The sequence below is a fragment of the Myxine glutinosa genome, chromosome 3 (genome assembly GCF_964187855.1).
Source record: "Myxine glutinosa chromosome 3, kmMyxGlut1.1, whole genome shotgun sequence".
Lineage (NCBI taxonomy): Eukaryota > Metazoa > Chordata > Myxini > Myxiniformes > Myxinidae > Myxine > Myxine glutinosa.
Genome location: NC_136263.1, coordinates 173,836,101 through 173,980,279, shown reverse-complemented (window position 1 = coordinate 173,980,279; position 144,179 = coordinate 173,836,101).

The following is a 144,179-nucleotide window of genomic DNA, read 5'->3' as shown; positions in this document are numbered from 1 at the left end:
TTAAGTCACAAAACAAAAGCGTCAACATGGTAAACAGGATGTTTTGCATGGGACATTATGACGTATCTATTGTCTAACCAACGCCGCGGTAAGGCCACATAAAAATAAAAAGTTGTTGAGCATCCTTTTTTCTCAAAAGTTCGGGTAGGGAGGGAGGTTTTTATTTTTATTTTTTATATATTTTTCCTACTTTTCATTGAGTTTTGTTGACATGGAAAAATATGAAATAAAGACTCCTTTCTCCTCAAAATGATTTTATTTCTTCATTCATCGGGTTCCATCCTGTGATCCGTGGCCGTGTCTGCAGCCAACACAAATTTGAGAAATGAGCCAAGAGTCTTTGTCACATCAGAAACTTTGCAAGCTGGTGAAACTTTCGTTATGTCAGTTTTACTGGGGCCGGCGAATACTTTGACAAAAGTACCGCGTGTATCGTCAGGCAATGGCTCCCTATCCCCATCATACTTGCCGTCTGAGAACTCTGCATAGAAGTCCGAGATTGTAACATCCAACTCGATATTGCACGCAAACCAGTCCTTCACCGTCTTGGAAGAGCCCTCACGGGCTATTGATGTGATCACAATAGGCATTTCAAGCCGATTCTAGCACGAATCAATACAGATTTCAGCGGGAAAAATCTCACACAATAGCCGCCATGAATGGCCAACGTAAAATGGGTGAAGTTGCCCGAGGCACTTGCGACGCTCTGCGCAGCACGCACTGCGCATGCGGTGCAGAACGGCGCCAAATTTGAATGTGAAAAGATCGTTTTTTATGATTTTTTTCAAAATAAAAAAAGTTTCGGGTCGGGTGTGTTTCGTAGGGTCGGGCGGGGACGATCAACAACTCTTTTTTTTAAATCTGGCCTAACCTATTGAAGTCGGCTTTGATGCCGCCGCATGAGCTGGGCGAATGTATAAAACGGAGAGGTCAACGGGGAGTTTCACCATTCGTTCTATCCTGTTCGAGCTATCAAGACCAAGATACACCATTCGCTTCTATCCTGACCAAGACCAAGCTTCACCATTAGCTTCTATCCTGACCAAGACCACGAGATGGCACCGCGATCATTCACAGCAGCTTTCAAGCTCCGTGCCTGCAGGTTTGCAGAAGAGTTTAGTAATCGGGCTGCCGGCCGACACTTCGGAATCGACGAGTCCGTCATTAGACACTGGCGGACTAACAAGCAGACGCTGGAGACGATGCTGAAGAAGAAGAAGGTGATGAGGGGCAAAGCAGCCCAGTGGCCGGCCTTGGAGGAGAGACTGCTAATGTGGGTGAGAGAGAAGCGAGCCGAGGGACACGCCATCGCGACACCAGCGTTGCGACTCCAGGCCCGACTCATCGCCAGGGAAACAGGGGTCGATGACTTCACGGCCAGTACATCTTGGGTGTACACGTTCATGGGTCGTCATGGCCTTTCCATTCGCCGGCGAACCCACATCGCACAGAGTCTCCCTGATGACATAGCAGAGAAGACTGCTAATTTTCAGAAGTTCGTGATCAAGTTCCGCAAGCAGCACGACTATCCCCTAGGCCGCATCAGCAACGCAGATCAGATGCCGCTGACCTTCGATGTGCCTCGAGGGACCACCATCTCGGCCAAAGGTGACAAGTCAGTGTCCATCACTACAACGGGTCATGAGAAAGATCGTTTTACGGTTATGCTAGCATGCACCGCTGATGGGGGAAAGCTGCCGCCGTATATCATCTTCAAGAGGATGACGCTACCAAAGGATAAATTTCCTCCAGGTGTAATCGTTCGTGCCCAGGCCAAGGGGTGGATGGACCAAGCGCTGGTAGATGACTGGCTCCGCGTCATGTGGGGGAGACGAGTTGGTGGGCTTTCACGGCGACGGAGCATGCTCGTCATCGACGCCTTCCGTTGTCACAAGACAGAGGAGACCAAGTCAACTCTGAGGGGGCTCTCAACACTGATCTGGTGATGATCCCGGGTGGCATGACGTCGCTGCTGCAGCCGCTAGACGTTTCAGTCAACAAGCCGTTCAAAGACGGTCTGCGGCGCTGTTTGTCGGAGTGGATGCTGTCGGGGGACAAGACCTTCACCAAGACTGGGAGGATGAGGAAGGTGGATCTCCCGACGATCTGTAGCTGGATACTGAAGGTCTGGGAGGAGTTGCCGGCAGCCATCATCGAGCGGGCCTTCCTCAAGTGCTGCATATCTAATGCCTTTGATGGCACTCAAGATGACATCATCTGGGAGGATGAAGTGGCAGTGACCGACGATGGAGAAGAGGATAACGACGACGAGGATCTCGCCTACCCCGACTCGGATTGGACTGAAGAAACGGATGACGAGGACTTCTTCGGATTTTAGAGACTAAACCCAACGGCCCTTTTCAGGGCCCCACATTGGCAAGAGCCATAACTCAATGGCCCTTTTCAGGGCCCCACATTGGCAAGAAAGAATAATTATAATGTTTTTTAAATTCTCTTTCAACTCATTTCATGTATTTTCACTCTTTCTCTGTCTTCAGTTTCTCTTTCCTTCCATCATATTTCGCTTTCCATTTTATTTATTTATTCTCCTCTCTTTTTTTAAATTTAGCTGATTTTTTTTTCCCCTCGAAAATCTGATTTTTTTTTTTTAAAGTCGAAAATCGGGGGTGCGGTTGATACACGGGTGCGGTTGATACACAGGAAAATATGGTACAGCTATTTGATCTTCATTTCAACAATATTTATAGAAAAAGGTGATATAATATAACAAATATCATGAAACATTTACATTTTGTAGTCCATTGTATAATTTAAATAAACATAAATGCAAATTTCACATGTGGAAAAAGTAAGTACACCCCAACATTTATCACTACTTCAAATACCTAAAATTAGAATCAGGTGCACCAGCTCAGGTGCAAATGATTAGAACGTCGTTGGAGAGGAATTTTGGATGAACATGTCTTATTTAAACCTCAAACATTTAGTTTGGTTTGCACTTTATTGTTGAAGTGTGTGGCGTCGCCATGCCTAGATCAAAAGAGCTCTCTGAGGCCTTCAGAAAGAAGGTTATAGATGCCTACGAGTCAGGGAAGGGGTTTAAAAAGATCTCCAAACAATTTGAAATCAATCATTCGACTGTCCGGAAGGTCATCTACAAGTGGAGAAGATTGCAAACAACTGCCAACTTGTTCAGGCCAAGCCGCCTCAGCAAGTTCAGCCCGAGAGCAGACCGCAAGATGCTGAAAGAAGTCTCTAAGAACCCCAGAATGTCATCACGGGACCTACAGGTAGCTCTTGCCACAGTTGATGTCAAAGTGCACGAGTCTACCATTAGAACGAGGCTGCACAAATTTGATCTACATGGAGGTGTACCAAGAGGAAACATTTGCTGTCCAGAAAGAACATCAGGGCAAGACTAAAGTTTGCCAATGAACACCGAGGCAAAGGCCAGCACTTCTGGAACAATGTGCTCTGGACAGATGAGTCAAAGTTAGAGCTATTGGGCCACAGTACCAGAAGCCATGTTTGGCAAAAACCAAAGACAGCATTTGACCAAAATAACCTGATACCAACTGTAAAGCATGATGGTGGAAATATTATGGTTTGGGGCAGCTTTGCTGCATCAGGGCCTGGGCAGCTCACCATCATAGAATCAACTATGAATTCTTAATTGTACCAGAGGGCGCTTGAGGATAATGTGAGGCCATCTGGCGGAGAGTTGAAGCTCAACCGAAGGTGGACCTTGCAACATGACAATGACCCTAAACATACCAGTAAATCCACCAAGGAATGGCTGAAAAGAAAGAAATGAAGGGTTCTGTAATGGCCAAGTCAAAGCCCGGATCTAAATCCCATCGAGATGTTGTGGGGGGATTTGAAACGAGCTGTGCATGCAAGAAACCCCTCAAACATCGCACAGCTGAAAGAATTCTGCATGGAGGAGTGGGCAAAATTTCTCCCAGTCGATGTCAGAGACTGGTAGGTAGTTATAAGAAACGCCTACTTGAAGTTGTTTCTGCCAAAGGGGCCAATACCACCTGTTAGAGCCAAGGTGTACTTACTTTTTCTACATACGAAATTTGCATTTATGTTTATTTAAATTATACAATGGACTACAAAATGTAAATGTTTCATGATATTTGTTATATTATATCACCTTTATCTATCAATATTGTTGAAATGAAGATCAAATAGCTGTATGTTGAAATATGTTGAAAAAGTCAAAACTTTACATGGGGTGTACTTACTTTTTCAAGTGACTGTATATATATATGGTCAGGGACCTGACACACTATGCGGACATGACTAATACTAGAATTGGGCTCCTCTCTTTAGATCAGGAGAAAGCATTTGACCGAGTGAACCATGACTACCTCTTTGAGACCTCGCTATTCTTCGGGTTAGGGAGGAGATATGAAGGTATGCTTCGGACAATTTACACTTCTACAGAGTGCCTCATTAAGGTTAATGGTTTCTTCCTCGCACCTCTTCCTTTTGAGAGTGGAATAAGGCAAGAATGTCCTCTGTCTGTCCAGCTATATTCCTTGTGTATTGAGCCTTTTCTCTGTCTGATGAGGCGAAGGTGAACTGGCATCATGGTACCGGGCTGTAATTGTCCCTTCTGTCTTTCTGCTTATGATGATAATAATAATAATAATAAAGGAGTCTTATATAGCCCCATCAAGCAGAGTAACCTACCCTCATGGCGCTTTACATTATCATGCGAATGCACACACACCGCACACACACACACACACAAACATACACACACACAGACACACCTTCACTCTTGCCCTATACCTCTCCCTCCCCATTCAAAACCCACAGATGTGTACTCCCCCTCCTCCTCCCCTCCCTCCCCCGCACATGTACACAGACATACTCTCGATCTCTGTCCCACCTCAAACCAAAGGGAAAACAGGACTTAGACTTTGAAAGACTTGTGAAAGAGATAGGTTTTGAGGGAGGTTTTAAAGGCAGGAAGAGAGTCAACATGTCGAACAGAGGGAGGCAAGTCATTCCAGAGCAGAGGTGCAACAAAGGAAAAGGATTTCTCACCAAAGAAATTGTCCATCGCATCACGTAGCAAATAATAGGCTTCCCTCAATAGTTATCTCATTATTATATGTCAGTATAAGGCTCTGTTTTTCCACTAGTTCATTGCGTTGCACCAAATCAAATAAGGTAGAATCCCCTTTCAATTGCCCCAAAACGCCATTGCCAACCGCATTACCAATTGCATTCGCCGCCATGCCACGTGCTCTAACTCAGGGAAGAAGGGTGTGGCTGCACCTCGTCATCAGGAGGAGGAGTAAGCCAGCCCCGATCAACCAACCAAGCATGGGGGGTTTGGCCTGAGAGGGCGGAGGAAAGAAACTTCGAGGAGGTTCAGGAAGATTCGAGGGTGTGGCCTATAAAACCCGTGGCATGAGCCCCCACCGTCAGAGGATTGAGGGAGTCAGATGATTGAGGGAGTCGGATGAGCGAGGGAGCACGAAGGCAGTTTCTGTAAGGAAGGCGCTTGAGTTGGTGAAGAGAGACGTGCAACCTGCGGGAGTACGAGTGAGGGAGACGCTGTTTCCAACCAGCCTTGCCACGTCAAGCTCCGACGTGCTGCTGTGAACATCCCGGCGGTGTGGACCTGAGGGTGGAGAGTCGGCGGCTGCTTGCTCCCGGCCCGACCGTTCTCCTGCGTCCAGCTGAACCTTCCTCTCCTTCCAACCACTTGTTCCTGCCTTCATTCCCCATTCGTGTAAGTCTGCCTGTCATCTGTCCTCTGTGTTGTCCCTGCGTATAAGTTAAGCTTGTTATAAGGATTGCACTGTGTCTTCTTCTTCTTCTTCTGTAAGTTACTTTCGTTTCTTTCCTTCTCCCTTGGTTTCTTTGGTTTTGTACATAATTAGTAATAAATACCTGTGTTCTTTCTTTACCCCTTTTGCTTCTTCACATTCGGTTGCTTTAGAGATTTCCCCATTGAGTTCCTGTGGTGCGATTTCGGCCAACGTTTAGAATCGGGTTAGTACTTGTTAAACGGCTCGGATTCCGCAGCTCGCTTCGCTCGGCGTAATCCATAATTACACTGCGGTCCGAGCGGGGGTATCTCCTTGCGTACCGGAAGGCGCTGGTACTTAGGTCATAGGACGGATAGGCCTAATACCCTACCCAGCGCTGACCGGGCATGACGTCATACCCTCAGGATCGGCGACGGCCAGTATAAAGGACAAGGGGTTAACCCCCCTTGGCAAGGGGAGCGCCGTCGTCCAAGATCGTTTGCGGGAAGAGCAAGAAACATGCAAATGGTTTATGACTGTAAGCAAATCTATTCGGCAGCATCATCTGCTCAAAAAAATTGGCAGAAGAGCTCTGGACTACTGGTTGGAACAATGCAGATTGGCGAACTCCCTATGGTGTTTCAGCAATTAACATGGAATCACTAGGAACTCAAACATTTGGAGGTCTATTTGTCAATCTCTCGTAATTTTGTCAATCATGATTTGTCAATCGCTCATCAATTCGCAATTGGAACACTCTCGAGGGAAAAATACAGGTGAAGCTGAGAGATTGGAATGGACTATTAAGGATCCTAACTTTACATGGGAGAACCCTTTTACTGAAACAATTTGTCCTTCCCAAACTGTTGTTCAGGCTTTCTTGCATAAGTATTCCTGATTGGTTTCTGGCTAAGATGCAAAGGAAGTTGGTGAACTGCTTTTGGAATGGGAAGCATTGGGTATTTCTGGGAATCCTGAGTGTCTCTTGCTGAAGGTGGACAGGGCTTTCCCTGCCTTCGAAGCCACTTTTACATCTTAAGGCTACAGGCAATTAAACGTACCTTTATGCGAACCCAACATCACAATGGTGCACGTTGGCATCGTACTTTTTCATTAAAGTGTTTGGCCTCGGGTATAAAAGGCAAATTTTCAATATCAATTCCAAAAACATTGCCAGTGACCTCACCCAGGGAAAGACCTGCTGGAAGAGCCACTTTTCTTGAACCCTCTACTACAAGGCCCACTGCTAGCTTCCATCAGTGTAAGGGGAAAACTCTTGTCGAAAAGTATATCTACAGTAGGCGATCTCCTAAAGGATGGGAGGAATGGCATTCTCTCACCTGAGGAACTTGCAGCAAAGGTAGACCTGCAGACAATAAGTGCTCCTTTTGGGATACTCCAAGAGTTAAAAAATTAATTACTGCCTGATTGCCTGACTTACCTGGAGAACCCTTACGAAGGTGACGAAGCTATGCAGGTTTGCCTCCACACTTCCCTGGCTTTCACAATGAAGCTGCATGGATGCGAATCTTTTCCTTGCGCCACCTCTGTACAATATGAGCAAGGTCCCTGGCATGGCTGGGGTGCCCTTCTGTGATGCACCAAGGAAGGAAATATATGCACAGCTAATCCACTCACTCTACTTTGTTGCGTTAGCAAATCACATGGACACTCCATGGCATGAGGTTCTTCTGCCTCCCTTGCCTGTCCATCCAAGTTGGGAATCTCTTTTTCTCTACCCAACACCAAGGGTGGTTGGGGACCTAAATTGGAGGCTGCTTCACGGGACATGAGTTCTGGAGTTCTACTGCAACACTTCACAAACACTCCTCGTGGATGTTGCTTCTGTGGGCAAGCAGAAACCATTTATCACATAGACCTGCAATGTCCGCGTCTTCAACCGGTGTTTTTGCTGGTGAAACACCTGCTCTTTCGTTTTTGGCTTCATTTCTCCCCAACACTTTTTATTTTTGGTCACCCGGTGAAGAAAGAGAGTCGATCACGGGATCTCTTGGTTAACTTTGTTTTGGCATCTGCAAAACTTGCAATATATAAAACTAGAAAGTGCAAGATTGAAAGCAATGTCGTGCAGTGTAGTTTTTTGTGCCTGGGAACTTTGTTACGTTCACAGATCACTTCGGAGTTTAAGGTGGCACAATATTCCTGAACTATCGGAAGTTTTAAAGAAGTCTGGACAGTAAATAATGCACTTTGTTGTGTTTCCCCACAAGGTACTTTGCTATTATTTGTTTAAAGGTGTTATTTTGGGTTTCTGGTGTTCTTTTAACTCTCCATCTGTCTTGGTAGTGCTTTTTTCTCTTTAAAATGCTCTACCATGTCTACTGCAGTTCAAACTATAGACCTGCAGGGATGAGGAAGTTGAGCGACAGGAAACTTATGTTTGCCTGAACTTTCCTGAGTCCTGAGCGCAAACCTTTATTGTCTTTCCAACAAAAGCACTACTACTACAACGCAGCTCCATTTTGCTGCTCCTCGCGCTGTGATACGATTTAACTTTTCTTCCTCATCCTCATCCTTTTTCGTTTGTATTTTTTTTTTTTTTGGTTATCTGAACCGAGTTGGTTCACATTTTATGCCTCCGTTGAGGAAGTCGCCGAAGGCATTATCTTTTCAGGTTGTCCGTCCGGCTGTCCATCCGTCCGTCCATCCATCTGTCCGTGATAGGTTTTTGTTACCGTGATAACTTGAGAACAGCTGAAGGGATCTTAGTCAAACTTGGTGCAGGTATGTATGATGCGGTAAAGATTAACTGATTAGATTTTAGGGTCACGACGTCAAAGGCCAAAGGTCAGACATCATGTTTGGTAAAAATCCTGTTACCACGATAACTTGTGAACCAGTGATGGAATTCTGACCAAATTTGGTACAGTTATGTAGAATGATGTAAAGATGAATCGATTAGATTTTGGGGTCAAGAGGTCAAAGGTCTATAACTTGAGAATGGCTGAAGTGACGTAATTCAAACTTGATACAGGTTTGTCCAACGATGTAAAGGTTAACTGATTCGAATTTGAAGTCCAGAGGTCAAAGGTCAAAGTCTGTAATGGGACTATAACTTTACAATGGCTAAAGTGATCTAATTCAAACTTGGTACACATCTTCTATACATAATGGAGCAAGTGTTTGTATGTTTGTATGTATGTATGTCCACTCTTCACCCATTGGTTGGACAGCTGACCTGATTCCACCCACAAATGTAACCTGAAATACTTAACCTAAATTACCCAGAGGACCCGAAAGACTGAGAAGATCCAGAGGACCCAAAGGACCCAGAGGAACCAAAAGACCCCAACGACTAAAAAGTCTGAAAATACCCTGAAGACCCAATGCACCCCAAAGACCTAAAAGACTGAAAAGAACCCATGGACCCCAAAGACCCAAAATACCCTGAAGACCCAAAAGACCCCAAAGACCCTTAAAGATGAAAAATAGCCAGAGGACCCAAAAACCCTGAAGACACAAAATACTCCAAAGACCCAAAATACTCCAAAGACCCAAAATACTCCAAAGATCCAAAATACCCCAAAGAGCTAAAATACCCTGAAGACCTAAAAGACCCCAAAGACCTAAAAGATGGAAAAGACCCAATGGACCCCAAAGACCTAAAAAAAACTTTAAAATATTCCAAAGACCCTTAACAACTCAGAAGACCCAAAAGACCACAAAGACCCTTAAAGACCCTGAAGACCTAACCAAAAGATCCTCAAAGCCCCAGAAAACTCCAAAGAATAATAATAAGAAGAAGAATTCATTTATTTTGTATAGCGCTTTTCCAGAAGCCCAAAGGCGCTTTGACAGAGTGGCAAACATAATGCATAACAATACATGAAAACAACAATTGCAAAAAGACAAGAATCAATAGGGAAATATTTAAAGCAAAAGGAGGGAGAAGGAGAAGAGATAGTCAGGGGTTAAATGCTGTGGGTTGAATGTTGAATGCAGTGTTGAAAAGGTGGGTCTTTAGTGATGTTTTGAATGTGGTGAGTGAGGAGGAGTCTCTGATGGTGTGAGGTAGTGAGTTCCAGAGGGTGGGAGCAGCGATGGAGAAGGCCCTGTCCCCCCAGGATCTGAATTTGGTCCGGATGGAGGGGGTCAGGAGGTTGGTACCAGCAGAGCGGAGGTTGCGGGTGGGAGTGTGTCTGGAGAGGAGGTCAGCCAGGTAGGATGGGGCCAGGTTATGGAGGGCTTTGTATGTCAAGAGGAGGATTTTGTACTGGATTCTCTGGGGGATGGGGAGCCAGTGAAGCTTGTAAAGGACGGGGGTGATGTGGTCACGGGTCCGGGAATGGGTGAGTAGACGGGCAGCGGAGTTCTGAATGTATTGGAGTTTATTGGTGATTTTTGAGGGTGAACCATAGAGGAGGCTATTGCAGTAGTCCAGAAGGGAGGTGATGAAGGCGTGGATGAGGGTTTCTGCAGCCGTGGAGGAGAGGGATGGACGGAGACGGGCAATGTTTTTCAGGTGAAAGAAGGCTGACTTTGTGATCTGTTTAGTGTATTTGTCGAAGGAAAGGGTTTGGTCAAAGATGACGCCAAGATTCCGGATGTGAGGGGAGGTGGATACTGGGATACCGTCGATGTTGAGGGCAAAGTTAGGGGTGGATTTTGTGAGCGTTTTTGGGCCAATGATGATTATTTCAGATTTATCACAGTTAAGCTTGAGGAAGTTGATTTGAAGCCAGGATTTTATTTCAGTGATGCAGTTTGTCAGGATAGAGTGGGTGTCGGTGGAGACGGACTTGGTGGAGATGAAAAGCTGGATGTCATCGGCGAAGCAGTGGAATTGGAGACCATGACGGCGGATTAAGTGACCGAGGGGGGACAGGTAAAGGATGAAGAGGAGGGGGCCAAGAACTGAACCTTGGGGGATACCTTGGGGGAGGGGAGCAGTGGGGGATTTGCAGTTATTGATGGAGATGAACTGGCATCTGTCAGAGAGGTATGATTTAATCCAAGAGAGGGCAGTGCCGGTAACGTTAAAGGTGGATTCAAGTCGGGTGAGGAGGATAGTGTGATCGATGGTGTCAAAGGCAGCGCTGAGGTCGAGGAGGACGAGAATGTTGAGGTTGCCAGCGTCAGAGGAGAGGAGAAGGTCGTTGGTGATTTTGAGGAGAGCAGTTTCAGTACTGTGGTTGGAGCGGAATCCGGATTGGAATGTTTCATACAGGTTATTGGCAGAGAGATGATGTTTGAGTTGAGTGGCTACAGCGCGTTCCAAAACTTTTGACAGAAAGGGTAGGTTGGAGATGGGTCTGAAGTTGTTTAGGGTGTCAGGGTTTAGACCAGGTTTTTTTAGAATGGGGGTAACAGCAGCAATTTTGAGGGAAGGTGGGACGATGCCTGTAGACAGGGAGGAGTTTATTGTTGCAATGATAAGTGGAGAGAGAGCAGGGAGGGAGGCTTTGACAAAGCTGGAGGGGATGGGGTCAAGAGTGCAGGTGGCAGTTTTCATTCCTATGAGGAGTTCAGAGAGGTCAGTAGGGGAGATTGGGGAGAACCGAGACAGGGGATGGCAGGACAAGGGGGGGCAGGTGGTTGGAGGGGGAGCGGGTGCAGCGGTGGTCAAGCTGTTGTAGATGTTGTCAATTTTGCGTTGGAAGAAAGAGAGGAAGGAGATGCAGTTGTCTACTGTGAATGACTGGGTGGTGGTGTCCAGGGGGCGGAGGAGTTTGTTTATTGTCGAGAAGAGTGCTTTTGGATGAAAAGAGAATGATGAAAAGACTGAAATGAAAAGAATGAAAAGACCCCAAAGATTTAAAAGACCCCAACGACTGAAAAGACCCTAAAAACCATCAAGACCCAAAAGACTGAAAAGACCATGAAGACTCAAAAGATCCTTTAAAGGGGAACTCAAGCGCAATTTTTTTTTCCTGAAAAACCATTGGCAATCATTAATCACGGTATAATTTGAAGATAATTTTTTTTATTTGTCAATCACAAAGTGCTGAAAAAAACCCGAGACTATCGATTTTCAAGATTGCCAGTGACGTCATGGGTGTGGGTTGATTGTGGGTATTGTTAGCCTAGGGTGACGTTTCATGTTTGTTTCTTTCTGGTAAATTGAGACGCTTCAAAAACCAAGGACACCGAAGTTGAACAGAAATCAGCAAGAGCAATATTACCAAAGGAAATCAGCAAGAAATCCAAGTTAAAGTAGTTGTGTCAGCAGGAAATATCCGATGGGAAAAAAACGTGTTGCACACTTGGAACAAGGTCGCCTGTAGGGTCGCCTGTAGGGTCGCCTGTAGGGCGGGTTCTCTGCTAGTATGTATAATGATGTAAAGATTAACTGATTAGATTTAGGGGTCCTGAGGTTAAAGGCCAAAGGTCAGAGGTCATGTCAGGTAAAAATGTGATAACTTCTGAACAGCTGAAGGTATTTAAATTAAAACTTGGTACAGGTATGTATAATGATGTAAACATGAACTGATTGAATTTTGGTGTCAAGAGGTCAAAGGTCGGAGGTCATGTCAGGTAAAAATGTGGTAACTAGAGAACAGCTGAATGGATTTAAATCAAACTTGGTACAAGTATTATAATGATGTAATAATGTGGGCGGAGGCATATTGGTGGACGTCGTGACGTCGAATAGTGTCGTTCTAGGTGATATGATTTTGATGTTCTGTTCGATTTAATTAGTCCTTTAGTGTTCAGGCCTAGCCGCGACATACAGCCGCACCCGTGTGGGACTAGGTACGCCCGATTGCAGCGTTATGTTATCGCTAAAGTAGTTAGCGATTCTTTAGCTCATTGGTTTAATCATCCTTTAGTGTGCTGAATTTTCACACTGGTGAGTGAGTGAGTGAATTTGCGGGTGTGTGAGGGAGCGTTATTTGATTAATAACATATTTTTGTAACCTTGGTTCTAAGAGGGACAATTAATTAGTTTTGAAGTTACAAGATCAGCGTCACCTAAAATCGTCAATTTTCATCCAATTGACCTGAAATTGTAATAATTTGCACATTTGGTCATTGAATTGGTTCACCAATCAAAAGCTACAAGCCGATGGTTTTATTTATATCAAAAGGTCAAAGGTGGAGGTTGCATAAAAGATCTAGTTTTTGGTTGTTTTCATTTATTTTGATTTCTTCTCCCTCCCATTTTATCTTCTTGTTTGTTTCCTATTCTTACCTCTTTTCTCTCAGTCGCAGTCCACTTGATTTTATTGCATAAAACCTCACACTCCTTTTTTGTCATGTGTCAAAATGAGATACACATCTTTCAGGCACATATCTGACTCACTCCTACCTTGTTGCAATACAAACCTCAATATAGATGACCCAGAGTGATCTTTAATCTATCTATAATTCCAGTAATCTCTGTGTGTGTGTGTGTGTCTGTGTGTGTGTGTGTGTGTGTGTGTGTGTGTTTGTCTGTGACCGCTGTTTCTCGACAACCACGGGTCCGATATACTTGAAACTTGCCAGGTATATTGCTGGGGACCTGAGGATGTGCCTTTTCAAGGTTTCATATTAATCGGAGAAGTAGTTACCGAGCTATGGCGATTTAGCCATTCGCCGTTCGCTTTGGCTTTGCGAATGGACCAAACCATTCATGTAAATAGAGGGGGGGGGGGGGGTTCTGTGGTCGTTCGCTTTGGCTTTGCGAATGGACCAAACCATTTCATGTAAATAGAGGGGGGGGGTTCTGTCGTCGTTACTGCATGTAAACGCATGTTTTTTTGCACGCACGTACGGGCAAGCACGTAATCGGAGAAGTAGTTACCGAGCTATGGCGATTTATTTACCAAACTAATCACAGTTACCTCCCACGGGTAACCCACATACCCACGGGCACGGGCACCCACGTACGGGCACGTCCTAGTCTATCTATAATTCCAGTAATCTCTGTGTGTATGTGTGTGTGTATGTGTGTATGTGTGTGTGTCTGTGACCGCTGTTTCTCGACAACCACGGGTCCGATATACTTGAAACTTGCCAGGTATATTGCTGGGGACCCGAGGATGTGCCTTTTCAAGGTTTCATATTAATCGGAGAAGTAGTTACCGAGCTATGGCGATTTATTTACCAAACTCCGCAAGCCGTTCGCTTTGGACCAAACCATTTCATGTAAATAGAGGGGGGGGATTGTCACCGTACTCGCAAGCCGTTCGCTTTGGCTTTGCGAATGGACCAAACCATTTCATGTAAATAGAGGGGGGGGGGGATTGTCACCGTACTCGCAAGCCGTTCGCTTTGGCTTTGCGAATGGACCAAACCATTTCATGTAAATAGAGGGGGGGGATATAATTTTAGATATATATATATAGTACGGGCATGCCCTAGTAGAGCAAATGCAACTTTGATCAGGATTGCTAGATGTACTTCTTTTGCATTCAGAACAGTGTTGTACAATGAATGCCACTGTAATGAAATCGTCATCCAAATTACGACACTGATGTTATTCGCCTCATGGCCGCTACGCGACCCTTTCTCGGTTCCTATATATATATCAGCGCGGACAGGCGATGTAGATCCGTCACCACAATGTAACCCTAGCGATGTACCTCTAGAGCTTCTCTGGGCTTCCCTTAGAAAGGTAACGTGTCTGCAATATGTATCAAAGCTTTTATAGTCATACAGCCTGTCCGCACCTGTATTCACCTGTATGTATTATTAATACCATGTTTATTGGTTTCTCTCTAGATGATGTTGAGAACGAATTACGATTAAACCTACTTTGGGTTGCTGTTGTATCTTGATTTTCACAACACTTAATCGTAATTCCTCTCCTGACATCGCTCCTGCACTGCTCGCCTCGGAGAAGAATGCCCAGCGGAGGACCCGTCGAGCTAGCTCCAGCAACGGAGCTCCGACTACTCTCGCTGCCGGCCTGCCTCGAAAGACGGGACGTCGCAAGCCTTTTCGCGGGACCGCGTCGACAAAAAGCGACCTGCTCTCATGAGACCCGAACGCCAGAGCAGGCGTGACGGACTCCGGCTCGATGCCTGGAGCACGATGCTACTGGGCAACGTCCCGCGGTTGAGACCCCGTCGGAACGACGGACCCGCTTGGAGCCGCCGGCCTACCCGTCCGATCGCAGCTCGGAAGCACTAACGGCTCCGTCCGAGGGATTCATCCTAGATATGCGTGCCTCGGCCCGAGTTGAGATTCCTACGCGAGTGATCACGTCTCCCATGTCGGCTATGCCTCCACACGGACGGCACACTCCGACCACTCGCTACTCAGTGGCCCATCTACTCCGAGTCACATCTCTCTCTCACGACCGGCTCCACTCCGACCACTCGCTACTCTGTGGCCCATCTCCTCCGCGCGAACGCGCGCTGCTCGTCGGAATCACGCCGTGCCTCTCACGACCGGCTCCACTCCGACCACTCGCTACTCTGTGGCCCATCTCCTCCGCGCGAACGCGCGCTGCTCGTCGGAAGCACGCCGTGCCTCTCACGACCGGCTCACCCCGACCACTCGATACTCGGTGGAACCACCTCCTCCACGCGAATCGACGTGCACTGCTCCCATCGCGTGCTACTACTCTGGGAGGCCCGCGATCCCATCCTGATTCCGATCACCTCCTACACGTGGCACCCTTCGCGTGGCACCGCACCGTCGCTGGAAGGAATCACTACAAATGCACGACGCGCCAGTTGCGCGCGCCGCCTCTTCACTGGATGGACCCCTTTGCATGCGGTTCCTCTCGCGGGCACTCTGTGAGGCCGGCGATTCTGATCGCGGCCGTCGCAATCCCGCCTGCGATAGCAGCTGCTCCCCCGAGGCCGGCGACTCCGCTGCCCGGATTCGCCTCAATGGAGGCTCGCTTGGCACCATGCGACGACTCGTCGCAGCACGGATGAGTTTCTATGGACGTCGAGCGGGACCTTCATAGCCTTTCACGGCACACGGGCATATGCTTCTAATGGTTGATCGTATACCTGACTACCATGTGTATTCTATAAGTGATCGTTCTTCTTCGTCCTTTGTTTTACTTGATCAAACGGCGTATGCGTTAACCACCTGCGACCATTGTAAAAATGCTGTGCATGGAATGTATGTGGACCGAATGCTTTCATTCTTTTTTTTACACCCCGCGTTTCACCCAATTATTTAATTCGATAAGCTGTTGGATTGCGTTATATTGCGTTTATGTAGTGTTGGTGTAGAGCAGGCTTGTCGGACTGAAAGGCCTCCTCTTCATCCTTCATGCTCGATGCACCTCATATGAGATGCTACTTCAGGGCGTTGTATGTGATCGCTCCTTAGACCCGACAGCCAGGCAGGCGGGGCGCTGCTTCGGGTCGTGCGGTCTGTCGCTGCCGGGCTTGCTCGCCATCTCGACTCGGCGTGCTCGCCCCTCGGCTCGGCGGGCTCGCCCGCTCTGGATCAACGGGAACGGGCCGAGACGCGGCTTTCGGTTTCCCTCGTACGCGGTGCGCCCTAGATGATGCTTTCGCCGTCGGCCGGGTTCGTGTGCCGTGTGCCGATCTCGGGCTCGCTCGGGTGCTGCTGCACGCGAGACGTTGGATTTCGGTGTGCTGCTTTGCTCCGTCTGGGGATGCCGCTCGGCTGGAGCTCGCCGTCAAACCCGCCCGAACTACTTGATGACGTCATCGACTGTATCACGCGTACGCTTTACAGCATCTTAGACGCGTTCGCTTCGCGGCGTCATTTGCGTAATGGCGTGCTTCCCGCGGTCTCATCGGGGATTCGTTACCTTTCTATGTACTAATTGTCCTTTACGTAACGACGTGTACAACGTACCGCGGCGCTCCCTCAGGGTCACCGCGGTGGGAGTACACGGTGACCTCGTGACATTGAGCGTCGCGCCCGACTCCCTCGTCGCCTGCGCATGTAACGAGGACACCGTACTGCGTGCTCGTCCTTGACTCTGGGCTCGTTGTTATCGGACAGAGCTCTTGCCTCGTACAGTTCGAGACTGCGAGACGCCTCGTCTGATTCCGTTTCCCTATGCCCCAGTCTGACTGTGACTCAGCCTGACCCAGACTGTGAAGGTCGTCTGTCTTCGGTATGCAGCGCACTGCAGCCACCTCTTGAACAGATGTTTTGTCTACCTCGTTATTCTTGCGGTTTGTGGATAGTATGTCCTAGGGATATGACCATGTTGCTAATCTGCCGCGCTCCCGTGAGGTCGCGCTGGTCTCACTGGGTACACCGTGACCCATGGCCCCTGCGACCTTTTGTTTTCTCGACATGGCCCATCCCTGTGATCGGGCCACCTCGACTCTTGTGGGGACCCGGGAGGTTCTTGTTGCTCGCCCGGGTGGCGACTCCCTCCTCGCCCCTTGTGGGTTAGTTATGCGATGCGCCAATCGATTAGACAATATTTGTGATTTGTGATAATGAAGGTCGTCTTGTTGCTCGCCCGGGTGGCGACTCCCTCCTCGCCCCTTGTGGGTTAGTTATGCGATGCGCCAATCGATTAGACAATATTTGTGATTTGTGATAATCTTTTATTGATTTTAAATATACAATTAATCAATCAAATAGAGTACACCTCTCCCTCCCAATGCAGCCTCAATGAGCTGCACTGCGGTATTGCGTCCGTGGATGGACGATCCAACCGCGGTCCGGCTGGATCCGTGCCATGCCACGTTGGCGTTACCTGGATGGATCGGTCGGACATCCGGGATGGCCAATCCATCCGGGCCTTCTCTGTGCCATTGCGTCCGTGGATGGTCGATCCATCCGCGGTCCGGCTGGATCCGTGCCATGCAACGATGGCGTCAACTGGATGGATCGGTCGGACATCCGGGATGGCCAATCCATCCGGGCCTTCTCTGTGCCATTGCGTCCGTGGATGGTCGATCCATCCGCGGTCCGGCTGGATCCGTGCCATGCAACGATGGCGTCAACTGGATGGATCGGTCGGACATCCGGGATGGCCAATCCATCCGGGTCATCTGGCGTGACAATCATGGCAATCAATCATAACGATCCGGGACGACGCTGGGACAAACATGGTTTGTCCAGCCGGAACTCTCTCGGTCTGCCGATCTTCTCCGATCCGCGTGACAATCATGACAATCAATCATAACGATCCGGGACGACGCTGGGACAAACATGGTTTGTCCAGCCGGGACTCTCTCGGTCTGCCGATCTTCTCCGATCCTCCGCGCGCGGTGCAGATGGACAAGCTTGCCATATGCATCCCGGCGGTCCTGCGCGCTTCGCTGGAGAGGCGCGTTTCGACCGTTTGTGCGTCGTCGTAATCGGCCATGCCGGTCGTCCAGGCAGCCTTCAGAGGCCGCTCGTGACTCGTGCGATCGCTGCCAACGGTAGATTCGCGTGCCGCTACATGCGCTTGTACTGCGTATGTACCCTTGGGAGCCAGGGCGGGTACAGACCTACTGTAATGGTCTTCTTACTTACTGTTATGGTTTACTGAATTACACATCTGCCACACCGACATCTGCCTGTAATGGTCTTCTTACTTACTGTTATGGTTTACTGAATTACACATCTGCCACACCGACATCTGCCTGTAATGCGTTGCTTTGCGTCGTATGGCCAGTCGCTCTTCGTCATGGCACACCTTATGTAATGAGTTGCGAATCTCAAAGGTACACCTTATCCATCTAGCTACTGAGCCGTTTCTCACTGTTCAACGAGGTACACTTATCTACTCAGACTACCCCACAGGAAGACTACTACTACCCACGGCTCAACGTCTTCTCCCTGGGATGACCACTGCATGCTCGGTCCGATATCTTCTTGACTGGGACTTCCTCCAGATGTAACACATCGCCATGTCATGTGACCAGATCCTCAGTTCTGATTGGTATACGTTTGAGGGGACATACATACATACATACATACATACAGATGGACCAGCACTGTTCTTGACGGCATTGCCCAATGGGCTACGCCATAAACATTAAAGTACCATACATAATAATAGTTTTCTATTCGATTGCAGAGGTAGATGTATACATACAATTCATCCATCATCTCTAATTATCATGAGGGCTATATCTATAGCTGGAGATTGATTGCTAACCGGGCTAACTGGCTGAAATGCAGTAACCCTGCCATCGGGATTGATGGCCCCTTGGACGTTCGACCGGCAGTGACATCTTTCCAATGTATTTCGTTCTTTGCATTCCTATGTATTCCTCTGTATGTGTCTGCTGTTCTTCACCGCCGAGTTTGGATCTAAGCGCGGGGAGAATGTAATGAAATCGTCATCCAAATTACGACACTGATGTTATTCGCCTCATGGCCGCTACGCGACCCTTTCTCGGTTCCTATATATATATCAGCGCGGACAGGCGATGTAGATCCGTCACCACAATGTAACCCTAGCGATGTACCTCTAGAGCTTCTCTGGGCTTCCCTTAGAAAGGTAACGTGTCTGCAATATGTATCAAAGCTTTTATAGTCATACAGCCTGTCCGCACCTGTATTCACCTGTATGTATTATTAATACCATGTTTATTGGTTTCTCTCTAGATGATGTTGAGAACGAATTACGATTAAACCTACTTTGGGTTGCTGTTGTATCTTGATTTTCACAACAGCCACCTCTCTCAGAGTGCAGTCAGAACTGTCTGTAACTGCTTTTGTGCAGTATGGAGCAAAGCCAGAACACCAATGAGAGGTGCTCCTCTCAAGCAGCCAACTTGACATGGTGCTGGGTACATTAACACTGGAATGTCACATCCAAGAGGAAGATGAATGAATTAAAGAATTAATGAATGGTTTATTTGAAATTACACTTCGGCAGCCATTAATCAAAATTGCGTGCAATTACATAATAACAGAAAGCAGAAACAAAACTGAACGCAAAGGTCTTCCATGAGCTTCGACTATGTATACAAAGAAAAAAAAGAAAAAGCAATTGAAAGAAAGGAAACAAAGCAGTAAAACCTTGATCCACGCAAAGACGACCTGTCCAGGCGGGTACCAGGACAACACTGTCCCGGGGAAGCATCGGGGCATATTATTGTGGATGACTCTCTGAAACACTTGTGGCTGCCACCACTGAATGGGATGCTCCATGGGGTCAATGGCACACCATGCACTAAGGGCTGCTGGTAGGCATGCCCAGCACCAGCAGCATGCCCGTCCGGTCTTGGGCATGAGCCAATCCATATGACTGTGTGACCACCATAATGACAGCTCAACGTGCTGTTACAGTCTGTGACCTTTTTCTTCTTCCTCCCCCCTCCCCCCTGCGAGTTAGATCAAGTGGTTTGGTCCATGGGTATAAAGCCTATGATTGGCTGTGGGGCAGGGGAGGGGCCAGGAAGGTGAGACAGAGACAGAGAGAGAGAGAGAGAGAGAGAGAGAGACAGAGACAGAGACAGAGACAGAGACAGAGACAGAGACAGAGAGAGAGAAAGAAAGAGAGAGACATAGACACACATAGAGAGGCATAGAGGCCATTTTGGAAGAGACCTCATGGCGGAGTGCCTTTTTGTGTGCTTGTAGAGTTATCAGGGGAAACCTCTGTACCTGAAGGTTGACTTGTGCCGGATCAACCCCCTGCGGCCACCTCTGTACCTGACGGATGACTTGGATTAAACTCTTGCCTCCTGCTGGGCCTGCATTGGGGCCTACCGCTGGGCCTGCATTGGAGCCTACCGCTAGGCCTGCATTGGGGCCTACCGCTGGGCCTGCATTGGGGCCTACCACTGGGCCTGCATTGGGGCCTACCACTGGGCCTGCACTGGGGCCTACTGCTGGGCCTGCATTGGGGCCTACTCTTGGACCTGCCTACTCCTACCCTCTCGTGCTGGCCTACTCTGGTTTTTCCCTCTCTTCTCCCTTCTTTGTTTTATGTGTAGGAAGAGCTTTTGCGTGTGATAATCCATAGATAAAGCCAGTGTGATTGAAGGCTTGGCTTGGTGTGCTTCAGGCAGTAACAAATTGGGGCTCATCCGGGAGCTGGATTATATGATACCTGTCTTGGATTTTTGTTTTTTTCGCATTAGTAAGTTTTCTGATTGGCAGATAATTTGACTTTTGTTTACGGTGCCGGTACTTCTATATTTACTGCAGTCGTACACCATGGCTGAGGAGATGGATTTTGAAGTGAAGGAATTTGTGGAGAAGAAGGGGCTATTGGTGCAAGACGGAGAACTGTTACGTATGGTAGAGTTACGAGCTGTAGCTGATCATCTTGGGGTTAGTGGGACATCTGGTATGAAAAAGGCGGATATTGTTTTGGCTATTGTCAAACGCATGGGTTTAGAACCTCGGGTAAAATTGAGGAGTGAAGCCTTGGAATTAGCCCGGATGGAATCAGAAGAAAGACAGCTCAGGCTAAATTTAGAAGACAAAGAAAGGCAAAGAGAGTTTGAAAGAGAAAAAGAAGAAGAGCAAAGAGAGTTTGAAAAAGAAGAAAAGCAAAGAGTTTGAAAGAGAAAAGGAAGAGAAGGAAAGGGAAAAAGAAGAACACAACGAGAGTTTGAGTTAAGAAAATTAGAAATTCAGGTGGGACAGGCCCAACCAGTTTCCATCGATTCAGGTGGGGGTCCAAATTATCTCCCCCGTTCCTTTGATTTGGCTCGGAACATTAGGCTTGTTCCCAGGTTTAACGAGGAGGAGGTGGAAACGTTTTTCCTGTCTTTTTAAAAAGATAGCCAAACGTCTTCAGTGGCCCGTACAATACTGGACCCTGCTACTACAAAGTGGGTTCGCAGGAGAGAGGAGAGCCCAGGTTCGTAGAGGGAGCCCAGGAAGTGTATTCAGCTCTGTCAGAGGATCAGTCGGAGAATTATGAGGCTGTTAAAAAGGCTGTGTTGTCAGCCTATGAGCAAGTTCCGGAAGCATACCGTCAGAAGTTCCAAACCTTAAAAAGACAGGCTGGGCAGACATTTGTGGAATTTGCGAGGAAGAAGGAAATGAGTTTTGATCGGTGGTATCGTTCTCTGCAAGTGTATCGGACCTAGGGTAATCTAAGGGAGGTTATCTTGATGGAAGAGTTTAGGAACAGTATCCCCTTGGACATTAGGACACACCTTATGGATCATAAGGTTCGTGAGTTGAAAAAAGCTGCTGTTGGTGCAGATGATTATGAACTTACCCATAAGAGAGGCCTTGGTTTTCCTCATTACGGTACTACCTGGGATAACAAGAAGGGGGTTAGTGAGGACCAGTCAGAGGGTGAGTGGACAGACCATAGGGGTCCATTGGTGCGGCCATCTCTGGGTAGACAGTTTGAGTGGTCGTGTCAGGCATCTCGCCAGGGAACGACCCCAATGTGTTATTACTGTAAGCAGAGGGGACATCTGAAGTCGAATTGTTGGAAACTGCAAAGGGAGGAGAAGCAGGGCGACTCCGTTAGACCTATTGCATTGGTTCGAACCAAAGTGGACAGCCACAGGGATCGTGCCCTTACAGTTAAGGCTGAGGATACTGTGGACCTTACGAGCCCCGTACAGGACCATTATAAACCCTTTGTGTCAAAGGGCCAAGTGTCTTGGGACGGAAAAGTCAAGTCCGTAGTTATTCTGTGGGATACTGGGGCCGCCCAGTCATTGATGTTGTCTAATGTTTTACCATTGACTTTGAGTAGTTCGGGAAAAGTGAGTGCCTTAATCCAGGGCATTGCAGGTCGTTATGTCCCAGTCCCCTTACATCGGGTGAACTTGAAGGCTGATTTGGTCACAGGACCCGTGATGGTAGGAATAGTCCCCACTCTCCCCATAGAGGGTATTAGTTTCCTATTGGGAAATTATTTGGCTGGCGATAGGGTTTGTGTTTCCCCAGTAGTGAAAGACAGATTCCTCGAAGAGACTGAGAACCCTAACCTTTGGGACTACGTATGTACTTTCCGGGAAAGACTTACCACTGCCTGCAATGTCGCCAAGGAACATTTGGAAGTATCTCAGTGAGTAATGAAGGCCCGTTTTGACCTGAATGTGACAGCTCGTAATTTTAGGCCTGGAGACAAAGTGCTAGTTATACTATTTCTGCCAGTGGAGCCCCTATTGGTGAAGTTTAGCGGTCCCTACTTGGTCGAAAGAAAGCTGAGTGAGGTGAACTACATGGTGTGGACCCATGGCAGATGGAAACCCGCCGGGTGTGCCATGTTAATATGCTTAAAAGGTACTCTGAGCGTGAGGCCGACGGCGGCCGGCCAGTTGGTTGGTCATATAAAGCATCAAGATATTGACTCTAGCGAATTAGACAGCTTTGCTCTGCAAGCACCTGAGAGGGAACCGATGGGGGCTTTTAGTATCACCGTACCCCTTTAAAAATGTACATATTTTGGGTCGAGATAATGTCATTGCAGATGCTCTATCTCGAGCTTAAGATAATTTCTGGCCCATGCATATTAGTTATGATGCCTGTAAATGTCACAACGACATGTGGCTGTTTGTTTATTGCACTGTTTATGCTTTGTTGAAACTAATCTGTCTTTGTAAGTGTGTGTACCTGCCTTTTAAAGAAAACTTTGCCTAAGGTAAAGTTTTATTCTTTAAGGGGGGGAGGTGTTACCGTCTGTGACCTTTTTCTTCTTCCTCCCCCCCCCTCCCCCTCTTCCCCCCCTCCCTTTGTGAGTTCGTCCAAGTGGTTTGGTCTATGTGTATAAAGCCTATGATTGGCTGTGGGGCAGGGGAGGGGCAAGGAAGGTGATTCAAAGGCGAGATTGGCCATTTTGGAAGAGGCCTCATGGCGGAGTGCCTTTTTGTGTGCTTGTGGAGTTGTCAGCGGAAACTTCTGTACCTGAAGGTTGACTGGTGCCGGATCAACCCCTGCGGCCACCTCTGTACCTGACGGATGACTTGAATTAAACTCTTGCCTCCTGCTGGGCCTGCATTGGGGCCTACCGCTGGGCCTGCATTGGGGCTATTGAAGAATCCCTTATCTTACGACAAAGAAAACTCCACCTTTGTTTCTCACACAATGTTTTATTAAAACTGGAAAGGGTTGTTACATGAACGTACCAATTCAAGATATTGACTGACTAATGAACTGACTAAACTTAACGAAGCGTCGTTCTCCCGGTCGTGGCACCCACAATCTTCTTCTGTGCGCAGATCTCCTCCGTTCTTTGGCCAGCGCAGCGTTTTCCTCGAAGTCCCTTTCTTATATAATAAAGGCTCGTTTCCTTATATGAGCATGGAATTCAGAATTCCACACAGGGCTTTTTGGCCCAGACAGTAAGACATTTGTAAATCTCTGGTTTCTATCTTGAAGAGTCCTAAGAGCTTTTAAACAGCTGTTATCATTTAAAAATGGTGAAGCAATTCTTATCTGTTCTCTTTTGGTCATTCCCTCTTGACCTGCCCGAACAGGAATGCACTTAGCTCCTTCTCCTCCAGATTTCATTTCTACAGAGTTACACAGAAAAACACATTCTGGAAAAGAATGAAATGAGAACAAATAATATACTATATATTTGTATACTTCCACAGGGCCTACCGCTGGGCCTGCATTGGGGCCTACCGCTGGGCCTGCATTAGAGCCTACCGCTAGGCCTGCATTGGGGCCTACCGCTAGGCCTGCATTGGGGCCTATCCCTGGGCCTGGATTGGGGCCTACCACTGGGCCTGCATTGGGGCCTACCACTGGGCCTGCACTGGGGCCTACTGCTGGGCCTGCACTGGGGCCTAATGCTGGGCCTGCATTGGGGCCTACTCTTGGACCTGCCTACTCCTACCCTCTCGTGCTGGCATACTCTTGTTTTTCCCTCTCTTCTCCCTTCTTTGTTTTATGTGTAGGAAGAGCTTTTGCGTGTGATAATCCATAGATAAAGCCAGTGTGATTGAAGGCTTGGCTTGGTGTGCTTCAGGCAGTAACAAATTGGGGGCTCGTCCGGGAGCTGGATTATATGATACCTGTCTTGGATTTTTGTTTTTTTCGCATTTGTAAGTTTTCTCATTGGCAGATAATTTGACTTTTGTTTACGGTGCCGGTACTTCTATATTTACTGCAGTCGCACACCATGGCTGAGGAGATGGATTTTGAAGTGAAGGAATTTGTGGAGAAGAAGGGGCTATTGGTGCAAGACGTAGAACTGTTACGTATGGTAGAGTTACAAGCTGTAGCTGATCATCTTGGGGTTAGTGGGACATCTGGTATGAAAAAGGCAGAGATTGTTTCGGCTATTGTCAAACGCATGGGTTTAGAACCTCGGGTAAAATTGAGGAGTGAAGCCTTGGAATTATCCCGGATGGAATCAGAAGAAAGACAGCTCAGGCTAAATTTAGAAGACAAAGAAAGGCAAAGAGAGTTTGAAAGAGAAAAAGAAGAAGAGCAAAGAGAGTTTGAAAAAGAAGAAAAGCAAAGAGTTTGAAAGAGAAAAGGAAGAGAAGGAAAGGGAAAAATAAGAACACAACGAGAGTTTGAGTTAAGAAAATTAGAAATTCAGGTGGGACAGGCCCAACCAGTTTCCATCGATTCAGGTGGGGGCCCAAATGATCTCCCCCGTTCTTTTGATTTGGCTCGGAACATTAGGCTTGTTCCCAAGTTTAACGAGGAGGAGGTGGAAACGTTTTTTCTGTCTTTTTAAAAAGATAGCCAAACGTCTTCAGTGGCCCGTACAATACTGGACCCTGCTACTACAAAGTGGGTTCGCAGGAGAGAGAAGAGCCCAGGTTCGTACAGAGAGCCCAGGAAGTGTATTCAGCTCTGTCAGAGGATCAGTCGGAGAATTATGAGGCTGTTAAAAAGGCTGTGTTGTCAGCCTATGAGCAAGTTCCGGAAGCATACCGGCAGAAGTTCCAAACCTTAAAAAGACAGGCTGGCCAGACATTTGTGGAATTTGCGAGGAAGAAGGAAATGAGTTTTGATCGGTGGTATCGTTCTCTGCAAATGTATAGGACCTAGGGTAATCTAAGGGAGGTTATCTTGATGGAAGAGTTTAGGAACAGTATCCCCTTGGACATTAGGACACACCTTACGTATCATAAGGTTCGTGAATTGAAAAAAGCTGCTGTTGGTGCAGATGATTATGAACTTACCCATAAGAGAGGCCTTGGTTTTCCTCATTACGGTACTACCTGGGATAACAAGAAGGGGGTTAGTGAGGACCAGTCAGAGGGGGAGTGGACAGACCATAGGGGTCCATTGATGCGGCCATCTCTGGGTAGACAGTTTGAGTGGTCGAGTCAGGCATCTCGCCAGGGAACGGCCCCAATGTGTTATTACTATAAACAGAGGGGACATCTGAAGTCGAATTTTTGGAAATTGCAAGGGGAGGAGAAGCAGGGCGACTCCGTTAGACATATTGCATTGGTTCGAACCAAAGTGGACAGCCACAGGGATCGTGCCCTTACAGTTAAGGCTGAGGATACTGTGGACCTTACGAGCCCCGTACAGGACCATTATAAACCCTTTGTGTCAAAGGGCCAAGTGTCTTGGGATGGGAAAGTCAAGTCCGTAGTTATTCTGAGGGATACTGGGGCTGCCCAGTCGTTGATGTTGTCTAATGTTTTACCATTGACTTTGAGTAGTTCGGGGAAAGCGAGTGACTTAATCCAGGGCATTGCAGGTCGTTATATCCCAGTCCCCTTACATAGGGTGAACTTGAAGTCTGATTTGGTCACAGGACCCGTGATGGTAGGAATAGTCCCCACTCTCCCCATAGAGTGTATTAGTTTCATATTGGGGAATGATTTGGCTGGCGATAGGGTTTGTGTTTCCCCAGTAGTGAAAGAGAGATTCCACGAAGAGACTGAGAACCCTAACCTTTGGGACTACGTATGCACTTTCCGGGAAAGACTTACCACCGCCTGCAATGTCGCCAAGGAACATTTCGAAGTATCTCAGCGAGTAATGAAGGCCCGTTTTGACCTGAATGCGACAGCTCATAATTTTAGGCCTGGAGACAAAGTGCTAGTTTTACTGCCTCTGCCTGGGGAGCCCCTATTGGCGAAGTTTAGCGGTCCCTACTTGGTCAAAAGAAAGCTGAGTGAGGTGAACTACGTGGTGCAGACCAATGGCAGATGGAAACCCCACTGGGTGTGCCATGTTAATATGCTTAAAAGGTAGTATGAGCTTGAGGCCGACCGCGGCCGGCCAGTTGGTAGGTCATATAAAGTATCAAGATATTGACTCTAGCGAATTAGACAGCGTTGCTCTGCAAGCACCTGAGAGGGAACTGATGGGGGCTTTTAGTACCACCGTACCCCTTGAAAATTGTACATATTTTGGGTCGAGATAATGTCATTGCAGATGCTCTATCTCGAGCTTAAGATAATTTCTGGCCCATGCATATTAGCTATGATGCCTGTAAATGTCACAACGACATGTGGCTGTTTGTTTATTGCACTGTTTATGCTTTGTTGAAACTAATCTGCCTTTGGAAATGTGTGTACCTGCCTTTGTAAAAGAAAACTTTGCCTGGGGTAAAGGTTTATTCTTTAAGGGGGGGAGGTGTTACAGTCTGTGACCTTTTTCTTCTTCCTTACCCCCCTTTCCCCTCCTCCCCCCTTCCCTTGTGAGTTAGGCCAAGTGGTTTGGTCCATGGGTATAAAGCCTATGATTGGCTGTGGGGCAGGGGAGGGGCCAGGAAGGTGATTCAGAGGAGAGATTGGCCATTTTGGAAGAGGCCTCATGGCGGAGTGCCTTTTTGTGTGCTTGTAGAGTTGACAGCGGAAACCTCTGTACCTGTAGGTTGACTGGTGCCGGATCAACCCCTGCGGCCACCTCTGTACCTGATGGATGACTTGAATTAAACTCTTGCCTACTGCTGGGCCTGCATTGGAGACTACCGTTGGGCCTGCATTGGGGCCTTATGTGGGCCTGCATTGGGGCCTACCACTGGGGCCTGCCGCTGGGCCTGCACTGGGGCCTACCACTGGGCCTGCACTGGGGCCTACTGCTGGGCCTGCACTGAGGCCTACTCTTGGACCTGCCTACTCCTACCTTCTCATGCTGGCCTACTCTGGTTTTTCCCTCTCTTCTCCCTTCTTTGTTTTATGTGTAGGAAGAGATTTTGCATGTGATAATCCATAAATAAAGCCAGTGTGATTGAAGGCTTGGCTTGGTGTGCTTCAGGCCATAACATTGCCAAAAAGTCAGTCTCCTGAGGCACCTACAGAAAGAACGCTGTCCAGTACAGCCATTGGTTTGATGAGATTGGATTTCTCCTGTATGTGACTGATGGTAGACCTACCTCGGGTTTGGTGGCAACCTAACACAGCATGTACAGCAGAGTCCCTTCCATTTGGTGGTCGATCCGTTATGATTTGGGGTTGCCTGCTCGAATTGTAAACTTGGCATTGTCACTGTACACTGTACAGGGTAACCTGACAGGTGAAAAGTACCATAGGGAAATTTTTGATTGGGTTGTCGCTTCACATTTTGTCCACAACCCACTTTTTCCAAGACCTGTATTTGTGGACAGCAATGCCAGTAGTCGTGCAGTTATCGACTTCTTGTTAAGCATTCCCATCACAATATTGCCTCGGCTAACAAGGAGTCCTGGTTGAAACCTAAAAGAGCACATTTTGGGACATTGATTGGCATAGGTGTCAGGAAATGTACCATCCTGTGCAGTTTCTGGCACAGATGGCGGCTGCATTAATTGCAGCAGGAATTAAACTCCCTTTGGATTCCCTTTGGAAGCTTCTTCAGGGAATAAGAAAGATGCTTGCAGCAGTCATTCGTTATAATGCTGCTTACACACATTTTGACCTTTTCAGACATTCATTATATTGTGGCATCATTGGATGTCATTATTTAATACTCTTGAGCCCTACACACAGCATGTTGCCACCAGTCCCATTTTAGAGCCAGTGTATTTTGTGTAATGCAATTACAGACATCCATATTTTGTGATAAATAAATCAACAAACCTATGAATTTGTCTCAAATCATTTGTCAAACATGCATACTTTACCAATAGGCCTATATGGGTATATTATTGATAAATGTTATGGTTTCTGAATTATTTTCTTGGTTGTTGCTGGGATCCACGTAAACACAGCCTGTGCTTCTCCTTTTTTACCATGTGGATAAATAAAACTGTTATTTGAATGTTAAACTTGCCCAACAATGAGGGGATGATGCAATCTTTTTTTTTTTGGAAAGGAAATGCTTCTGGAGCTTCAAAAGAACACACACATTTATCTCCAGCACTCGGGATGAGATTATCATTTCGTTTCAGATGGAGAAGAACTTCCTCAGGTTTGTAAAGCTGATGAATAACCTTGGTCTTTGTTGGGTGACTATTTATGAGAAGTAAGTTATATGAAAAATTGATTGACATAGTAGACAGTATTACTAGCCCCCAGGCACGTTGAGAGCCAGCACGGGCCCCGAGGCAAACAACCTCGGGGGGCCACCCTTTCTCTCTTTTATAACTTTTTTAAGGAACTTTCTTTGAATAAGATCCTAATAAAGGATCTTCATTAAAGCAAAATCAGCTTCTGGGTTTAAATGTAATGATGAGAAAATGAGGATGAGCCGATGAGAGGTTTCACTGTGCTGTTTACATTTTTTTTACAGGAGACCCTCCCTGACCCCCCTCTCGACGCCCATGCTAGCCCCCGTTGTACTTCGTCCGAAACGGGGGCTTATGGATTGGGTCTCGTTTGTTCATCCATCAGTGTGTGCGTCCACAACCATATCTTGGAGATGTATGGAACAATTTTGGTCATACTTGTCACAAAGACAATACATGACGGTATACATTTCACAATGCGATCAAATATGGTGGACAGGTGGTTATTTTAGTTGTAAAAAAACCCGATGATGAACACGTCCTCAACCATTTCTCGGACATGCATTTACTGATGGTGTTCAAACTTGGCAAACCAATAATGAATGATGGCTTACATCTGCAGGTCATTCTTTTTCAAGATCAGATCCAAGATGCACGACTAGCGGCCATTTTGTTACTTAAACGTGTTCCGAACAATTTCTCGGACATGCATGTACCGATTTTGTCCAATATTGGCACAATCACAGTACATGATGGCATACACAATACATATGCACCTCTCTTTCTTTTGTGATGTGATCAAACATGGCCGACTGGTAGACTGGCGGCCATTTTAGTTGTAAAAAAAAATCCGATATTGGAAAACATCCTCAACCATTTCTCAGATATGCATTTACCATTTTTGTTCAAACTAGTTCACCCGCAGACTCCGGGAGGGGCAGGAAGGGTCATTCCTATTTGGGGTATATAGATTACAGTCAATCTATGGTCGGGTCTCAAGAACATTGGGTGTGTTCATTTTCCAAGTTTCTTGTGGAGAGATCGCCAAGTGGTTTAAGCACATTTCCTGACAGGATAAGCCTGACATTCACATAACCCTGACATTCTTCCAAAGTAAATTGCTCTCTCTCATGCACAGATTTATCCCATCTCGTCTTCAGTTGTCATACCCTTCCTCCCGTCCATGGTACACGGAATCTTGTGGTGAGGCTGTTGCCCAGAAACAACTTGCCTTCGTCTCCTGGAAAGCAAATCCAACGGAAGGAAATCTCATTTCCTTTCACAAAGCCCGAAACAAGTGTGTGTCCACCCTCAGGAGAGCCAGGAAACAATATCTCTCCGTTCTCAAGACCGAACTCTCTTATCTGTCTCCCTCTTCCAAATCCTGGTGGCGTCTGGTCAAATCCGTTTCTGGTGTTTGTTCCCCCTCCATCCCCTCCCTTACCTCAAACGGCTACACAGCTGACTCCGCACGTGAAAAAGCTGAATGCCTCAACTCTGTGTTTGCCTCTAAATCTTGTGTCCCAAACCCATCCCTCTCTGTACCCACCATACCCAGTCGTACCCTGCTGCTCCTGGACTCCGTGTCCTTTCCTCCTGACAAGGTGGAAAAGCTTCTGTCAACCCTCGACTCTGATTCTGCAACTGGACCCGACGGCATCAGCCCACGGGTCCTAAAATCTTGCTCTGCTGCTCTATCTCACCCTCTCTCTGTTCTCTTCACCCTCTCTTTTGCTCAAGGTCAACTGCCATCTGCTTGGAAATCAGCCAACATCACCGCTTTGCACAAAAAAGGTGCAAAAACAGATCCTAGCAACTACAGACCAATCAGCCTTCTCCCAATTATCAGCAAAGTCATGGAATCCATCATTGCTTCGGATATGAAATCTTTCCTCTTCTCCAATGGCTTGATCTCTGATCATCAATTTGGTTTCAGACCAGGTCACTCTACTCTGGACATGCTGCTTCTGCTGTCTCAACAATGGATGGAGGTCCTCAATGCCAAACAGTAAATTAGAGCTGTCTCCCTCGACATATCACGTGCCTTCGACACGGTCTGGCACCCCGCTCTGCTCACCAAACTCTCCTCCTTTGGTATCCATGGAAATCTCCACGCATGGCTGGCGGACTTCCTCTCTAGTCGTTGTCAATGTGTGGCCCTGAATGGGTTTCTCTCATATCCTCTTCCTGTTCAGGCTGGAGTTCCCCAAGGCAGTGTTCTGGGCCCCGTGCTTTTTCTGGTCTTCATCAATGATCTCTCTGACTCTCTCGAAAATCCTCTCTATCTCTTTGCTGATGACTCCACTCTCTGCCGCTCCATTCCTCTTCCCTCAGATCGGCAGTCTGCTGCCTCCTCACTCTCTGAAGACCTGGACAAAATCACAGACTGGTCAAACAAGTGGAACATGTCTTTCAATCCTGACAAATCTCACACTCTTACTATGTCTCTCCGAAAAGATCGACTGGACAACCCTCCCATCTACTTTCTCAACAATCCTCTCCAAGAAGTTCTGTCGCTCAAGATTTTGGGTCTCACTATCTGCCATGATCTTTCTTGGGAAAACCACATTTCCAAGCTGGCCTCCAAAGCCAGTCGCCGACTGGGCATCCTCCGTCGTGCGAAGTCCTTCCTCGGCACACCTGAGCTCCTCACCACATACAAGGCTTTCATCCGCAGCTCAATGGAATACTGTTCTCCCCTATGGGCCGGTGCTCCTGCCTCACACCTAGCTCGGCTTCACGCTGTTGAAACCAAAGCTTTCAGAATTATTGGAATCTCCCGCGATGAAGCTATCTCTGAGGGCCTTTCACTCACTCACCGCAGGCAGGTAGGTGGTCTTTCTGTCTTCTACCGACTCCTCTCCGGCCTTGCACCCCCAGCTCTCTCTGTGCTCTGTCCCCCAAATATTCCTACAGGTCGCACAAGATCTGCCAGCAACCCTCTGATGGTTAAACTGCCGAAATCTCGGCTCTCTGCTCACCTTCACTCTTTCATTCCTCTTTTCTCCCGCCTCTGGAACAAACTCCCTCACTCCCTTCAATCCCACTCCTCCCTCCAGGTCTTTAAAACAGCTGTTCACCACCATCTCTTATCTTCCCCCATCCAAAACCTTGATCTTTTCTACCCCCGCTAATTCACCCCAGATCCACCTTGTTTGGAATTCCAACTTCTTTCCTGGAAGTCCTGGCAGTGTCCATATGTTTTATACCTCTCCCACCGCCCCCTTCCCACGCCCCCCCCCCCCAAAGCCCTCGCCCTCTCTCAGATCTCTCGATGTCTCCATGTCTCTCGGTCCCTGCTCTCAAATGTTGTGTTTGTGTCCTTCCCCCTCTCTCCCCATCTTGTCTACCGCTCCCTATGTTATATGTTTTATGTGTCGGTTTGTCTTTCTGTGTGATTAATGTTCGCTCTTTCACGAGCCTCGACCTTGTATACAAAAAAAAAAAAAAAAAAAAAAAAAAAGCATTTCAGCAAGTACTACATTCAAAACCGTTAAGAAACAGCTGGTTTGGCAAGCGCTAGCTAGCTGCTTGGTAAAGGAGCACAACCCGAGCTTCTCCCTTTCAGTTTCTTATCAAACAGCAGGAGGGAGTTTCAAAAGTTCACTACAAAAAATGCCACGGTAGCGGCAGGAAGGGTCATGTTATTAACCCAATATTTGTGGGTTATATGGAGTACAGTAGATCTTCGCTCAGTTCTGTAAGTAAACCTTATTTCACGGATGTCGGGATTCCTCCAAATTTCTTCATTTAGTGTTATAAAGAGCATTAGCGACTGTTTAAAAAGCTAAGCATACGTGTTTGTGGTTTATAATATTTTTTCACTTCCTGTAGAAGCCGTTGCTCCCACGGAAATGCCATTATAACTATAAGCTATTTATACACGTTATCACTGCAGGGAAAAGGCCTTGGGGGAAGTGGGACATTATTGGTATTAATATTTTTTGTAATAACATTAACAATATGCGATTATCATTAATTTTGTTATTAAAAGCGTCTTTGGAAAAGCACCACAATAAATCTTCTTCTTTCGAAATATGCCACTATAAAGCTAATTTAACATTTATATACCCCTCAACGTGCAACCCCATTGACGACGGCAATGGCGGGCAAACTCGCTCGGAGGGAGAAAACCCCCTTGGTGAGGGGCTGGGATATGGGCAAATGAATGTGCTACAACCTTCACTGTGTAACCCTTCGTCATCCTGTCAAGTTTGGTTGAGATTGGATATAAAGTAACGACAGAATGTATTGGCGTCAAAAATTCATCAGACAGACAGACACAAATGGCGTATTTTAGTATGATGATATGGCACACAGATGATGGCTTACATATGCACGTTATTTTGTTTCGAGATCAGATCCAAGATAGTCGACTGGTGGCCATTTGGTTTATTAAACGTTTCCCCAACCATTTCTCGGACATACACAGACCAATTTGGTTCAAACTTGGCACAACGACAATATATGAGAGTATACATAATACATATGCAGAACATTTTGTTTTGTACACCTACAAAAGATGGCTGACTGACGGCCTTTAGCTCCGTACAGCAAAATTACTAAAACTTCAGGGGCTATGACATTTTACATATGTCATTTTCTCCTTGTTATACAAATATTTATTTTGTCTTTTGCCATAACATTTGTTAGTTTGTTTGCAGTATCATCAAAATGCCACATACACCTGCATCTACACCACCTCCTTTATACACATTTACATCTACTCTGCGAGGACAACACACGTGCACATATACACTGCCTTTAACATGCAAATAATACATGCTCAACAATGTACATGTCACATATTATGAATGGTAAAAATGAACTGTTATTTAATGAACTGTTATTTTAGGAACTCATTTGTTCCTCTTTTTTGCCGCCTGTGGGATCAACCTCCACTCGTTAAACCCCACCCAAATCCTAGCTCCTCATCCAATTTTCCTGTTTTCCCTCCTTGGAGTTGCCTTCTGTTTCCATCTTGTCCACCCCATGCATGCGTGTTTTGCATCCTGTTGACTGTTACGTCCTGATCCATTCATTGCACCAGATCTTCCACGAGCCTCGACTATGTCAACAAGAAAAAGTGGGGGGAAAAACGAAAATGTTTTGTGTTGAGTGTTTGGGGTGTGGGTTCGGATTTTGTGTAGGGGTTAGGGTTTGAGGTGAGGTTTGCGTTTCATCACCCCTGCATACATTCCTCCTCATATAATCTTGGGCTTGGTCCACGAGAGCCTACCGCAATACATAATGGAGGAAGGTGAAGCGTCATCCTATTGCCTTCATGGGTGATGTGTGGTTGGGGTTTCAGGGCTATTTCCGTCATGGGTTATGACGGTTAGATCAAAAGTAAAAGTTGTTTTTATTTATTTTATTTAAAAACTTTATTTTATAATAAAGTAAAAGAAAAATTATTTTATAAATGATTTTTTTATATAAAATGGAAAAAAAAATTTGGGGGGTTTATTTATCTATCTATTTTTTTTTTTTTTTTTTTTTTTAATATAAAATTTTACTTTTATTTCAGAAACTATAATCCACTGTATTCTCTTCTCCATATTAATTTCCGTACTAGTTTCCATCAAGCAGATCCTTTTTAAAAATCTTGCATGAGTACATGTACAACACATTTGCTTATGCACTCTGTCCTTCACTCTTCTAAAGTCCAGTTCATTACACTGTTGATTAATTTCATGTGACTATGTTGCAGAAATTATTTATGATTTGGATTTCAAGTTACATCATGAGTAAAACATTGGACATTGTATGACTGTTGTTACCACCGCCACCAAAGGTGGGTGGAGATTTTGTTTTCACCCCTATCTTTCTGTCTGTTTGTCTTTCTGTGAACAGGATATCTCAAAAGGTTGTGCATGGATTTGGACGAATTTTGATGGAGAGGAGAGGATTTTGATGGAGAGTTTTGATGGAGAGGTGTGTGACAAGGACGAATTGCTTCAATTTTGGTGAAGATCTGGATCCAGACGGATCTAGATCTGAGGGTTTTTTATTTTTGTCAAAACGCGTCGTTTTAGACGTGTCAATCATCAGACATGTTGGCGCCTCTGGCTTTGGATGAATCAGGAGTGAGGTATTGGCCAGTACGTCTTTGATGGTGTGGAAGGCTGACACGGTTGGCTCCGCCCATCAGAACACTTGAGGGTACTTACCAGTTCCTAGTAACTGTTCAGTGGCTGCAGTGTTGTGGTTGCATTTGGCATAAATTGATGGAAAAAGTTGATGAGGCCCAAAGACTCTCGCAGTTTGAGTTGAGATGAAGGTAATGCGAAATCCTGAATAATTTGCACCTCCTCTTTGAGCCTGAGTTAACACAGTGGCTGGGGAAATTCAACTCCGGAACACCGAATATGCACTTTGTGGGAGTGATGACAATGCCGAAGTTCTGCAAATGGGTGAAGAGGAGACGTAGGTGTTACCGATGTTCTTCACTGGCAATAAGAATGTAATCTATATACATCTAGCAGACGTGTAATCCCCGGAGCACCTGCTTGATAAAACGTTGAAATGTTAATGCAGCATTGTGTAGGCCGAACGCCATCCAAAGGAATTCAATCAGGCCAAAAGGTGTGGTGACAGCTGGCTTTGGGATGTCATCTAGATCCACAGGAATGTGATGGTATGCATAAACGAGATTGACCTTGGTGTGTGGAATGGGGTAATGGTCGGGAACAGTCACGTTATTCAAGGACCAGTAAATCCCCACAAGGACGCCAATCTCCAGGTGTCTTTTTCAGTACCATGTGTATTGGTGAAGCCCAACTGCTCGACGATGGTCTCATGATCCCCCTGTTGTAACATATAGTCAAACTCCTGGTTTGCAGAAGGAAAGGCGCGGCTGCAGTGTTGTGGTTGCATTTGGCATAAATTGATGGAAAAAGTTGATGAGGCCCAAAGACTCTCGCAGTTTGAGTTGAGATGAAGGTAATGCGAAATCCTGAATAATTTGCACCTCCTCTTTGAGCCTGAGTTAACACAGTGGCTGGGGAAATTCAACTCCGGAACACCGAATATGCACTTTGTGGGAGTGATGACAATGCCGAAGTTCTGCAAATGGGTGAAGAGGAGACGTAGGTGTTACCGATGTTCTTCACTGGCAATAAGAATGTAATCTATATACATCTAGCAGACGTGTAATCCCCGGAGCACCTGCTTGATAAAACGTTGAAATGTTAATGCAGCATTGTGTAGGCCGAACGCCATCCAAAGGAATTCAATCAGGCCAAAAGGTGTGGTGACAGCTGGCTTTGGGATGTCATCTAGATCCACAGGAATGTGATGGTATGCATAAACGAGATTGACCTTGGTGTGTGGAATGGGGTAATGGTCGGGAACAGTCACGTTATTCAAGGACCAGTAAATCCCCACAAGGACGCCAATCTCCAGGTGTCTTTTTCAGTACCATGTGTATTGGTGAAGCCCAACTGCTCGACGATGGTCTCATGATCCCCCTGTTGTAACATATAGTCAAACTCCTGGTGGGCAATACATAACTTTTTGGGTGCTAGTTGGCGAGCACTCATGAAAACAGGAGGTTGCTTGGTCTCGATGTGATGCGTGATCAGGTGTTGTGGCCTAGATTGTCGTTGATGGGCGCGTTACGGAGATAAAGTACTTTCTGAGAAAGGGCACATGGGCATGGATGGAAGACACATGACATTCAGCGACGAAATGGTGGATGCTTTACGGAGAACACTAATCTCTGTCGAGGCATCCAATAGACAGCAATTTTTGACGTCGACGAAGAGATTGAAATGACCAAAAAAATCTGTACCCAGAATAGAGTATCTGGTGTTGGCAATAGCAAAAACTCACGGAAATGAGCGATGTAAACCCAAATCAAGTTGGAGAACATGTTCTCCAAAAGTAGCAATAGCACTGTTGTTCGTGGCATGTGATGAATATTCCTGTCGATTTTTCCTTCCAGCAGCAGATGGCAGCAATATGCTCATCTCTGCACCTGTATCCACATGAAAACAAAGTCCTTTAGTACGATCCACGAGGAAGAGTAGGTGACTGATGTATGGCCCAGGTCAACTCATTGCCATTGGTTTTGGGCCTCGTTGTTTGCCCTGCAGCCTGCACGAGCACGGCTCTACACTGCCAAGGATTAGCACCGAAGGTCATGTGGTACAAAATCTTATCTAGGGTGTTCACAGAAAGTGAAGGTGGACGGGAGTTGGAGGCATCTTTCTCACTGTTCCTGTAACAGGTACACAAAGATGGGCATGACTGGCGTTGCACAACATGGAGCTCAAGGACCTCTTATGGCCCGCCATTTCAGATTGTAGTTTTCCGACATGCTGTGGTGGAGATGTCACATTAGCCACGATCAGTGTAATGATCCATGAGATGATCAGCCAGACCCACAGTGGCGGGTAGTGCCAGCTCTGCGTTAGCTGCAAGTATAATGCAGAGGTGTGGTGGTAAACGTTGCAAGAAGAACTCACGAAGGATTGACTGGTCAAAGGTGGCATGGCGGTCATCAAGAAGCTGCTGCATATGACGCAGTAGTTGTGTCGGTCTTTTGATCTCCTAAATCCTCAGAAGTAAGGAGTTGTTGAAAGCGTCGATGCTCAGAGGGAGTTGTGCGCTTTGTGAGTGCAGCCTTCAAAATGGTGTACGGGTTGTTTGTTGGAGGATGCAGTAAAATATCTCTCATCTCAGTCAAATATTCTGGTGACAAGTAGCCTCGGTAGTAATGTTCTGGGTGTCGAATTGCTTTTCAACTTGTGTAAATCACAGCTGCGGCTCATTTGGCCCGAAATGCGGAAAGATTGCGGAAGGGAAATTTTTTTTGGCGGAATTGCGGAAGTTTGCGGAAGTCCACAATTGCAGAAGGAAAGGCGCAGCTGCTTGGTTGTTCCCAGCAAATGGGTGGTCATTTGTAACTCCTTGTCCATCCATTTGTATCACGTTGGGGTCACCAATTTAGCATGGAAGGAAAAGACATCTGAGGCATTCAGAATCCGAGTAGATCCTTTTTTCCAACCTCAACCAACTAAACCTACTTGTGACACTTCCGGTTGCACCCGGAAAATCCTCAATCAACCCGATCTCAATAATATTTACATATTATAACATGAAAGGACAAATGATGCCGCTACACATGCTCGGAAAGTATTTATAATATGTTATGATCTTCAACTTCTTCTCCTTTCGGTAAATGAGAACCCACTGGAATTGCACGATTTTGAGTTTACCCCGATATAGGTTAAAAATGGTGAAACTGTTCATTTTCTTTATTGCATGTCAATGACCATTACATGTTCTTCTTGTTGCTATTTTACATTTCACTATTTTTAACACAAGAAAATCCTACATGTCTAAAATGATAAGTACAAAATAGTTAAAACAAATAGTCAAGTTATTCGAATTCAGAGGGAAAAATAACTTGGCCATCTGAAGTTATAATATCTAAAATGGCCAAGGCCAAGTTAAATTTAACATGTAATATGAAGTAACATCATTTAATGGATTTATCAGGAGCAATTGGATTCCCGTTGTAATGCAGGAGTTAAAAGAGGAGCAATTAATGTGTTCCTGTTAAGTAAGTACGACCAGTATATGCCATATGCAGTAAAGGAGGGTTTACCGTGGGAGCTGTTGTATGCAGATGATCTGGTGTTGATCGTGGAAAGTATGGATGGACTGAAGGAAAAGATGAACAAGTGGAAGGAATGTATGGAGACAAAAGGTCTGAAGGTGAACATCGGAAAGACGAAGGCAATGGCAAGTAGTAAAGCATGTGGTGAGTTGGAAAGAACTGGGAAGTGGCCATGTGATGTGTGCAGGAAGGGTGTCGGAGTGAACTCCATTCAATGTACAATGTGCGCTGAGTGGGTTCATCAAAAATGTAGTGGTCTGAGAGGGTCATTAACCAGTGTGCCAGCTACATTCAAATGTAAGGTGTGCACAGAGGGAGCTGCAGATGGAGGAAATGTTGAGTTGGATCTTGGAGACAGCGTGAAGCTGGAAGGTGTGAAAACATTTTGCTACCTCGGAGACATGCTGAATGGAGAAGGTGGATCAGACTCGGCAATGTAGTGGGGCAGATATGTGAAAAAGATGTTCATTTCCGGCAGAAAGTGTGAAATTTCGCATACAGGGGTATTTTGGGGCGCTGATTTCAAAAATTGGCGGATCCAAGAGATCTAACCAATGGACCGGCCGCCATCTTGAATTCCAATATGGCCACCAAGACGAAATGTTGAAATTCCCTATCTTGGGTTCTAAATGACCTGTGGCGCTGAAATTTGGTACACAAGGGTATGTTGACATGCTGAGTTTAATAATGCAATAATTTGAAATGTCTGACAAACGGTATGGCCGCCATTTTAAATTCCAATATGGCCGCCAAGACAAACATCGATGTTTTCATTGCTTTAATAGCACAGTGTACGGTAATGTCATAATGTTAAATCATTTGAGCATTATTATGATAACTGGAAAATTGTTGCATCTCAAATCTACTGATGGGTTTGTAATTTTGTCGAAGGCAGTAGAAATTTGGGAAATTCAGCGCCCCAAAATACCCCTGTATGTGAAATTTAACACTTTCTGCCGGAACTGAACATTCACATGACATTCCAATAATTTATTTTTTTTAATGTTTTTTCTCTTTCAGATCCAATGTCGAAATCAAAGAAAACATCGTCAACAATTCCAATGCCAACAGACTGGAACATTTGCGCTCTTTGCCAGAAACGTTCTGAAAATGAACCACTAAGAGATGCACGTAAGGGCAGCAATCAGTCGTGTCTAGACGTCAACGAGAATCTTGCTCAAAATCTCAAGGCATTGAATGATTTAGGTGCCTTGCCTTGCGGGATAAACATTTCCCGATTAGATGATGGTTGCGGTATTGCAGAAACCCTAGCTGCGCATGCTGCCAAATGGCACAAAAACTGTTATGTGCAGTGCAGCAGCTCTCGTGTGGCCAGGGCTGAATCAAGGGAAAGAAAGCAAAGTTCAGACCTTAAACTTGGTGAAGAAACTTACTCGCCTGTTAAGAAAAGACTCAGAACAAGTTTCAAATCTCCATCCGTTGAACAGAGTACTGCTAGCACATGTTTCTTTTGTGATAGCATTATCAGTAATGAAGAAATAGTCCACAGAGCGGCAACAAAAAATGTAGATTCCAATGTTCGATTGATGGCAACAGAATTGAGGGATACAAAACTCCTGGCTAGATTGTCTGTAGGTGATATGACGGCATCAGATGCTGTTTATCACAAGAAGTGCATGACTGTTCTCCACACTCGATACAGATCATTTGTAAGAAAGAATGAGGAAGCCAGTTCAAGTGAAAATATGCCACCAGAATCAGTAGCTTTGGCCGAATTGATAGCCTATTTGGAAGAAATGAATTGTACAGATGACAGTTACACTTTCAAGTTAGCCGATCTCACAAAGCTTTATACAGAACGTCTGGCACAACTGGGAGGTGATATCTCAAAGAGGATTAATTCAACTCACCTTAAGGACAAGCTTCTCAGACACCTTCTGCAACTTGAGGCACATAAGAGCAACCATGAAGTGGCACTGTCATTCAAAGAGGACATTGGTGAAGCTTTATTGCATGCTTGTAGACAAAGCTCTGACAACGACGCGGTCATTCTCATGAGAGCTGCCCAGATTGTGCGCAAAGATATTTTGCAAAAGCAATACCAATTCAATGGATCCCTAGTTAACGAATCATATAACAACTCACCACCATCATTGGCAGCGTTGATGGAAATGATTCTTGCTGGTACAAACATACAAAAACAAAACGCAAACAACAAGGGAGGTGTCTCTGTGCAATCCTTAACTCAACTTGTAACATTCAACACTATGAAACGAGGAAGGTTGGAAACTACAGCAGTACGTCACAATTTGAAACGTGAAACATCACTGCCACTTTACCTGGGTCTTCTCATTCATAGCAAAACAAGGAAACGGGATCTCGTTGACGTTCTTTTTCAACATGGTTTGTGTGTTTCCTATGATCGCATACTGGAGGTATCCACAGATGAGGCCAACAGAGTCATATAAATATACAAACATGACGGCGTTGTGTGTCCAACAAAATTGCGAAGTGGAATATTCACAACAGGCAACCTAGACAACATAGATCACAACCCATCATCAGCATCAGCACAAAGTTCATTTCATGGAACCGCGTTATCACTGACACAACATGTTTCACATGACAAAAGTGGCAGCATTCGAAATCATGAGAATGTCACTGAGAATGAGAACAAACAGCGCTCCAAAACCATAGCCGCCCTTCCTGCATCTTACAGTGATGTGCCTCCTGAAACATTTCCAACTAATAATCCCATTCCAAGAAAATCAAAAGGTCCATCCACTCCAAGTGTGTCCTCCGGAATACAGGACAAAGAAAGTCAGTGGCTTTCGTTTGTACAAAGACTGCAGGAGAAGGAAGGTCTTGAGAGTGAAGATAATATCTCCTGGTCAGCATACATGGCAAATCTGCAGGTTGAAGTTCCTCGGCCTCCTGCAATTACAGGACTGCTACCTCTGTTCCACGAGAGTGCTCACACATTGGCAATGGTGAAGCATGGAATGAATTTAATCAAGCAGGCGACAGAACTAGTAAACCCCGGACATGTTCCAGTTCTGACCGTTGATCACCCACTCTATGCAATTGCAAAGAAGATTCAATGGACTTGGCCAGGTATATATGGTGAAGACAAGTTTGTTGTGATGATGGGAGGACTTCATGTAGAGATGGCCTTGTTGAAAGCGATCGGCAGCTTCCTGGAGGGGAGTGGCTGGGCAAGTGTAATGACCAGTGCTGGTGTAACAACAGAGGGAAGAGCAGATAGTTTTCACAAAGGTTCGCAAATATCGAGGTCACAATGGGCACACCAAGTCACAGTAGCGGCGTTGTACGCTCTGCAGCGAAAGGCATACGATGACTACCGGAAAACATGTGAAACTGAAGATTTACAATCATTTGATCTTTGGAGCAAGAAGATGGCTACAAAGTACCCCCAGTTTTGCTACTGGAATAAAGTCCTGCAGTTGGAGTGTCTTCTCTTGGCATTCATAAGATCACAACGGGAAGCCAACTACACGCTCTATGTGGAGACTCTCACGGCGATCATTCCGTGGATGTTTGCCATGGACCATTACCATTATGCCAGATGGTTGACAGTGCATGTAACAGACCTTCAGGAACTTTCAAACGATTCCATGGATATCCATCGTGAATTTGTCAAGGGGAACTTTGTCACTCAGAAGTCATCACACAAGTTCTCTGCTATGGCACACGATCAGATACACGAACAGCAGAACGCTTATGTGAAAGGTGATGGTGGAGTCATTGGAATTACTGAGAATGAAGGGGCTCTTCGCCGGTGGATGGTAGCTGGTGCAGAAATAGCCAGAATCCTGAATGAGTTTGAGGACCAGTTTCAAAGACAGAGGCAAACTGATGTCCGCCACCACGAACAATTGCCTAGTGTCCAGAAATCCTTTGCATCAGATCTCAATAATGCAATCAGTTCCTTTGAAAAACTTGGAAACCCGTTTGCGGAAGACAGTAATGACTTGTATGTGCTTGACACAAAGGTCATCATGCCTGATGAAGTGATAGCCGCAGTGCGATCCATGGAGGACACTGGCAAAACACAATTTGACGGATTTGTGGGGCAGCGAATCAAGGATCCTTCTGACAATTTCTATGATAGCATTTCAAAGAACAATCTGCCACTGTTGAAATCGAAGCCCAAGAAAACACCTGGAAAGTCTGAGGCGAAGATTACACGTATGAAAAGTAATGTGGAGCTCTTCTCACGAATGTACATTTCTTGCCAAACTAGAGATGGTGATCTTAACACATTTTATGAATATGAGTGTCATGGGTGGCCACCTGCATTGGCTGAAGGTATCAATACAATGCGGCCACCAACCGGCAAGGCTGATCTTTTGCCCTGTTTGGAAGCTTTAGCACAACGTCCTCGTGATGCGCCCAAAGGAGAAGTTCGTATTTTCGATGGGGCTGCCTTAGTCCATCATTTGGAGCCTAAGAAGTGCAACAGTGTGATCAGGACATTTGATGACTATGCACAGAAACAGGTCCTTCCGTACATTGCCCGAAAGTTAAATGAGGGGACTGTGATGCGTGTTGATGTGGTGTGGGACACCTACAGAACGGACAGTCTCAAAGAAGGCACCAGGCTTGGTCGTGGCACTGGCATACCACTCCATGTGACTGAACAGACATCCGTGCCTCGAAACTGGAGCAGCTTCCTTCGTGTAGATTCCAACAAAAAGACATTATTCAGTTTCCTTGCTGATTCCCTGCAAACGATGCCTATTCCAGAGGGAAAAACACTTCTTACAACCTTAGAAGAAGAGGTTAAATCAAAGCCCCCTTCTGATGTTTCTCAAATTCAACCATGTACGCATGAAGAGGCTGATTCACGAATGATGCTACATGCTTGGCATGCATATCAGCAGGGGTACAGAAGTATCGTCATTCATGCAACAGACACGGATGTGGTTGTGTTGGCTATCGCAATGGCAAGCATTATGGACGGTTGTGCAATGTGGTTGGCATTTGGACATGGAAACTATTTCAGGCACATTGCTGCTCACACTATTGCGACTCACATTGGCCCTGAACGCTCATGGGGGCTTCTATTCCTGCATACTGTTTCCGGATGCGATACTGTTTCTGCCATATGTGGGATTGGCAAAAAGACTGTGTGGAGCATATGGAATTCCATGCCAAACTTGGGGGAGGTCTTCAATCATCTCTCACATGCACCAGCGGAAGTAACAGATGATGACATGGACAACATAGAGAGGTTCTTCGTTGTTCTGTACAGTAGAACTTCCCCTCTGAAGAAAGTGAACGAAGCACGCAAGCAGCTGTTTGCTCAGGGAAATCGGCAATCGGAAAATATTCCACCGACAAAAGAGGCACTGCGTCAACATGTGAAGAGGGCAGTCTTTCGGGCCGGTCACATCTGGGGACAGTCCCAAATTGCTAACCCAGAGCTGCCTTCACCTGCAGATTGGGGATGGGCTAAAAATGCAGATGATGTCTGGCATCCATTTTGGACAGTAATGCCAGAGGCGTCAAAAGGGTGCCGAGAGCTGATCAAGTGCAAGTGTAAAAAACGGTGTGCTGGAAATTACAAATGTTCTGCTGCTAATCTACCATGCACAGAACTATGTTTCTGCTCTGGACAATGCTTCCGAGATGAGCAGTAGGAGAAGTAAAACGGATGGAAAAAAGCTTGCAGCATGTTACGGCTGCCAACTGGTACGAAATATACTTTGAAATGAGCTCTTTGACTTGTTATATGATTTGTCAACTAGGGATCCATTGAATTGGTATTGCTTTTGCAAAGAACCCGGGATTTTCAACATTTCGTCTTGGCGGCCATATTGGAATTCAAAATGGCGGCCATACCATTTGTCAGACATTTCAAATTATTGCCTTATTGAACTCAGCATGTCAACATACCCTTGTGTACAAAATTTGAGCACCACAGGTCATTTAGAACCCAAGATAGGGATTATCAACATTTCGTCTTGGCAGCCATATTGGAATTCAAGATGGCGGCCTGTCCATTGGTCAGACCTCTTGGATCCGCCAATTTTTGAACTCAGCATGTCAAAATACCCCTGTATGCAAAATTTCAAACTTTCTGCCAGATGTGAACATCTCGTGCAATTTTTGTTGCATATCTGCCCCACTAATGGTTGCTGGAATGAGATGTGCATGGAAGAAGTTTCGGGAACTGAGTGGCGTGCTGATGAGGAGGGGAGTGTCGTTGAAGCTGAAGGGAAAGGTGTATGCTGCATGTGTGAGAAGTGTTATGATTTATGGGAGCGAGACATGGGTAATGAATGTAGAGCAGCAACGAAGGCTGGAAAGGGTGGAAATGCGAATGGTTCGTGTGTTGAGGAAGGATGAAAGTGACTGGTTGAGTAGAGTGATGGAAATGAATGTAGAAGGAAGTAGAGGATGGGGAAGACCGAGAAAGACTTGGCTAAAGATGGTGGAAGAAGAAATGCGGGCAAGGGGGTTAACAAGGAGAGATGCAGAAAATAGGGCAAAATGGAGCAGATTGTCATGTGGACCGCAAGGCTAACCCCCGCTCCAGCAGGCAAAATGGCCTTAAAATGCATGTTGTTGTTGTTGTTGTTAAGTAAGTACGAGGTTTGATTAGCATGATTCATTTCATTGTCTTAGTACCTTCTCCTTGAGTCACTAATATGTCACTTGTTCAGCAGTCATGTTTTGCTGAATAAATGCACAAGCCTCATTATTATGAATGTATATATACACTACATGACCAAAAGTATATGGACACCCAAACATCGAATATCTCATTCCAAAATCATGGGCATTAATATGGAGTTGCCCCCACCCACCTTGCTGATATAACAGCCTCCACTCTTCGGGGAAGGCTTTCCACTAGATATTGGAACATTGCTGCAGGTATTTGCTTCCATTCAGCCACAAGAGCATTAGTGAGGTCAGGCACTGATGTTGGGCGATTATGCCTGGCTTGCAGACGGCGTTGCAATTCATCCCAAAGGTGTTTGATGGGGTTGAGGTCAGGGCTCTGTGCAGGCCAGTGAAGTTCTTCCACGCCGATCTTCAAAAAACGATTTCTATATGGACCTCACTTTGTGCACAAGGGGGGGGGGGGGGGCATTGTTATGCTGAAATAGGAATGGACCTTCCCCGAACTGTTGCCACAAAGTTGGAAGCACAGAATCGTCTAGAATGTCATTGTATGCTGTAGCATTAAGATTTACCTTTACTAGAACTAATGGGCCGATCCCGAACAATGAAAAACAGCCCCAGAGCATTATTCCTCCTCCACCAATCTTTACAGTTGGCACTATGCAATCTGGCAGGTAGCGTTCTCCTGGCATCTGCCAAACCCAGATTTGTCTGTCGGACTGCCAGATGGTGAAGCGTGATTCACTGCTCCAGAGTCCAATGGCGGCGAGCTTAACACCACTTCAGCCGATGCTTGGCATTGCACATGGTGATCTTAGGTTTTTGTGCGGCTGCTCGGCAGCGCTTCAGCTACATGCTTCAGCACTTGACGTTTACGTTCTGTGAGCTTGTGTGGCCTACCACTTCGTGGCTGAGCTGTTATTGCTCTGAGACGTTTCCACTTCACAATAACAGCACTTACAGTGGACTGGGGCAGCTCTAGCAGGGTGGAAATTTGACAAAATAACTTGTTGAAAAGGTGGCATCCTATGACGGTGCCACGTTGAAAGTTACTGAGCTCTTCAGTGCCCATTTAATTCTACTGCCAATGTTTGGTCTGTGGAGATTGCATGGCTGTGTGCATGATTATATATACCTGTAAACAATGGATGTGGCTGAAACAGCTGAATCCACGAATTAAAAGGGGTGTCTGCATACTTTGGGTCATGTTGTGTGTATATATATATATATATATATATATATATATATATATATATATATATATATATATGTATATATTTTCTGATATATATATATATCAGAAATCAATTGGTCCATTTTACATAATTTGCTTATTTTGCTTTACTTTAAAGAGTATTGTGTAGCACATGGGGAAAGATACACAGCCGAGTATTCCATAAGCTATGACAATGACAGCAAATGCCTGAATGACAACCAGAAACTTCCCCTCGGTGCTGTAGTAAGCTGGGATAAAAGCCAGGCCCACCATGAAGCCAAACATAATACCAAAAGAGATAAACTTTAGCTCATTGTTCTGTGCAGTAATAGCTTGTGTTTTAAGAGCAAGGCAGAGGCAGAATCCTGACAGAATTGCCAAATAGACTAATGCACAGACAGCCCAGAGTGGTGATGTTGCAGAACACTCCAATACAATAATTCCCATACGAGCCTCTAAATTCATGTAAACTTGAGGTTTGCCCACAACGAACCAAGCGAAACAGATTGAGAGCTGTGGCAGTGACCATAGACTCCACAACGTTTTTGAAAGTGGAAGACGAATACCACGATTGACTGCGAGAACATCTGTAAAAAAAGAAAAGAATGTGAAACAATTTTAACAGAGCAACATAAAAGTATTTTCATGTATTTAGCTGCCTTTCTCTCGACCAATGCCGCAAGGTGTGACTGCATAATGCTGAGCTTGGGATTCTGAAATCAAATCTGATTCTCAGCAAATGCAGACTCCCAGACATTGAATCCAAAATGCCCAGAGACAGGTCCCACATAACTTTTCACATACAGTCACGTGAAAAAGTAAGTACACCCCATGTAAAGTTTTGACTTTTTCAACATATTTCAACATACAGCTATTTGATCTTCATTGCAACAATATTGATAGATAAAGGTGATATAATATAACAAATATCATGAAACATTTACATTTTGTAGTCCATTGTATCTATCTATAATTCCAGTAATCTCTGTGTGTATGTGTGTGTGTCTGTGTGTGTGTGTGTGTGTGTTTGTCTGTGACCGCTGTTTCTCGACAACCACGGGTCCGATATACTTGAAACTTGCCAGGTATATTGCTGGGGACCCGAGGATGTGCCTTTTCAAGGTTTGAAATTAATCGGACAAGTGGTTCCCAAGGTATGGTCACCGTACTCGCAAGCCGTTCGCTTTGGCTTTGCGAATGGACCAAACCATTTCATGTAAATAGAGGGGGGGGGGGGGTTCTACCGTACTCGCAAGCCGTTCGCTTTGGCTTTGCGAATGGACCAAACCATTTCATGTAAATAGAGGGGGGGGGGGGGTTCTGTGGTCGTTACTGCCACGTGGTTTCAAAGTTTTTTTTTGTTGTTGTTGTTTGCACGCATGTTTTTTTGCACCCACGTACGGGCACGCCCTAGTAATTTAAATAAACATAAATGCAAATTTCGCATGTGGAAAAAGTAAGTACACCCCTACATTTATCACTACTTCAAATACCTAAAATTAGAAACAGGTGCACCAGCTCAGGTGCAAATGATTATAACATCATCAGAGAGGATCTTGGAGGAACCTGTCTTATTTAAACCTCAGACATTTAGTTTGGTTTGCTCTTTGTTGTTGAAATGTGCGGCGTCACCATGCCTAGATCAAAAGAGCTCTCTGAGGCCTTCAGAAAGAAGGTTATAGATGCCTACGAGTCTGGGGAGGAATTTAAAAAGATCTCCAAACAATTTGAAATCAATCATTCGACTGTCCGGAAGATCATTTACAAGTGGAGAAGATTCCAAACAACTGCCAACTTGTTCAGGCCAGGCCGCCCCAGCAAGTTCAGCCTGAGAGCAGACCGCAAGATGCTGAAAGAAGTCTCGAAGAACCCCAGAATGTCATCACGGGACCTACAGGTAGCTCTTGCCACTGTTGATGTCAAAGTGCACGAGTCTACCATTAGAAAGAGGCTGCACAAATTTGATCTACATGGGAGGTGTGCCAGGAGGAAACCTTTGCTGTCCAGAAAGAACATCAGGGCAAGACTAAAGTTTGCCAATGAACACCTAGGCAAAGACCAGCACTTCTGGAACAATGTGCTCTGGACAGATGAGTCAAAGGTAGAGCTATTTGGCCACAATATCAGAAGACATGTTTGGTGAAAACCAAAGCCAGCATTTGACTAAAATAAACTGATACCAACTCTAAAGCATGGTGGTGGAAATATTATGGTTTGGGGCAGCTTTGCTGCATCAGGGCCTGGGCAGCTCACCATCATAGAATCCACTATGAATTCTTCATTGTACCAGAGGGTGCTTGAGGATAATGTGAGGCCATCTGTCGGATAGTTGAAGCTCAACTGAAGGTGGACCTTGCAACATGACAACGACCCTAAACATCTATCTATAATTCCAGCAATCTCTGTGTGTCTGTGTGTCTGTGTGTCTGTGTGTCTGTGTGTCTGTGTGTCTGTGTGTCTGTGTGTCTGTGTGTCTGTGTGTTTGTCTGTGACCGCTGTTTCTCGACAACCACGGGTCCGATATACTTGAAACTTGCCAGGTATATTGCTGGGGACCCGAGGATGTGCCTTTTCAAGGTTTGAAATTAATCGGACAAGTACTTACCGAGCTATGGCCAAAAAACGCTTCAACCAATCAGAGAGCAGCGAACTATCACGTGTGCCGAACCGTTAATGCAATGCAAGCGTTAATGCGTTAATGCAAGGCTTTTCTTTTTTTCCCTCTTCTCTTTCTACTTTTCCTTGCGATTAAATTGCAAACAGCCAAAATACGTTGGCGCTAATTGAATAATTGGCCATTAACACTAAAATAATCGTAACTGCGATATGCCAACTTCCGGACAGTGAAGCCTTCCCTGTTGTTGTTGTTTGCAGCAGCTGTTTGCAGCAAGGCAAGGCTTTTCTTTTTTTCCCTCTTCTCTTTCTACTTTGCCTTGCGATTAAATTGCAAACAGCCAAAATACGTTGGCGCTAATTGAATAATTGGGCATTATGTTTTACAACTAATAAAAACGAATTTGCGATTCATTCGCTTTCCTGCGCGTTTGTGTACGCGATGGCGATTTCTTTACCAAACTCCGGAAGCCGTTCGCTTTGGACCGAACCATTGCATGTAAATAGAGGGGGGGGATTGTCACCACTCGCAAGCCGTTCGCTTTGGACCAAACCATTTCATGTAAATAGGGGGGGGGATATAATTTTAGATATATATATAGTACGGGCATGCCCTAGTACCAGTAAATCCACCAAGGAATGGCTGAAAAGAAAGAAATGGAGGGTTCTGGAATGGCCAAGTCAAAACCCGGATCTAAATCCCATCGAGATGTTGTGGGGGGATTTGAAACGAGCTGTGCATGCAAGAAACCCCTCAAACATCGCACAGCTGAAATAATTCTGCATGGAGGAGTGGGCAAAAATTTCTCCCAGTCGAGGTCAGAGACTGGTAGACAGTTATAAGAAACGCCTACTTGAGGTTGTTTCTGCCAAATGGGGAAATACCACCTATTAGAGCCAAAGGCGTACTTAATTTTTCCACATGCGAAATTTGCATTTATGTTTATTTAAATTATACAATGGACTACAAAATGTAAATGTTTCATGATATTTGTTATATTATATCACCTTTATCTGTCAATATTGTTGAAATGAGGATCAAATAGCTGTATGTTGAGATATGTTGAAAAGGTCAAAACCTTACATGGGGTGTAAAGCCCACTTACTTTTGCACGTGACTGTATCCATATCATCTGGTCACAGGCCCAAGTCTCTCCACCTCCACGAAGGTGCACAAGTTTATTCCAGATTCTCCCAACTTTACTTGTGCGAGAAAGATTATATACATCTCCTCAACCCACATGGTCAGACCCTTGATTTATTATATCCAAAAGGAACACTCAAAGCATGAGAATAAATGCAGAAAAAGAAACAGAACTGTCTGGTAGATTCACAGCAGTAAAATAATAAATGCAAAGTATTCCATTTTGGCAATTTATTTCTCTGTGCAGTATTTTAGTCTTACCTTTTGGTTCATTCATAATTTGAATAATCAAATCAAGAATGCAAATGACACAAAGAGTGAGGAAAATGAGAGTGAGAGACACTCTCACCTGGCACACTTTGTCAAGTGGTTTTCCCAAAAATAGGGAACTCCCAGAAAAACATCCAGCAAGAGATATAAGTAGGATAACACTCACTCCGGTGTTTCTTTTCCTCTTCTCAAGCTCCTTTTTATGTCGATATAAAAACAAAATTATTGAAACTGAGAGCAAAACACCAAGTATATTTGCTGCCCAAATTGCAAGTGCAAGTGGTTCTGAGATTGCCAGGTATTCTGATTTCATGGGCACACAATCATTTTGCTGTTCATTTGACCAAAAATATTTTGGACAGTGATGGCAATCTTGAGAATCTTTTCAAATTAGGGGAAGTCAGAAGGTGTACAGAAGACATTGAAAGCATTCATTAAACTCTTGATTCACTGTAATCTGTCATTGTCAGCCCCAGTACGACACTACACTTGTTATATTGTCATATACTTGAATATTGTACATACTTGAATGTGCCTTGGTAATGGCAAATGCACACACCTGTTGTGTTCGAATATTCCCCAGAAAAGCAAGGTATGCAATCAAAACAGCACACCGGTTCTCCTCTGCGTGGAATTTTTCGGGTTCCTGCTGTGCATGAGTCACTGCACACAGACACAGGCACCTGGAAAAGGAATCACTTCTGTGAGACACATTCAAAATAGATTAAGGAGAAAAAGACATAAATGTCAATGCCCCCGTGATTTTAGTAATCTTGCTGTTCGAGGTTAAAGGCCGCCAGGCAGCCATTTTGGTCAGTTACAAAACAAAATCTTCCACACATGTATACTCTCATGCATTGTTTTTGTGCCAAGACTGAACAAAATCGGGCAATGCATGGCCGACAATGGTTGGGAACACGTTTAAGTAACAAAATGGCTGCCATCTGAACATCCTGAATCAAGCCATCATTCATTATCTGCGTGCCAAGTTTGAACAAGATGGGTAAATGCATGTTCAATAAATGGTTGGGGACACATTTCAGTAAGAAAATGGCTGCCAGTCGGCAATTTTGGACATTATCTCGAAAAGAAATGGCATGCATATGTAAGCCATCAAACCACATGATGGCACCCATATCACGTGACCGTTGACGTCATAATTAGCAGTAAAAAAAAATTATACATGTCTTGCCAATCACTTGTTGAAAATTTCGTGCCAATCGGACCAACGGTTGCAGAGAACATTAATTTTATTTTTTTAATTAAATAAATTCTGGGGGGAAGGGGGTAAGATTGGGGAGTGGGGGGGGGGGGGGGGGGAGAATAGAATACTAAGAAAATCTCCAGCCGTTTTAACAGGTATTCCTCTATATTGTATGTAGAGGAAACCTAATTAGAAAAGATAGAAAAGAAGAAAATTGAACATGGAGGAAAGAGGAAGTTGGAACAATATAAAAGAAACCGTGAATATACCATCTGGGTAAGTCATGAAGGTGTATATAAGCAGTTGGTTGGTATGTGAGCGCAATTACATTTTTTATTATTTTTGAAGGTTAGGAAGGAGAAGGGCTAAGCAACAGGTTGAAGAAGAGAAAGTTGAGCTGTGTGGTGAATACCTTCACGATCAGAGTGGGAATGCAGAGTGGAAACAGCAAAAATTACACACGGCAGGAAGTAGGGTGGTCTGGGAGGTGTAAGGTTTGAAGGTGAGAAGGAATTTAATTGTTATTTTGCTTTTTTATATTTGAAGACACTAAACAGAGGGTATAATTTGGTGGAATTGGAGAAGAGGTGAGGGGATTGAGGAGAAAACAGAAGGGCTGAAGGTGGTAAAGAGGAAAGACAATAAAATGCGATCATGGACTCAAACTAGGAAAATGTAGGCCTCAAACAATCCTGTACGAAAACTCTGATGAATACCCACAACTGCCACAAATTTTAAAACAAAACCGCACTAGGAGCACACGGGAAACACGGCTACAACAAAATAAACAGTAAAACGTGACAAAAATGACCGGGAAGACTTGTCTTTGCGGAGGTTGGCAGAGGCAAATTATCAGCACGATCAAAGCACAAGTTCCAGAACCGGAATTGTGATAAATAAACAGAGTAGAAATGTCTTTAAAAACGATTACTTACTTGCTGATTCTCATCGTTCCACCAAATGGGAACATTTTTGACTCTGAATCCTTCCCCATCAGGAGAATCAAATGATCCTACAGCTTTCAAAGCAATCTTGCTATTGGGAAGGAGCTGTAAGTTCAATAGGTCATATTGAGGAGAAGTAAATCCATCCTCATCAAATTTTTGAATGTTCCCCAAGTTGTCCACAAATTTCACGTTTTTAAGGTAAAACAGTACCTAGTGAACGATGTTGAAGTGAGCAAGCAGGTAATGTATTTGTAAGGTGAAATGTATGGTGTGTGTATCTATTTAAAGCTCATTTCATGTAATGTATGTACTGTATGATTAGATCATGGAAAGTGCAATAAGGATTATGAATGTATGAAAATACATGGGCCGGGTGTTGACTTAACGGTTAAGGTGGCTGGATTAAGATCTTAGGGTCTTGATTTTGACCCACCGTCTCTCCGTTGAAATAACATCAGGTGGGTTGACTCAGCCTCTCATCCTTCCTAGATTGGTAAAATGAGTACCAGCGTACTGGGCAAAGTGGCAAATGGCAAAGTTTGGGCAGAATCGGAGTCAGGCAAGTCCCAGACACACTCACCTCACTTTTCTTTTTTTTCTTTTTTTCACTTTTCATTTTTCCCTTCCACCTCATGTTTTCTATTATTTTCCCCCCAACCCTTCCCCTTCCTCCAGCCAGGTATCCCCATGTAGATGCATTTTATTTTTGTCTGTCATCTTACAATGACATTTATTCTTGTATTTAATCACGAGCCGCCCCTGCTTCTCAAAGTTCCACATCCCCTATTCGATAAGCCATTCGAGTATCCTTTGTCGGAGTGGCGACCCGTCGAGGATTGTACCAAGGATGGTACACACCATTAGGAAAAGCTCTATGCTACAGGTATATAGTTACTAAGTGAGACTGTATTGGAGGATTGACTGACTGTTTGGACACAGGTGGTGGACCTACTGATTTATGTTCACCCATGAGAATCAATGAGGCTGAGCATCTATGGTTTGGAGTGATTCGGGACAGAAAGAGACAAATCCTTGATGAAGAATGGAGCCTACCTTATGAGTCAGACAGTCAGAAAATCAATCACTTACAAATTAATGAAGTGCTTCCTTTTGGTGTAAAAATATTTTGAAGTTTGATCTTAAATTCTACGAGTTTTTTTATATAGAGTGTATTTGTAGTTTTGTATAGGGTGTATGTTATAGAATTAGTATTATTTATAACATCCTTTCAATTTTGTAGTATTTACTGCATTCCAATAAAGAATCTCAAACAATTTTTAGCCACGTGTTATTAGACCCCTACCGGTGTATACCGGGGGGGACTATAGGTTTGCCCTCCGTCTGTCAGTTTGTCAGTCTGTCAGTCTGTCAGTCCGTCATGCAAAGAACAGTTTTCCGGACTTTTTTTTCCTAAACTCTTCATGCTAATGATTTCAAACTTGGTACATGGTTTCCTTATGATAAGTTACAGATCAAGTTCGAACTTCACGACGTTTCGATCATTTTTGACAAAGTTATGGCACTTTGAACTTTGGTAATTTCCCCAACTTTCTGGACGACAGACTGCCGGAAGGGGACATGTATTGCAATGCAATACTCAGAATGCTTGTTAGTCCCCTACCGGTGTACACCGGAGGGGACTATAGGTTTGCACTCCGTCCCTCCATCTGTCAGTCTGTCAGTCTGTTAGTCCGTCATGCAAAGAACAGTTTTCCAGACTTTTTTTTCTAAACTCTTAATGCTAATGATTTCAAACTTGGTACATGGTTTCCTTATGATAAGTTACAGATCACGTTCGAACTTCACGAGGTTTCGATCATTTTTGACAAAGTTATGGCACTTTGAACTTTGGTAATTTCCCCAACAGTTTTCCGGACGACAGACTGCCGGTAGGGGACATGTATTGCAGCGCAATACTCAGAATGCTTGTTCCAATAAGGTTCTCACACTCAATCATTTCTTACAACACTCAGGGGCAGCGCCCACTACTGCCTGACCATAGGTTTACAAAAACAAAGTGAAGACATAAAAGTGTGAAGCTATTTGCCCAATTTTAAATGGAAAATTGAAAACAACTCACCTGCCAATACTGAAAATCCTTTTCCATGCAGGACCCATTGACAAACGGGCCAAGGCCAAGCACACATGTAAACCGATTTTGAAGAGCATATGCGAATGCATACACAGCCAAGTAGGTATTGTAACTGTAACGGAGCTGTGACACATCTGTGAGTTGTGTGGCTACCTTCTCTAGACTTTCAGCTCCAGTGCAAGCTTTCAGGCCCTCACTAGTTGATTCCCAGGAACAACTAAAGATCATCTCCCAGGCATCATAAAGAAATGCATCACTACTCTCAGTACTTGTGCCACTAGACATGTATTTTTGAACATGTGAAACAGGTTGAAAGTTATTGTGAAAATTTCCACTTGAAAAATTATATTTGGTTTGATAATTGCAATATGTTGAGGTTTTCTTCCTGCAGGCAATTGATTTGAAATTATTTGTGAACAGTATCTTGTTGTTTAAATTAATAATATCAATACTTATCTTGTGCTTGTGCAATTGTTTTGTCCCAAAACATGTAAAATTACTGTCATCACAATTTGCTTTTAAGTTGTAAAAAGTGATATTGTCTCTTGTATCAAAAGCATATGATTTAATGTTTTTCTGATCGACACTGGCCGAAATTGGTGAATCGTTATTTGATCTTTTATGCCGAATCATCATCATTTTCATTGGACGAGGTTTCAAACTCATAAGAAAACCATGCAATCCTGGCACAAACCCTGTTCTCATTTCAAATCCAAATGATCCCCGGTATATTTTTGCAAAACGAGGTATTTGTGCGAGAGGAGAAGCAAAATGTCCCATCCAGGTTTTTCCCGTAATATTACGTGCCAGAAGGAGGTCACCAATCGGAACAATATCTTTGTCATCACACAGTGTGAAAATCACTTTCGCTTTTGTTTTGATCAAGACATCACCTGTTATAAAATACAAATGATCACTATGTTAATTTTTTTTTACAATATTAACAAGAAAGCATATGAATATGTAAAGCCTGTCCGTATCTGTTTGTATTCCGATGTCTTCTGCTTCTTCCATATATGGAATGATTCCATATATATGCTCAAAATTCCTTCCAATTCCATATATATGCTCAAAATAATGAAAACAGCTTAAACAAGAAAGACCAATCAGAGATTGATGACCCTCGCCGGGATGTGTTTTCAGTGGTTTTTAAGGCTTTTGTGTTAAAACAAATATGGCGACCGAACCACGTGACCGATGACGTCATCATTTTTGTTTTCTCCACCAATTTATCCCTAGATTATGGTCAAGAAATTTCATCTTAATCGGATGTTTTGTACTTGTCAAATTATGACGTCATAATGGGGGCACCTATGACATCATCATTAACACATGTTATTCCACATGGAGAGTTCTTTACAGTGAGCCATGTCTCAATTTCTTCTATGCAGCGCTTTTGGAGATATAGAGGTGTATTATTTTCGGTTTTTCCAAAATGGCGGCCAAACCACGTGAATGATGACGTCATCGTAAATTTTCTCTCCACAATTTACGCCTACATGATGCTAAAGAAATTTCATCTTGATCGGAAGAAGTTTTGTACTTGTCGAATTATGACGTCATAATGGAGGCACCTATGACATCATCATGAACATATTTTATTCCCAATTGGGAGTTCTTTATAATGAGCCATGTCTCAATTTTTTCTATTCAGCGCTTTCAGAGATATCGAGGTGCAAAGTTTTTCGGTTTTTCCAAGATGGTGGCCGAACCACGTGATATATGACGTCATAATTATCATTGAAATAATTATACAGGTGGAAATATCCTGTCAATCAAGCCTATGGTGAAAATATCCTGTCAATCGCACAAACGGTTGCAGAGAAAATCATATTTATTCTGTGCAGACAAACAAACAAACAGACAGACAGACAAACAAACAAACAAACAAACAAATGAAAAATCACTCATAGAGTGACATTGGTAAAAGAGAACAAAGTAGAATGGAACTATTACTACAATGGAATGGAATTCAGTGCATCCTTTTGACCTCAGATATAATTGGTGGTTGAAATATATAACCTGATATGCAAATCGTCTTCAAATTAAGTTAATGGGATGAAAATTGACAATTTTAGAAATTGGGCCTATGTTGACCTAAAAAAGAGTTGGTTGTTGGTTGCATTAAGCCGATATGCAAATGCGATTCAGATTTCAAGGCAATCGGATGAAAATTGAGTTGTTTGGAAATTTGAGAAAAGTAGGTGATCTTAGGCCTATGTTTACCTTTTGGCCTATGTTGATCTCCAAAATAGCTGGTGGTTGAATTCAGTTTTGAATTCAGTTCGCTGATATGTAAATCCTATTCAAATTTCAAATAAATCGGATGAAAATTGAGGCTTTTAGAAATACGAAAAAGTGGTTGACCTTTGGCCTATGTTGACCTTTTGGCCCACGTTGATTTAAAAAATAGTTGGTGGTTGAATTCAGGTCGCTGATATGAAAATCCCATTCAAATTTCAAGTTAATCACATGAGAATTGAGGATTTTAGAAATTTGAAAAAGTGGTTGATCTTTGGCCTATGTTGACCTTTTGGCCTATGTTGATCTCAAAAATAGTTGGTGGTTGAATTCATTTAGCCGATATGTAAATCCTATTCGAATTTCAAGTCATTCGGATGAGAATTGAGGATTTTCAGAATTTGAAAAAAATTGGTTAACCTTTGGCCTATGTTGACCTTTTGGCCTACGCTTATCTCAAAAATTGTTGGTGGTTGAATTCAGTTAGCCGATATGTAAATCCTTTTCAAATTTTAAGTCAATCGGATGAAAATTGAGGATTTTAGAAATTCAAAAAAGTGGTTGACCTTTGGCCTATACATATAACATATAATACAACATATAACATAGGCCAAAGGTCAACCACCTTTTTCAAATTCCTAAAATCCTCAATTTTCATCGGATTGACTTGAAATTTGAATAGGATTTACATATCGGCTAACTGAATTCAACCACTAACTATTTTTAAGATCAGCATGGGCCAGAAGGTCAACCACGTTTTTTGAATTTCTAAAATTCTCCATTTTCATCCCATTGACATGAAATTTGAATACTATTTACATATCAGCAAACTGAATTCAACCACCAACAATTTTTGAGATGAGCGTCGGCCAAAAGGTCAACATAGGCCAAAGGTCAATAACAATTTCGAATTTCTAAAATGCTTAATTTTCATCCGATTCACATGAAATTTGAATGGGATTTACATATCAGCTTACTGAATTCAACTGCCAACTATTTTTGAGATCAGCATAGGCCAAAATTTCAACATAAGCCAAAGGTCAACCACTTTTTTTCAAATCTCTAAAATCCTCAATTTTAATCCGATTGACTTGAAATATGAATAGGATTTTCATTTCAGCTTACTGAATTCAACCACCAACTATTTTGGAGATCAACTTCGGCCAAAAGGTCAACATAGGCCAAAAGGTCAACATACGCCAAAAGGTCAACAACCTTTTTAAATTTCTAAAATCCTCAATTTTCATCCGATTGACTTGAAATTTGAATACGATTTACATACAGTGCATTCAGAAAGTATTCAGACCCCTTCACTTTTTTCACATTTTGTTATGTTGCAGCCTAATGCTGAAATCGTTTAAATTCATTTTTTCCCTCATCAATCTACACTCAATACCCCATAATGACAAAGAGAAAACAGGATTTTAGAAAGTTTTGCAATTTTATTAAAAATGAAAAACTGAAATATCACATTGACATAAGTATTCAGACCCTTTGCTATGACACTTGAAATTTAGCTCAGGTGCCTCCCATTTCTCTTGATCATCTTTCAGATGTTTCTACACCTTGATTGGAGTCCACCTGTGGTAAATTCAATTGATTGGACATGATTTGGAAAGGCACACACCTGTCTATGATGCTAAAGAAGGTCTCACAGCTGACAATGCATATCAGAGAAAAAACCAAGCCATGAGGTCGAAGGAACTGCCTGCAGAGCTCAGAGACAGGATTGTGTCGAGGCAAAGATCTGGGGAAGCCTATACAAAAATTTCAGCTGCATTGAAGGTTCCCAAGAGCACAGTGGCCTCCATAATTCTTAAATGGAAGAAGTTTGGATCAACAAGGACTCTTCCTAGAGCTGGCCGCCCGGTCAAACTGAGCAATCGGGGGAGAAGGGCCTTGGTAAGAGAGGTGACCAAGAACCCGATGGTCACTCTGGCTAAGCTCCAGAGATCCTGTGTGGAGATGGGAGAAACTTCCAGAAGGACAACCATCACTGCAACACTCCACCGATCTGGGCTTCATGGCAGAGTGGCCAGACGGAAGCCTCTCCCCACTGAAAGACACATGAAAGCCCTTTGGAGTTTGCAAAAAAGCACTTAAAGGACTCTCAGACTGAGAAACAAGATTCTGTGGGCTTTCATGTGTCTTTCACTGAGGAGAGGCTTCCATCTGGCCACTCTGCCATAAAGCTCAGATCGGTGTCGGAGAAACAAGATTCTGTGGCCTGATGAAACCAAGATTGAACTGTTTGGCCTCCGTCTGGCCACACTGCAATAAAGCCCAGATCGGTGGAGTGTTGCAGTGATGGTTGTCCTTCTGGAAGTTTCTCCCATCTCCACAAAGGATCTCTGGAGCTCAGCCAGAGTGACCATCGGGTTCTTGGTCACCTCTATTACCAAGGCCCTTCTCCCCCGATTGCTCAGTTTGGCCGGCGGCCAGCTCTAGGAAGAGTCGTGGTTGTTCCAAACTTCTTCCATTTAAGAATTATGGAGGCCACTGTGCTCTTGGGAACCTTCAATGCAGCAGAAATTTTTTGTAGGCTTCCCCAGATCTGTACCTCGACACAATCCTGTCTCTGAGCTCTGCAGGCAGTTCCTTCGACCTCATGGCTTGGTTTTTGCTCTGATATGCATTGTCAGCTCTGAGACCTTATATAGACAGGTGTGTGCCTTTCCAAGTCATGTGCAATCAATAATTGAATTTACCACAGGTGGACTCCAATCAAGGTGTTGAAACATCTCAAAGATGATCAAGAGAAATGGGAGGCACCTGAGATAAATTTCAAGTGTCATAGCAAAGGGTCTGAATACTTATGTCAATGTGATATTTCAGTTTTTTATTTTTAATAAAATTGCAAAACTTTGTAAAACCCTGTTTTCTCTTTGTCATTATGGGGTATTGAGTGTAGATTGATGAGGGAAAAAAATGAATTTAAACGATTTCAGCATTAGGCTGCAACATAACAAAATGTGAAAAAAGTGAAGGGGTCTGAATACTTTCTGAATGCACTGTATCGGCAAACTGAATTAAACCACCAAGTATGTTGAGATCAGCATAGGCCAAAAGGTCAACATCAGCCAAAGGTCAATAACAATTTCGAATTTCGAAAATCCTCAATTTTCATCCGATTCACTTGAAATTTGAATTGGATTTACATATCAGCAAACTGAATTCAACCGCCAAATATTTTTGAGATCAACATCAGTCATAAGGTCAACATAGGCCAAAGGTTAACCACTTTTTTCAAATTTCTAAAATCCTCAATTTTCATCCGATTGACTTGAAATTTGAAAACGATTTTCATATCAGCTTACTGAAACCAACCACCTACTATTTTTGAAGTTAACATTGGCCAGATTTCTAAAATTGCCAATTTTAAACCGATTACCTTAAGCTTTGAAGATGATTTGCATGTCAGGTCACTGAATTCAACCACTAATTATTTTTGTGGTCAAAAGAAAGCTCTGCTGAGTGCCATCCTACTTTTTTCTGTTTTACCAAGTGTCACTCTACGAGTGATTTTTCATTAATTTGTCTTCTCCATAATGTCATAAATAAAGGGTTGTTGAAAATTTGATGACAAAACTGAAATGGTAAATTGAAATTTCAGGTCAATTGGATGAAAATTTATGATTTTATGTGATGCTGAAATTTGACCTTTTGACAAAATTATTAATTTACTTTCTCCGTATCATCATAATAAAGCTTTGGTGAAACCTTGATGACAATAGCTTTAATGATAAAAAGGTTATGGCCCTGGCAGACAGACACACACACACACACACACACACACACACACACACACACACACACACACACACACACACACACACACACACACACACACACGTGATTGCAAATCCCGTCTCGTGCTGCGCAGGAGATGGGCTAATTAAATGGCACGCCCAAACAACACATAGGAGAATCTTAAATATATCACCAAAATCAGCTGGAAAATATTACACGTATTGAAATCGTCTTCTTCTTCGCCCTCTTCTCCTTCTTCTTCTTCTTCTTCTTCTTCTTCTCCTTGTGTATGACAAATTGCAGCTCACAGATCTAAGTTTAAGTTGGACATCAAATTCACAGAACTGTCTGTTGTTAGGTGGATCGCCCTAAATCCTTTACTCACCGAGTTTCTCAAGATCCTGGAGTTTATAATGTTTGGGCAACAATTTTCCAAAAGCAGGACATATTCCATAAGGTTCCACTTCATTACGAAACGTGCACAATTCACTCCACACATTATCTTTTTCCACCCCTACTAAACCAATATACTTCCAACCAAAATGTCTCACAAAGTGTGCAAAAGCATGTGTATAGTGATTGGTGTTATGAAAGGTTGTGAAAAATGAAGGGTAACGCCTTCTGTCACTGAAGCAGGAACAGCCAGCTCCATAAGAAACCTGTTGTGAAAAAGAAAATAATAAATTATCACTTTGTAGTTTTATGATCGGATTACAATGCGACTTCTAAAAGTTCAATTCGTTATAGAATTCCGGTAGTCTGTAGGAAATCATTGCAATGGCAAAACTGAAATGATAGGGACATGGAGAAAAAGGTAGGAAAGAGAATGAAATGGATTGACTGGATGAATGGCAAAAGACCCGCCAATTGATAGTTTACAATTACTGAGGGATTTTGTTGTGACTAGATAAGCAGGCAGATTCTCAACCAACTCATAACTAGCAAAGTATATCCAGGAAGAAGGCAACATTTCTGCAGACAAAATTAGCTGTAAGTGATGGATTACACACAGACATTATCTGGCTCATTCACTTTTTGCTCATTCACTGGGTTAATCTCGCAACTCCCCTCACCTCCTCCTCTGTCCCCAAATCTACTTTTCAATCCTCTTGCGGAAGTTCAGTCATTGAAAGTCCTGGGTCATCCTATCAGCCATGATCTTTTTTGGACAAACCACATTTCAAAGTTGGCCCTCCAAATCCAACTACCAACTGGGCATCCTCTGTCATAAGAAGTCCTTCCTTGGCACAACTGAACTCTTATCCACTTACAAAGTCTTCATCCGCAGCTTGATGGAGTACTATTCTCCCTTATAGGCTGGCTCTTCTGATAAAATGTCTTGCTCAGCTTGATGACATGGAAACCAAAGCCTTCAACATTATTAGAATCTCCTGTGATGAAGCTGAGTCTATGGCCCTATCACTTCTCAATCGCAGATGGAGGTTTCTTGGAGGTATCTCTGTCTTCCACCACCTCCGTGCTCGTCTTGTACCCTTTGCTTTTTCCATGCTTTGTTCCTCCAGCTTTCTGCAAGGGCACACATGGTCCACCATAAACCTCCTTCTGGAGAAACTACATAAATCCAGGATCACTGCTCACCTCCACTCATTTATTCCTCTTTTCTCCCACCTATGGAATCAACTTCAAATTTTCTTCAATCTCACCCTTCCCTCCACGTTTTCAAGACGTTTTCAAAACGTTCACCTCCATCTCAGATCGTCTCCAATCCAAAAATATTCTATTTTCTACCCCTGGTAACTCCCCAATCCCTCCTCATTCCAAGTTTCCACTCACTCCTGAGAGTTCCCTTCGGTATTCATCTTGTCCATCCTATGTGTCCTCCCCTGCCCCCCATTCCTTCCCACACCCATTGTTTGTCCAAGTGTCCCTCTATATTGACCTTCAATTCTGCTGTTGGTGTTTCCCCACCCCTCTCTCCACTGCTCATTTTGTCCTGTTACGTCCTGCTCCATTCAGTGTACTAGCTCTTCCACGAGCCTCAACTATGTACACAAAAATAAAAATAAAAATATCAATTATTCATCAATATGTAAAGGTACTTCTCAAAGTTACTTTTGCTCCCTGAACTCATCCGCACATTATACAAGGAAATATAAGGAGCTTCAAAACAGGAGTAGGTCATTTCCATTCAAGCCTGAAATCAACACTCGACTTTCACCGCATTAATTGAATTATACTTGATAAATCATCTTGAATCTCAAAAATAATTCAAGTTGTTGTTGTTTTGAGTTGGTGTTTTGAAATGCTTCACGTAAAACATTCTTCAGTTTATCCAGGAACAGTCAAATTAAAGCTGTTTTCCCCATTTTCCCATTAATATCTGAGTTAATTTGGAAATGCATATTGACTACTCTTTTTTAAAACCTTTTTTCAGTTATTACAACAATATACAGTATATTTATAAGCCAATGTTGCAGTCATCATGTCGATATTGATTGTAAAATACTTTCAACTTAATTTTAGTGCATAACATAAATGGTTACTACAGGGACTTGACAACTTGTCTTAAGGGTCTTGCTGAGGAACAGTGTTGGCCCTACATGGATGTTATGACTTCATTTTGTTCTGTCTTTTAATGAGGCGAGGGACCAGGACAGGGCGATGGTCACTATCTGGAAGTCATGTTTGATCGAGTCGAGCCACCTTGTTTTGCATCAACCACCAGGTTGATCAACCATCAACCATCAACCACCAACCCATCTGGTGTGTGAGGGATTGAGTGAGAAAGAGTTGGTGAGACAGCCGATGAAGTGGTATATGATGTATATGCCATAACAGTGAAGTAGAAGTAAAGTAGAAAACAGAGATTGAGGAAACAAGTCTAATCAGGATGATTATTATGCTGGGCTCTGCTGAAAATGTTTGTGTACCTTGTATCAGTATAGATTTATTGTCCAGCAGTATGGCTGGTCTGATGCATTGAGAGAGAGTGGTATTTTCCATTGGCTCGATTGCTGTATTATTTTGGTTATGTACCATGTGGTCCAGAACTCCAATCTTTGTTGAAGATGTATGACTTGTGTTACTGAAAGGATGAAGGCGAGTAAATAAGAATGAATCCAAGGTCAGAGATATAATCATTCCTGAAAATCCTAGTAGTGTCCATTTGTTTATACCATGCCCCGGCCCTTTCCCATTCCACATACATGACATGGGCAAAGGTATGTCGACACCCCTTCTAATTAGTGGATTCAGCTGTTTCAGCCACACCCATTGCTGACAGGTATATATAATGAAGCACACAGCCATGCAATCTCCATAGACAAACACTGGCAGTATAATGGGCCGTACTGAAGAGCTCAGTGACTTTCAACGTGGCACCGTCAAAGGATGCCACTTTTCCAACCAGTCAGTTCGTCAAATTTCTGCCCTGCTAGAGCTGCCCCGGTAAACTGTAAGTGCTGTTATTGTGAAGTGGAAACGACTCGGAGCAACAACAACTCAGCCGTGAGGTGGTAGGCCACACAAGCTCACCGAACGGGACTGCCGAGTGCTGAAGCATGTAGCGTGTAAAAATCGTCTGTCCTCGCTTGCAACACTCACTACCGACTTCCAAACTGCCTCTGGAAGCAACATCAGCACAACAACTGTTTGTCGGGAGCTTCATGAAATGGGTTTCCATGGCTGAGCAGCCACACACAAACCTAAGATCACCATGCGCAATGCCAAGCATCAGCTGGAGTGGTGTAAAGCTCGCCGCCATTGGACTCTGGAGCAGTGGAAACGTGTTCTCGAGTGACTAATCACGCTTTACCATCCGGCAGTCCGATGGACGAATCTGGGTTTGGGGGATGCCAGGAGAACACTACCTGCCCGAATGCATAGTGCCAACTGTAAAGTTTTGTGGAGGAGGAATAATGGTCTGGGGCTGTTTTCCATGGTTCGGGCTAGGCCCCTTAGTTCCATTGAAGGGAAATCATAACGCTACAGCATACAATTACATTCTAGACGATTGTGTGCTTCCAACTTTGTGGCAACAGTTTGAGGAAAGACCTTTCCTGTTTCAGCATGGCAATGCCCCCATGCAGAAAGTGAAGTCCATACAGAAATGGTTTGTCAATATCGTTGTGGAAAAACTTGACTGGACTGCACAGAGCCCTGACCTCAACCCATTGAACACCTTTGGGATGAATTGAAACGCAGACTGTGAGCCAGGCCTAATCGTCCAACATCAGTGCCTGAGCTCACTAATGCTTTTGTGGCTGGATGGAAGCAGTTCCCCACAGCAATGTTCCAACATCTAGTGGAAAGCCTTCCCAGATGAGTGAAGGCTGTTATTGCAGCAAAAAGGGGGGGGGGGTGGAGGGGGGACCAACTCCATATTAATGCCCATCATTTTGGAATGAGATGTTCGACGAGCACATATGGATGTGATGTTCGGGTGTCCACATACTTTTGGCCATGTAGTGTATCTCCTGATGTTCCTGTTCTCTACTTTTGTGGTGCTTTCCTCTCTCTCCACCTCTTGAGTCCCACTCTTTTTTTATATGTTATATGTGTTAGCTCTTATACGAGCTTCAACTTAGTATGCAAAAAATAACTATTAATTGATTGCAGTGCAGAAACTAGGGCAATGAGACTGTGTCGCCAATATGCCTCCGCATAGTCCCACAACGGGTAGATGCCCTCGTTCACTGTCTTAAAAATAAACAAGTTTGATTTAAATTCCTTCTGCTGTTTTCAAGTATCACATTTTTACCAGCCATGACAGGTTTCACATAAATTGGTGAAGCGGTTTCAGAGAAGGGATTTTTTTAAATATCGACTTTCAAGCTAATATGACTGCCATACCACATGACATATGACCTTAAAAATGTACACTCTGCATATGTATGGGTAAGGGATCATGTTTGTGAAGTTTTGTGTTGATCGGATATGGTTCGTTTTTCTATCCAAGATGGCTACCAAACCACGTGAACTATGACATCATGATTTTCAAACTATATGCAACAATGGTTTTAAATGATATTTGTAAAATTTCGCATCATTAGAATTTCAGAGATATAATTATTTAATATTTTCCTTCAATCCAATATTGAAGGCCACACCATGTGACCAATTATGTTTTCATGATCATCTTTTAATCGACATGCCTAGTGGATGACACACGTACATTTTCGAGTCAATCGATTTAGTGGTTTGGGAGAAGATGTTTTTTTAATGGTTTTGAGTTAAATCCAACATGGCTGCCAAACCATGTGACCTATGATATCATAAATTTCATATTTCAATACAAATGGGTCATAGATCATGTGCATGCAATTTCATATTTTGACGATAAGGAATTCGATTAAAACATTTTTGGCTGGTATACCACTTCACCTATGATGTCATTATCATGTTTTTGTTCCCCATTTGGAGGACTTGACAATATGTCAAGTTTCAAATTTTTCCAATCAGCGGTTTCCGAGAAATATAATTTTAATTATTTGCGTTTAATCTAAGATGGCTGCCATACCACGTGACCTATGACGTCACAATTATGATAAAAAACAGTTTACATGGGTGTCACTCCTACCCTGAAAGTTTCGTCTCAATCGGATATGTGGTTGTTGAGAAAAACGAGGTTTAGCCCGTACGGACGGTCGGACGGACGGTCGGACGGAGGGGCGGACGTCCCGAAAAGATAATGCCTCCGGCCACCTTCGAGGGTGGAGGCATAAAAATGGAGCAAAGGAGAAATTAAAGAAACACGTGAATTACGTGAATGAAATTTGAGAGAAGGACTCGGATATTTGATGGTGAAGGGAGTCAAGGCAGAGTTATTGGACATTTTTTGCATCAATCTACGTAATATTCCTCCATTTTCTAGCAGGTCCAGATGGAATATTGAAGTTTCTGATGCAAGGGGTTGCATGAACAGTTAAATGCTTTTCTGCATTAAAACTCTCACGAAAATCAAACATCTCAGAAGAATGAAGCAATTGATGTAACCAAAGAAGAAACATTTGGACCTGGGTCTGCTTATGAGTATGGCTGTAACCAATTGTACACCTTCTGAAATTTATTTTGAACTATTTAGCTCAGTCTAAGTTCATTATTTTTATGCCTCCGCCCATGAAGTCGCCGGTGGCATTGTTTTCGAGTTGTCAGTTCGTCCTTCCGTCTGTCCATCCATCTGTCCGTCTGTCCGTACAGGCTAAATCTCGTTTTTCTCAGCAACCATAAGTCCGATTGAGACGAAACTTTCAGGGTAGGAGTGACTCCCATGCAGAATGTTTTTATGATAATTGTGATGTCATAGGTCACGTAGTATGGCAGCCATCTTGGATTAAAAGCAAATAATTTAAAAATTATTTCTCAGAAACTGCTGAATGGAAAAATTTGAAACTGGGCACATTGTCAAGTACTCCAAATGTGAAACAAAAGCATGATAATGATGACATCATAGGTGAAGTGATGTACCAGCCAAAAATGTTTCAATCGAATTCCTTATCCTAAAAATCAGAAATTGCATGCACATGATCTATGACCCATTTGTATTGAAATATTAAATTTATAACATCATAGGTCACATGGTTTGGCAGCCATATTGGATTGAAGTTAAATATTAAATAATTATATCACTGAAAACGCTCACCCTATCGATGCCAAATCTTACAAATATCATCTAACACCATTGTTACATATAGTTTGAAAATGATAATGTCGTAGGTCACGTGGTTTGGCAACCACCTTGGATAGAAAAACAAACCTTATCCGATCAACACCAAACTTCACAAACATGATCCCCTACTCATACATATGCAGAGTGTACATTTTAAGGTCATATGTTATGTGGGATGGCAACCATATTAGCTTGAAAGCCGATATTTAAAAAAATCCCTTCTCTGAAACTGCTTCACCGATCGATGTGAAACCTGTCATCTCAGGTAAAAATGTGATACTTGAGAACAGCTTAAGGGATTTAAGTCAAACTTTTTTTATTTTTAGGACAGTGAACAATGGGATATACCGGTTGAGGGACGATGCAGAGGCATATTGTTGACACAGTCGCATTGTTCTAATTTCACATGGGTTTCTGATTATGTTGATTAATACTAAACTACTAAACAACCACTCTCCTTCACAAACACATTCAAGTAGTATATTAGACGTTATTGTTTTTAAATGCCATAGTCTAAGTGGTACATGAATGCTGCAAAGGATTACTTTCAAATAGAGTTAAAACTAATTATTAACTATTAACAACTAACTTATTGAGATCAAAAGTAATCTTAGAGCTATTATTGAAACACATTTAAGCAAAATTATAACATAATATTAACTTACTTGGGGAAGAAAATGCAGGCCAAAGGCTGCACTCATCATAGTTGTAAGCGATGAAGCATGCGGCCCGATTATTGCTTTTGGTGAGCAAATTTTTTCGTCGCGTTCATTAATGTTGATTTTTTCTTCCAACAAATCCAGGCCAAACTTGATGACCTTAGAAAGTGCAAAGCAATCATCGTGGATAATATATCCAAGCGTAATGTTGGGAAGCAGTGTATCATTCTGATTGATCTCCCGAATAGCATAAACCATTACCATTGCCCATTGAAGTCCAATAAGATTGGGGCTGAAAGAAAATATCACTATTATCATCAAATGGAAGAGCAAATATTGCATTAGAGTTATCAGAAGGAACCCAAATAAGAAAAATCATGAGGAGGAACCTGGATAGGATTCGGGTATCTGATGTAACACCTCTACCCTGAAACCTATCCATCCAGCCACAGTCTAACAGTGAGTTAGCCTTATGCACAGCCTTAAAAGTGAGCCTTACAGAAAAGTTTCTGCAATAAATATCTTCTCCCTAGAAAGATCAATAAAGAAAGAGAGAAATAAAGAGTAGAACAGATAAAAGAACAGAAAAGGAAGAAGTAGAATGAACAAGAAGAAAAAGACGTAAAATGTTATAGCACCCGTGGTTTTAGTAATTTTGCTGTACAGAGTTAAAGGCCACTAGTCGGCCATATTTGTTCAGATTACAAAACAAAATGTTCTGCATATGTATACTCTCATGTATTGTCTTTGTGCCAAGTATGAACAAAATCGGTCCATGTATGTCGAGAAATGGTTGGGGACATGTTTAAGTAACAAAATAGCCACCAGTCGGCCATCTTGGATCTGTTCTCGAAAAAAATGACGTGCATATGTAACCCGTCATTCGTTTTCTGTGTGCAAAGTTTGAACAAGATCGCTAAATGCATGTCCGAGAAATGGTTAAGGCCGTGTTCAACATCGGGTTTTTTTTTAGAACTGCAATGCCTGCCAGTCGGCCATTTTTTATCACATCGCGAAACAAAATTATGTGCATATATTTGTACACCATCATTTTTATCTTTCTGCCAAGTATGAACAAAATCGGTCCAAATATTTCCGAAATATGGTTGCAGAGGCACGCATGGACGAAGGATACCCAATCCATAAGCCCCCATTTTGGACTAAGTCCATTGGGGGCTAATAAAGAGAAATGTGAAAAAGTAGAAAGATGTGTGAAAGGACAAAATAACAAAGATGCCGGTAAGAACCCGGATAGATCGATTTCAGCAGTTACTCCCCAGGCTCAAACGCAGCAACATGTACAAGTTACCAGAGTTTTGGAAAAAATCACTCAGTTTTGAGAGCTTGGAAGAATATAGTTTTGCGTGGCATGGAATTAAAGGTAACCGTAGTTGTGGCAATACAAGAACTTCACAATGCATTACATATCAGGATAGGGTCGTTGAAAGTAGAATGAAAGAAAAATAGTCTTTCTCATGAAGGCTTGTGTCGATCTGTGTCAGCGGACAGGTAGAACAATAGATTAAATCAACAAAATGGTTATCGATGTATGCTGTATTTTTCTTGTAAATTCAAATTTCTGTCTCTGCATGTGTCAAGCCTATTTGCCGAAGCCTCAACTCAACTTGGCTTCCGGTTTCGCGATCGAGGTGGCGACTTTTGTTCTCTCCCGGCATCCAAAGTTAAGTTATTTTTCCATTCGTGTGTTTGTCAAATTTCCACTCATTATTTTATCGTCTATGCATTATTGTTTGTTTCTAGTTCGTTTTGGTTTGAATTTCCTGTAACTTGTAATATATTAATCGTTTTCTGTTTGCCCCGACTGTGCGGCCTTGTAGCCTTGTAGCCTGAGGCTTCCCCCGTCGAAGTTTGTTCACTTAAGTTCCTTCCTTCGCTGTTTTTGCTTGGTTCTTAGATTTTTCTCTTCTCCCCTGAACTTCCCCGAACATCTACTCTTTGTCTAACGTTTTAAATCCACCCCCCCCCCCCAAAAAAACAACAACAACATTTATTTCCCTTTCTCCACGTGTGCTGTTTGTCTCACCGTGTGCTTCTGTCCACGTGCGCTGTCTCGCCCCGCCCCCATTATCTCCTTGCCTTCCACCTTTTGCCCTGTCCACGTTACTCGTGGTTGTCCCTCTAGGCCCTCTCCCCGTTGGTATTTTTGTGAATATAAGATTGTTCTTCACGGTTCTGTTTAAATATGTTTAAACTTTCCCCTGCAGTGCTTTATTCAGTGGTATATTACAACACGCTGTTTTTCTTCCCATTTAAATGGCTTTTTTCAATTTCCTCTCCAACTCATTCCATTTCAAAAAAAATTCAATCTCTTATAATTCTTCCTCACTACATGCTCTAAACTCACTTTCATTCCACCCCTCCTCTATCGTTCTTAAACGGTTCTCGAACTTGAAAATCGCAATAAACCCAAATTGTTATAAATGTTCGTCTTTCATTAATCATACACTTTCTAAACTCCCCATTGCCCCTCCCCCCCCCTCAAAATCTCCCCCCTCACCCCTCCCCTTCAAAACTCCCCCGCAATCCCTCCCCTTCAAATCTCCCCCACTACCATCCCTCTCCAATTCTCCCACCCCCCCTCCTCCTCAAAGCTGCTTCCTCCCAACTTTGTCTCCCTTCTATCTCATACCTCCACCTCCCCCAACCTTCTACTTTCCTCTGCTCCCCCTCAAACAACCCCTCACTGCGCCTCATCCCATCACCATCAATCCTTTCATCCTCCTCATCCTTCCCTTTCTTGTAACTCTTCTGTAATCTCTGACACACTATCAAATGCTCTCCCTACCTCCCCCTCTCATCCTTCATCTGACCCTACCCCTCTCCTCCCATGTCCTGCTCCCGATGCTCCCCCTCTCTCCTCATTAATGGTATGGACCTCAAACATCCGGGGCCTTCGCTCAAACCTGATTGATCTCTCCATTCAGGTTGCTACTGACAATCCAGACTTGATCTGCCTAACGGAAACTTTCCTCCTTCAAGATGTCTCTGATTCCTTAATATCTCTTCCTGGTTACTCCCTCCTCTGGTATGATAGACCTGAGCCTCGTCCTGGTGGTGAGGTTGCTATCTTTATTAAAAACTCTCTTCCTCACTTTCCTTGCACTGCCCTTTCTCCACGCCACCCCCACGAGTACCTCTGGCGATGGCTTCCTCTCCGCTCCCACCTTTTGTTCATATGTGTTCTGTACCTTCCGCCAAACAGTGATGACCCCATTTACATTTCGCTGTCTGACAACATGGACCAACTTCTATCAACTCATCCCAACTCTCTCTTCCTCATATGTGGCGAATTCAACTGTCATCATGCCAGCTGGCTGGGTGTGGGTACCTCTCTCACCAGCCATGGCACCTCAGCATAGGACTTCTTCGACTCATTGGGACTGACACAATTTGTCAATTTCCCGACCCAGATCTCAGTCAATGGAGTATCTTCTCTTCTGGACTTGGCTATGACAAACTTCCCTGCAAATGTCTGCTGCTCTTCTTCTGCTCCAATCGGTCCTTCTGATCATTTGCTTGTTAAAGTGGACATCTCTCTGGCCATTCTCAGAGAGCCTCCTCAGTGCCGACGATTCTGGCATTTCACTCAGGCTGACTGGCATGGTCTACAAGCAGCCATCAATCATCTGGACTGGTCTCCCATCTCTACTGCCTCTGACATCAATTCTTCCTGGGAATTCTTCCAAAGCAAACTGCTCTCTCTCATGCACAGATTTATCCCATCTCGTCTTCAGTTTTCTTACCCTTCCTCCCGTCCATGGTACACTGAATCTTGTGGTGAGGCAGTTGCCCTGAAACAACTTGCCTTTGCCTCTTGGAAGGCAAATCCAACTGAAGGCAATCTCAGTTCCTTCCATCAAGCTCGGAACAAGTGTGTGTCTACCCTCAGGAGTGCCAGGAAGCACTATCTCTCCACACTCAAGAATGAACTCTCAAACCTGTCTCCTTCCTCCAAATTCTGGTGGCATCTGGTCAAATCCGTTTCTGGTGTTTGTTCCCCCACCAACCCCTCTCTTACCTCAAATGGCAACACAGTTGACACCGCACGTAACAAAGCCGAATGCCTCAACTCTGTGTTTGCCTCAAAATCTTGTGTCCCAAACCCATCTCTCTCTGTTCCCACGTTACCCAGTCAAACCCAACTGCACTTGGACTCTGTGTCCTTCTCTCCTGACAAGGTGAAGAAGTTTTTGTCAAACCTCGACTCTGATTCAGCAACTGGACCAGGCGGCATCAGCCCACAGGTCCTAAAACCTGCTCTGCTGCTCTTTCACACCCTCTCTCAATTATCTTCACCCTCTCTTTTGCTCAATGTCATCTGCCAGCATCTTGGAAATCAGCAAACATTATCGCTTTACACAAAAGGTGCAAAACAGATCCTTGCAACTACAGACCAAACAGCCTGCTCCCAATTATCAGCAAAGTCATGGAATCCATCAGTGCTTCGGATATCAAATCCTTCTTCTTCTCCAATGGCTTGATCTCCAATCATCAATTTGGATTCAGCCCAGGTCATTCTACTCTGGACATGTTGCTTCTGCTGTCTCAACAATTTGATGGAGGTCCTCAATGCCAAACAGGAAATCAGAGCTATCTCCCTTGACATATCACATGCCTTCGATACGGTCTGGCACCCCGCTCTGCTCACCAAACTCTCCTCCTATGGTATCCATGGAAATCTCCACACATGGCTTGCGGACTTCCTCTCTGGTCGTTGTCAACGAGTGGCCCTGAATGGATTTCTCTCATCTCCCCTGCCTGTTCTGGCTGGAGTTCCCCAAGGTAGTGCTGATAGGCAAACAAACAGTCAAACAGACATAATAATAATAATAATAATGCATTTATTTTATATAGCGCTTTTCAGGAAGCCCAAAGACGCTTTGACAGAGTACAAAACATAATGCATAGCAAAACATAAAAACAATTGCAAAAAAAGAAGAATCAATAGGGAAATATTCAAAGCACAAAGGAGGGAGAAGGAGAGGAGATAGTCAGGGGTTAGATGCTGTGGGTTAAATGTTGAATGCAGTGTTGAACAGGTGGGTCTTGAGTGATGTTTTGAATGTGGTGAGTGAGGAGGAGTCTCTGATGGTGTGAGGTAGCGAGTTCCAGAGGGTGGGAGCAGCGATGGAGAAAGCCCTGTCCCCCCAGGATCTAAATTTGGTCCGGATGGGGGGGGGGGGGGGTCAGGAGGTTGGTACCAGCAGAGCGGAGGTTGCGGGTGGGAGTGTGTCTGGAGAGGAGGTCAGCCAGGTAGGATGGGGCCAGGTTATGGAGGGCTTTGTAGGTCAAGAGGAGGATTTTGTACTGGATTCTCTGGGAGATGGGGAGCCAGTGAAGCTTGTAAAGGACGGGGGTGATGTGGTCACGGGTCCGGGAATGGGTGAGTAGACGGGCAGCGGAGTTCTGAATGTATTGGAGTTTATTGGTGATTGTTGAGGGTGAACCATAAAGGAGGCTATTGCAGTAGTCCAGACGGGAAGTGATGAAGGCGTGGATGAGGGTTTCTGCAGCCACGGAGGAGAGGGATGGACGGAGACGGGCGATGTTTTTCAGGTGAAAGAAGGCTGTCTTTGTGATCTGTTTAGTGTATTTGTCGAAGGAGAGGGTTTGGTCAAAGATGATGCCAAGATTCCGGATGTGAGGGGAGGTGGATACTGGGAAACCGTCGATGTTGAGGGCAAAGTTATGGGTGGACTTGGTGAGCGTTTTTGGGCCAATGATGATTATTTCTGATTTATCACAGTTAAGTTTGAGGAAGTTGATTTGAAGCCAGGATTTTATTTCAGTGATGCAGTTTGTCAGGATAGAGTGGGTGGCGGTGGAGATGGACTTGGTGGAGATGAAAAGCTGGATGTCATCGGCGAAGCAGTGGAATTGGAGACCATGACGGCGGATTAAGTGACCGAGGGGGGACAGGTAAAGGATGAAGAGGAGGGGGCCAAGAACTGAACCTTGGGGGACACCTTGGGGGAGGGGAGCAGTGGGGGATTTGCAGTTATTGATGGAGATGAACTGACGTCTGTCAGAGAGGTATGATTTAATCCAAGAGAGGGCAGTGCCGGTAATGTTAAAGGTGGTTTCAAGTCGGGTGAGGAGGATGGTGTGATCGATGGTGTCAAAGGCGGCGCTGAGGTCGAGGAGGATGAGAATGTTGAGGTTGCCAGCGTCAGAGGAGAGGAGAAGGTCGTTGGTGATTTTGAGGAGAGCAGTTTCAGTACTGTGGTTGGAGCGGAATCCGGATTGGAATGTTTCATACAGGTTATTGGCAGAGAGGTGATGTTTGAGTTGAGTGGCTACAGCGCGTTCCAAAACCTTTGACAAAAAGGGTAGGTTGGAGATGGGTCTGAAGTTATTTAGGGTGTCAGGGTTTAGTCCAGGTTTTTTCAGAATGGGGGTAACAGCAGCAATTTTGAGGGATGGTGGGACGATGCCTGTAGACAGGGAGGAGTTTATTGTTGCAATGATAAGTGGAGAGAGAGCAGGAAGGGAGGCCTTGACAAAGCTGGAGGGGATGGGGTCAAGAGTGCAGGTGGCAGTTTTCATTCCGATGAGGAGTTCAGAGAGGTCAGTAGGGGAGACTGGGGAGAATTGAGACAGGGGATGGCAGGATAAGGGGGGGCAGGTGGTTTGAGGGGGAGCAGGTGCGGCGGTGGTCAAGCTGTTGTAGATGTTTTCAATTTTGCGTTGGAAGAATGAAAGGAAGGAGATGCAGTTGTCTATTGTGAATGACTGGGTGGTGGTGTTCAGGGGGCTGAGGAGTTTGTTTATTGTAGCGAAGAGTGCTTTTGGGTTTCCGGAGCCAGAGTGGATAATTTGAGAGTAGTAGGCGGAGCGGGCGCGGGAGAGGGCATCTTTATAGTGTTGTATGTGGTCCTTGTAGGCCTGGGAGTGAACTGTGAGACCTGTTTTATTGCGGAGTCTTTCAAGTTGGCGAGCACGAGTTTTCATCAGGCGGAGTTCAGGGGTAAACCAGGGAGCAGAATGGGTGAAAGAAACTGTTTTGGTTTTTATAGGCGCAAGTTGGTCAAGGCAGGAGGAGAGAGTGTGGTTGTAGTAGTCAGTGAGGTCAGAAGGGGTGTGGAGGTCAACGAAGGGAGAAGTGGACATTTTTTCAGAGAGGGTCGATGAGAATGAGGTAGGTGAAAGAGTGTTTAGCTTACGGAAGTTGATAGTGCGATAATGCCTTGGTGCTGGGGTGGGGATGTTGATGGTCAGAGTGATGGCTAGGTGGTCAGAGAGAGTGAGGTCGGAGCCAGAGAGATGGTGCAAAATTAGTCCAGTAGAGCAGACAAGGTCCAAAATGTGACCACGGTTATGGGTAGGAAAGTTGACATGTTGAGTGAGGTTAAAGCAGGTGAGTAAATCAGTGAAGTCAGTGGTTAGCGTGGAGTCAGTGGAGTCCATGTGGATATTGAAATCACCAAGGAGGAGGATTGAGGGGGAGAGGGAACATAGCTGGGTCAGAAAGTAGGAGAGGTCAGACAGGAATGATGGGTGTGGTGAGGGAGGGCGGTAGACAACAGCCATGACTGACTGTGTGTGACCAGAGAGTTTAAAAGCCAGGTGTTCAAATGATGGAGCAGATGAGATGGAGATGAAGTTGGTCTTGATGTCTTGTCGGTGAATAACGGCAATTCCACCACCTCGGCCCTCCGAGCGTGGTTTATTGATGTAAGAATATCCATTGGGTGTGGTGAGGTTGAGCGTGTAGTAGTCCAGTGGTTGTTGCCAGGTCTCAATGAGACAGAGAAAGTCCAGTTTATTTTCCAGGATGTAGTCGTTACGGATGAGGCATTTGTTGTTGAGGGACCGGGTATTGAACAGGGTGAGCTTGATGTTGTTTTGTACGGCGGGTATGAATCCAGGTGATTTGGCCAGGGTTCGCAGACAGGAGGTGCGATTTTGTGCGTTGTTGTGACCAGGTGTGTTGGGACGATGAGTGGGAGTGCGCTGAGCCGACCAGAGGATGGGGATGGAGTGACCTGATTGTAAATAAACAAACTTACGACCGGAGCCACGGTGAATGTACCTGGGTCGACGCAGGAGTCCATTCGATTTGATTGCAGAGATGCATGATGGGGTGGAGCGGGTTTTAAGCAGGAGAAGCCTTGCGGCGGAGTACCGCAGAGCCATGCCAGCAGGAGCGAAGGGACGAGCACGAGGCCAAGGGTGAGGAGGCGAAACAATCGTCACAACCCACGGGAGTGGGCCCGAGGAAACAGCGAAGGAGCCGAGCAGGTGAAGCCAGGAGCAGAGCCGGGTCCATGCAGAGGGCAGACAGGAGCGAAGAGACGAGCACGAGGCCAAGGTTGAAGAGGCAAAGCGGCAAATGCAGCGGCAAACGACCGCCGCCGCTAATCAAGATCACGGCGGCAAACCGCCACCACCGCCGCTGCAAACAATGGGCACAACCCACGAGAGTGAGCCCGAGGAAACAGCGAAGGAGCCGAGCAGGTGAAGCCAGGAGCAGCAGAGCAGAGCCGGGACCGTGCAGAGGGCAGACTCAATGGCCAAAAATCCGCCACGACCACCAGGAAAGCAAGATACGGACAATGGTCCAGTCAGAGAAGTGGCGAGCAAGTGACGCCAGCGTCCTCTCACGACCGGACCGGAAACGGAATCCCATGGGTGAACGGAATACATGGGTGAAAACATACCCTCCCAGGTCCACCTTCGGTGGCAGCAGTAATTAACGTTTCCAATATTTTCCCCACAAGTTTTCCCCACAAGCTTTTACAGGCCCCTCCGTTTTGGGGGAGGGGGTGAAGGGAAGGAGGAAAATTTTTCCCTTGCAAAAAGTGCTTTAACCTCAGTGTTGCCCAGGTAAAAAAAAAAAAAGGATATTGTAATACCCCCTCCAACCATCATCAGGTGGCGCTACACGTTACACATTTACAGAGAGAATTTACGCCCTTCTCCATCTCCATTTACGTCCCCCACACATCCTGAATGAGGCCGCGGCTACATAGCCTATGTTACCCCCTCCACCCCCAGACAAAGTTGTATTTGTATTTGTACCCCGAGTAAAGTATAAAAGAGTTTATTCAGTAGCTGGAGTACCCGACGTTGCTCAAGCAAAAAAGAAACATTAACATATTTGAAATGAGGGCAAATATAATGGAAAAGCAATTACATCCTAATCAGAATCCATCACAAATGTCAAATCATCATTTTACCTTTTTGTTTAATATATGCTGGTGAATGTGCCATTCATCACGTTTCTGAGTTAAATGTGATGCGATCAGGAAGAAGAAGTAGCCTTACTCTTAAATTCATACACTTCTGGAATTGTTTGATTTATTTGCGTTCAAATGTCTGGTGATTGTTTTGTATTTATTTATGCGAATTTGTATTTGTGTGTAACTGTCATTAATTTAAAAAGGCTTAGGCACTATCGAGCGATTTCTTTATTTATTCATTTTATTTATTTTTTCATCCATAAAAGTCCATCCTCTCTTGGCTGTCTCTCATTTTCTGGTTTTGGTGGTGAGTGGTGACAATTTCGTATCTTGCTCTGCTTCGGGATTTCACGGTGAGCAGTCGGAGTTAATAGCACTCTTGCGCGATGGGAATTCATTGACGAGCACGTGAACATTTTGTAGTGCTCTAGCGCCGGGGACATTGGAAGTCTGTACGATCGGGAGGACGAGTGTGGCTGAGTGAACAAGGGCTCGGGGAGGCCTTTTCCTGTCAAGGGCGGTGCCGCATTTGGATTGTGTGATTGGGGCCTGGACGACTCCTGACTAGGTTCAAGAGCAGCTCGGAGCTACTGTAAGTGCTCACAAAAAAAACACACATTTATTTTCACCTTTATTTTTCTCTTTGTGTGTATTTGAGTCTGTATGGGAACATCCCATTTAGGAATCTTATTTTTCCGTGTTTTATTTTGGTACCGGCATTCTTCAAGAAAGCCAGTATTTTTGTACATTTTAATTACATGTCGGTTTGAGTTCATTGTTGCAGGTTCGAAGACTGACGGTGGACCCGTGAAGGTAAGTGCTCACGGTTCTTCCCCCACTCCTCCCCCTGCGCGTATAATGAAGGTCCGCCTTTGGAGTGAACGCCTTGGAGTTAAAGCTTGTTTGGTCATACCGTGTCACCCTGTGGTGTTCACTACATGGTAGACACACAACAATATTATTGGCACCTTTTAGAAGTTGTTCGAAATATTTAGATTTCAAGCAGGTGATTCTCCTTTACTTTGGAATTGAACTCACCTGTGGTGAGCTACAGGTGCCTGCAATATAAAAACACTCATTCAACAGGTTGGAATGGAGAAAAGGAGACATTCTGCTGTTTTCTGTCACTGTGTGTACTGCAATGAGCATGGAGAAAAGAAAGAAAACCAGAGAATTGTCTGTGGAGGTTAGACACAATATTGTAGCCAAGCATGGACAATCTCAAGGCCACAAGTACATCTCCAGAGACATTTATGCTCCTGTGTCCACTGTACGCAATGTTATCAGGAAGTTTAAGGCCCATTGAACTGTAGCCGCCAACCTCCAATGACGTGGCCGCAAGAGAAAGCTTGATCGAAGATTGCAGGGAAGGATTGTTTGAATGGTGGAGAAAGGACCTCAATCAAATGCCCAACAGCATAAAGCTGACCTTCAGACACAAGGTACGACAGTTTCAACTTGCACCATCCGTCGCCAACTCAATGAAAGGGGGTTCTATGGTAGGAGACCCAGTCGGAACCCACTGCTGAGAGAGAGACATAAGAAAGCCCGATTAGAGTTTGCCAAAACACACCTGAACAAGCCAAAATCCTTCTGGGAGAATGTCCTGTGGACAGATGAGACCGAATTAGAGCTTTTTGGTAAAGCACATCATCTCTATGTTTACAGAAAACAAAATGAAGCCTTCAAAGAAAAGAACACCTTCCCTGCAGTCAAACATGGAGGAAATCAGCAGATTACCAAGGCATTTTGGAGCGCAATGTTCAATCCATTGTCAAAAATCTGGGTCTCTGTCAAAGGTCATGGGTCTTGCAGCAGGACAATGATGACAAACACACTTCAAAAAGCACCCAGGAATGGTTCAAAACAAAACGCTGGACTGTTCTGAAGTGGCCAGCAATGAGTCCAGATCTAAATCCCAATGGACACCTGTGGGGAGATCTGAAAACAGCATCTGGGAGAAAGCACCCTTAAAATCTGGGAGAACTGGAGCAATTTGCACAAGAAGAGTGGGACAAACTGTCAGTAGAGAGGTGTAGGGAGCTCATTCATGGCTATAGGAAGCGTTCGACTGCAGTTATTTTGTCCAAAGGCTGCCAAAATATTAAGTGTCGGGTGTCAATAATTTTGTCAATGCCATTTCTTTTTATTTTCTGATTTAAAAGGATATATTAAGTTCTGAATCAAAAACAAAATTTATGTGATATTAACAGTGAAATAAAGAATTGTGGAGACCAAATACTTTTGTCAATTTCAACTTATTGTTAGAGAAAATTGTGTTATTTGAAAAAAGTGCAAGTGTGCCATTATTTTTGGCCACGACTGTACACTGTAATTTACAATCCAGAAACTCGTGCAGCTCATGTTGCAGAGTACAAAACATACATTACAGTCCAAATCTTCATGAAATATAAAGTATCTATATAATATGGCAAACGGCCTGAAACAGTATTCTGTATAATAAAATGCACAAACGGCAAAATTATTTTTCTCTGTGACAATTACCTGAAGATTTTGCCGAGAAAACAAGTGGTCGCTTTAGCCATTTGATCTAAAATAAGGAAAGATAGCGGGACGTTCGGACCGACAAGGTCAATTCACATCCTCGTCCATTAAACACTATTTCTCTAAGATGAGCAAAAATACCGGTGAAGATGGTTAATAATTTTTCTTGGAGAAAGAGTATACAAACCCAATTTTTTGTAATGCACATTTATGATTAATAACCATTTCCTGTAAAGTTTGAAAGGAGCTTTACCAGATATGTTTATTTAAAACAGGTAAAATGTTTACCAGCAATAAATGACTTTCCTGTATCTTTTTCAGGAATCGATCGAAATGGTCTTTCAACCCTCAACAATCAATATACTGTTACATATTTATGTGAATGTATGTGAATTACTATTCAGGTCTTTGCTTATCAATGTGTAGTCGATTAAAGGTTGTTGTGATTAAAGGGTCAGGAGCCCTTCTGGGAAAAAGGAGACCGGAAACGGAAGAAGAAAAGACACGAGGTCCGGGAGAAGCGACGATTCTTCTTCTTCCTCGCCGAGCTCGGACGCGAGCGGTATCGATTGAGCAACGTAACAGAATCGGCGTTTAAAAGCCCGTCTGGCGAGAGGAGTTACCGGGACGTGTAACTACCCTTTGACACGTCAGGTCACCGTGGGTTCGTGCACGGAACCAAGCAGCCGGCACAGTTCGCCTCACCGTCTACAAGGCCGCGTACGGGTCGCACCTTGGGCCGCGCGTGCTGGGCAAGCCGCGTGTTGCTTTGCCTGCTTTGCTTTACCCGCTTTGCTTGGCCAGGAGGTGCGCGCTGCAGCCGTTGTTCCCGGTACGGGACGTGCCCGGTGAAAGCACGTCAGGAAGGGTCCGTTCAACCGCCCACATGCGGAGATCGAACTACAGGCGTACGGAGACATTGAGAGAGACATTGACCATGGAGGGAGTCGGGAGTGGGGCTCACGTGAGGAATGTATAAGATGGCCATCTTAGAGTTATTATAGATGAGTTTACATCTTTGTACTATTGATTGCTGATTGTGGATGGTTGTTGATTGCTCGGGGAATATATCATTGATTATTCCGGATCCTTGGTGTGGGGTTTCTTATTGATTGGAATTCATATTGATTGCGTTACGAAAGCGCAGAAATAATAGATCTTTCTGGCGGAGTTCCTCTCACGGTCCGGGGGTCACCGAGACCAGGTAGTCACCGGAATGGACCACGTAACAATACTATGTTTAAATATGTGTTATAAATATGTCTTCCTCTTCTACTTCTGAAAATGTGAAACTTTTTTTTTTTTTTTTTTGCACTGGCCCCTTGACGGCCTGGGGCCTCGGTCGGTGCCCGCATGACCGACTGCCCAGTCCACTTCTGATCAATACTATGCACCCTACACATTTGCTCTTTGAAGTTTGCCCATTTGACCATAGCATAATGTGTGCCACAATACTGTTGAGAATTGGAGTTTCTGAATTATTCACGACCCCTTCTATCTTGCTTTTCTCTCACACAAGGAGCCATATAAAAGCACCCAACAAGTATCTTACTAGGTTGTCAGTATTATATTTTATAGAAAATTCTCACAAGAGTGGGAAAAGGTATTTTCATACAGCTAGAAGGCTCATGGAAGAAGTGAGACATTATTATCACCCGAAAACATTATGCCTCCGGCCAACTTCGGGGTAAAATTCGGAGCGGAGGCATAAAAATCTCAAATAAACTCCAAAAACTGAAATTTCAAATAAAGTATACTAACTCTGCCACAACTATTGAAGCAACCCATAAACTAAGTTTGATATTTAGGATGTAAGGGAATATTGCCCAGTTTCTTACTTCCAACTCAAGAATTTTACACAGAAGTAAAACCAACTTGCAAAATTATATTTATGCATAAAAGGCAGAATCCAATGTACACCATTCTTAATATAGAGATCAAAACGGATAATTAATGTTGTATCAAACATAGGATGAAACAGATCAATAAATGTTATTGCATTGTAACTTGATAAATTGTGATCCAAACAGAAGGAGGAAATACATATTGGTTTGAGAGGTTTTTCTGACTTACGTGTTGCATACAAGTTGTGTAGAAAACCATTTCGAATCCGAATTCTGTTCCAGCGCAGAATTGTGAATGGGGAAAAAGCCTTGAAGAATAATATCTCCAGTGGAAAACATCATTTTCTCATTTTTGCTGGTATGAGGTTGGCAAACACCTCCACAGACAACAAGTAAACAGGAGAGAAGAATGAAAAAGAACACAAACATTGTTTCATTTAAGAAACCAGAAAAACGATGTGGTTAATAAAATGAGATTTGATTATTGATTGAAATAAAACATAAAGATAGAAATCTTTTAGTTCCTATTTTCTGCGTCTCTGAATAAAACACCAGTATTTGAAGTATTCGTGTCATTTAATTGACATCAAACGTAGATCATTTTATAGCATTTGGTGTCATGACAACCAATGCCAGGTTACCAAATCGCAAGGTTACCAGGCTCCTGAGATGCAAATTGTAATTATTGCAGGTGGATCATTCCTCAAACTATTCACGATGTTAAATGACTGCAAACACATTTTGTTTATTTACTGCAATTTTAATTATTATACTGGTATTCAACAAGCAGCAATTGATACCTTAAATGTTAAAAAAAAACTTTGTGTTTCTCATCTCGTTTAATTAACTCAGGTAGATATTTATAAGAAATTATTATTTGCAAATAAGTTCACCCTGCAGATATTATAAAATGCAAAACACAAGAGGTGTATGTAGTGTTGTAAATTTAAGTACAATAGTATGTAGGATTTTTGGAATAAAAAACAAGAGGTTCTCTGAATGGGTGTCAATGTTTGCGCATGTTGATCAGAAATTTGCTGAATCCGTCATTATTTCTTTTCAAATCAAAACTTTCACTTTTGTGCGTTTAAACCGATGTCTTAAATGAAAGCTGTGGGATAACCATCACAAAAAAAAGATAAGTGAAAAAAATTCTGTTTATGTGTCTTAAATGAAGGCGACAGGGGAAAAAAAGTTAGTGAAGTAATAAATCACAAGTAACAAGAAAATATAGCTGAATAAAATTAATTTAATTACTGTTATCTATCTTGCACTCTATATTGACCACTACATGAGGATTTTTACCCTCGCCAGAGGAGAGGGTATTGCATTTGAGTCCGTTTGTTACTTGGCAAAACAAATTTAAAAAATTTGCAAGTACGTTGATCACTCTGGTTTGTGTGTGTGTTTGTCTGTCCGCTCACTTATACTTGCTTATCCTTTATATTTTTTAGGTCAAAAGGTCAACATAGGCCAAAGGTCAACCATTTTTTTCACATTTCTAAAATCCTCACTTTTCATTCGTTTGACTTGAAATTTGAATAGGATTTACATATCGGCTAACTGAATTCAACCACCAACTATTTTTGACATCAGCATAGGCCAAAAGGTCAACATAGACCAAAGGTCAACAACAATTTAAAATTTCTAAAATCCATAATTTTCATCCGATTGACTTGAAATTTGAATTGGATTTTCATATCAGCTAACTGAATTCAACCACCAATTATTTGTGAGGTCAAAAGTATTGTCGCGCGGAACCTTCGGTTAATACCAGGGCTCTCGGATGGACCGAAACAGACTTACTTGAGGTGACGACCGAACACGGATTTGACTATGAAACGCGGGGAGGAAGAAGGGAAGTGTAAGCTGCGGTAAAAGTGCATACCTGTGGAGGGCGAATGAACTCAAACGGCAGCTCCGATCATGCAGGGAATTAATGAACGGACAAACAAGATTTAAAATGTACAAAAATAAAGATTTATTCCACGGAACCCGATAACAAGAAACGTGATGGTAATCAAATAAAAGTCCTAATTTGGGATCCCACACACCGCACTTCAAATAAGAACAAGGGAATTAATTTAAAAAAAGAAAAACGTTGTGTACTTGTGAATGTGGGGTGTGGGTGCAGCCTTATCTCGTCCGTCGTCTTGTAGTGTATCGTCCACGTCCCACGCGACCCTCTCCGTCTGCCTCCGAGCACCACCAGGCCTCGCTCCAAGCACCACGCATACAACACAGGCCAGTGGCTTCACATGAGGTCGATCTCCACACATGATCGGTCTGCAAAGTCCCAGTCAGCTCTCCCAAGGGTTGGACGTGCCAGAGAGACAAAGGAACTTGCAAGAAACAAGCGAACTCCACTCAACTCAAGATAACTCCCAGAAGCAAGCCAGGGAACTCGGGCTAGGACTACGCAAAGAGTTTGCCACGCCCTTTTTATAACCTTGCGGCGGTGATGTCAGCCTCGGCGTGCCCCAAAATCAGTGCCCTCCACAGGCCTGGAGCGTGGTCATAGCATGTAGCGTGTAGCGTGGTCATAGCACGTAGCGTGTAGTGTGGTCATAGCACGTAGCGTGTAGCGTGGTCATAGCTCATGCTACCCGAGGCCTAGCAGAGGTGCAGCTGGCTGTGGTCCAGGCGGCGGTGGCCTGAACTGGCTTCCTGTCCGTTTTCTTCCAAAGTCTTGTCAGGGAAGGGAATTTAATTAATGCGTGCACGAAAGGGCCTAACTAAGTGTCTACAGGTGTGCATTGCCATAAGGGGCAAAGGTTTGATGACCAGGTGTGACACACAGGGGCTTTATCTTAATCCCTATACTATCTAACACTCGAACATCCTGGTATGTTCACAGGTATACTCTTACCCGACAAACCGCCTAAACACACAGAACTTATTACAGGGTAGATTCCCTATCACGACAGTCGGATACCTACCAACACAGATCTATCTGGCTCTACATATTGCGCTACCCTTCCGACATAACAGTATGCTCTACTGAGTGCCATTCTGCTTTTGTTCTCTTTTGCCAAGTGTCGCTCTTTGAGTGATTTTTCATTTCGTGCTTCGACAACACGAAGGCAACATGGTCTGTGCTTCGACAGAAATGAGACTTGGTGTCACCGTCAAGAGCTCATCCCAATCTGATCATCAGGCTGATGGTTCATCTCCTTTGCATGTTGTTGATGAAACACAGTTCTTTGTGTCCAGAGACCATCACAATCTTGTCTTTGATGGCCTCGCCGTGGAGAACCTTGATGTTGAGGTACTTGCAGGCACCCCTTTCATGGAATCCAACGATATGTCAATTCGACCAGTCAAACACCAAGTGCTAGTTGGAGATTCCTCCACCTATGTCGATGGATCCCGACCCCATGCTTTCTCTAACCCATGCAGAGTGAGACAAGCTCATGTCCTTCATGAACTCCCAAGGTCAACAACAATCTGGCTTGGTGGATTTATTGAGATGACCTGACCTGATCATCTTGCAAAGCTCACAACATTTCCAGTTGCGCCATCCCCTCTTCCATCAGGACCAGGGTGTGTCAAACCATTTAAGACTTGGCCGCCACCACATATTTTAAATAATGTTGCTGACAAAATTAACATCGCAAACCTCTCCAATGAACCTCAAGTCTTGTCTCACAATGTGCATTTTGTCTGTGTGCGACCTGTCTTCGGCTCTGACAACCAGGATTCAAAACCTCCCCAGGACGACATGACACAGCCGCTTCTGAAGCAATCCAAGCGAAAGCACGTTCAGCTGTTTTCAGAGTCTATTCTTGTGGACCAAGCTCACACTTTGCCTCTTCAAATATGTACTGAGTTCCATGCACTCCTTAAGAGGTATGATGACGTTTTTGATCCGGCATTCTCAGGATACAATGGCAAAGCTGGACCCTTCAACGCCAATGTCAACATGGGACCTGTACTACCTCCACAACTACACTCATGCCGGATGTTAACTCAACCTTACGCAAGGTTGCCCAGTGGAAACACATTATTGCAACAGACCTCACCAACGCCCTTTATCAGATTCCATTAGCACAATCTTCAATGAAGTATTGTGGAGTCGTCAAATCCTAGAAAAGTGTTTGTGTATACACTTGTTCTACCATGGGCATGGCTGGATGTGAAACTGCCCTTGAGGAATTGACATGCCATGTCCTAGGGAATATTTTGGAAGGGCGGGGGGTTGGGGGGGGGGGGGTGGCCGTCATTTTGCAGATGATCTCTACTGCAGTGGTAACAGTCCTGAGGAACTTCTTCTCAACTGGAAATATGTACTACATGCCCTGTCATAATGTGATCTGCGCCTCCCAAGATGACAACTATTCTGTGATGGATTTGGTCTCAAGGCACTTTTCAAGCTAGCCCACACCGTGTGGCCACTCTCTCTACCTGCCTTCCACCAGAGAAGGTTCGGGCATGAGATCTTTCATTTGGAGCCGACAGAATGCTTGCAAGAATCCTTCCACAATGCGCTTTGTACACAAACCCCTTGGAAGAATCCTTCCACAATGCGCTTTGTACACAAACCCCTTGGGTGCTGTCACTGCCGGACGTGAGTCCAGTGAAAGAATCAAGTGAACAGATGACCTGTGCACAAACTTCAAAATAGCGCAGTCTGCTCTTGCATCCACTGAACTAATTACCTTCCCCCGACCAGAAGATCAACTCTGGATTATTACAGATGGTGCGGTTAAGAAGTATGGCATCACATCCACCATGTATGTGAACCTTGACAATAAACTCAAACTTGCTGGGTTTTTCACTGCCAAGCTGCATGGTCGCCAAATCACATGGTTGCCCTGTGAAATTGAAGCCCTGTCCATTGCGGCTTCCATCAAGCCCTTCAGCCCATACATTGTGCAATCCAAACACCGTCCTTGTGTTCTCACAGACAGCAAACTGTGTACAGGCCACTGAGAAACTATGCAGAGGGGGCGTTTTCTGCCAGTTCACATTTCACTACCTTCCTTTCCATGGTCAGTCCCTACCACACCTCTATCATACACCTATCTGGATCTATGAACATTCCATCGGACTTTGCAAGCAGTAATATACCTGAATGTGAAGACCCCACATGCCAAGTCTGTTCTTTCATACACCAAACTTCTGATTCCACTATTGATGACATTGGCAGGCTCAACAAAACTTCCTTTCATCAGCAGTTCAGCATGGCTCGCTATCCAATCTGAATGTCCACACATCCGCCACACGCATGCTCACATGTTGCAAGATACTCACCCTTCAAAGAGGCTTACCAATATTCGCGATGTCAAATGCTACCTCTGAGTTGCTACCATTGCACGAGAGGGTTTACTCATCGTCCAGTGGGATGAATGTTTTGCCCCTTCCAGGGAATGCATTATAATTCCGCAAAGTGTACTGGAAGGCCTGATCACTGCTTTCCATCTACGCCTTTCTCACCTGCCATGTCATCAACTTAAAGTGGTCACCCACCGATACCTCAAAGCCCTTGACATGGATGCTCCTATTGAATGAGTCACTGCTAGCTGCCATACTTGTGCTGCTCTCCAGAGCATCCCGCGCACCGTCATTCCCCAGTCGTCCAATGACCCTCCAGAGGTGGTTGGCATCTCATTTGCGGCTGATGTTATAAAACGTGAGTGACAACTCATTTTAGTCGTACGAGAGTGTGTCACATCTTACACAGATGCTTGTATAATTGCCAACGAATGCCATGACACCTTAAGGGATGCTCTGCTTCAATTGTGCATTGCGTTTCATCAGCTGGATGGTCCCCAAGCTGTCATACAGACTGATCCTGTCCCTGGATTATCCACCCTGTTAAGAGAAAAGGTGCTACAAGAACACCGCATCGTCATTGAGATCGGTAGAACAAAAAACCCCAACAAGAACCCTGTAGCAGAGAAAGCAGTGCGGGAGCTGGAGGACGAGCTTCTTCACCAGGCGCCACATGGAGGCCCAATTCCACCTTTGGTCCTGTCTATCGTCACTGCACGACTCAACTTGCATCTTCGTTCCCAAGGGCTATCTGCAAGAGAGTTATGGACACAGGGAGACCAGTTCTCCAATGTCCAGATTCCTCTGTCCGACGAAAGGGTAATTGAGACTCAACATCGGCCCCCCCGGACCAATCACCCGTATAGCCAGAAGTCCAAATTCCCCGAAGGAGTTCAACCAACACTGACATCAGTTGCTATTGGTTATCTTGCTCTACCTTCATGCCGATCACAACAAATCTCAGGCCCGCCAACGCTACTTGGTTACCTCTGTCGAGGATGGCTGGGGCACGATTCGCAAGTTCATCGGGTTTTTTTTTTTTGCTTTTGTTTTTTTTGTAACAAGATCGAAGCTCGTGAAAGAGCTAACATTAATTACAAAAAAAAAAACCGACACATAAAAGACATAAAAATAGGGAGCAGGAGACAGTTGTTGGGCTGGTTTTGCACAAACAAGGTTTCTTCTGAAATATATGTCGCTTTGCTGTATTCATACTAAATACACACTCCTTGATGAAGCACATACATTTCTGCCCTCCAATGGTGACTTTAAACAAAAAACATGCACAAACAACAAGTTTTTCTGTCAAAAATGCTTCTATTCAGAAAACAAAGCCAGTTTTACACAAACAAGGTTTCTTCTGAAATATGTGTCATTTTGCTGTTGTTACATATTTATGTGAATGTATGTGAATTACCATTCAGGTCTTTGCTTATCCGTGTGTAGTATATTAAGTTGTTGTGTAGTTGTTGTGGTTGGAGGGTCAGGAGCCCTTCTGAGGGAGTGGCCGGAAACGGAAGTGACCGGAAACGGAAGAGGAAAAGACACGAGGAAAAAAGGACGAGTATTATTCTTCCTCGCCCCGCTCCGACGAAAAGGTGGGATCGACCTTGCGCTGCGTGGAAAAGCGGCGTTCCGAAGCCTGTCTGGCGAGAGGAATCACCGGGACGTGTACCGGCCCGGTGGAGACGTCAAGTTGACGTGGGGCCGTGCATCGACCCCGCGTCTGGTATCGTTCGCGGCACCGTCTAAACAGACGCGTGCGGGTCGCACGTTGGGGCCTAACGCGCCTTGCAAGCGGCGTGGGGTTTGGCTTGCTCTACCGTATCCGCTTCGCGTGGCCACGAGGGGCTGCAGCCACGGTGCCTGGTACGATACCTGCCCGGTGGAAACACGTCCACCCGGGGTTCGTTCAACCACCCGAGTGCGGCGACGGCGACCATCATCTTGGTCAGGAGGGGCCCAGAGACATTGTGCGGGACCGAGACCAAAAGGGTGTCGTGAGTACTCACCGGGACACACATGTATAAGATGGCCATCTTAATCCTAGGGAATTGATTGTGAATTGGGAATTGGTGATGATTGTGTATTGTTGATTGCTCGGGGAAAATCTCCGTGGTTGTGTCATTGAAATTGTATGGTATCATTACCATTGGAAATATATCCTTGAACATCAGTTGTCTCCTGGGTGAAATTCATATGGATTGCGTGGCGAAAGCGCATATATAGTACAGCTTGCTGGCGGAGTTCCTCTCACGGTCCGGGGGTCACCGAGACCAGGTATTCACCGAGGGGACCACGTAACAGAATTGGGGGCTCGTCCAAATTACGATTTGCGGTTTCGCAATTGGGTCTACGTCCGGGATTTAAAATTGTATAAAATAATAAAATAATAATATTTTTTATTAATTAAAATTTATTAATTAATTATTAATTGGTAAAAAAAAATTTGAGAAATTGGGGTAAAGTCTTGGGTGAAGGTTAACAGGTGTTAACGATAGGCACCATGGCGTTTGTGGCACAGAACTTTGGGGTAACCCCGAGTGAGGCACAGTTCCGAGCGTTGCTAAAGTCGGACCTCTTGAAATTGGCCAAACATTTTAACTTGGAGGTCCGAACTAATTTGAGGAAGGCAGAGTTGCAGGCCACGGTGATACAATCTATGGTGGGATTAGGAACATGGGACGAGTTAGCCTGGGAGTGGCTACCCGAAGAACCAGAAGACGTTGAGCTCCGGAAACTGGAGTTGCAATTACGGAGCCAGGAACGGATTAAAGAAGAAGAAAGGAAAGCAGAAAAGGAAAGAGCAGAAGAAGAAAGGAAAGCAGAAAAGGAAAGAGCAGAAGAAGAAAGGAAAGCAGAAAAGGAAAGAGCAGAAGAAGAAAGGAAAGCAGAAGAGAGGAGAGAAGAGAAGCAAGCAGAGGAAAGGAGAGTGGAACGAGAACTCCAGGAAAGGTTAAAAGAAGAAGAAAGGAAAGCAGAAAAGGAAAGAGCAGAAGAGGAAAGGAAAGCAGAAGCGAGGAGAGAAGAGAAACAAGCAGAGGAAAGGAGAGTGGAACGAGAACTCCAGGAAAGGTTAGCAGAAGAAGAAAGGAAAGCAGAAAAGGAAAGAGCAGAAGAAGAAAGGAAAGCAGAAGCGAGGAGAGAAGAGAAACAAGCAGAGGAAAGGAGAGTGGAACGAGAACTCCAGGAAAGGTTAGAAGGGAGAAAAGCAGAGGAGAGGAGAGCTGCAAGGGACCTCGAAGAAGAGGAGAGAAAAGCGGAAAGGGAATTAAAGGAACGTGACATGGAGCTTCAGCAAGAAATCAAATTCAAGGAGCTGGAGTTAATGAGAGAACGGGGAGAGGCACCACCCTTGCTGACGGGGTCGACACCTAACCAGAAAACCTGGGATGTGGGCAGACATGTGAGGCTGGTTCCACCGTTCAGTGAAAAAGAAGTCGCGAAATTTTTCCCACACTTTGAGAAAGTGGCTCGACAATTAAACTGGCCGGAGGAGGCCTGGACCATACTCGTGCAAAGTGTGCTGGTGGGGAAAGCTCAGGAAATTTATTCGGCGCTACCAATGGACCAATGTGCAGATTATGAGGTACTGAAGAAGCACATCCTCAAGGCCTATGAGTTGGTTCCGGAAGCTTACAGGCAAAAATTCAGGAATGCCAGGAAGAGGGAGAGTGAGACCCATGTGGAGTTTGCCAGAGTGAAAGAAAACATGTTTGATCGGTGGTGTGAGTCAAAAGGAGTCGGGAAAGACTTCGAGACATTGCGGGACTTGATCCTGGTGGAGGAATTCCAGCAGTGTGTCCACGAGGACATCAAAGTGTACCTGCAGGAAAAGAAGGTACCAAAGTTGTGGGACGCAGCCACCATGGCAGATGATTATGCCTTAACCCACCGAATAGGGGTCCACGAACCTAACTCCTCGCCTAGATCTCCGCAGGGGAGGTGGGGAACAGCAGGTGCGGAGAACGACCATACATGGCGGCGGCCTCGAGATGATTATGGGGACAACTATGATACCCCACCGGTTCGAAATCAGAGGGATGCGGGCCCAAGACAAACTTATAGTTCGGGGGGCCCGAGGCAGACCCCGAGTTTTTCCTCCGGGCCTACTTGCGCGTTTTGCAAGAAACCTGGACACTTGATGTCCAGTGGTTACCTCATGAAAAGGGACAACCCAGAGCGGAGTCCGACTATTACAACTCCGAATGCGATGGCTAGCGTAAGAAATCGCCATCAAAAGGGTTACCAACCATTTATTTCAGAGGGGTTTGTGTCACTGGATGGAGCCTCGACTAACCGGAGACCGGTTAGGATATTGAGGGACACAGGGGCCCATCAATCTTTAATGCTTGAAGGCATTTTGCCATGGTCCGAGGAGACGGCAACGGGGGATAGTGTTCGTTTACAGGGGATCGGGGGCGGTGTTAGTGCTCCCCTTCAGGTCATCCAGTTGGAGTCCGATTTGGTGTCAGGACCGGTCACCGTCGGTTTACAAGCCACGCTTCCTGTAGAGGGTGTATCTGTGGTTATCGGGAATGATTTGGCCGGGGGTCAAGTTTATGGTAACCTGAGGGTTGGTAAAGAGCCCAGCAGGGAAAATAACATCACACCAGCTCGGGATGGCGACCAAAGTGCCAAGTTATTTGTAGGGGGACTGAACTTCAAAACAGAGGAAGAAGTTCTGACCTCTGTCTTCAACAGATATGGGCCGCTGGTGGAAGTGCGGTTGGTAAGAGACTGGGAAACGCAACAGTCAAGAGGGTTCGGCTTTGTCACGTTTGCCAGCACAAAAGACGCCAGAGAGGCAGAGAAGAATTGGAATGGCAAGGATTTGGAGGGTCGGACCATAACAGTAGGGAAGGCATTTCGTAGGCGTCGAGAGGTCTACAGGAGAGGACAACTGGGCGGTAGTTTTGGTAGTGGCCGAGAAGGAGACCGCTATTCATGGGACTACAGGGACCAGTGGTCCCACCCTAATTATTAGGGAAGTTCTGAGAAGTTGAAGCACTGAAGGCGGCGGAGCCGCCGAGCCAAGATTCCTACACGAATTAACCGTGAACGCCGTTCCTAAAGGCGTCCATGTAGTGAACTTTCATGCACGGACTAACCGTGAACTCCACGTTCCTCAAGGCGCCCATGTAGAGAACTTTCCTGCACGGACTAACCGTGAACTCCGCGTTCCTAAAGGCATCCATGTAGTGAATACTCGGCTTGGCCTCCCGGAAAAAGTGCTATCGAGTGGCTTAACTTTGGATCTTTGATCAACCCCTTAACCTTCATTCCCAAGAAACTGACGGTCAAAGTAAGAGGGTCATGAGATGGAGTTTGATTTGGCAGGGACAATGTCGTTGTTGGTACTTAGTCCAGAGGGAGTAATCTGGAGGGGTTGTGGTGAAATTTTGGTTGCTTTATTTTTAAGTACTTACTTAGTCCCCCATCCATAACCTTGATCTTTTCTACCCCCACTAATTCACCCCAGATCCACCTTGTTTGAAATTCCAACTTATTTCCTGGAAATCCTGGCAGTGTCCATATGTTTATACCTCTCCCACCCCCCCCCCCCCTTCACATGCCTCCCCCCCTTCACATGCCTCCCCCCTTCACATGCCTCCCCCCCAAAGCCCTCTCCCTCCCACAGATCTCTCGATGTCTCCATGTCGCTCGGTCCCTGCTCTCAAATGTTGTGTTTGTGTCCTTCCCCCTCTCTCCCCATCTTGTCTACCGCTCCCGATGTTATTTGTTTTATGTGTCTGTTTGTCTTTCTGTGTGATTAATTTTCGCTCTTTCACGAGCCTCGATCTTGTATACAAAAAAAAAAGAAAAAAGAAAAAAAAAAGTGATAACTGTGCCCGGGGGGAACGGATAATGTGGGGGGGGGTTGAGTTATCTGGTTTGTTTCTCCAAATTGGCCGGCAAAGAAAGTTTTCGCTGGGTTCAAACTTTCTTTCTTGAAGGGGGGGAGTGTTACATATTTATGTGAATGTATGTGAATTACCATTCAGGTCTTTGCTTATCCGTGTGTAGTATATTAAGTTGTTGTGTAGTTGTTGTGGTTGGAGGGTCAGGAGCCCTTCTGAGGGAGTGGCCGGAAACGGAAGTGACCGGAAACGGAAGAGGAAAAGACACGAGGAAAAAAGGACGAGTATTATTCTTCCTCGCCCCGCTCCGACGAAAAGGTGGGATCGACCTTGCGCTGCGTGGAAAAGCGGCGTTCCGAAGCCTGTCTGGCGAGAGGAATCACCGGGACGTGTACCGGCCCGGTGGAGACGTCAAGTTGACGTGGGGCCGTGCATCGACCCCGCGTCTGGTATCGTTCGCGGCACCGTCTAAACAGACGCGTGCGGGTCGCACGTTGGGGCCTAACGCGCCTTGCAAGCGGCGTGGGGTTTGGCTTGCTCTACCGTATCCGCTTCGCGTGGCCACGAGGGGCTGCAGCCACGGTGCCTGGTACGATACCTGCCCGGTGGAAACGCGTCCACCCGGGGTTCGTTCAACCGCCCGAGTGCGGCGACGGCGACCATCATCTTGGTCAGGAGGGGCCCAGAGACATTGTGCGGGACCGAGACCAAAAGGGTGTCGTGAGTACTCACCGGGACACACATGTATAAGATGGCCATCTTAATCCTAGGGAATTGATTGTGAATTGGGAATTGGTGATGATTGTGTATTGTTGATTGCTCGGGGAAAATCTCCGTGGTTGTGTCATTGAAATTGTATGGTATCATTACCATTGGAAATATATCCTTGAACATCAGTTGTCTCCTGGGTGAAATTCATATGGATTGAGTGGCGAAAGCGCATATATAGTACAGCTTGCTGGCGGAGTTCCTCTCACGGTCCGGGGGTCACCGAGACCAGGTATTCACCGAGGGGACCACGTAACACTGTATATATGCTAAATACAAACCCTTTGATGAAACCCCCACATTTCTGTCATTTAATAGTGACTTTCAACAAAAAACATGCACAAACAAGAAGTGTTTCTGTCAAAAACGCTTCTATTCAGAAAACAAGGCTAGTTTTACACAAACAAAGTTTCTTCTGAACTATGTGTCATTTTGCTGTATATATACTAAATACAAACTCTTTGATAAAACACCCACATTTCTGTCATTGAATAGTGACTTTCAACAAAAAACATGCACAAACAAGAAGTGTTTCTGTCAAAAACGCTTCTATTCAGAAAACAAGGCTAGTTTTACACAAACAAGGTTTCTTCTGAACTATGTGTCATTTTGCTGTATATATGCTAAATACAAACCCTTTGATGAAACCCCCACATTTCTGTCATTTAATAGTGACTTTCAACAAAAAACATGCACAAACAACAAGTGTTTCTGTCAAAAACGCTTCTATTCAGAAAACAAGGCTAGTTTTACACAAACAAGGTTTTTTCTGAAATATGTCATTTTGCTGTATATATGCTAAATACACACTCTTTGATGAAACACCCACATTTCTGTCATTGAATAGTGACTTTCAACAAAAAACATGCACAAAGAACAAGTGTTTCTGTCAAAAACGCTTCTATTCAGAAAACAAGGCTAGTTTTACACAAACAAGGTTTCTTCTGAAATATGTGTCATTTCAGTGTATACATGCGAAATACACACACTTTGATGAAACACACACATTTCTTTCATTGAATAGTGACCTTCAACAAAAAAAATGTGCACAAACAACAACCTGCTGTGTCAAAAACGCTTCTGTTCAGCAAACAAGGCTGGTTTTGCACAATCAAGATTTCTTCTGAAATATGTGTCATTTTGCTGTATACATGCTAAATACACACTCTTTGATAAAACACCCACATTTCTGTGATTGAATAGTAACTATCAACAAAACACATGCACAAACAACAAGCTGCTTTGTCAAAAACGCTTCTGTTCAGCAAACAAGGCTGGTTTTGCACAATCAAGATTTCTTCTGAAATATGTGTCATTTTGCTGTATACATACTAAATACACACTCTTTGATGAAACACATACATTTCTGCCCTACAATAGTGACTTTCAACAAAAAATGTGCACAAGCAACGTTTTTCTGTCAAAAATGCTTCTATTCAGAAAACAAGGCTAATTTTGCACAACAAGATTTCTTCTGAAATATGTGTCATTTTGCTGTATGCATGCTAAATAGCGTATGGTCATTGACTATTCTCAGACGATCAATCGTTTTACCCAATTTGACACCAGCCACTACTCAAGATGGATGACATGGTCAGAGAGGTATCTACCTACCGGGTATTCAGAACCTTGGACATCCAAAGTGCGTACCACCAGATACCCATCAGGGAGAATGAACGAACTTGCACTGCTTTTGAATCTGGCCAATGGCTGTATCAGTTTCGTATAATTCCCTTCGGAGTCACTAACAGGGTTCGTGTTTCCCACAGGTGACATTTTGATGACATTTTGGTGACAACAGGTGATGATGACATTTTAACCAGGAAAGATGTTTTGTGTATGTCGATAATGTCACAGTATTTGGCCACGATCAGGTAGAACATGACTCAAATTTGCGGCGGTTCTTGGATGTTGCGAAGAAATACAGACTGACCTTCAATGAAGAGAAGTGTAACTATTCCATCCAAACAGTGGATCTTTTGGGGTACACCGTGACCTGAGCAAATTCTGATACGACCTGACGCCGCTTGGTTGCCAGCTTTGCTCAAAATGTCCCCTCCCACCGATCGTGCAGCCTTGCGCGGAGTACTGGGACTGTTTACGCATTATTGCAAGTGGATACCAGAGTTTTCAGAGAAAAGCAAGGCCTTTGGTGGAATGCAAAATATTCCACTGAACGTGGCTGTGAAGGCCGCTTTTCAGCTATTGAAAACAGACATAGCTAATGCTGTTGTGACCTCGATCGACGAGACTATTCCTTTTATAATTGAGACAGATGCCTCGGACTCCAGATATCTGTCAAGATCCAGACAGACAAGGCTCCAGATATCTGTGCTATCGCAGCTACCCTCAATAAAGCTGGAAGGCCGGTCGCCTTTTTCTCTCGCACACTTTCTGATAGTGAAAAATGACATTCCGCTCTCGATAAGGAAGCTTACGCGTTTGTGGAAGCTGTCAGACGGTGGCGCCATTTCCTTCTCGGGAAACATTTCCAGTTAATCACGGACCAGCAGTCCATGGCTTTCATGTATGACGGATGCCATACACAGAAGTTTAAAAATGAGAAAATCGCTTGCTGGCACATAGAATTAGCTGACTTCATTTTCGACATACTGCACCAGCCGGGACGAGATAATCTGGCTGTCGATGCTCTATCTCAGCCTGTCTGTTTGGAAATGACCACCGGCGATTTACAGGATATTCATGATTCGCTCTGTCACCCCGGGGTGACTCGATTGGCTCATTTGGTGCGAAGCAGGAATCTGCCTTTTTCTATAGATGATGTCCGGCGTCTTTGCAAAACATGCTCCGTGTGCGCTGAAGTAAAACCATGTTTTTATCAACCGTCTATGGGGACCCTGATTCATGCCGGACAGCCATGGGAGCATTTGAACATTGATTTCAAGGGTCCGTTGCCAGCAGCAGGGGGGCGCCGATACATTCTTACTGTTGTCGACGAGTACTCCAGATTTCCGTTTGCTTTTCCATGCGCTGACATGTCTTCGGCAACGGTGATTGAATGTTTGCGGCGATTGTTCTTAATGTTTGAATATCCTGCTTACATTCACTCCAACCGAGGTAGAGCCTTTCTGTCTCGAGAGATTAAACAGTTTCTCCAGGATCGAGGCGTCACCACTAGCCGTACCATGGCGTACAATCCTCAAGGCAATGGCTTGGTGAAATGTTATAACGGGATTATCTGGAGAGCCGTGTCAATGAGCTTGAAGTCATGCGATTTACCTTCGCAGCAGTGGAAACGTGTACTGCCTGATGCACTGCATGCTATCCAGTTGTTATTGTGTATTTGTTATTGTTATTGTGATCTTTTCTACCCCCGCTAATTTCACCCCAATTCCACTTTTTTGAAATACCAACTTCTGTTCTGGAAGTCCTTGGTGTCCTTGTGTTTTATACTTCTCCCTCCCCCTCCCCCCTTCCCACGCCTCCTCCCCCCAAGCCCTCTCCCTTCCACACATCTCCCTGCTCTCAAATGTTGTGTTTGTGTGCTTCCCCTTCTCTCCCCATCTTGTCTTCCGCTCCCTCTTCTTATATATTTTGTTTGTCTGGTCGATGTGTTTGTGAAGTAAATGTTAGCTCTTTCACGAGCCTCGATTCAGCATACAAAAAAAATTTAAAAATAATTCTAGAGGCAAATCCGAAGTACGCTCGTGAGGCTGCCGGATGCACCATGAGACTGCTGTATCTGTTCTCCATCTTGCGCCTTGTGGCGAGGGAAACAAGAAAGTTGCCGACGACAAGGGAAACGGAATCTCAGGTTCACCCATCAAAGCGGAGTCACAGCAGGGATCGACCGGGGATAAAGTAATGCTTGATAAAGTCAAGGTGACGGAGATCCCGTCGGAGACAGGGACATATCAAAAGGGGCAGACTGATGAGGATGATTCTCTTTGTGAATCTGTGGACCCTGGATCTGAGGGGATTTATCGAACTCGTGCTGGAAGATTGTGCCAACCACCAACTCGTTTTGGTTGGTAGATATTTGCTTTGTTACTGTTGCGTTGCTTACTTATTTGTTTGCTAGCTTGTATTTTAACGGAGGGTGAATGTGATGAAATCTGAAGAAGAGGATTTGAATGGAGTAGCCTTGTGAAGAGCATATAACGTGGTGTGGAGTAAAGGAGGAGATTTGGTTTACGTACCTGTCTTTTGTGAGCGGATGCTCGAGAAAGGTATGAATGGGAATGAATCATTTGCTTGCTTATAGGTAATGAAATGCTGGTAGAATCTTTACTATAGTATTATTGTGCTTGTAGGGTGTGATTGGAGGGACAAAGAGAATATTATTGTGTAATATTCTTTGTCCTGTGCTTGTAGGGTTTGTGGAGATAGATTCCAATAAAGCCTCATATCTGGGAAACGAGGTATCGACTTGATTTCATAACATTGTTGTTTAGGAGAAATGGAATACTTTCTTTAGGTTTACTTTTGGAAAAACTGCATGAATATTGTTGCGGATTTGAGAATCCTGTTTGTAAATATGCCCCTCCAGTGATCCTTGTAAATACCTCCGTTAATTGTAAAGGTCAAAGGTCGTCCCCTTAGTTAGTCCATGTACAAGCACGTAGGCCACCATATACCCTTCTAAATAGTTATTTCTTATTCCATGTAGTTTAAGGCTCTGTTTCCCATTAGTTGACTCTGCATTGCATCGAATGACATAATATATACTGAAACGCAAAAGAAACTTACCACCTTTGAAACCTTTAAATATCAACAATAACACTGCGTGTAGTAAATGTGTGAACTTATTTGTGGACAATAGTGTCCTCACTGTCAGACAAAACGGTCACGGATGGTCACTTGAACCTTCAATGGTCACTTCATAGCACAGCTGTTGAACAGCCATTTTGACTGTCAGTGATTAGCCAAGGGGTACGGGATGATTTTAATGAGCTGCACGTGATGTCTTGATATTGGCTTTAAAAAGGCCAGTGCAAAATGGGCATTTCAATCAACATGCCACGATTGTCAAGGGATCAACGGCAGCATGCCCTGGGCATGCTGCAAGGCGGACTGAGCTACCGTGAGGTGGCACGTCGCCTTGACTGTTCACACCAGACGATATCGGCCCTGGTGGACAGAGACACCCTCCACAACTCTGCAGATGACAGACCTCGATCAGGGAGGCCAAGAGTCACCACTGCAAGGCAGGACAGGCAGATGGTCCGAAGTCACCTGCGGGATCGATTCCGTCCAGCATCCCGCACTGCGGCAGAAACTCCGGGGCATGCAAACCCACGGATCTCCAATGATACTGCACGAAGACGACTGCATGACTATTGCAGTCATGCAAGAAACTTACCACTTGTTTGAAATGTAATAAAATTGTGACAGTTCAAAATAAAACAAACCAACAATTGCTAATTGAAACATTGGCATTTTATTGATGACATGTCAAGTTTTTGACCAAGATACACCATCTCATCAGTTTGTTCTACAGTACAGAACAGCACAGGGTGCAATGTCAGTCCCCTTTAAATAGCGTGTGTGGCCACCATTGTTTTGGATACAGGCAGTGCATCGTCGGCGTATACTGCCTACCAGTCTTTGGATGGATTGCTGCTGGATTCTGTCCCACTCAGTCCTCAATGTCTGAAGCAGCTCTGCCCGTGTCCTGGCCCTAACAACTATGCGTCTCCCAAGCTCATCCCACAGGTGCTCTATGGGATTCAGGTCAGGGGAGGGCGCAGGCCACTGCATGGTGTTGATGTTCTCACCTTGGAGAAATGCAGTGGTAAAGCGAGCAGCATGGGGACGAGCGTTGTCATGCTGAAAGGTTCTCAGTTCTGGGTGGTCTAGCAGGAATGGCAGCAGATGAGGTCGCAGGATGTTATCCACATACCGCTGGGCGTTAAGATTCCCATCCACAACCACCAGTGGCGTCCTGCACCGGCCTGATATGGCGGCCCACACCATCACACTTGGGCCACCCCACCTGTTGGCTTGACGCACGCAACAATCGGCATATCGCTCGCCAGTTCTTCTCCAGACACGCTCACACCCATCAGGACTGTCCACACAGAACCATGACTCATCGCTGAAAGCGACCTCGTTCCACTGCACCAAGGTCCACCGCTGATGCTGCTGGCACCATCTCTGTCGGTTGCGGCGATGCGCAGCCGTCATCACGGGGCGTCTGTATGGTCTTTGGCAGTCAGACCATAGTCATGCAGTCGTCTTCGTGCAGTATCATTGGAGATCCGTAACAATTGGTGTCAGGAGTGGGATTGTTGTTGTTGCGTTGCGGATCTCACCGTCGTTGTTGTTGCGGATCTCACCGTCGGCCCCATCTCAAGCATCTCCCGCATCTTATGCCGCAGTCCTTCCCCACCCCCTTTTATGAGGCGCCAATTGTTGTAGATCTCACCGTCGGCCCTTTTTCCCCTTACCGAGGGGGGATTAATCCCCTTATCTGCGACTGACCGACGTGAGTCCTGAAGCTGCCCAGCTCCCTCCAGAGAGGCAGGTGAGCAACCTCGTTTGAGACCGCGGAAAATATGTTATTTGCCGAGCGGATTAGCAGCCGTGGCTCGAACCATTAACAACAACTAGACCCGATTCTTATTCGTTGGCCAAATCGTGCCACAGGTATTCAATGATGGAAAAGACAAGGAAGAACGGATGTGAAGGAAAGAAGGCAGAGTAAGGAAGAACAGGATTTATTATTATTTACACAAACCAAAATCAGAAAAGAAAGGAAATGCAAGTTACAGGGAAATGGAAGGATCAGAAGGACACAGAGCAATTTCTAGCTTACCTATACAGTCTTACTTATTCCCAGGGTCAACACAAAGGACATACGACAATCAGACTTACACGGGGAATTAAGCAGAAATGAATGGCAGGAGGTGGATGGCTGGACGGGCGAGAAGGTGGGATCACAGGGCTGGAAGGACGCGGGCCCGGTTGGGGTGATGGCGCGGCTCGAGGTGAGCAGCCGCCAACCCTCCTTAATCGGTTTCGCATGACGGCGTTCCTTCGTAGCCGCGGCCGAAACCGCTGTCAAAGCTCAAAGCTGCGGTGGTCAAAGCTGCGGTGGATTCAAAGCTGCGGTGGACGCAAAGCTCATCGGAGGTCCCTCACTCATGTGTGGTTCATCTGCCGCATCTCCCGCATCTCCCACATCTTACTCCGCAGTCCTTCGCCACCCCCTTTTATGAGGCGCGTCGCGATCAAGCCGCCGGCCAGTTGGAAACGCCCATCGGTGAGCTCGCCTCGGCCTTGATTGGTCGCGAGGGCTCACCGATCCCGCCCCTTGAGGAGGCATTGGCAAAGCCACGCCTTGTTCCTGGCGCTTTGCTGACTCCTTCCACCTTCTGCTCCGAGATGACCTTGTGTTCAATGGAGTCTTGGGGTAAAGGTGATGCCAATAACCCCACCCAAAGTTACTGGCACTTTGAAGAGGCCATGGGGTGTCGGAGGGATCTATCTTATGTCATTCGATGCAATGCAGAGTCAACTAATGGGAAACAGAGCCTTAAACTACATAGAATAAGAAATAACTATTTAGAAGGGTATAAGGTGGCCTACGTGCTTGTACATGGACTAGCTAAGGGGACGACCTTTGACCTTTACAATTAATGGAGGCATTTACAAGGATCACTAGAGGGGCATATTTACAAACAGGATTCTCAAATCCGCAACACTATCCGCTACAACAACAAGATTGAGCGAGGTGGAGCAAAGGGTAGCCAAGTTGACCAGGGCTATAAGGGACAAGACGTGAGATGTGGAAAAGCCGACAACCGTCAAATTGGATAAAACAATGTCGGGAGCACCGGGGAAGGTTGAATTGGAAAACGAAAATTTATGGGTGCCGACGGTCGAGGTGGAGCAAGGCGCGGGTAAGATGACGGGTAGAGAGATCGCGACCTGGGGTATGGAAAAGCCGGCGACCGCTGAGGTAGAAGAGGGAATTTTAATAAAGCCAGCGGTCGTCGAGGTGAATAAAGAAAAAGAAGTAGTGGGAATTGAAATTGGAGAGACCGGGGACTTAGAAAAGCACTCGCGGCAGGGAAAGATGGAAAATGTGCAAAGTCCCTGCTCACATCACGATGCTGTGCTTTATAACACCAACTAGCTGAGGTACCCGGCTTCGCCCGGGTTGAATAAGAATAATACAAATATATGATGAAAAGAACATGTATATTTTAGAGCAATATCATAGAACATTTCCTACATGACGTTTTGTCAATTTTCAATTTCTCAAAACCTCTTGGTATACAACATTTCTGTTTTTCTTACTTGGTGCCAAGACATAAAGATTGTTTGGTTTTCCAACCCTCGAGCAGCCCACGTACAGCTGGCCATGGGAAGTACCCGGCATTGCCGGGCGGGGGAAGGGAGGGGAGGAGGAAGGGGAGGGGAGGGGAACGGGGGAGGAGAGGGTGGGGAGGGGAGAAGAGGGGGGGGAGGGGAGAAGAGGGGGGGAGGGGAGAAGAGGAGGGAGGGGGAGGAGAGGGGAGAAGGGAGGGGGAGGAGAGGGGAGAAGAGGAGGGAGGAGGAGGAGGAGAGGGGAGGGGGGAGGAGGAGGGGGAAGGGGGAGGGGGAGGGGGAGGGGGAGGGGAGAGGGGGGGAGGAGGAGAGGGGGAGAGGGGGAGGTGAGGGGGAGGGGGGAGGGGAGGGGGCGGGGGGAGAGGGGGAGGGGGGGAGGGGGGAGATGGAGGGGTGGGGGGAGAGAGGGAGGGGGGAGGGGAGGGGGGAGGGGGGAGGGTGGTGAGGGGGGAGGGGAGTGGGAAGGGGGAGGGGAGGGAGAGGGGGGAGGGGGGCTTCGCCCGGGTTGAATAAGAATAATATAAATATATGATGAAAAGAACATGTATATTTTAGAGCAATATCACAGTACATTTCCTACATGACGTTTTGTCAATTTTCAATTTCTCAAAACCTCTTGGTATACAACATTTCTGGTTTTCTTACTTGGTGCCAAGACATAAAGATTGCTTGGTTTTCCAACCCTCGAGCAGCCCACGTACAGCTGGCCATGGGAAGTACCCGGCATTGCTGGGTGAGGGAAGGGAGGGGAGGAGGAAGGGGAGGGGAGGGGAAAGGGGGGGGAGGTGAGGAGAGGGTGGGGGGGAAGGGGAGGAGAGGGTGGGGGGGAAGGGGAGGAGAGGGTGGGGAGGGGAGAAGAGGGGGGGAGGGGAGAAGAGGGGGGGAGGGGAGAAGAGGGGGGGAGGGGAGAAGAGGGGGGGAGGGGGAGGAGGAGAGGGGAGAAGAGAAGGGAGGGGGAGGAGGCGAGGGGAGGGGGAGGGGAGGGGGAGGGGGGAACGGCTAGCTTGGCAAGCGATAGCAGGATTTTTACTATATTTTTACCTCAATGAGGGCTATATATATAGTCCGTGCTTGGAGCCTTCAAGTTCAACATAAAGTTTTTTATGAAAAATAATGCAGATGTATAACAATCCACCAATGCAAGTTCAGAAATGAATGCAGATCCTTTACTTTGCGATACAAACGCAATTCCCGCCATTTCCACTCACGATCAAGGCCTTCACAGTGATCGCGCCTCTTCTTCCTCCTACAACTTCGTCTCACTTCTTTCACTCAAAATGCACGAAATTCTGCCGCATGAAATTATGTAGAGGCCTCGTCGGGGGGATATAAGGTAGATAAGGAAGGCGTTGTAACAGAAGAATCAAAATTAAAGTGGAAGAAGATAAGGAAATGGGAGCTATTCTGGACCCACAGCCAAACCCGACAAATCATTGCAATACACCCCGAACGTCTCGCGCCGCCACAAACTGCACCATGGAATTGCAGCTGGCGTGGTTTTTGTAAACCATTGATATTAAAATAAAACATAGCCTAAAACCACCGGGATTTTATGCTGATTCCGAATCTGTGTCTAAAACTTTACTCCGATGTGGAGTTCTTGAGTTATAAGCGGACATCCAGACAGACACACACACAGACACTCCTCCTTTATATATAGAGATGAAAGTTTGCAGGTGGTGTTGGAGCGAAGGAGAAGAATCCCCCAGGTGAGTCGTGCTGTATATTGTGCGGGGAGATTTTGCAGGAGGATGTTTGGCGCAGAAAGAATTTTCGCGCGCTTGGGATCGAAGAAGCACCCGGGCGTTGGTGGAGGGTCCGTGGTGCGCTGTGTGAGTGGGAATGGCGCGCTTGTGGAAAAAAAAGTGTGCGTCGGAGAATGAATGCACGACAGAGTATGGGAGTGCAACCGAGTGCGAGCGAGAATTCACGTTGGAGTGTGACACGGAGAGTGAGTTGGTGGTGGCGCAGGTACGAGAGGGAACATCGGAGCGCAAGTGTGAAACCGAGTGCAAGAGAGAATGCACGTCGGAGTGTACAGAGTGTGACACGGAGAGTGAGTTGGTGGTGGCGCAGGTGCGAGAGGGCACAACGGAGCGCGAGTGTGAAACCGAGTGCGAGCGAGAATGCACGTCGGATTGTACGGAGTGTGACACGGAGAGTGAGTTGGTGGTGGCGCAGGTGCGAGAGGGCACATCGGAGCGCGAGTGTGAAACCGAGTGCAAGCGAGAATGCACGTCGGAGTGTACGGAGTGTGACACGGAGAGTAAGGTGGTGGTGGAACGTGTGCGAGAGTGTGCACCTGAGTTGGTAGTGGCGCAGATGCGAGAGGGCACATGGAAGCGCGTGATCGGGTGTGCAAAAGAGTGCACCCGCATGGTTGTCACAGAGGATGTGACCGAGGAGCGGCTGCGAGGATGCACGCTTGGGATGAGTGTGCGAGGAAGCACACCTGAGTAGGTTGTGGCGCGGGTGTGGGAGAGCCCATTGAAGCGCGTGAGTGGGTGGATGCGAGAGTGCATGCCCATGGTGAGTGTTACGGAGGACGTAACAGAGGAGAGGTGTGGAACGAAGTGTGCGAACGATGAGTGTGCGCGAGTGGTGTGGTGTGTAACAGGGAGTACTGTGGTGGAATTGACGAAGAGCATGGGATGTATGTGCAACAAACGGAACGCGTGGTGTGAGCATGCAGAGGAGGCATCGACGTTGAACCGGGGCAGTGTTTAGGGCGACGGATAGCCGATGCGAGCACTCGGGGCGTGGTGCGCTTTGTTGGATGCGAGGCCCGGCGCGGGTCGGTGCTGAATCGCTTCTCTTCGAAGCGTCGTTGCCGATTCGGGCCTGGCCCCGCCCTGCACGGTCGAGTCCGGGCCTCGCCGGGCAGGGCGACCGGTCCGGTTCAAGGGCAGGTAGGAGGAAGCGGTACGGTTCCCCCTGGCGGGGGCGGGGTTCCGACCGGGCGAGATTGAGCCATCGGGCCGGAGAACGCAAGGATCCGCGCCGAGACGGTGCGTGGAATCTCGGGCCGACCAAACCGCCTCCCCTGAACCGAATGCCGGACGGATTCAACCTGCAGGCAACCAAGACACCCGAATTCATTGCTCGGCTTTGCGAAGCCGAGTTTTAATGATGTAACGACGCACCGAGGCTCAGATATAGTGGACTGTGATGATAATAGTGTTTTGATCCAAAATTTAGAATAGTGAATAGGATTGGCAGAAGTGATTGGCAAAATTTGATGATTGGCAAATGATTGGTAGAATGATTGGCAGTGATTGGCAAATTTTGATTTGCAGAGAATTTGAGGGGCAAAATTGATATTGGGAGATACCCGATATGATGGGATGGCAACTGTGTCATCTCTCACATCCAAGGGGGCACATGAGCTATCGTTCTATGGGGTTTATGGCAGTGAAAACTAGCCCGGGAGTGTTAGGATAAAATGATAGGGATCTAGAGAAGATTGACCATAGGTTACTGGAGGTTTAAGTAGCAACATTACACAGGTAGTGGGGACGTAGGTAGATTAGAATGGATGATAATGACGTGGTATGTGCTTAATTTAAAGGGAAGACGGGGAGCACCAAGTTAGAAGGAAACCAGGTAGTTCAGATGATGCCGTGTGTTTGAGAATCCAAAGTGTATGGAGCAGTGTATGAGTGAGTAATGGTGATTGTGGATTGTATTGAGCGTGGAAGTGTATGGAGTAGTGTATGAGGAACAATTGTGGTTGTGCATTGTATGGAATGATTTTAGGAAGCCTGGGAGGAAGGAGGGTGCAGGAGGCACCAGGTGTGATTGCACAGGTGTGCAAGAGAACAGGTGTATGGAGCAGTGTATGACTGAGTAATGGTGATTGTGTGTTGTGTTGAGCAAATGGGCCTGGGAGGAAGGAGGGTGCAGGAAGCACCAGGTGTGATGGCACAGGTGTGCAAATACAGGTGTATGGAGAATGGTTGTGTGGAATACATGGAGTATGGAATGGATGGTGTGGAGTGAGTTTGGTGAAAACTGTGGAGTGGAGTGGATGGTGCGAAGGCGTGTATGGGGAGGATGGACCCCTATCACGAATACCCGGGGAGGGTAGTTTAAGAGTTAGGTAGAGGGAGTAGGTAAATTGTGGTTGGATATTGGCATCTGTGGTGCGTGGTGGAAGAATGGTGTTTGGATGGGTGCATTAGTGACATGGAAATGGCTGGGCATGTGGCCTGCTCGTGTGTTTAGTCAAATGGGCACTCCGCCACTGTGAGGATGTCGGCCAGGTGAGGCCGCAGGTGGGCTCTGGGAGCCGTTAGAGTTGTGGATGTTCTCTGCTAGTATGTATAATGATGTAAAGATTAACTGATTAGATTTAGGGGTCCTGAGGTTAAAGGCCAAAGGTCAGAGGTCATGTCAGGTAAAAATGTGATAACTTCTGAACAGCTGAAGGTATTTAAATTAAAACTTGGTACAGGTATGTATAATGATGTAAACATGAACTGATTGAATTTTGGTGTCAAGAGGTCAAAGGTCGGAGGTCATGTCAGGTAAAAATGTGGTAACTAGAGAACAGCTGAATGGATTTAAATCAAACTTGGTACAAGTATTATAATGATGTAATAATGTGGGCGGAGGCATATTGGTGGACGTCGTGACGTCGAATAGTGTCGTTCTAGGTGATATGATTTTGATGTTCTGTTCGATTTAATTAGTCCTTTAGTGTTCAGGCCTAGCCGCGACATACAGCCGCACCCGTGTGGGACTAGGTACGCCCGATTGCAGCGTTATGTTATCGCTAAAGTAGTTAGCGATTCTTTAGCTCATTGGTTTAATCATCCTTTAGTGTGCTGAATTTTCACACTGGTGAGTGAGTGAGTGAATTTGCGGGTGTGTGAGGGAGCGTTATTTGATTAATAACATATTTTTGTAACCTTGGTTCTAAGAGGGACAATTAATTAGTTTTGAAGTTACAAGATCAGCGTCACCTAAAATCGTCAATTTTCATCCAATTGACCTGAAATTGTAATAATTTGCACATTTGGTCATTGAATTGGTTCACCAATCAAAAGCTACAAGCCGATGGTTTTATTTATATCAAAAGGTCAAAGGTGGAGGTTGCATAAAAGATCTAGTTTTTGGTTGTTTTCATTTATTTTGATTTCTTCTCCCTCCCATTTTATCTTCTTGTTTGTTTCCTATTCTTACCTCTTTTCTCTCAGTCGCAGTCCACTTGATTTTATTGCATAAAACCTCACACTCCTTTTTGTCATGTGTCAAAATGAGATACACATCTTTCAGGCACATATCTGACTCACTCCTACCTTGTTGCAATACAAACCTCAATATAGATGACCCAGAGTGATCTTTAATAGAGCAAATGCAACTTTGATCAGGATTGCTAGATGTACTTCTTTTGCATTCAGCACAGTGTTGTACAATGAATGCCACCTCTCTCAGAGTGCAGTCAGAACTGTCTGTAACTGCTTTTGTGCAGTATGGAGCAAAGCCAGAACACCAATAAGAGGTGCTCCTCTCAAGCAGCCAACTTGACATGGTGCTGGGTACATTAACACTGGAATGTCACATCCAAGAGGAAGATGAATGAATTAAAGAATTAATGAATGGTTTATTTGAAATTACACTTGGCAGCCATTAATCAAAATTGCGTGCACTTACATAATAACAGAAAGCAGAAACAAAACTGAACGCAAAGGTCTTCCATGAGCTTCGACTATGTATACAAAGAAAAAAAAGAAAAAGCAATTGAAAGAAAGGAAACAAAGCAGTAAAACCTTGATCCACGCAAAGACGACCTGTCCAGGCGGGTACCAGGACAACACTGTCCCGGGGAAGCATCGGGGCATATTATTGTGGATGACTCTCTGAAACACTTGTGGCTGCCACCACTGAATGGGATGCTCCATGGGGTCAATGGCACACCATGCACTAAGGGCTGCTGGTAGGCATGCCCAGCACCAGCAGCATGCCCGTCCGGTCTTGGGCATGAGCCAATCCATATGACTGTGTGACCACCATAATGACAGCTCAACGTGCTGTTACAGTCTGTGACCTTTTTCTTCTTCCTCCCCCCTCCCCCCTGCGAGTGAGATCAAGTGGTTTGGTCCATGGGTATAAAGCCTATGATTGGCTGTGGGGCAGGGGAGGGGCCAGGAAGGTGAGACAGAGACAGAGACAGAGAGAGAGAGAGAGAGAGAGAGAGAGAGAGAGAGAGAGAGAGAGAGAGAGAGAGAGAGAGAGAGAGAGACAGACAGACAGACAGACAGACAGAGACAGAGACAGAGACAGAGACAGAGACAGAGAGAGAGAAAGAAAGAGAGAGACATAGACACACATAGAGAGGCATAGAGGCCATTTTGGAAGAGACCTCATGGCGGAGTGCCTTTTTGTGTGCTTGTAGAGTTGTCAGGGGAAACCTCTGTACCTGAAGGTTGACTTGTGCTGGATCAACCCCCTGCGGACACCTCTGTACCTGACGGATGACTTGGATTAAACTCTTGCCTCCTGCTGGGCCTGCATTGGGGCCTACCGCTGGGCCTGCATTGGAGCCTACCGCTATGCCTGCATTGGGGCCTACCGCTGGGCCTGCATTGGGGCCTACCACTGGGCCTGCATTGGGGCCTACCACTGGGCCTGCACTGGGGCCTACTGCTGGGCCTGCATTGGGGCCTACTCTTGGACCTGCCTACTCCTACCCTCTCGTGCTGGCCTACTCTGGTTTTTCCCTCTCTTCTCCCTTCTTTGTTTTATGTGTAGGAAGAGCTTTTGCGTGTGATAATCCATAGATAAAGCCAGTGTGATTGAAGGCTTGGCTTGGTGTGCTTCAGGCAGTAACAAATTGGGGCTCGTCCGGGAGCTGGATTATATGATACCTGTCTTGGATTTTTGGTTTTTTCGCATTAGTAAGTTTTCTGATTGGCAGATAATTTGACTTTTGTTTACGGTGCCGGTACTTCTATATTTACTGCAGTCGTACACCATGGCTGAGGAGATGGATTTTGAAGTGAAGGAATTTGTGGAGAAGAAGGGGCTATTGGTGCAAGACGTAGAACTGTTACGTATGGTAGAGTTACGAGCTGTAGCTGATCATCTTGGGGTTAGTGGGACATCTGGTATGAAAAAGGCGGATATTGTTTCGGCTATTGTCAAACGCATGGGTTTAGAACCTCGGGTAAAATTGAGGAGTGAAGCCTTGGAATTAGCCCGGATGGAATCAGCAGAAAGACAGCTCAGGCTAAAGTTAGAAGACAAAGAAAGGCAAAGAGAGTTTGAAAGAGAAAAAGAAGAAGAGCAAAGAGAGTTTGAAAAAGAAAAAACAGAAAAGCAAGGAGTTTGAAAGAGAAAAGGAAGAGAAGGAAAGGGAAAAAGAAGAACACAACGAGAGTTTGATTTAAGAAAATTAGAAATTCAGGTGGGACAGGCCCAACCAGTTTCCATCGATTCAGGTGGGGGTCCAAATTATCTCCCCCGTTCCTTTGATTTGGCTCGGAACATTAGGCTTGTTCCCAGGTTTAACGAGGAGGAGGTGGAAACGTTTTTCCTGTCTTTTTAAAAAGATAGCCAAACGTCTTCAGTGGCCCGTACAATACTGGACCCTGCTACTACAAAGTGGGTTCGCAGGAGAGAGGAGAGCCCAGGTTCGTAGAGGGAGCCCAGGAAGTGTATTCAGCTCTGTCAGAGGATCAGTCGGAGAATTATGAGGCTGTTAAAAAGGCTGTGTTGTCAGCCTATGAGCAAGTTCCGGAAGCATACCGTCAGAAGTTCCAAACCTTAAAAAGACAGGCTGGGCAGACATTTGTGGAATTTGCGAGGAAGAAGGAAATGAGTTTTGATCAGTGGTATCGTTCTCTGCAAGTGTATCGGACCTAGGGTAATCTAAGGGAGGTTATCTTGATGGAAGAGTTTAGGAACAGTATCCCATTGGACAGTAGGACACACCTTATGGATCATAAGGTTCGTGAGTTGAAAAAAGCTGCTGTTGGTGCAGATGATTATGAACTTACCCATAAGAGAGGCCTTGGTTTTCCTCATTACGGTACTACCTGGGATAACAAGAAGGGGGTTAGTGAGGACCAGTCAGAGGGTGAGTGGACAGACCATAGGGGTCCATTGGTGCGGCCATCTCTGGGTAGACAGTTTGAGTGGTCGCGTCAGGCATCTCGCCAGGGAACGACCCCAATGTGTTATTACTGTAAGCAGAGGGGACATCTGAAGTCGAATTGTTCGAAATTGCAAAGGGAGGAGAAGCAGGGCGACTCCGTTAGACCTATTGCATTGGTTCGAACCAAAGTGGACAGCCACAGGGATCGTGCCCTTACAGTTAAGGCTGAGGATACTGTGGACCTTACGAGCCCCGTACAGGACCATTATAAACCCTTTGTGTCAAAGGGCCAAGTGTCTTGGGACGGGAAAGTCAAGTCCGTAGTTATTCTGTGGGATACTGGGGCCGCCCAGTCATTGATGTTGTCTAATGTTTTACCATTGACTTTGAGTAGTTCGGGAAAAGTGAGTGCCTTAATCCAGGGCATTGCAGGTCGTTATGTCCCAGTCCCCTTACATAGGGTGAACTTGAAGGCTGATTTGGTCAGAGGACCCGTGATGGTAGGAATAGTCCCCACTCTCCCCATAGAGGGTATTAGTTTCCTATTGGGAAATTATTTGGCTGGCGATAGGGTTTGTGTTTCCCCAGTAGTGAAAGAGAGATTCCTCGAAGAGACTGAGAACCCTAACCTTTGGGACTACGTATGTACTTTCCGGGAAAGACTTACCACCGCCTGCAATGTCGCCAAGGAACATTTGGAAGTATCTCAGTGAGTAATGAAGGCCCGTTTTGACCTGAATGCGACAGCTCGTAATTTTAGGCCTGGAGACAAAGTGCTAGTTATACTACCTCTGCCAGTGGAGCCCCTATTGGTGAAGTTTAGCGGTCCCTACTTGGTCGAAAGAAAGCTGAGTGAGGTGAACTACGTGGTGTGGACCCATGGCAGATGGAAACCCGCCGGGTGTGCCATGTTAATATGCTTAAAAGGTACTCTGAGCATGAGGCCGACCGCGGCCGGCCAGTTGGTTGGTCATATAAAGCATCAAGATATTGACTCTAGCGAATTAGACAGCGTTGCTCTGCAAGCACCTGAGAGGGAACCGATGGGGGCTTTTAGTATCACCGTACCCCTTGAAAAATGTACATATTTTGGGTCGAGATAATGTCATTGCAGATGCTCTATCTCGAGCTTAAGATAATTTCTGGCCCATGCATATTAGCTATGATGCCTGTAAATGTCACAACGACATGTGGCTGTTTGTTTATTGCACTGTTTATGCTTTGTTGAAACTAATCTGCCTTTGTAAATGTGTGTACCTGCCTTTTAAAGAAAACTTTGCCGAAGGTAAAGTTTTATTCTTTAAGGGGGGGAGGTGTTACCGTCTGTGACCTTTTTCTTCTTCCTCCCCCCCCCTCCCCCTCTTCCCCCCCTCCCTTTGTGAGTTCGTCCAAGTGGTTTGGTCTATGTGTATAAAGCCTATGATTGGCTGTGGGGCAGGGGAGGGGCAAGGAAGGTGATTCAAAGGTGAGATTGGCCATTTTGGAAGAGGCCTCATGGCGGAGTGCCTTTTTGTGTGCTTGTGGAGTTGTCAGCGGAAACTTCTGTACCTGAAGGTTGACTGGTGCCGGATCAACCCCTGCGGCCACCTCTGTACCTGACGGATGACTTGAATTAAACTCTTGCCTCCTGCTGGGCCTGCATTGGGGCCTACCGCTGGGCCTGCATTGGGGCTATTGAAGAATCCCTTATCTTACGACAAAGAAAACTCCACCTTTGTTTCTCACACAATGTTTTATTAAAACTGGAAAGGGTTGTTACATGAACGTACTAATTCAAGATATTGACTGACTAATGAACTGACTAAACTTAACGAAGCGTCGTTCTCCCGGTCGTGGCACCCACAATCTTCTTCTGTGCGCAGATCTCCTCCGTTCTTTGGCCAGCGCAGCGTTTTCCTCGAAGTCCCTTTCTTATATAATAAAGGCTCGTTTCCTTATATTAGCATGGAATTCAGAATTCCACACAGGGCTTTTTGGCCCAGACAGTAAGACATTTGTAAATCTCTGGTTTCTATCTTGAAGAGTCCTAAGAGCTTTTAAACAGCTGTTATCATTTAAAAATGGTGAAGCAATTCTTATCTGTTCTCTATTGGTCATTCCCTCTTGACCTGCCCGAACAGGAATGCACTTAGCTCCTTCTCCTCCAGATTTCATTTCTACAGAGTTACACAGAAAAACACATTCTGGAAAAGAATGAAATGAGAACAAATAATATACTATATATTTGTATACTTACACAGGGCCTACCGCTGGGCCTGCATTGGGGCCTACCACTGGGCCTGCACTGGGGCCTACTGCTGGGCCTGCACTGGGGCCTAATGCTGGGCCTGCATTGGGGCCTACTCTTGGACCTGCCTACTCCTACCCTCTCGTGCTGGCATACTCTTGTTTTTCCCTCGCTTCTCCCTTCTTTGTTTTATGTGTAGGAAGAGCTTTTGCATGTGATAATCCATAGATAAAGCCAGTGTGATTGAAGGCTTGGCTTGGTGTGCTTCAGGCAGTAACAAATTGGGGGCTCGTCCGGGAGCTGGATTATATGATACCTGTCTTGGATTTTTGTTTTTTTCGCATTTGTAAGTTTTCTCATTGGCAGATAATTTGACTCTTGTTTACGGTGCCGGTACTTCTATATTTACTGCAGTCGTACACCATGGCTGAGGAGATGGATTTTGAAGTGAAGGAATTTGTGGAGAAGAAGGGGCTATTGGTGCAAGACGTAGAACTGTTACGTATGGTAGAGTTACAAGCTGTAGCTGATCATCTTGGGGTTAGTGGGACATCTGGTATGAAAAAGGCAGAGATTGTTTCAGCTATTGTCAAACGCATGGGTTTAGAACCTCGGGTAAAATTGAGGAGTGAAGCCTTGGAATTATCCCGGATGGAATCAGAAGAAAGACAGCTCAGGCTAAATTTAGAAGACAAAGAAAGGCAAAGAGAGTTTGAAAGAGAAAAAGAAGAAGAGCAAAGAGAGTTTGAAAAAGAAAAAAAGCAAAGAGTTTGAAAGAGAAAAGGAAGAGAAGGAAAGGGAAAAAGAAGAACACAACGAGAGTTTGAGTTAAGAAAATTAGAAATTCAGGTGGTACAGGCCCAACCAGTTTCCATCGATTCAGGTGGGGGCCCAAATGATCTCCCCCGTTCTTTTGATTTGGCTCGGAACATTAGGCTTGTTCCCAAGTTTAACGAGGAGGAGGTGGAAACGTTTTTTCTGTCTTTTTAAAAAGATAGCCAAACGTCTTCAGTGGCCCGTACAATACTGGACCCTGCTACTACAAAGTGGGTTCGCAGGAGAGAGGAGAGCCCAGGTTCGTACAGAGAGCCCAGGAAGTGTATTCAGCTCTGTCAGAGGATCAGTCGGAGAATTATGAGGCTGTTAAAAAGGCTGTGTTGTCAGCCTATGAGCAAGTTCCGGAAGCATACCGGCAGAAGTTCCAAACCTTAAAAAGACAGGCTGGCCAGACATTTGTGGAATTTGCGAGGAAGAAGGAAATGAGTTTTGATCGGTGGTATCGTTCTCTGCAAATGTATAGGACCTAAGGTAATCTAAGGGAGGTTATCTTGATGGAAGAGTTTAGGAACAGTATCCCCTTGGACATTAGTACACACCTTACGTATCATAAGGTTCGTGAATTGGAAAAAGCTGCTGTTGGTGCAGATGATTATGAACTTACCCATAAGAGAGGCCTTGGTTTTCCTCATTACGGTACTACCTGGGATAACAAGAAGGGGGTTAGTGAGGACCAGTCAGAGGGGGAGTGGACAGACCATAGGGGTCCATTGATGCGGCCATCTCTGGGTAGACAGTTTGAGTGGTCGATTCAGGCATCTCGCCAGGGAACGGCCCCAATGTGTTATTACTATAAACAGAGGGGACATCTGAAGTCGAATTTTTGGAAATTGCAAGGGGAGGAGAAGCAGGGCGACTCCGTTAGACCTATTGCATTAGTTTGAACCAAAGTGGACAGCCACAGGGATCGTGCCCTTACAGTTAAGGCTGAGGATACTGTGGACCTTACGAGCCCCGTACAGGACCATTATAAACCCTTTGTGTCAAAGGGCCAAGTGTCTTGGGACGGGAAAGTCAAGTCCGTAGTTATTCTGAGGGATACTGGGGCTGCCCAGTCGTTGATGTTGTCTAATGTTTTACCATTGACTTTGAGTAGTTCGGGGAAAGCGAGTGACTTAATCCAGGGCATTGCAGGTCGTTATATCCCAGTCCCCTTACATAGGGTGAACTTGAAGTCTGATTTGGTCACAGGACCCGTGATGGTAGGAATAGTCCCCACTCTCCCCATAGAGTGTATTAGTTTCATATTGGGGAATGATTTGGCTGGCGATAGGGTTTGTTTCTCCCCAGTAATGAAAGAGAGATTCCTCGAAGAGACTGAGAACCCTAACCTTTGGGACTACGTATGCACTTTCCGGGAAAGACTTACCACCGCCTGCAATGTCGCCAAGGAACATTTCGAAGTATCTCAGCGAGTAATGAAGGCCCGTTTTGACCTGAATGCGACAGCTCATAATTTTAGGCCTGGAGACAAAGTGCTAGTTTTACTGCCTCTGCCTGGGGAGCCCCTATTGGTGAAGTTTAGCGGTCCCTACTTGGTCAAAAGAAAGCTGAGTGAGGTGAACTACGTGGTGCGGACCAATGGCAGATGGAAACCCCACTGGGTGTGCCATGTTAATATGCTTAAAAGGTAGTATGAGCTTGAGGCCGACCGCGGCCGGCCAGTTGGTAGGTCATATAAAGTATCAAGATATTGACTCTAGCGAATTAGGCAGCGTTGCTCTGCAAGCACCTGAGAGGGAACTGATGGGAGCTTTTAGTACCACCGTACCCCTTGAAAATTGTACATATTTTGGGTCGAGATAATGTCATTGCAGATGCTCTATCTCGAGCTTAAGATAATTTCTGGCCCATGCATATTAGCTATGATGCCTGTAAATGTCACAACGACATGTGGCTGTTTGTTTATTGCACTGTTTATGCTTTGTTGAAACTAATCTGCCTTTGGAAATGTGTGTACCTGCCTTTGTAAAAGAAATCTTTGCCTGGGGTAAAGGTTTATTCTTTAAGGGGGGAGGTGTTACAGTCTGTGACCTTTTTCTTCTTCCTTCCCCCCCTTTCCCCTCCTCCCCCCTTCCCCTGTGAGTTAGGCCAAGTGGTTTGGTCCATGGGTATAAAGCCTATGATTGGCTGTGGGGCAGGGGAGGGGCCAGGAAGGTGATTCAGAGGAGAGATTGGACATTTTGGAAGAGGCCTCATGGCGGAGTGCCTTTTTGTGTGCTTGTAGAGTTGTCAGCGGAAACCTCTGTACCTGTAGGTTGACTGGTGCCGGATCAACCCCTGCGGCTACCTCTGTACCTGAAGGTTGACCTGTGCCGGTTCAACCCCTGTGGCCACCTCTGTACCTGATGGATGACTTGAATTAAACTCTTGCCTACTGCTGGGCCTGCATTGGAGACTACCGTTGGGCCTGCATTGGGGCCTTCTGTGGGCCTGCATTGGGGCCTACCACTGGGGCCTACCGCTGGGCCTGCACTGGGGCCTACCACTGGGCCTGCACTGGGGCCTACTGCTGGGCCTGCACTGGGGCCTACTCTTGGACCTGCCTACTCCTACCTTCTCATGCTGGCCTACTCTGGTTTTTTCCTCTCTTCTCCCTTCTTTGTTTTATGTGTAGGAAGAGATTTTGCATGTGATAATCCATAAATAAAGCCAGTGTGATTGAAGGCTTGGCTTGGTGTGCTTCAGGCCATAACATTGCCAAAAAGTCAGTCTCCTTAGGCACCTACAGAAAGAACGCTGTCCAGTACAGCCATTGGTTTGATGAGATTGGATTTCTCCTGTATGTGACTGATGGTAGACCTACCTCGGGTTTGGTGGCAACCTAACACAGCATGTACAGCAGAGTCCCTTCCATTTGGTGGTCGATCCGTTATGATTTGGGGTTGCCTGCTCGAATTGTAAACTTGGCATTGTCACTGTACACTGTACAGGGTAACCTGACAGGTGAAAAGTACCATAGGGAAATTTTTGATTGGGTTGTCGCTTCACATTTTGTCCACAACCCACTTCTTCCAAGACCTGTATTTGTGGACAGCAATGCCAGTAGTCGTGCAGTTATCGACTTCTTGTTAAGCATTCCCATCACAATATTGCCTCGGCTAACAAGGAGTCCTGGTTGAAACCTAAAAGAGCACATTTTGGGACATTGATTGGCATAGGTGTCAGGAAATGTTCCATCCTGTGCAGTTTCTGGCAAAAATGGCGGCTGCATTAATTGCAGCAGGAATTAAACTCCCTTTGGATTCCCTTTGGAAGCTTCTTCAGGGAATAAGAAAGATGCTTGCAGCAGTCATTCGTTATAATGCTGCTTACACACATTTTGACCTTTTCAGACATTCATTATATTGTGGCATCATTGGATGTCATTATTTAATACTCTTGAGCCCTACACACAGCATGTTGCCACCAGTCCCATTTTAGAGCCAGTGTATTTTTGTGTAATGCAATTACAGACATCCATATTTTGTGATAAATAAATCAACAAACCTATGAATTTGTCTCAAATCATTTGTCAAACATGCATACTTTACCAATAGGCCTATATGGGTATATTATTGATAAATGTTATGGTTTCTGAATTATTTTCTTGGTTGTTGCTGGGATCCACGTAAACAGAGCCTGTGCTTCTCCTTTTTTACCATGTGGATAAATAAAACTGTTATTTGAATGTTAAACTTGCCCAACAATGAGGGGATGATGCAATCTTTTTTTTTTTGGAAAGGAAATGCTTCTGGAGCTTCAAAAGAACACACACATTTATCTCCAACACTCGGGATGAGATTATCATTTCGTTTCAGATGGAGAAGAACTTCCTCAGGTTTGTAAAGCTGATGAATAACCTTGGTCTTTGTTGGGTGACTATTTATGAGAAGTAAGTTATATGAAAAATTGATTGACATAGTAGACAGTATTACTAGCCCCCAGGCACGTTGAGAGCCAGCACGGGCCCCGAGGCAAACAACCTCGGGGGGCCACCCTTTCTCTCTTTTATAACTTTTTTTAGGAACTTTCTTTGAATAAGATCCTAATAAAGGATCTTCATTAAAGCAAAATCAGCTTCTGGGTTTAAATGTAATGATGAGAAAATGAGGATGAGCCGATGAGAGGTTTCACTGTGCTGTTTACATTTTTTTTACAGGAGACCCTCCCTGACCCCCCTCTCGACGCCCATGCTAGCCCCCGTTGTACTTCGTCCGAAACGGGGGCTTATGGATTGGGTCTCGTTTGTTCATCCATCAGTGTGTGCGTCCACAACCATATCTTGGAGATGTATGGAACAATTTTGGTCATACTTGTCACAAAGACAATACATGACGGTATACATTTCACAATGCGATCAAATATGGTGGACAGGTGGTTATTTTAGTTGTAAAAAAACCCGATGATGAACACGTCCTCAACCATTTCTCGGACATGCATTTACTGATGGTGTTCAAACTTGGCAAACCAATAATGAATGATGGCTTACATCTGCAGGTCATTCTTTTTCAAGATCAGATCCAAGATGCACGACTAGCGGCCATTTTGTTACTTAAACGTGTTCCGAACAATTTCTCGGACATGCATGTACCGATTTTGTCCAATGTTGGCACAATCACAGTACATGATGGCATACACAATACATATGCGCCTCTCTTTCTTTTGTGATGTGATCAAGCATGGCCGACTGGTAGACTGGCGGCCATTTTAGTTGTAAAAAAAAATCCGATATTGGAAAACATCCTCAACCATTTCTCAGATATGCATTTACCATTTTTGTTCAAACTAGTTCACCCGCAGACTCCGGGAGGGGCAGGAAGGGTCATTCCTATTTGGGGTATATAGATTACAGTCGATCTATGGTCGGGTCTCAAGAACATTGGGTGTGTTCATTTTCCAAGTTTCTTGTGGAGAGATCGCCAAGTTGTTTAAGCATTTGAGCAAGTACTACATTCAAAACCGTTAAGAAACAGCTGGTTTGGCAAGCGCTAGCTAGCTGCTTGGTAAAGGAGCACAACCCGAGCTTCTCCCTTTCAGTTTCTTATCAAACAGCAGGAGGGAGTTTCAAAAGTTCACTACAAAAAATGCCACGGTAGCGGCAGGAAGGGTCATGTTATTAACCCAATATTTGTGGGTTATATGGAGTACAGTAGATCTTCGCTCAGTTCTGTAAGTAAACCTTATTTCACGGATGTCGGGATTCCTCCAAATTTCTTCATATAGTGTTATAAAGAGCATTAGCGACTGTTTAAAAAGCTAAGCATACGTGTTTGTGGTTTATAATATTTTTTACTTCCTGTAGAAGCCGTTGCTCCCACGGAAATGCCATTATAACTATAAGCTATTTATACACGTTATCACTGCAGGGAAAAGGCCTTGGGGGAAGTGGGACATTATTGGTATTAATATTTTTTGTAATAACATTAACAATATGCGATTATCATTAATTTTGTTATTAAAAGCGTCTTTGGAAAAGCACCACAATAAATCTTCTTCTTTCGAAATATGCCACTATAAAGCTAATTTAACATTTATATACCCCTCAACGTGCAACCCCATTGACGACGGCAATGGCGGGCAAACTCGCTCGGGGGGAGAAAACCCCCTTGGTGAGGGGCTGGGGTATGGGCAAATGAATGTGCTACAACCTTCACTGTGTAACCCTTCGTCATCCTGTCAAGTTTGGTTGAGATTGGATATAAAGTAACGACAGAATGTATTGGCGTCAAAAATTCATCAGACAGACAGACACAAATGGCGTATTTTAGTATGATGATATGGCACACAGATGATGGCTTACATATGCACGTTATTTTGTTTCGAGATCAGATCCAAGATAGTCGACTGGTGGCCATTTGGTTTATTAAACGTTTCCCCAACCATTTCTCGGACATACACAGACCAATTTGGTTCAAACTTGGCACAACGACAATATATGAGAGTATACATAATACATATGCAGAACATTTTGTTTTGTACACCTACAAAAGATGGCTGACTGACGGCCTTTAGCTCCGTACAGCAAAATTACTAAAACTTCAGGGGCTATGACATTTTACATATGACATTTTCTCCTTGTTATACAAATATTTATTTTGTCTTTTGCCATAACATTTGTTGGTTTGTTTGCAGTATCATCAAAATGCCACATACACCTGCATCTACACCACCTCCTTTATACACATTTACATCTACTCTGCGAGGACAACACACGTGCACATATACACTGCCTTTAACATGCAAATAATACATGCTCAACAATGTACATGTCACATATTATGAATGGTAAAAATGAACTGTTATTTAATGAACTGTTATTTTAGGAACTCATTTGTTCCTCTTTTTTGCCGCCTGTGGGATCAACCTCCACTCGTTAAAACCCCACCCAAATCCTAGCTCCTCATCCAATTTTCCTGTTTTCCCTCCTTGGAGTTGCCTTCTGTTTCCATCTTGTCCACCCCATGCATGCGTGTTTTGCATCCTGTTGACTGTTACGTCCTGATCCATTCATTGCACCAGATCTTCCACGAGCCTCGACTATGTCAACAAGAAAAAGTGGGGGAAAAACGAAAATGTTTTGTGTTGAGTGTTTGGGGTGTGGGTTCGGATTTTGTGTAGGGGTTAGGGTTTGAGGTGAGGTTTGCGTTTCATCACCCCTGCATACATTCCTCCTCATATAATCTTGGGCTTGGTCCACGAGAGCCTACCGCAATACATAATGGAGGAAGGTGAAGCGTCATCCTATTGCCTTCATGGGTGATGTGTGGTTGGGGTTTCAGGGCTATTTCCGTCATGGGTTATGACGGTTAGATCAAAAGTAAAAGTTGTTTTTATTTATTTTATTTAAAAACTTTATTTTATAATAAAGTAAAAGAAAAATTATTTTATAAATGATTTTTTTATATAAAATGGAAAAAAAATTTTGGGGGGTTTATTTATCTATCTATATATTTATTTATTTATTTTTTTTTTTTAAATATAAAATTTTACTTTTATTTCAGAAACTATAATCCACTGTATTCTCTTCTCCATATTAATTTCCGTATTAGTTTCCATCAAGCAGATCCTTTTTAAAAATCTTGCATGAGTACATGTACAACACATTTGCTTATGCACTCTGTCCTTCACTCTTCTAAAGTCCAGTTCATTACACTGTTGATTAATTTCATGTGACTATGTTGCAGAAATTATTTATGATTTGGATTTCAAGTTACATCATGAGTAAAACATTGGACATTGTATGACTGTTGTTACCACTGCCACCAAAGGTGGGTGGAGATTTTGTTTTCACCCCTATCTGTCTGTCTGTTTGTCTTTCTGTGAACAGGATATCTCAAAAGGTTGTGCATGGATTTGGACGAATTTTGATGGAGAGGAGAGGATTTTGATGGAGAATTTTGATGGAGAGGTGTGTGACAAGGACGAATTGCTTCAATTTTGGTGAAGATCTGGATCCAGACGGATCTAGATCTGAGGGTTTTTTTAATTTTTGTCAAAACGCGTCGTTTTAGACGCGTCAATCATCAGACATGTTGGCGCCTCTGGCTTTGGATGAATCAGGAGTGAGGTATTGGCCAGTACGTCTTTGATGGTGTGGAAGGCTGACACGGTTGGCTCCGCCCATCAGAACACTTGAGGGTACTTACCAGTTCCTAGTAACTGTTCAGTGGCTGCAGTGTTGTGGTTGCATTTGGCATAAATTGATGGAAAAAGTTGATGAGGCCTAAAGACTCTCGCAGTTTGAGTCGAGATGAAGGTAATGCGAAATCCTGAATAATTTGCACCTCCTCTTTGAGCCTGAGTTAACACAGTGGCTGGGGAAATTCAACTCCGGAACACCGAATATGCACTTTGTGGGAGTGATGACAATGCCGAAGTTCTGCAAATGGGTGAAGAGGAGACGTAGGTGTTACCGATGGTCTTCACTGGCAATTATAATATAATCTATATACATGTAGCAGAAGTGTAATCCCTGGAGCACCTGCTTGATAAAACGTTGAAATGTTAATGCAGCATTGTGTAGGCCGAATGCCATCCAAAGGAATTCAATCAGGCCAAAAGGTGTGGTGACAGCTGGCTTTGGGATGTCATCTAGATCCACAGGAATGTGATGGTATGCATAAACGAGATTGACCTTGGTGTGTGGAATGGGGTAATGGTCGGGAACAGTCACGTTATTCAAGGACCAGTAAATCCCCACAAGGACGCCAATCTCCAGGTGTCTTTTTCAGTACCATGTGTATTGGTGAAGCCCAACTGCTCGACGATGGTCTCATGATCCCCCTGTTGTAACATATAGTCAAACTCCTGGTGGGCAATACATAACTTTTTGGGTGCTAGTTGGCGAGCACTCATGAAAACAGGAGGTTGCTTGGTCTCGATGTGATGCGTGATCAGGTGTTGTGGCCTAGATTGTCGTTGATGGGCGCGTTATGGAGATAAAGTACTTTCTGAGAAAGGGCACATGGGCATGGATGGAAGACACATGACATTCAGCGACGAAATGGTGGATGCTTTACGGAGAACACTAATCTCTGTCGAGGCATCCAATAGACAGCAATTTTTGACGTCGACGAAGAGATTGAAATGACCAAAAAAATCTGTACTCAGAATAGAGTATCTGGTGTTGGCAATAGCAAAAACTCACGGAAATGAGCGATGTAAACCCAAATCAAGTTGGAGAACATGTTCTCCAAAAGTAGCAATAGCACTGTTGTTCGTGGCATGTGATGAATATTCCTGTCGATTTTTCCTTCCAGCAGCAGATGGCAGCAATATGCTCATCTCTGCACCTGTATCCACATGAAAACAAAGTCCTTTAGTACGATCCACGAGGAAGAGTAGGTGACTGATGTATGGCCCAGGTCAACTCATTGCCATTGGTTTTGGGCCTCGTTGTTTGCCCTGCAGCCTGCACGAGCACGGCTCTACACTGCCAAGGATTAGCACCGAAGGTCATGTGGTACAAAATCTTATCTAGGGTGTTCACAGAAAGTGAAGGTGGACGGGAGTTGGAGGCATCTTTCTCACTGTTCCTGTAACAGGTACACAAAGATGGGCATGACTGGCGTTGCACAACATGGAGCTCAAGGACCTCTTATGGCCCGCCATTTCAGATTGTAGTTTTCCGACATGCTGTGGTGGAGATGTCACATTAGCCACGATCAGTGTAATGATCCATGAGATGATCAGCCAGATCCGCAGTGGCGGGTAGTGCCAGCTCTGCGTTAGCTGCAAGTATAATGCAGAGGTGTGGTGGTAAACGTTGCAAGAAGAACTCACGAAGGATTGACTGGTCAAAGGTGGCATGGCGGTCACCAAGAAGGTGCTGCATATGACGCAGTAGTTGTGTCGGTCTTTTGATCTCCTAAATCCTCAGAAGTAAGGAGTTGTTGAAAGCGTCGATGCTCAGAGGGAGTTGTGCGCTTTGTGAGTGCAGCCTTCAAAATGGTGTACGGGTTGTTTGTTGGAGGATGCAGTAAAATATCTCTCATCTCAGTCAAATATTCTGGTGACAAGTAGCCTCGGTAGTAATGTTCTGGGTGTCGAATTGCTTTTCAACTTGTGTAAATCACAGCTGCGGCTCATTTGGCCCGAAATGCGGAAAGATTGCGGAAGGGAAATTTTTTTTGGCGGAATTGCGGAAGTTTGCGGAAGTCCACAATTGCAGAAGGAAAGGCGCAGCTGCTTGGTTGTTCCCAGCAAATGGGTGGTCATTTGTAACTCCTTGTCCATCCATTTGTATCACGTTGGGGTCACCAATTTAGCATGGAAGGAAAAGACATCTGAGGCATTCAGAATCCGAGTAGATCCTTTTTTCCAACCTCAACCAACTAAACCTACTTGTGACACTTCCGGTTGCACCCGGAAAATCCTCAATCAACCCGATCTCAATAATATTTACATATTATAACATGAAAGGACAAATGATGCCGCTACACATGCTTGGAAAGTATTTATAATATGTTATGATCTTCAACTTCTTCTCCTTTCGGTAAATGAGAACCCACTGGAATTGCACGATTTTCAGTTTACCCCGATATAGGTTAAAAATGGTGAAACTGTTCATTTTCTTTATTGCATGTCAATGACCATTACATGTTCTTCTTGTTGCTATTTTACATTTCACTATTTTTAACACAAGAAAATCCTACATGTCTAAAATGATAAGTACAAAATAGTTAAAACAAATAGTCAAGTTATTCGAATTCAGAGGGAAAAATAACTTGGCCATCTGAAGTTATAATATCTAAAATGGCCAAGGCCAAGTTAAATTTAACATGTAATATGAAGTAACATCATTTAATGGATTTATCAGGAGCAATTGGATTCCCATTGTAATGCAGGAGTTAAAAGAGGAGCAATTAATGTGTTCCTGTTAAGTAAGTACGACCAGTATATGCCATATGCAGTAAAGGAGGGTTTACCGTGGGAGTTGTTGTATGCAGATGATCTGGTGTTGATCGTGGAAAGTATGGATGGACTGAAGGAAAAGATGAACAAGTGGAAGGAATGTATGGAGACAAAAGGTCTGAAGGTGAACATCGGAAAGACGAAGGCAATGGCAAGTAGTAAAGCATGTGGTGAGTTGGAAAGAACTGGGAAGTGGCCATGTGCTGTGTGCAGGAAGGGTGTCGGAGTGAACTCCATTCAATGTACGATGTGCGCTGAGTGGGTTCATCAAAAATGTAGTGGTCTGAGAGGGTCATTAACCAGTGTGCCAGCTACATTCAAATGTAAGGTGTGCACAGAGGGAGCTGCAGATGGAGGAAATGTTGAGTTGGATCTTGGAGACAGCGTGAAGCTGGAAGGTGTGAAAACATTTTCCTACCTCGGAGACATGCTGAATGGAGAAGGTGGATCAGACTCGGCAATGGTTGCTGGAGTGAGATGTGCATGGAAGAAGTTTCGGGAACTGAGTGGCGTGCTGATGAGGAGGGGCGTGTCGTTGAAGCTGAAGGGAAAGGTGTATGCTGCATGTGTGAGAAGTGTTATGATTTATGGGAGCGAGACATGGGTAATGAACGTAGAGCAGCAATGAAGGCTGGAAAGGGTGGAAATGCGAATGGCTCGTGTGTTGAGGAAGGATGAAAGTGACTGGTTGAGTAGAGTGATGGAAATGAATGTAGAAGGAAGTAGAGGATGGGGAAGACCGAGAAAGACTTGGCTAAAGATGGTGGAAGAAGAAATGCGGGCAAGGGGGTTAACAAGGAGAGATGCAGAAAATAGGGCAAAATGGAGCAGATTGTCATGTGGACCGCAAGGCTAACCCCCGCTCCAGCAGGGAAAATGGCCTTAAAATGCATGTTGTTGTTGTTGTTGTTGTTGTTGTTGTTGTTGTTAAGTAAGTACGAGGTTTGATTAGCATGATTCATTTCATTGTCTTAGTACCTTCTCCTTGAGTCACTAATATGTCACTTGTTCAGCAGTCATGTTTTGCTGAATAAATGCACAAGCCTCATTATTATGAATGTATATATACACTACATGACCAAAAGTATATGGACACCCAAACATCGAATATCTCATTCCAAAATCATGGGCATTAATATGGAGTTGCCCCCACCCCCCTTGCTGATATAACAGCCTCCACTCTTCGGGGAAGGCTTTCCACTAGATATTGGAACATTGCTGCAGGTATTTGCTTCCATTCAGCCACAAGAGCATTAGTGAGGTCAGGCACTGATGTTGGGCGATTATGCCTGGCTTGCAGACGGCGTTGCAATTCATCCCAAAGGTGTTTGATGGGGTTGAGGTCAGGGCTCTGTGCAGGCCAGTGAAGTTCTTCCACGCCGATCTTCAAAAAACGATTTCTATATGGACCTCACTTTGTGCACAATGGGGGGGGGGGTGGGGGGGCATTGTTATGCTGAAATAGGAATGGACCTTCCCCGAACTGTTGCCACAAAGTTGGAAGCACAGAATCGTCTAGAATGTCATTGTATGCTGTAGCATTAAGATTTCCCTTCACTAGAACTAATGGGCCGATCCCGAACAATGAAAAACAGCCCCAGAGCATTATTCCTCCTCCACCAATCTTTACAGTTGGCACTATGCATTCTGGCAGGTAGCGTTCTCCTGGCATCTGCCAGACCCAGATTTGTCTGTCGGACTGCCAGATGGTGAAGCGTGATTCACTGCTCCAGAGTCCAATGGCGGCGAGCTTAACACCACTTCAGCCGATGCTCGGCATTGCGCATGGTGATCTTAGGTTTTTGTGCGGCTGCTCGGCAGCGCTTCAGCTACGTGCTTCAGCACTTGACGTTTACGTTCTGTGAGCTTGTGTGGCCTACCACTTCGTGGCTGAGCTGTTATTGCTCTGAGACGTTTCCACTTCACAATAACAGCACTTACAGTGGACTGGGGCAGCTCTAGCAGGGTGGAAATTTGACAAAATAACTTGTTGAAAAGGTGGCATCCTATGACGGTGCCACGTTGAAAGTTACTGAGCTCTTCAGTGCCCATTTAATTCTACTGCCAATGTTTGTCTGTGGAGATTGCATGGCTGTGTGCATGATTATATATACCTGTAAACAATGGATGTGGCTGAAACAGCTGAATCCACGAATTAAAAGGGGTGTCTGCATACTTTGGGTCATGTTGTGTGTATATATATATATATATATATATATATATATATATATATATATATATATATATATATATATGTATATATTTTCTGATATATATATATATACACAAAGAATTAAGTTAAGCACCCCCCCGTTTTTTTACAACCTCGCACATTACAAGTTTGTTGTCGTCAAAACAGTGTAATATACCCATGATATTGCTATATTTTCTGGAGAAGTGATATTATGGTCACATAAAAACATAACAATCATGCCGTTTTCAATATTTTATTCTGAATAATTTAAGGTGAAAATTTTTGGGAATTTTAGGCATATTTTCACCTCAATTTAAGTATGGAGCTATAGGTCCATCACGGACAGTGTGGATGACGTTTATGTTTTCTAACGTACAGTCATTGTTCTGAGAAGACCTCTAGCGATCTTTGCGTCAATAACGTGTGTAGGACCCACGTGATCGGATGGAGCAAGGTGCTGTGACAACCATCCCCTGGCCTGCGTACAGTCCTGACCTGAACCCCCTCGAGCACGTTTGGGACATGTTGGGACGACAAATTGCGAAGATGGTCCCTCCAATAGCCAATCTGGATGAATTGGAACGTGCATTACATCGGGAATGGAACAACCTGCCACAGCAACGCATACGACGGCTTACAGGGTCTATGAGACGTAGGGTTGAGTCAGTGATCCGATCACGTGGGTCCTACACACGTTATTGACGCAAAGATCGCTAGAGGTCTTCTCAGAACAATGACTGTACGTTAGAAAACATAAACGTCATCCACACTGTCCGTGATGGACCTATAGCTCCATACTTAAATTGAGGTGAAAATATGCCTAAAATTCCCAACAAATTTCACCTTAAATTATTCAGAATAAAATATTGAAAACGGCATGATTGTTATGTTTTTATGTGACCATAATATCACTTCTCCAGAAAATATAGCAATATCATGGGTATATTACACTGTTTTGACGACAACAAACTTGTAATGTGCGAGGTTGTAAAAAAACGGGGGGGTGCTTAACTTAATTCTTTGTGTATATATCAGAAATCAATTGGTCCATTTTACATAATTTGCTTATTTTGCTTTACTTTAAAGAGTATTGTGTAGCACATGGGGAAAGATACACAGCCGAGTATTCCATAAGCTATGGCAATGACAGCAAATGCCTGAATGACAACCAGAAACTTCCCCTCGGTGCTGTAGTAAGCTGGGATAAAAGCCAGGCCCACCATGAAGCCAAACATAATACCAAAAGAGATAAACTTTAGCTCATTGTTCTGTGCAGTCATAGCTTGTGTTTTAAGAGCAAGGCAGAGGCAGAATCCTGACAGAATTGCCAAATAGACTAATGCACAGACAGCCCAGAGTGGTGATGTTGCAGAACACTCCAATACAATAATTCCCATACGAGCCTCTAAATTCATGTAAACTTGAGGTTTGCCCACAACGAACCAAGCGAAACAGATTGAGAGCTGTGGCAGTGACCATAGACTCCACAACGTTTTTGAAAGTGGAAGACGAATACCACGATTGACTGCGAGAACATCTGTAAAAAAAGAAAAGAATGTGAAACAATTTTAACAGAGCAACATAAAAGTATTTTCATGTATTTAGCTGCCTTTCTCTCGACCAATGCCGCAAGGTGTGACTGCATAATGCTGAGCTTGGGATTCTGAAATCAAATCTGATTCTCAGCAAATGCAGACTCCCAGACATTGAATCCAAAATGCCCAGAGACAGGTCCCACATAACTTTTCACATACAGTCACGTGAAAAAGTAAGTACACCCCATGTAAAGTTTTGACTTTTTCAACATATTTCAACATACAGCTATTTGATCTTCATTGCAACAATATTGATAGATAAAGGTGATATAATATAACAAATATCATGAAACATTTACATTTTGTAGTCCATTGTATAATTTAAATAAACATAAATGCAAATTTCGCATGTGGAAAAAGTAAGTACACCCCTACATTTATCACTACTTCAAATACCTAAAATTAGAAACAGGTGCACCAGCTCAGGTGCAAATGATTATAACATCATCAGAGAGGATCTTGGAGGAACCTGTCTTATTTAAACCTCAGACATTTAGTTTGGTTTGCTCTTTGTTGTTGAAGTGTGCGGCGTCACCATGCCTAGATCAAAAGAGCTCTCTGAGGCCTTCAGAAAGAAGGTTATAGATGCCTATGAGTCTGGGAAGGGATTTAAAAAGATCTCCAAACAATTTGAAATCAATCATTCGACTGTCCGGAAGATAATTTACAAGTGGAGAAGATTCCAAACAACTGCCAACTTGTTCAGGCCAGGCCGCCCCAGCAAGTTCAGCCTGAGAGCAGACCGCAAGATGCTGAAAGAAGTCTCGAAGAACCCCAGAATGTCATCACGGGACCTACAGGTAGCTCTTGCCACTGTTGATGTCAAAGTGCATGAGTCTACCATTAGAAAGAGGCTGCACAAATTTGATCTATATGGGAGGTGTGCCAGGAGGAAACCTTTGCTGTCCAGAAAGAACATCAGGGCAAGACTAAAGTTTGCCAATGAACACCTAGGCAAAGACCAGCACTTCTGGAACAATGTGCTCTGGACAGATGAGTCAAAGGTAGAGCTATTTGGCCACAATATCAGAAGACATGTTTGGTGAAAACCAAAGACAGCATTTGATCAAAATAAACTGATACCAACTCTAAAGCATGGTGGTGGAAATATTATGGTTTGGGGTAGCTTTGCTGCATCAGGGCCTGGGCAGCTCACCATCATAGAATCCACTATGAATTCTTCATTGTATCAGAGGGTGCTTGAGGATAATGTGAGGCCATCTGTCGGATAGTTGAAGCTCAACTGAAGGTGGACCTTGCAACATGACAACGACCCTAAACATACCAGTAAATCCACCAAGGAATGGCTGAAAAGAAAGAAATGGAGGGTTCTGGAATGGCCAAGTCAAAACCCGGATCTAAATCCCATCGAGATGTTGTGGGGGGATTTGAAACGAGCTGTGCATGCAAGAAACCCCTCAAACATCGCACAGCTGAAATAATTCTGCATGGAGGAGTGGGCAAAAATTTCTCCCAGTCGAGGTCAGAGACTGGTAGACAGTTATAAGAAACGCCTACTTGAGGTTGTTTCTGCCAAAGGGGGAAATACCACCTATTAGAGCCAAAGGCATACTAAATTTTTCCACATGCGAAATTTGCATTTATGTTTATTTAAATTATACAATGGACTACAAAATGTAAATGTTTCATGATATTTGTTATATTATATCACCTTTATCTGTCAATATTGTTGAAATGAGGATCAAATAGCTGTATGTTGAGATATGTTGAAAAGGTCAAAACCTTACATGGGGTGTAAAGCCCACTTACTTTTTCACGTGACTGTATCCATATCATCTGGTCACAGGCCCAAGTCTCTCCACCTCCACGAAGGTGCACAAGTTTATTCCAGATTCTCCCAACTTTACTTGTGCGAGAAAGATTATGTACATCTCCTCAACCCACATGGTCAGACCCTTGATTTATTATATCCAAAAGGAACACTCAAAGCATGAGAATAAATGCAGAAAAAGAAACAGAACTGTCTGGTAGATTCACACCAGTAAAATAATAAATGCAAAGTATTCCATTTTGGCAATTTATTTCTCTGTGCAGTATTTTAGTCTTACCTTTTGGTTCATTCATAATTTGAATAATCAAATCAAGAATGCAAATGACACAAAGAGTGAGGAAAATGAGAGTGAGAGACACTCTCACCTGGCACACTTTGTCAAGTGGTTTTCCCAAAAATAGGGAACTCCCAGAAAAACATCCAGCAAGAGATATAAGTAGGATAACACTCACTCCGGTGTTTCTTTTCCTCTTCTCAAGCTCCTTTTTATGTCGATATAAAAACAAAATTATTGAAACTGAGAGCAAAACACCAAGTATATTTGCTGCCCAAATTGCAAGTGCAAGTGGTTCTGAGATTGCCAGGTATTCTGATTTCATGGGCACACAATCATTTTGCTGTTCATTTGACCAAAAATATTTTGGACAGTGATGGCAATCTTGAGAATCTTTTCAAATTAGGGGAAGTCAGAAGGTGTACAGAAGACATTGAAAGCATTCATTAAACTCTTGATTCACTGTAATCTGTCATTGTCAGCCCCAGTACGACACTACACTTGTTATATTGTCATATACTTGAATATTGTACATACTTGAATGTGCCTTGGTAATGGCAAATGCACACACCTGTTGTGTTCGAATATTCCCCAGAAAAGCAAGGTATGCAATCAAAACAGCACACCGGTTCTCCTCTGCGTGGAATTTTTCGGGTTCCTGCTGTGCATGAGTCACTGCACACAGACACAGGCACCTGGAAAAGGAATCACTTCTGTGAGACACATTCAAAATAGATTAAGGAGAAAAAGACATAAATGTCAATGCCCCCGTGATTTTAGTAATCTTGCTGTTCGAGGTTAAAGGCCGCCAGGCAGCCATTTTGGTCAGTTACAAAACAAAATCTTCCACACATGTATACTCTCATGCATTGTTTTTGTGCCAAGACTGAACAAAATCGGGCAATGCATGGCCGACAATGGTTGGGAACACGTTTAAGTAACAAAATGGCTGCCATCTGAACATCCTGAATCAAGCCATCATTCATTATCTGCGTGCCAAGTTTGAACAAGATGGGTAAATGCATGTTCAATAAATGGTTGGGGACACATTTCAGTAAGAAAATGGCTGCCAGTCGGCAATTTTGGACATTATCTCGAAAAGAAATGGCATGCATATGTAAGCCATCAAACCACATGATGGCACCCATATCACGTGACCGTTGACGTCATAATTAGCAGTAAAAAAAAATTATACATGTCTTGCCAATCACTTGTTGAAAATTTCGTGCCAATCGGACCAACGGTTGCAGAGAACATTAATTTTATTTTTTTAATTAAATAAATTCTGGGGGGAAGGGGGTAAGATTGGGGAGTGGGGGGGGGGGGGGGGGGAGAATAGAATACTAAGAAAATCTCCAGCCGTTTTAACAGGTATTCCTCTATATTGTATGTAGAGGAAACCTAATTAGAAAAGATAGAAAAGAAGAAAATTGAACATGGAGGAAAGAGGAAGTTGGAACAATATAAAAGAAACCGTGAATATACCATCTGGGTAAGTCATGAAGGTGTATATAAGCAGTTGGTTGGTATGTGAGCGCAATTACATTTTTTATTATTTTTGAAGGTTAGGAAGGAGAAGGGCTAAGCAACAGGTTGAAGAAGAGAAAGTTGAGCTGTGTGGTGAATACCTTCACGATCAGAGTGGGAATGCAGAGTGGAAACAGCAAAAATTACACACGGCAGGAAGTAGGGTGGTCTGGGAGGTGTAAGGTTTGAAGGTGAGAAGGAATTTAATTGTTATTTTGCTTTTTTATATTTGAAGACACTAAACAGAGGGTATAATTTGGTGGAATTGGAGAAGAGGTGAGGGGATTGAGGAGAAAACAGAAGGGCTGAAGGTGGTAAAGAGGAAAGACAATAAAATGCGATCATGGACTCAAACTAGGAAAATGTAGGCCTCAAACAATCCTGTACGAAAACTCTGATGAATACCCACAACTGCCACAAATTTTAAAACAAAACCGCACTAGGAGCACACGGGAAACACGGCTACAACAAAATAAACAGTAAAACGTGACAAAAATGACCGGGAAGACTTGTCTTTGCGGAGGTTGGCAGAGGCAAATTATCAGCACGATCAAAGCACAAGTTCCAGAACCGGAATTGTGATAAATAAACAGAGTAGAAATGTCTTTAAAAACGATTACTTACTTGCTGATTCTCATCGTTCCACCAAATGGGAACATTTTTGACTCTGAATCCTTCCCCATCAGGAGAATCAAATGATCCTACAGCTTTCAAAGCAATCTTGCTATTGGGAAGGAGCTGTAAGTTCAATAGGTCATATTGAGGAGAAGTAAATCCATCCTCATCAAATTTTTGAATGTTCCCCAAGTTGTCCACAAATTTCACGTTTTTAAGGTAAAACAGTACCTAGTGAACGATGTTGAAGTGAGCAAGCAGGTAATGTATTTGTAAGGTGAAATGTATGGTGTGTGTATCTATTTAAAGCTCATTTCATGTAATGTATGTACTGTATGATTAGATCATGGAAAGTGCAATAAGGATTATGAATGTATGAAAATACATGGGCCGGGTGTTGACTTAACGGTTAAGGTGGCTGGATTAAGATCTTAGGGTCTTGATTTTGACCCACCGTCTCTCCGTTGAAATAACATCAGGTGGGTTGACTCAGCCTCTCATCCTTCCTAGATTGGTAAAATGAGTACCAGCGTACTGGGCAAAGTGGCAAATGGCAAAGTTTGGGCAGAATCGGAGTCAGGCAAGTCCCAGACACACTCACCTCACTTTTCTTTTTTTTCTTTTTTTCACTTTTCATTTTTCCCTTCCACCTCATGTTTTCTATTATTTTCCCCCCAACCCTTCCCCTTCCTCCAGCCAGGTATCCCCATGTAGATGCATTTTATTTTTGTCTGTCATCTTACAATGACATTTATTCTTGTATTTAATCACGAGCCGCCCCTGCTTCTCAAAGTTCCACATCCCCTATTCGATAAGCCATTCGAGTATCCTTTGTCGGAGTGGCGACCCGTCGAGGATTGTACCAAGGATGGTACACACCATTAGGAAAAGCTCTATGCTACAGGTATATAGTTACTAAGTGAGACTGTATTGGAGGATTGACTGACTGTTTGGACACAGGTGGTGGACCTACTGATTTATGTTCACCCATGAGAATCAATGAGGCTGAGCATCTATGGTTTGGAGTGATTCGGGACAGAAAGAGACAAATCCTTGATGAAGAATGGAGCCTACCTTATGAGTCAGACAGTCAGAAAATCAATCACTTACAAATTAATGAAGTGCTTCCTTTTGGTGTAAAAATATTTTGAAGTTTGATCTTAAATTCTACGAGTTTTTTTATATAGAGTGTATTTGTAGTTTTGTATAGGGTGTATGTTATAGAATTAGTATTATTTATAACATCCTTTCAATTTTGTAGTATTTACTGCATTCCAATAAAGAATCTCAAACAATTTTTAGCCACGTGTTATTAGACCCCTACCGGTGTATACCGGGGGGGACTATAGGTTTGCCCTCCGTCTGTCAGTTTGTCAGTCTGTCAGTCTGTCAGTCCGTCATGCAAAGAACAGTTTTCCGGACTTTTTTTTCCTAAACTCTTCATGCTAATGATTTCAAACTTGGTACATGGTTTCCTTATGATAAGTTACAGATCAAGTTCGAACTTCACGACGTTTCGATCATTTTTGACAAAGTTATGGCACTTTGAACTTTGGTAATTTCCCCAACTTTCTGGACGACAGACTGCCGGAAGGGGACATGTATTGCAATGCAATACTCAGAATGCTTGTTAGTCCCCTACCGGTGTACACCGGAGGGGACTATAGGTTTGCACTCCGTCCCTCCATCTGTCAGTCTGTCAGTCTGTTAGTCCGTCATGCAAAGAACAGTTTTCCAGACTTTTTTTTCTAAACTCTTAATGCTAATGATTTCAAACTTGGTACATGGTTTCCTTATGATAAGTTACAGATCACGTTCGAACTTCACGAGGTTTCGATCATTTTTGACAAAGTTATGGCACTTTGAACTTTGGTAATTTCCCCAACAGTTTTCCGGACGACAGACTGCCGGTAGGGGACATGTATTGCAGCGCAATACTCAGAATGCTTGTTCCAATAAGGTTCTCACACTCAATCATTTCTTACAACACTCAGGGGCAGCGCCCACTACTGCCTGACCATAGGTTTACAAAAACAAAGTGAAGACATAAAAGTGTGAAGCTATTTGCCCAATTTTAAATGGAAAATTGAAAACAACTCACCTGCCAATACTGAAAATCCTTTTCCATGCAGGACCCATTGACAAACGGGCCAAGGCCAAGCACACATGTAAACCGATTTTGAAGAGCATATGCGAATGCATACACAGCCAAGTAGGTATTGTAACTGTAACGGAGCTGTGACACATCTGTGAGTTGTGTGGCTACCTTCTCTAGACTTTCAGCTCCAGTGCAAGCTTTCAGGCCCTCACTAGTTGATTCCCAGGAACAACTAAAGATCATCTCCCAGGCATCATAAAGAAATGCATCACTACTCTCAGTACTTGTGCCACTAGACATGTATTTTTGAACATGTGAAACAGGTTGAAAGTTATTGTGAAAATTTCCACTTGAAAAATTATATTTGGTTTGATAATTGCAATATGTTGAGGTTTTCTTCCTGCAGGCAATTGATTTGAAATTATTTGTGAACAGTATCTTGTTGTTTAAATTAATAATATCAATACTTATCTTGTGCTTGTGCAATTGTTTTGTCCCAAAACATGTAAAATTACTGTCATCACAATTTGCTTTTAAGTTGTAAAAAGTGATATTGTCTCTTGTATCAAAAGCATATGATTTAATGTTTTTCTGATCGACACTGGCCGAAATTGGTGAATCGTTATTTGATCTTTTATGCCGAATCATCATCATTTTCATTGGACGAGGTTTCAAACTCATAAGAAAACCATGCAATCCTGGCACAAACCCTGTTCTCATTTCAAATCCAAATGATCCCCGGTATATTTTTGCAAAACGAGGTATTTGTGCGAGAGGAGAAGCAAAATGTCCCATCCAGGTTTTTCCCGTAATATTACGTGCCAGAAGGAGGTCACCAATCGGAACAATATCTTTGTCATCACACAGTGTGAAAATCACTTTCGCTTTTGTTTTGATCAAGACATCACCTGTTATAAAATACAAATGATCACTATGTTAATTTTTTTTTACAATATTAACAAGAAAGCATATGAATATGTAAAGCCTGTCCGTATCTGTTTGTATTCCGATGTCTTCTGCTTCTTCCATATATGGAATGATTCCATATATATGCTCAAAATTCCTTCCAATTCCATATATATGCTCAAAATAATGAAAACAGCTTAAACAAGAAAGACCAATCAGAGATTGATGACCCTCGCCGGGATGTGTTTTCAGTGGTTTTTAAGGCTTTTGTGTTAAAACAAATATGGCGACCGAACCACGTGACCGATGACGTCATCATTTTTGTTTTCTCCACCAATTTATCCCTAGATTATGGTCAAGAAATTTCATCTTAATCGGATGTTTTGTACTTGTCAAATTATGACGTCATAATGGGGGCACCTATGACATCATCATTAACACATGTTATTCCACATGGAGAGTTCTTTACAGTGAGCCATGTCTCAATTTCTTCTATGCAGCGCTTTTGGAGATATAGAGGTGTATTATTTTCGGTTTTTCCAAAATGGCGGCCAAACCACGTGAATGATGACGTCATCGTAAATTTTCTCTCCACAATTTACGCCTACATGATGCTAAAGAAATTTCATCTTGATCGGAAGAAGTTTTGTACTTGTCGAATTATGACGTCATAATGGAGGCACCTATGACATCATCATGAACATATTTTATTCCCAATTGGGAGTTCTTTATAATGAGCCATGTCTCAATTTTTTCTATTCAGCGCTTTCAGAGATATCGAGGTGCAAAGTTTTTCGGTTTTTCCAAGATGGTGGCCGAACCACGTGATATATGACGTCATAATTATCATTGAAATAATTATACAGGTGGAAATATCCTGTCAATCAAGCCTATGGTGAAAATATCCTGTCAATCGCACAAACGGTTGCAGAGAAAATCATATTTATTCTGTGCAGACAAACAAACAAACAGACAGACAGACAAACAAACAAACAAACAAACAAATGAAAAATCACTGATAGAGTGACGCTTGGTAAAAGAGAACAAAGTAGAATGGAACTATTACTACAATGGAATGGAATTCAGTGCATCCTTTTGACCTCAGATATAATTGGTGGTTGAAATATATAACCTGATATGCAAATCGTCTTCAAATTAAGTTAATGGGATGAAAATTGACAATTTTAGAAATTGGGCCTATGTTGACCTAAAAAAGAGTTGGTTGTTGGTTGCATTAAGCCGATATGCAAATGCGATTCAGATTTCAAGGCAATCGGATGAAAATTGAGTTGTTTGGAAATTTGAGAAAAGTAGGTGATCTTAGGCCTATGTTTACCTTTTGGCCTATGTTGATCTCCAAAATAGCTGGTGGTTGAATTCAGTTTTGAATTCAGTTCGCTGATATGTAAATCCTATTCAAATTTCAAATAAATCGGATGAAAATTGAGGCTTTTAGAAATACGAAAAAGTGGTTGACCTTTGGCCTATGTTGACCTTTTGGCCCACGTTGATTTAAAAAATAGTTGGTGGTTGAATTGAGGTCGCTGATATGAAAATCCCATTCAAATTTCAAGTTAATCACATGAGAATTGAGGATTTTAGAAATTTGAAAAAGTGGTTGATCTTTGGCCTATGTTGACCTTTTGGCCTATGTTGATCTCAAAAATAGTTGGTGGTTGAATTCATTTAGCCGATATGTAAATCCTATTCGAATTTCAAGTCATTCGGATGAGAATTGAGGATTTTCAGAATTTGAAAAAAATTGGTTAACCTTTGGCCTATGTTGACCTTTTGGCCTACGCTTATCTCAAAAATTGTTGGTGGTTGAATTCAGTTAGCCGATATGTAAATCCTTTTCAAATTTTAAGTCAATCGGATGAAAATTGAGGATTTTAGAAATTCAAAAAAGTGGTTGACCTTTGGCCTATACATATAACATATAATACAACATATAACATAGGCCAAAGGTCAACCACCTTTTTCAAATTCCTAAAATCCTCAATTTTCATCGGATTGACTTGAAATTTGAATAGGATTTACATATCGGCTAACTGAATTCAACCACTAACTATTTTTAAGATCAGCATGGGCCAGAAGGTCAACCACGTTTTTTGAATTTCTAAAATTCTCCATTTTCATCCCATTGACATGAAATTTGAATACTATTTACATATCAGCAAACTGAATTCAACCACCAACAATTTTTGAGATGAGCGTCGGCCAAAAGGTCAACATAGGCCAAAGGTCAATAACAATTTCGAATTTCTAAAATGCTTAATTTTCATCCGATTCACATGAAATTTGAATGGGATTTACATATCAGCTTACTGAATTCAACTGCCAACTATTTTTGAGATCAGCATAGGCCAAAATTTCAACATAAGCCAAAGGTCAACCACTTTTTTTCAAATCTCTAAAATCCTCAATTTTAATCCGATTGACTTGAAATATGAATAGGATTTTCATTTCAGCTTACTGAATTCAACCACCAACTATTTTGGAGATCAACTTCGGCCAAAAGGTCAACATAGGCCAAAAGGTCAACATACGCCAAAAGGTCAACAACCTTTTTAAATTTCTAAAATCCTCAATTTTCATCCGATTGACTTGAAATTTGAATACGATTTACATACAGTGCATTCAGAAAGTATTCAGACCCCTTCACTTTTTTCACATTTTGTTATGTTGCAGCCTAATGCTGAAATCGTTTAAATTCATTTTTTCCCTCATCAATCTACACTCAATACCCCATAATGACAAAGAGAAAACAGGATTTTAGAAAGTTTTGCAATTTTATTAAAAATGAAAAACTGAAATATCACATTGACATAAGTATTCAGACCCTTTGCTATGACACTTGAAATTTAGCTCAGGTGCCTCCCATTTCTCTTGATCATCTTTCAGATGTTTCTACACCTTGATTGGAGTCCACCTGTGGTAAATTCAATTGATTGGACATGATTTGGAAAGGCACACACCTGTCTATGATGCTAAAGAAGGTCTCACAGCTGACAATGCATATCAGAGAAAAAACCAAGCCATGAGGTCGAAGGAACTGCCTGCAGAGCTCAGAGACAGGATTGTGTCGAGGCAAAGATCTGGGGAAGCCTATACAAAAATTTCAGCTGCATTGAAGGTTCCCAAGAGCACAGTGGCCTCCATAATTCTTAAATGGAAGAAGTTTGGATCAACAAGGACTCTTCCTAGAGCTGGCCGCCCGGTCAAACTGAGCAATCGGGGGAGAAGGGCCTTGGTAAGAGAGGTGACCAAGAACCCGATGGTCACTCTGGCTAAGCTCCAGAGATCCTGTGTGGAGATGGGAGAAACTTCCAGAAGGACAACCATCACTGCAACACTCCACCGATCTGGGCTTCATGGCAGAGTGGCCAGACGGAAGCCTCTCCCCACTGAAAGACACATGAAAGCCCTTTGGAGTTTGCAAAAAAGCACTTAAAGGACTCTCAGACTGAGAAACAAGATTCTGTGGGCTTTCATGTGTCTTTCACTGAGGAGAGGCTTCCATCTGGCCACTCTGCCATAAAGCTCAGATCGGTGTCGGAGAAACAAGATTCTGTGGCCTGATGAAACCAAGATTGAACTGTTTGGCCTCCGTCTGGCCACACTGCAATAAAGCCCAGATCGGTGGAGTGTTGCAGTGATGGTTGTCCTTCTGGAAGTTTCTCCCATCTCCACAAAGGATCTCTGGAGCTCAGCCAGAGTGACCATCGGGTTCTTGGTCACCTCTATTACCAAGGCCCTTCTCCCCCGATTGCTCAGTTTGGCCGGCGGCCAGCTCTAGGAAGAGTCGTGGTTGTTCCAAACTTCTTCCATTTAAGAATTATGGAGGCCACTGTGCTCTTGGGAACCTTCAATGCAGCAGAAATTTTTTGTAGGCTTCCCCAGATCTGTACCTCGACACAATCCTGTCTCTGAGCTCTGCAGGCAGTTCCTTCGACCTCATGGCTTGGTTTTTGCTCTGATATGCATTGTCAGCTCTGAGACCTTATATAGACAGGTGTGTGCCTTTCCAAGTCATGTGCAATCAATAATTGAATTTACCACAGGTGGACTCCAATCAAGGTGTTGAAACATCTCAAAGATGATCAAGAGAAATGGGAGGCACCTGAGATAAATTTCAAGTGTCATAGCAAAGGGTCTGAATACTTATGTCAATGTGATATTTCAGTTTTTTATTTTTAATAAAATTGCAAAACTTTGTAAAACCCTGTTTTCTCTTTGTCATTATGGGGTATTGAGTGTAGATTGATGAGGGAAAAAAATGAATTTAAACGATTTCAGCATTAGGCTGCAACATAACAAAATGTGAAAAAAGTGAAGGGGTCTGAATACTTTCTGAATGCACTGTATCGGCAAACTGAATTAAACCACCAAGTATGTTGAGATCAGCATAGGCCAAAAGGTCAACATCAGCCAAAGGTCAATAACAATTTCGAATTTCGAAAATCCTCAATTTTCATCCGATTCACTTGAAATTTGAATTGGATTTACATATCAGCAAACTGAATTCAACCGCCAAATATTTTTGAGATCAACATCAGTCATAAGGTCAACATAGGCCAAAGGTTAACCACTTTTTTCAAATTTCTAAAATCCTCAATTTTCATCCGATTGACTTGAAATTTGAAAACGATTTTCATATCAGCTTACTGAAACCAACCACCTACTATTTTTGAAGTTAACATTGGCCAGATTTCTAAAATTGCCAATTTTAAACCGATTACCTTAAGCTTTGAAGATGATTTGCATGTCAGGTCACTGAATTCAACCACTAATTATTTTTGTGGTCAAAAGAAAGCTCTGCTGAGTGCCATCCTACTTTTTTCTGTTTTACCAAGTGTCACTCTACGAGTGATTTTTCATTAATTTGTCTTCTCCATAATGTCATAAATAAAGGGTTGTTGAAAATTTGATGACAAAACTGAAATGGTAAATTGAAATTTCAGGTCAATTGGATGAAAATTTATGATTTTATGTGATGCTGAAATTTGACCTTTTGACAAAATTATTAATTTACTTTCTCCGTATCATCATAATAAAGCTTTGGTGAAACCTTGATGACAATAGCTTTAATGATAAAAAGGTTATGGCCCTGGCAGACAGACACACACACACACACACACACACACACACACACACACACACACACACACACACACACACACACACACACACACACACACACACACACACACGTGATTGCAAATCCCGTCTCGTGCTGCGCAGGAGATGGGCTAATTAAATGGCACGCCCAAACAACACATAGGAGAATCTTAAATATATCACCAAAATCAGCTGGAAAATATTACACGTATTGAAATCGTCTTCTTCTTCGCCCTCTTCTCCTTCTTCTTCTTCTTCTTCTTCTTCTTCTCCTTGTGTATGACAAATTGCAGCTCACAGATCTAAGTTTAAGTTGGACATCAAATTCACAGAACTGTCTGTTGTTAGGTGGATCGCCCTAAATCCTTTACTCACCGAGTTTCTCAAGATCCTGGAGTTTATAATGTTTGGGCAACAATTTTCCAAAAGCAGGACATATTCCATAAGGTTCCACTTCATTACGAAACGTGCACAATTCACTCCACACATTATCTTTTTCCACCCCTACTAAACCAATATACTTCCAACCAAAATGTCTCACAAAGTGTGCAAAAGCATGTGTATAGTGATTGGTGTTATGAAAGGTTGTGAAAAATGAAGGGTAACGCCTTCTGTCACTGAAGCAGGAACAGCCAGCTCCATAAGAAACCTGTTGTGAAAAAGAAAATAATAAATTATCACTTTGTAGTTTTATGATCGGATTACAATGCGACTTCTAAAAGTTCAATTCGTTATAGAATTCCGGTAGTCTGTAGGAAATCATTGCAATGGCAAAACTGAAATGATAGGGACATGGAGAAAAAGGTAGGAAAGAGAATGAAATGGATTGACTGGATGAATGGCAAAAGACCCGCCAATTGATAGTTTACAATTACTGAGGGATTTTGTTGTGACTAGATAAGCAGGCAGATTCTCAACCAACTCATAACTAGCAAAGTATATCCAGGAAGAAGGCAACATTTCTGCAGACAAAATTAGCTGTAAGTGATGGATTACACACAGACATTATCTGGCTCATTCACTTTTTGCTCATTCACTGGGTTAATCTCGCAACTCCCCTCACCTCCTCCTCTGTCCCCAAATCTACTTTTCAATCCTCTTGCGGAAGTTCAGTCATTGAAAGTCCTGGGTCATCCTATCAGCCATGATCTTTTTTGGACAAACCACATTTCAAAGTTGGCCCTCCAAATCCAACTACCAACTGGGCATCCTCTGTCATAAGAAGTCCTTCCTTGGCACAACTGAACTCTTATCCACTTACAAAGTCTTCATCCGCAGCTTGATGGAGTACTATTCTCCCTTATAGGCTGGCTCTTCTGATAAAATGTCTTGCTCAGCTTGATGACATGGAAACCAAAGCCTTCAACATTATTAGAATCTCCTGTGATGAAGCTGAGTCTATGGCCCTATCACTTCTCAATCGCAGATGGAGGTTTCTTGGAGGTATCTCTGTCTTCCACCACCTCCGTGCTCGTCTTGTACCCTTTGCTTTTTCCATGCTTTGTTCCTCCAGCTTTCTGCAAGGGCACACATGGTCCACCATAAACCTCCTTCTGGAGAAACTACATAAATCCAGGATCACTGCTCACCTCCACTCATTTATTCCTCTTTTCTCCCACCTATGGAATCAACTTCAAATTTTCTTCAATCTCACCCTTCCCTCCACGTTTTCAAGACGTTTTCAAAACGTTCACCTCCATCTCAGATCGTCTCCAATCCAAAAATATTCTATTTTCTACCCCTGGTAACTCCCCAATCCCTCCTCATTCCAAGTTTCCACTCACTCCTGAGAGTTCCCTTCGGTATTCATCTTGTCCATCCTATGTGTCCTCCCCTGCCCCCCATTCCTTCCCACACCCATTGTTTGTCCAAGTGTCCCTCTATATTGACCTTCAATTCTGCTGTTGGTGTTTCCCCACCCCTCTCTCCACTGCTCATTTTGTCCTGTTACGTCCTGCTCCATTCAGTGTACTAGCTCTTCCACGAGCCTCAACTATGTACACAAAAATAAAAATAAAAATCTCAATTATTCATCAATATGTAAAGGTACTTCTCAAAGTTACTTTTGCTCCCTGAACTCATCCGCACATTATACAAGGAAATATAAGGAGCTTCAAAACAGGAGTAGGTCATTTCCATTCAAGCCTGAAATCAACACTCGACTTTCACCGCATTAATTGAATTATACTTGATAAATCATCTTGAATCTCAAAAATAATTCAAGTTGTTGTTGTTTTGAGTTGGTGTTTTGAAATGCTTCACGTAAAACATTCTTCAGTTTATCCAGGAACAGTCAAATTAAAGCTGTTTTCCCCATTTTCCCATTAATATCTGAGTTAATTTGGAAATGCATATTGACTACTCTTTTTTAAAACCTTTTTTCAGTTATTACAACAATATACAGTATATTTATAAGCCAATGTTGCAGTCATCATGTCGATATTGATTGTAAAATACTTTCAACTTAATTTTAGTGCATAACATAAATGGTTACTACAGGGACTTGACAACTTGTCTTAAGGGTCTTGCTGAGGAACAGTGTTGGCCCTACATGGATGTTATGACTTCATTTTGTTCTGTCTTTTAATGAGGCGAGGGACCAGGACAGGGCGATGGTCACTATCTGGAAGTCATGTTTGATCGAGTCGAGCCACCTTGTTTTGCATCAACCACCAGGTTGATCAACCATCAACCATCAACCACCAACCCATCTGGTGTGTGAGGGATTGAGTGAGAAAGAGTTGGTGAGACAGCCGATGAAGTGGTATATGATGTATATGCCATAACAGTGAAGTAGAAGTAAAGTAGAAAACAGAGATTGAGGAAACAAGTCTAATCAGGATGATTATTATGCTGGGCTCTGCTGAAAATGTTTGTGTACCTTGTATCAGTATAGATTTATTGTCCAGCAGTATGGCTGGTCTGATGCATTGAGAGAGAGTGGTATTTTCCATTGGCTCGATTGCTGTATTATTTTGGTTATGTACCATGTGGTCCAGAACTCCAATCTTTGTTGAAGATGTATGACTTGTGTTACTGAAAGGATGAAGGCGAGTAAATAAGAATGAATCCAAGGTCAGAGATATAATCATTCCTGAAAATCCTAGTAGTGTCCATTTGTTTATACCATGCCCCGGCCCTTTCCCATTCCACATACATGACATGGGCAAAGGTATGTCGACACCCCTTCTAATTAGTGGATTCAGCTGTTTCAGCCACACCCATTGCTGACAGGTATATATAATGAAGCACACAGCCATGCAATCTCCATAGACAAACACTGGCAGTATAATGGGCCGTACTGAAGAGCTCAGTGACTTTCAACGTGGCACCGTCAAAGGATGCCACTTTTCCAACCAGTCAGTTCGTCAAATTTCTGCCCTGCTAGAGCTGCCCCGGTAAACTGTAAGTGCTGTTATTGTGAAGTGGAAACGACTCGGAGCAACAACAACTCAGCCGTGAGGTGGTAGGCCACACAAGCTCACCGAACGGGACTGCCGAGTGCTGAAGCATGTAGCGTGTAAAAATCGTCTGTCCTCGCTTGCAACACTCACTACCGACTTCCAAACTGCCTCTGGAAGCAACATCAGCACAACAACTGTTTGTCGGGAGCTTCATGAAATGGGTTTCCATGGCTGAGCAGCCACACACAAACCTAAGATCACCATGCGCAATGCCAAGCATCAGCTGGAGTGGTGTAAAGCTCGCCGCCATTGGACTCTGGAGCAGTGGAAACGTGTTCTCGAGTGACTAATCACGCTTTACCATCCGGCAGTCCGATGGACGAATCTGGGTTTGGGGGATGCCAGGAGAACACTACCTGCCCGAATGCATAGTGCCAACTGTAAAGTTTTGTGGAGGAGGAATAATGGTCTGGGGCTGTTTTCCATGGTTCGGGCTAGGCCCCTTAGTTCCATTGAAGGGAAATCATAACGCTACAGCATACAATTACATTCTAGACGATTGTGTGCTTCCAACTTTGTGGCAACAGTTTGAGGAAAGACCTTTCCTGTTTCAGCATGGCAATGCCCCCATGCAGAAAGTGAAGTCCATACAGAAATGGTTTGTCAATATCGTTGTGGAAAAACTTGACTGGACTGCACAGAGCCCTGACCTCAACCCATTGAACACCTTTGGGATGAATTGAAACGCAGACTGTGAGCCAGGCCTAATCGTCCAACATCAGTGCCTGAGCTCACTAATGCTTTTGTGGCTGGATGGAAGCAGTTCCCCACAGCAATGTTCCAACATCTAGTGGAAAGCCTTCCCAGATGAGTGAAGGCTGTTATTGCAGCAAAAAGGGGGGGGGGTGGAGGGGGGACCAACTCCATATTAATGCCCATCATTTTGGAATGAGATGTTCGACGAGCACATATGGATGTGATGTTCGGGTGTCCACATACTTTTGGCCATGTAGTGTATCTCCTGATGTTCCTGTTCTCTACTTTTGTGGTGCTTTCCTCTCTCTCCACCTCTTGAGTCCCACTCTTTTTTTATATGTTATATGTGTTAGCTCTTATACGAGCTTCAACTTAGTATGCAAAAAATAACTATTAATTGATTGCAGTGCAGAAACTAGGGCAATGAGACTGTGTCGCCAATATGCCTCCGCATAGTCCCACAACGGGTAGATGCCCTCGTTCACTGTCTTAAAAATAAACAAGTTTGATTTAAATTCCTTCTGCTGTTTTCAAGTATCACATTTTTACCAGCCATGACAGGTTTCACATAAATTGGTGAAGCGGTTTCAGAGAAGGGATTTTTTTAAATATCGACTTTCAAGCTAATATGACTGCCATACCACATGACATATGACCTTAAAAATGTACACTCTGCATATGTATGGGTAAGGGATCATGTTTGTGAAGTTTTGTGTTGATCGGATATGGTTCGTTTTT